The sequence below is a fragment of the Cornus florida genome, unplaced genomic scaffold (assembly GCF_030987335.1).
Source record: "Cornus florida cultivar Cherokee Brave unplaced genomic scaffold, ASM3098733v1 CherokeeBrave_3.0.0_Hap2_Chr09, whole genome shotgun sequence".
Lineage (NCBI taxonomy): Eukaryota > Viridiplantae > Streptophyta > Magnoliopsida > Cornales > Cornaceae > Cornus > Cornus florida.
In genome coordinates, this window is record NW_026775579.1 from 77,053,227 (window position 1) to 77,197,405 (window position 144,179).

At 35.5% G+C, this 144,179-nt stretch overlaps 2 protein-coding genes and 2 pseudogenes across 2 annotated transcripts; 1 reads left to right on the forward strand and 3 right to left on the reverse strand.

Moving 5' to 3' along the window:
• Nucleotides 1-24,306: 24,306 nt before the first annotated feature.
• LOC132272906 (wall-associated receptor kinase 2-like) lies at nt 24,307-112,234 on the reverse strand (annotated as a pseudogene).
• On the reverse strand, nt 109,519-111,137 carry LOC132273837 (wall-associated receptor kinase-like 1; annotated as a pseudogene).
• Nucleotides 112,235-119,251: 7,017 nt separating the features above from the next.
• On the forward strand, nt 119,252-120,964 carry LOC132272908 (uncharacterized). Its single transcript, XM_059773973.1, has 3 exons — nt 119,252-119,355; nt 119,475-120,076; nt 120,381-120,964. The coding sequence occupies exons 1-3, from the start codon at nt 119,252-119,254 to the stop codon at nt 120,962-120,964; spliced, it is 1,290 nt and encodes a 429-aa protein (XP_059629956.1).
• Nucleotides 120,965-128,167: 7,203 nt separating this feature from the next.
• LOC132274477 (wall-associated receptor kinase 2-like) lies at nt 128,168-132,301 on the reverse strand. Its single transcript, XM_059775744.1, has 3 exons — nt 131,426-132,301; nt 131,170-131,337; nt 128,168-129,570 (listed from the first exon to the last, which is right to left on the reverse strand). The coding sequence occupies exons 1-3, from the start codon at nt 132,273-132,275 to the stop codon at nt 128,372-128,374; spliced, it is 2,217 nt and encodes a 738-aa protein (XP_059631727.1). The 5' UTR covers nt 132,276-132,301; the 3' UTR covers nt 128,168-128,371.
• Nucleotides 132,302-144,179: the final 11,878 nt, after the last annotated feature.

Consider the following 144,179-nt stretch of genomic DNA (forward strand, 5'->3'; position numbering starts at 1 on the left):
TATATGCCACTAGTTTCACCTTCTTATCTTCTTAGATATGTTTATAATCAAAGAATCTCTCAACTTCTGCCAACCAATCCAAGATATCTTCAATATTAAGATTACCGTTAAAATTGGAGAGATTCATCTTCATACAAAACTCCCTAGAATCATGATCTCTTTGATCCTGATATCTTCCAGCCTCTATTCTCCGCAAGCACCTCTTCAGCGTAGTCATTATCACTGAAGTCTTCCTCATAGGCTGGCTGCCTACGTGGTGGGATGGGGTTGCGATTCCAAAAAGGACGAGCGCGATCTTCGTCAACATTTTGCCCCTTGTTGTAATCACAATTTTGATTTGGACCCAACGTGAGCCCAGTAAGGGTTGCTTGAATTTCTTGCAACGCCTGTTGGGTTGTCTGTCAAAAGTCCTGGAATTCGGCTCTTAAAAGAGCCTTTCTCTATCGATCTTCATCAGCAGTGAGGTTGCCATCACCACGTTCATCTGCCATCAGACCAGGAAAAGACAAGGCTCTGATACCAACTGACGTAAGCGGAAGCGATAAATTTGTTCAGGAGGAACAAGATATCTTGAATCCACACGGTGGGTGTTTTGAATCCACAAAACAAAAAGATAATTCAGAAAAATCTGATATATTATTTAATAATTGAATTATTTATCTGCTCTGCAGTACATGTATTTAAAAATAAAAACCCTAACAGCATAAAGGAAATCCTAAAACGTAAGGAAACTAGCAACACAAGGAAACTGCATAAAGGAAATCCTAGAAACGTAAGAAAACTAACAGTGCAAGAAAACTGCTCAAAAACAAACTTGCTCTGAAAATTCCTAAAAAATAAGGAAAGAAACCTAATTACTAAAAACTACTAAGTACCAAACAAGAAAGCAAATTGAATCCGTTTAGTCTTCTAACGAAAATCACGAAATATTCAAAAATGAGAAAACGCCATTCCCGAGCCCTAAACGATTGAAAACGCCATTTGAGTTAGGCTGTTTCTGATAAATCTGGGTTCACTTCGGGATCAGTCCATAAAATCCATCAATATGCTCGTTTGGCCCCCTGGCGGTCCAAACTGGCCATAAAGGCTTCAGCAATCAGTTTTACATCAGGAACCTCTGAAATCTAATTATTCGACCATAAATCCACAATTACATACGTCACAGATTTACTAGTACTCCCATTTTACAAAACCAGAATCAGTTGAGATCCTTAAGATACATAAACAGATCTATGAATCTAAAATTCACAATACTGATAAAGGAAGATTGTTGTTTGGAAGCCTTGCAGCTCAAACACTATTAGCATTTGGAAAATAGTCAAGGACCTAAGGTATCAGATATCTGTGGAAAGCTGACTCATTCTAAGGACCTGTAGAATAATTGAGATCCAGCTCATAAAACATTATTTCATTGCTTAAAACCTTTTTACTTCATTTATTTTGAAAAGTTCTTCTATTTCTTTGCTTTACAAGAATTTTTTAAATCAATGTGTGCACTAAAGCAGTTCAATCTGAGATATAAGCAGTAAAAAAGTAAGTCCATAAACAAAATTTGTGCCCAAGGTCACACCGACAAAATGATAGTGGTATTTATGTTGATCGCAAGTGTGAAGTCTAACAGCAATACTTTTAGTAACATAAGAATAAACCACAACATTACTTAAAAGAGTTGGTCACGTGTCACAAGCAAGACTTCCAGACTCAATTACTGCCAGATAAGTATGCAATCATGTATATCCTTTGAAAGACACATTAAGCCAACTATAGTGAAGATATTAAGGATGCATTCAGAAGATAGCTACTACAAAAATCCATAAGTATGCAATTTGAGATTATCTGTTTACTTTTTAGAAGTTCCTGTCACATTCTTTTTCTTTTGGTTGCTATGGGAGAACCTCCATTTTGAAAGGGAACTATGATATTTTTTGTTGTGATACACGTTCCAACTTTTCTTATGAGATAGAAACCAGACCCAACAAGATCAATAATTAGAAATATGAAGAAAAAAAATAAAAAAATAAAAAAATAAAAATTTAAATCACAGACAACAAATATACTGTAATAGATAAAACACCCCTTTCCTCAATTGTTCTGTCAATCTTTCAACTACTGTATTATAAGTTCATAACCAATCTTTTTTTGTGAAGGTGCGTGTGTTTGGGACACCAAGGGTAGTTCGTTTAGCTTAGATGTTTTTTGAATTCAGAAAAAAGAAATATAAGAGAAAAGCAAAAGCAGAGTATTTAATTGAACAAAAAATGTTTACAGTAGCAAATTGAATAATGATATAAACAAAGTTTCTATCTCATAAGAAAAGTTGGAACATGTATCACATCAAAAAATATCATTGTTCCCTTTCAAAATGGAGGTTCTCCGATAGCAACCAAAAGAAAAAGAATGTGACAGAAACTTCTGCGCTACACTTTTAAAAAGTAAACAGATAATCTCAAATTGCTAAACACTTCAAAATCATACTATAACCAAAACCATACGTTCAATCAATGTTTAATCCAACATTTACTTGAGTATGAGCATAAATGAAAATATGCAAATTAAAAAATATATACATTAAAATGAATAAGTACCTCTTGAATATCATGAAAGAAAATCATAGGTTTACTTTCATAAGCTCCTTCCTTCATCCTTGAATTTATAATATCAACATTAAAGAAGCCGTCCAATTTCAGTCCTTGGAAATTTTCCGAGGGTAGTTTACATAGTTGTGTTGGGATTTATATGCCTTGGCATAGCAAATTCCTATTTGGATTAAAGTGACATAAGTTTATGACGTTTCTGAAATAATTATATTTTATACAATTGGTGAATTCAATGTATTATGTTTCAATTCATTATAGAATTGATAGTGTCCACTTGATTATAAGAGAGATTTATATATGTATGTGATGGCGATCAATACATGAATATAAATAGTAATCATAAATTGTTCATAGTCGGTAATTATGGATGGACTCATAATTAATTAAGACTTGAACTGGATCCGCGTTAGGTTGAGATAGATTGCGAGAGCCGTCGTATGCAATTGCTCCCTATTACCGTCATGGCATTTGACTCTTAAGCATGAGAAAAGTATAAAATTTTTTATTAATTAATAATTACTTTGATTTGTTATAATTACTTTGATTTGTTCGGCGGATATTTCTGAATCCTTAGACCGGCACTTTGGGTAATTATGTAATTAATAGTTAGAGGGTTATATTTTCAATATTTGCATCATTACTACTTGTATTTATTTTGTATTGATTATGGTTGATCACAAAGTAAATTCGAAGGCCTTCGTGTGGTTTTAGACAAAATGATTTATTATATATATATTTATTAAATTATTATTTTTGTCAAACAAATGTTTTATTGTGATCGAGCCAAATATAATCAATGGTACCAAAATAAATATATTAATTAAGTAGTCGGATTGATGGTTTTATTTATCCGGTAACTAATTATGCATAGAGGGGTCAAAGTGCAATATTGACTTAGAGGTTATTTATTATTTAATTGGAGTTCAATTAATTTCTTTTAGTGGAGTAGAAATTAATTTATGAATTAATTGAATTGGGTCCATGGACTGGGCCAATTATTAATTTATTGTAGCCAATAAAATAATAGGCACAATGGATTCTCACTTATAGCCCAACTTGATATTGGAATCCTATTAGATTTGAGACATGTGAATTAGAGATTGAGAAGGATTTATTGTTTCCTTTTCTTTATCTTTATTTTGCCTATAAATATACATGGTCTATGTATATTTTAGGGTGATTTTTTATGAGAAGGAAAAATGAATATATTTTCTCTCTCTAGAAAATTAGGGTTAGTGTTCTCATTTAATGGAGGCTCCCACAAGCTTTCCAATGTCATTCATGGAGACTTATGAGTGATTCCTAAAGGCAAAATAATTACCAAGAAGATGGAGATCCAAGGAGAATGCATCTTGCTAAGGGATCTACAATAAGTGAGAACATTCACTTTAGAGGAAAGATTTAAAGGTTTACTCAGACCTTTGATGTAAGTATTCAATCCATTAATTGAATGATACATCTTATTTTATTTTTACATAAAACTTGTCTCTATGTAATGAATCAAGATCTATGAATTAAAATCCCTTGAAAAGTTTTAAAACTTGCACGTTTCCCAACAAGTTAAGCAAACATTTCTGATGTTATAATGTCAAAGAAAGCAAATTAATTGACACAGCTTAGTGGTTGTATGACGATCTGATTCATTTAGGGCCTGTTTAGTAACAGGAATTAAAACCTGATTTCTACTGTCAATTCCTAAATTTGGATTCAAAAGTGAAAATCATGTTTAGTAAAATATTTTTACTTTTCAACTTTAAGGAAGTACTTTCTAATTTTATGAAGAGAAGAGAAAGTGAAAAATTCGCACTTTTCTGTATTTTCTGTACTGTAGCAAGGAATTACTTCCTTTTACTGTAGCACACTTTCTCAAATCAACAGACCTATAATGAAGCCATCACCACCCAAAGTGGAACAGAGATTGCTCCACAAAGCCTTTGGTTCTGCTTTGTGGTAACTGCTGTAGCTGTTTTGTCCTTCTTTGGCCCTTCCCAGTCCACAACAGACCTGATTTTCCCTTGATCCATCTGAATCACACCCTTCAATTGACTCATTCTCTCAGACAAGAAAAACATACGAATGCACCGAGAAAGTCAAACCTCATCGGAGTTGGCGAAGAAGCAGACGATGAACGATTACGATGTCGAAACATCTGCGTTTTCATGGCGGAAGTTGTGGCTGTTCATTGGGCTTGGGTTCTTCATGAGCATATCGTTTCTGGATTCAAGCAATCTATATGTGTAGAGAGTATTGACGAACAGGTGGGTCTCGATGCTTGAGAAATTATCTCAATTAGAAGCAAGAGGCCGCTTGTAGAGGCTAGAAATTGACTAGGGTTTCAAAATTGGAGATGACATATGAAATTCTTGCGATGCAATCGTTTTTGTACCATCCGATCAAAGGCCATGTGAGAAAAGCAATTACCTTAATTTCAAAAAGCGAAGGAGAAAAGCAATTACCTTGATTTTGAAGATGGGTGAAGATGCGATGGTTGTGGGTGAAATGGGTTCGCCGAAGTTAATTTTTGGTAGTGGGATTGGATATGGTGGTGGTCGGATGTGTGGTGCTCGCCATCGCCGAGCATAATATTGGAAGTCGTCGCCGTTTCAATCCATCTCGTTGTGCTGGTTCAATGTCGTCTACTTCGCGAGCGTCGTCTTCTTCGCGAGATTTCAGCCACTGCTTTTTGTAGAGAGAGAAATATAATACGAAAGTAAAATTAAAATTAAAATTATTAAATTTACTTTCTATTTTTTACTTTCAAAATAGTAAAAATAAAATCTTCTTATTAAACATCATTCTACTTCCTATTCCATCTCAAAAAAGTAAAAATAAAATCTTCTTATTAAACATCATTCTACTTCCTATTCCATCTCAAAAAAGTAAAATTATGATTTTACTTTTGAAGAAAGTAGAAGTAAGAAAGTAAAAGTGTTAGTAAACGGGCCCTTAGCAATCCAATGGACTTTGCATTCACATGCCCTTTAGCTGCATTCCGAAATTCATTAGACATCCGCCCTGTTTCTGAAGAGCATTTGTGGGTGCATTAAGGGTATTTATAATTAGAGGGTTGAGCTCATGCTCTCTCTCTCTCTTATGTTGGTGCATGTTGGTGTTGGTGTTGGTGTTGGTGTGGGTGTGGGTAAGAACTCAAACTAATGGAGAATTTGTATCCAGAGTGTGGGATATAACTATGTGTGTGTCAGTGTGTGTGTTTCAGAACTCAAACTAAAGGATAATTTGTATCACAGTGTGGGATGTGTGTGTCTGTGGGTGGGTGTGGGTTTAAGAACTCAAACTAAAATAGCTTGTGTCCGAGCGTGGGATATAACTGTGTGTGTGCGCGCGCGCGCGCGCGTGTGGTTTTAAGAACTCAAACTAAAAGAGTTTGTGTCCTGAGTGTGGGGTACACAGCTCTCTCCATGTGTATGTGCGCGAGAACTCAATTTAATTAAAAAATAAATAAATTACATTTCTATTCTCGTGTTTGTGGATTTGGTCAAATTAATTCAGGACCCTTTTAATTTTGTGTGGCCTAATGTGTGGGTATGTGGATGAAAAAACCTTTTGGACCTCATTCTCCTTGTTCCTCAAGTAATGGGCTTTCCTATTGGGCCTTTTGGGCTCATTTTGCTGAGGTCGCCCTGTATTGGATCTTGTATACCTTGTTGGGCTTCCCCTTTGGGCTAGCCTGTCTACCCCTTTTTCAAAAAAGTATCTATATATATATATATATATATGGCAAAAAAAATACATTCATTGTCCATGTGAGGGTGTGGGGGGGCTCAAGCCATCGAATTTTATTATTATTATTATTATTTTCTCTACAAATTAAGGAAATATCTTGTTGGGCTTCACTTTGGGCTAGCCTGTCTACACCTTCTTCAAAAATATATATATTTGGGAATACATTCATATACTCACTCGTCCATGTGGGACTCAAACCATTGATTATGATTTGATTTCTAAAAATTTTGCTCTTAAGGAAATATCCTGAGACGAAGTTTTCCAAAAATATTATGCCAGTACGTATTCTCATTTCCTTAAATCCTGGAAATTTTGTTTCTAAAATTAAAGCACCATTGATTATGATTTGATTTCTAGTTTCAATTTCAAAAGGACCAAACTGAACAGTTCAATAATATATATATCAGAAAGTTTTAAATTGTATAATTGTGGTTGCCCCATTCCATAATGGGTGAGTATGAAGTGGAGATATTTTTTAGAATTTTTTTCAGGAAAATTATGTGGTGAAACCAACATGCGAGAGAGGTGGATGTTTAATTTTATACTTTTTAATTCTTTGTCAATCATTTCGATTGAGAAGTTGATATATTTATTAATTTTAATTAATCTTCTAGCGATGCAAAAGTGGCTTGTACAAACGTGGTGAAAAAGGAATTAAATTCAGTGTGTACAAATGCGTGTGACATGTTAAATTTGTAGTTCCAAATGCATAGAAACAGTTTGTTTTCTGTGTTTGTGCTGTATATAAATATTATCTATTTAAATTTAAAAACAATAATAATTACCTTCCAAAAAATAAAATTTAGAGCTTATTTGATTTCTAATAATAATAATAATAATAAAAAGTAGGACGTCGTAGTAATTTTTCATTGTAAGATATTTTGTACTCCCTAGTCCATTTTAAGTGTATTTTTTTTGGAATAGCCTTTTTAAGATGTGATTTTTAGTTCAATGGGAAGAAAGGTAAATTGAGAATATCAAGGTAGTAATATAGTGATATCAAACTTCTTCTTAATGTGTTTCACAACATTTATCTATAATAAAGTTTGTGCATGCGTCGACGTGGATTGTGGGCTAACTATTTGTGTGAATGAAAACCTTTTTGTTGTCATTTGTAAACATTAATCAAATTACTTAAAAACCCTCTTAATTTTGTGTGTGAGGGCGTGGGTATGTAAGTGGTTGACCTGAAACTAAATATTTATAAGAGACATACAGGAGGGATGAAAATAATAATAAAAATAATACTAACACAAGAAAACACCTAGTAACCAAGGTAGACATGATAAAGAAAACACTTAACAAATCACTTAGAAAGTTCTTCCATAATTAACAAATCACTTTTAAAGTTCTTTCATAATTAATTTTTAATTAATTTCTTCACAAGTTAAGTTAAACTTCTTAACTTGTAGAGAAAAATTGTTTTACATAGAGTGTAAAAGACAAAGAATTCGATCAAAACTAACATGGAATGAAGTAATGAAAAATAATTTAAAGAAAATAAAAAAACTACCTTTGTGTTGTCATGTGTAAGAATGTGTTAAGTGTGTGGGTCTATGTACTATGTGGATGAACTCAGCTAAAAATGTAAAAGACACATGAAGGGTGAAAATAATAATAATAATAATAACCCCACATAGGTTTACTTTAAAACACCTACCAATTAAGGTAGACACCGTAGACAAAATATCTAAAAAGATTTAGAAAGTCATCCTATGATTTTTAGTTAATTTCTCGATAGTCAAGTTAACTTGTAGAGGAAGATTGTTTTACATAAAGGGTGAAAGAAAAAAAATTCATAAAACTTACATAGAATGAAGCGATGAGAAATGACTTAAAAAAAAAAAAAATTAGTAGAGGGAATGATTTATGAAAAAAAAAAAAAAAAAAAAAGAGATTAATGATATAAAAGCAAAAATGATGATGAAGAACAGAAGTTGTAAAGTTAAATTTTGTGACAGCCATGGTTTTTCAAGCTAGTGCGTCTTGTGATGACCCATAAGATGACCCGAAACGGATCCGAAATGCGAAAGTGAAAATAGTAATAAGGTCTCTAGGGATATATAACATCCCTAAGACGCCAAGGTAACCTTCCATGAAGTCACGGAACTCAAAAGAATCAAATACGAAAGCTAAGATTGTAAGATGGGATGAGTATTTGACCAAGGGTAAAATGATCTTTTCAGACAAAACTGGATGCAACCGAGCATACCATTAGACAAACAAGGAAAAACTAATAAATTTAGACTCAAGAATCACTTGATTCGGAGTCCAAAAGAAGAAGATATGAAACTCCAAAGTTTCATAAAATTAGACTTTTGGGTTTCAAATCAATGCGGCAAGGATACTTGACAAGGGGTAAAATGGTCCTTGTAGATATAATTTGATGTAACAGTGTTTACCATTGGATAGACAAGCAAAAATTAATAACTTAGACTCAAAAATCACTTGATTCGGAGTCCAGACGAAGAAGATATGAAGCCTCAAAATTTCATAAAATTAGACTTTTGGGTTTCAAATTAATGCGGCAAGGGTATTTGACAAGAGGTAAAATGGTCCTTTTTGAAAATATTTACCAAAATAAATTACAAAAAGGTCCCTAATAAATAAAATAATTACTTTCTATAATTACAAAAAAACCCCAAAAACAAATAATGTTTCTAAAGAAACTATGCATCCATGCCCTTTTACGTAAAAGTATGCAACTAGCATACTTTTCTAGAAAAGTAAAAATACACAAAGCACGTAATTTAAATATTATGGATGCATGCAAAATCGGAACCAAATCCGAGCACAAAAAATGAGGTTACGCAAAGAAAATCATTCTAGGGAAAAAGACGAAAAATGAATAGTGTAAAAAAAAATGAAAATATTGAAATGACTCAGTCCTTAAGGAAGTTATTAATCCAAAGAAAAGAGTCTTAGAAACTATTTTCGAGCACTCAAGACGACACAAAGTGATGAGTAACCGAACTCAGAAAAGAAAATTCAACGGAAAAAATTTATCCGTAAAATTTAAGAAAAAGTTAAGGAAGGAAAATGACCGGGTTATTACAACCTACCCTTCTTAAGAAAATTTCATCCCCAAAATTAAGAACATCCCGAGGAAAACTGAACAAGGACTGAACACAAAGTCACATTGAGGAAAGGATCTTAAAGAACTAAAGAATAACTCTAGAAGCCTCAAGATCCAACTGAAGGAACACGAAATCACGAACCGAAAACAACTCCTCAAATGAATCAGCATGTCAACTCAATGTCAACCACTGAGACAATCCCAAGACAATGAAACATCGAAACACGACAAAAGAAAAAAGTGACATGGCATTACGAACAGCGACCAGAACCCACCCATGACGTACTCGAATGTGTGGTAGCAATGACAGTGACTAGCGCCGGCCCACACTTACTCTTCAGTAAGGTAGCATCGACAGCAACTAGCACTCACACATAACACACAACTTTGTATAGTAGCATGACAGTATAAGGCACTAGTTCATAACCTGCCCCAAACAGGTCAATCCGAAAAAATTTATTGATACAAATGACATCAATGTCGGAAAAGATCATTACCAAAAGCGCTACGGGAACTAGGCAACTTGTGAGAGTTGGGGTAGCTAATCCCAAAACTCTGACAACAATGTCATAGGCATCGTTACTCTTAAGGCTTTAAATCCTCAGTGCAAGTAGAATCAACAACTCCTACATTGCAAAACACCCTTATCAACAACCTCCGGTCACGAATCCAAAGCCCAACAAGTCTATGCCCTCAAGCCAATGGATCGAACTCCACGAAACTGAAAGACACCGTCCCAAGTAGACCGATCCTAAGGTCATTAATGGAAACAAAATGCTAGATCAAAATTCCTATCATGGACAACTAAGTCCTCAAAACAGAAGTCTATCACGTAGCTCACTCATAACAATCCCGACAACCAAAGTCACAAAACCCCAACATAAGTGCAGGAAAATGAAACCGTACCACCAGTTACTCACATAGCACATACTCATAAACTTAAATTGCATAAATTAAATCTAAGCACACAGTACACATACGGTAAATAAAACATGCCACCTATCACATAAGGGTTAAATAAACGACAACACGCTATACACCACTAACGGTACTAGCATGCTAAACTAATACCATAAATGAAAATACACCATCTACGTCCACATACAACTACCACATAGTTATGTATCCTAAACATATTTCTAAGGCATGCCCTAAAACAATGGCTCATAAATATGTAAAAAGGGATTATACAAATGGCAAGTTCGTAAAATCAAAAGGAATGAATGGAATGCCTCTCAAAAGACACCACGTAGAAAATATACAACCAAACCTGGATGAGTCCAATCTGTCATTACGAGGAAAGAAACCATCCTCCAAATGACCACTAAGGTTCCTGAAACAAAGAGTCTACAAGTCTTTCCCAAGACTAGCCCCTGCCCAAGGTGGAATCCTAACGCCACACAAAATGAAACAACGACGCAATGGATAGTTCCAACACTAGCCATTATGAGACATCAATAGAGAACTCAACTCAAGATGTCAACGAGTTCGAAGAGAACTGGACAAGATCCTAATGGTACCCTAAAATGACAAGGGAGATTAATTAATTGCACCAATATAATTAATTACACGAAACTGCCCATTACGAGCTACTCAAGGTAACCCAAGAAGGATCCTAAGTCAACATACCTATCCAAATCCCTAATAATCATTCTAAGAAGATGTGACACGATGACCTCGCCGTTGAGGTTCACGAAGACAAACCTCCCAAATCCCCAAAGAAGGAGTGGAGTCAACCCCAACTCATCGTCCCATGAAGTTAGAAATAAGACCCCAATGATGTCATCACATCAAGGTCACCATGAAACCTCAAGAGACTATACTAAAACCCCGGACACTCCCTGACCTCGTCATGAAGCCACGAAGGAAAGGAGATAAAACGGTGCCTACCTGTCCCGCATCTCATTCCACCAAACAAAAACTACAACTCTATGCTCACCTGAGCCTTACTCGCATCAACTATCAGACCAAGGTCTCGAAACAACCAAACTAACAAAAGGGACAAGAAGGTTCCCGTCGTGGGTTCCTTACAGAATGAAACTCAAAGAAGAAACTTCTCAAAATAAGAATATATTCAAGGGATACGACAGACCCCAAGAATCTCTACCAACCAAGCTGGAACAACATGCAATGTCAAAACAAGACATAAAAAGTAAACGGCTAGTATACAACATAGCAACGGACTACCTACTCACACAGGTAGTAAAAATCACATAAGGTATGTTAATGTATACGAAAGAGAACGTAAAGCATGACTATATACTACATATAATCATGCTAAGGTGACCAAACACATATGACACGCTAAAGCAGACAAGCATATACAACATGTTAAGCAAACAAGCGTATAACATGATAACTCAGACAAGCATGGACAATGTACTAAAGCCTACAAGCATATACAGTATGCTAAGGCAAACAAGCACATACAACTTGCTATGATAAACAAGCATATATCATATGCTAAGATAGATAAGCATAAATCATATGCTAAAATGGTTAAGGTATGTTTCTAAACAAGTCGCCACATAAGCAAACAGACGTGTTATCAATTCAAAACATGTTATCAAGAAGCAATTAAACACATAGAGGATGGCAACACAAGCATGATATGCACCCAAAACCCATCGTCCAAGGTATTTGAACCTAGAAGCTCTGATACCACCTGTGACGGCCATAGTTTTTCAAGTCAGTACGTCCTATGATGACCCGTAAGATGACCCAAAATGAATTCAAAATGCAAAAGCAAAAATAGAAACAAGGTTTCTAGGGATATATGACATCCCTAAGACGTCAAGGTGACCTTCCATGAAGTCACGGAACTTAAAAGAATCAAATACGAAAGCTAAGATTATAAGATAGGATGGGTACTTGACCAAGGGTAGCATGGTCTTTCCAAACAAAATTGGATGCAACTAAGCATACCATTAGATAAACAAGGAAAAACTAATAAATCTAGACCCAAGAATAACTTGATTCGAAATCCGGAAGAAGAAGATATGAAACTCCGAAGTTTCATAAAATTAGACTTTTGGGTATCAAATCAATGCAGCAAGGGTACTTGACAAGAGGTAAAATGGTTCTTTTAGATAGAATTTGATGCAACCGGGCATACCATTGGATAGACAAGCAAAAATTAATAAACTTAGACTAAAAAATCACTTGATTCGGAGTTCGAACGAAGAAGATACGAAGCCTCAAATTTTCATAAAATTAGACTTTTGGGTTTCAAATCAATGCGGCAAGGGTACTTGACAAGGGGTAAAATGGTCCTTTTGAAAATATCTACCAAAATAAATTACAAAAAGGTCTCTAAGAAATAAAATAATTATTTTCTATAATTACGAAAAAACCCCAAAAACAAATAATGTTTTCGAAAAAACTATGCATCTATGCCCTTTTACGTAAAAGTAAGCAACTAGCATACTTTTCTAGAAAAGTAAAAATACACAAAGCATGTAATTTAAATATTATGGATGCATGCAAAATCGGAACCAAATTCGAGCACAAAAAGTGAGGTTACGTGAAGAAAATCATTCTTGGGAAAAAGACGAAAAGTGAATAGTGTAAAAAAAAAAAAATGAAACTATGGAAATGACTCGGTCCTTAAAGGAAGTTGTCAATCTAAAGAAAAGAGTCTTAGAAACCATTTTGATGAGTAACCAAACTCAAAAAAGAAAATTCAACAAAAAAAATTTATTCGTAAAATTTAAAATTAAATTAAGGAAGGAAAATGACCGGATCATTACAAATTTCTTGTATTCACCCCATGTATGAACTTTATTTTATATTTTCATAGTCATAAGTTGGCAAATTTGTTTAAGATGAAACACATTTTTAAGAATGTGAGTTGCTCAAAAGGTATAAGGCCTAGTTTGGTGTGATGGAATGGAATGACCATTATACTTTCTCATTCCCTTTCTCTTGTTTGGTGTGCCACTTTAAAAGTGGAATGGCCATTCCCTTGGAATGCTTATTTCAGCTTTTAGATGGAATGACCATTCCTTTTTTGGACTTGTGGAATGGCCAATTCATTCATACTAAATTAAAATAATAAAATGCAAGGACAAAAAAACCATACGTATTCTTCTCTACAGATCTAACAGGCTTTCTCTCCTCTTTCTCTCTTCACGCACACTATACCATGGTATATATATATATATATATATTTGTAGTACTCTACAATTTGTTCTATACGTATTTTATATTTATATATATAATATGTATATCATATATCCGCTGGTTGGGGAAAAGAAAAGGAAAGAGAGGAATTGATTAAAGAAAAAAAAAATTTCTTTTGCAATGCGGCCATCATATACGTGTATACACAGGGGAAAAGAAAAGGAAATAAAGGAATTGATTAAAGGAAAAAAAAAAAAATCTTTTGCAATCCGGCTATCATATATGTATACATAGGGGAAAAGAAAATGAAATAGAGTAATTGATTAAAGAAAAAAAAAAGATTCTTTTTTTCTCAAAGTACGTTTTGCTCATTCAAATTTTTCTTACCTGGTAGATTTCCAAAACAACCAAACAAGAGCAAGTGAAATTCAAGCAAAGTTTTGAAAAGGGTAAAAGTGATTAGAACTCTGAGGTAAATTTCTGTTCTTCATAATAATTTAAAGCCTTTGATTTTATTTATTTATTTATTTTGTTAGAGTTCTATGGTACTCTTGTTGTACTGTATGGTTGATTCTCTCCCTTATTTCTGTAATTGATTTTCAATCTCTCTTTCACTAAATCATGTTCTCTAATATGATGGATTATCAATATTTGATTTGGATGCTTGGTTTTATGCAATTTTGTTTTATGTATAAAGAAAAGAATTTAGCTAGCACTCTACATATTAGGGTTTTGATAAAATGGGTCTCAGGTTTAATAGGTTGTTCTTTTTTCTTTTTCTTTTTCTTTTTCTTTTTTTTTTTTTTGGCAAGGGTTTGCTATTGTTTTGTATTCTTCTACATTGTTCATAACCTAATAAAATTTTACAAGATAGCATTTTTGCACTTTCTTATTGATTAAGACTTGGTCTCTATTTTGTGTTTTATGTACTTTATTTATTTTTTTTTCGCCTGAGATTTGGTACATATTTCTTTTATATTCTATGTCATTTTTTAATTACTCATGTTGTTTATAAATTATTATTATGTTATATGCTATCTTGTGTATAAAGAATTATGTTTGGCATTATTTTAAAACTTTCTTGTATCGGTTTACTATTTTAAATTGGGGATGAAAAGTGGACCCAGTAAAAAATTAAGGATGGAAAGTGGACCGATAAAATTAAAAAAAAAATGGATTGATGAAGAAGATATGAAACTTATTGGGGCTCTTCTTGATTTACATAACACTGGGAAGTACAATGCTGATTGTGGTTTTAAACTCGGTCATTTTCAAGCTGTGTAAAAAATACTTACAAACAATTTACCAAGTTCAGGCTTAAAGGCAGACCCACATATTAAATCAAGAATGAAAACTTTGAAAACTCATTTTGACGCTGTCCATGATATGTTAAATGCTAGTGGATTTGGTTATGACGAAATGAAACAGTGCGTGATAGCTGAAAAAGCAGTATGGGATGCCTACTTACAGGTATTTTTTTATACATTACTTTATCTAGATAAATCCTTTTACATTATGATGAGCTCAATAATTATTTTTCTATGTTAATTTGCAGAGTCATAAGAATGTTGTAATATTCAAAGACAAGTGTTTTCCACATTATAAGGAGTTGTGCAAAATATTTGGAAAGGTTCGTGCTAACAGTAAGGAAGCTGCAACACCAAATGATGTTTTAGAAGCACTAGAAGATGAAGAACTTGATAAGGAGAAAGAGGTTGATAATGATAATGTTGAAAACCCTTTAGATGATATACTTATACCACCAATAGTTGGTAATACTAGTGAACTAAGTTCTAAAAAGAAAAGAAAGAAGAGAAGCCAAAATAGTGAAGAAATGATATTAGAAGTGGTGAAGAGTTCATCAAGTTTTATTGGCTCTAAGATGGATTCATCTTGTGAACGCATTAGTAGAGCAATTGAAGATGCATCAGTGAAAGATATGAAACTCAAGCTAAATGAAGAACTGAAGAAATTATCCGGTTTTAGCATGGTTGAACGACATAGAGCAACTGCGTGCTAAACTTGCTCGTGATCATGACTTGCTGGATATTTTTCTTACAATTGAAGATGAGGAGAAGGAAGCATTGGTTAAAGAAGTAGTTCTTTAAATGCTAGTTAAACTTTTCGATATGGTTTTTGGATGAACAAGTAGTAACTATGGTTTTTGGATATTTATATAACTCTTATTAAGTTTCTTTTGGAATATGATTTGGATGAACTATGTAGTTTTTTTTTTTTTTTAATATGTGAATGACCAATCTGTTTTTGTAATTAGAATCATAGATTTTATGCTTTCAGCTTGTTATACTTTATTGGGTCCTTTTAATGTTTCTGTTACTGTATGCCAAGTATGGTGTCTTGGTTTGACTATTTCTATTTTCTTGGCAAGCATGTGATGCAAATGTGTAAATTCAAGTAGTAGTAATTCTTTTAAACCTATATTAGATCATTTTTAACAAATATTTGTTACATCTTTGATACTATGGCAAGCAACTGATACATTTGTCTGGTATTTTATAAGATAAATTTTTGAAAAAAAAAAACATTACACATTATAATATTGTGTGTGTATATATATATATATATAAATTTGCATTTTATAAAAATGCATTAATTGGTATAAGCTAGTTTTTTTATATAATAAGAATATGTCATTTTATTTTAATATAACTAATATATTACAAGTAAGGGTAGTTTGGAGAAACCAATTTATAAATCATTCCAATCTAACTTTTTATTTGATCTAACCAAACATAGGAATGAGAATGGTTATTCCATTCTCTGTTTGTATCCAAACAGTGGAATGAGAATGATCATTCCATTCCTACATCATTCCCATTCCATTCCTACTTGTATTCTATTCCTGCCTCATTCCATTCTTGTGCACCAAACATACCCCTAAAAACATTGATTTTTTTAGATAACATGTGTGGGTTTGTTGTACCTTATAAAAAAAATTCCTCTCTATAAATGAATGTCTTGCATATAATTTTAGTACAACTTTTATTATATTTAATTTGCTAGATCGATGGATTATTAATGTTGGACTATCATTTATAAATGATTGATTGGAGGACTAAATAATGACTTCATTAACAAAGTTGTAGTTAACCCACAGTAGAAATAAACAATGGCTCAAGGCCTTTTTGACATTAATAATACTAGTAAGTCTTTAAATAGAAAATAAAGTAGGTTAATGATTGATATGAAGCTGCAATTTTAGAAAGTTACATAAGCATCACCATAACATTACCCATTACTCTTCATTTATTGATCAAGTCTTATAAGATCATATCTTTCAAAAAAATGTCTTATAAGATCATCTCATTGGACTAAGACCCTCTGCTGTAAACAGGTCCTGCTGCACCCATATTGTAATGCAAATAATATTGTTTAAGGTAAATTAAAAAAAAAAAAAAAAAAAAAAAGCAATTTAAGAGTGAAACGAAGCAACTAACTATCTTAATGGTGAATTATTAAAAAAATCAAAATAAAAATACGAAACGTTAAAAACATTCACATACTGGCGTTATAATTTGTTAGGATACATCTGTTTATAATTTTATATATCCTTTCCCATGCTCATGTCAGATACTGGTTTTGGTGGTGCAATCCCCAGAAAGAAGATGGAAAAGATATTTATGAGCAACATGTAACAATAACAAATTTTTAGAATATAAGACATCAAACACTTTAACTCCATATGATAAATAAATTACTAATATTAATTGAATACAATTAAATCGATTGGTTTAGTATCTTCTATTTTAATTGTATTCCAAGAACGTTTTTAAATATTTTATTTTAGTTTTATTTCAGAAGGTGTTGAGAGCAAAATTAAAAATGTTGAAAACAAGATTAAAAGGTGTTGAGGTAAAGATTAAAAGGCTTTGAGGTAAAGATTAAAGGTGTTGATGATAACAAGATTAAAAGGTGTTGAGAATAAGATTAAATGACGTTGAGATAAAGATTAAAAAATGTTGAGGTAAAAATTAAAGGTGTTGAGAACAAGATTAAAAGGCATTTAGCTAAGTAAATATTAGAAGTGTTGAGAACAACATCAAAAGGTGTTGAGGAGAACAAAATTAAAATGCGTTGAGGTAAATATTAAAGGTGTTGATAACAAGATTAAAAGATGTTGAGAACAAGATTAAATGGCATTGAGATAAAAATTAAAAGGCATTGAGAATAACATTAAAATATGTTAAGAACAAGATTAAAATGTATTTAGGTAAATATTAGAAGTATTGAGAACAACATCAAAAGATGTTGGAAACAAATTAAAGTTTTTGAGAACAAAATTAAAACGCGTTGATGTAAAGATTTAAGGTGTTGATAACAAGATTAAAGAGTGTTGAGAACAAAATTAAATGGCATTGTGATAAAGATTAAAAGACGTTGAGGTAAAAATTAAATGTGCTGAGAATAAGTTAAAAATATGTTGATAAAGATTAGAAGTGTTGCGAACAACATTAAAAGTTGTTGAATAGATGATTAAAGTTGTTGAGAACAAAATTAAAACGCGTTGATGTAGGGGCAGATCCAGGATTGTTTAATTGGGGGGGGGGGGGGGGGGAATTTCCAAACTCTTTTTCATATATAGTGTTAAAAACATGTTTATTAATGTATAATATGAGAAGAAAAAATGGAAAGAATTACAATTATTTCTTTAATTTTCCTACCTAAAATCATAATTAACACCATAAATATATACTATAAATATAGATTTCAAAAAGACATTCCTGGCTCTTCCCCTGCATCAACGCGTTTATCAGATGCTTCCTTTGCAAAGCCATAAGGCCATTTTCTCTCTCTCTGGATCAAGTAATTAGGAATGCTGAGATCTAGTTTTGTCTTTCATCAGTTTAGAGGGAAGGACTAATATTGTTTTACTCTATATTTCATCTATCTTTTTAGTGCATATATATGTAAGAACAAGGTAACTTGATTATCTATTTGATAGGCATATATTTTATTTATTAATTATTTATTTTTAAATAATTATTTTTAGACGGTATGAAATCACGAAAAATGTTGACTCTAGAATTTCTAATGCATTGAACGACTTAAAGTGAAACCTATCTAGACTTAGAAATTTGAGCACATGCTATTTTATCATATATGTATATATAAGAACAGATTGATCTTTCTTTTTATCATATATGTATATATAAGAACAAAGGTAACCCTATTAAAAGAGTTACTAACTTACTATTTGATAAAAATATATTTTATTATTATTTTTATTATTTTTAGACCGTATAAAACAATAAAAAATGTTGACTCAAAAATTTCTAATGCATTTAATGTATTAAGATGAAATCCATCTAGGCTTAGAAATTCGAGCACATGTTATATTTTTCTTTATTTATATTTTGTCCTTCGCAATCTTTTGAAATGAAAATTTTAAAAAGTATTAAAAAACTAATCTAACTCAAAATTTTATAAACGTTATCAATTAGCTTGTTTTGATACCATTATTCGAGATGAGAACACGAAAAGAGAGCATTGACTCACCCAAAAAGTCTTTGGGTCAGTTTGGTGCAATGGCAAAGAAAAGAAAGGGAAGGGAAGGTGATGGAAGGGGATAAAAAATTTGTGTTTGGCAAAAATTGTTGAAAAGAAAAGGAAGGAAAGGGAAGGGTTTGGAGGATTAACACAAGGCTTTAACAGTAAATTTCTTAACCTCCCAAAAATGGGAGTAAATGAAGGGAAAAGGAAGGAAAGGCTTGGTGTGTGATTTCGGATGCCAATTTTGCCATTGATTACATGTGAATCTAGTTTACAGAACAAGAATTACAGACCTTGATTAGTTGATTTAGGAGTTGCAAAGGGGGGGGGGGGGGGGAGCTTGAGAGTTGAGAGAAAGAGGGCCAGCGGCTAAAGCTTGCGAACGGCGAACCCGAATTGGAACAGCGGCCGATGGAAACTGAAAGATCGATATGGGTTTTGATTTTTTGAACAATCTGAAATTGGGTTTTGATTTTTTGAACAATCTGAAATGATGCCGATATGGGTTTTGAAGTTTTGATTCTTCCAGACAAATATATAAACTGAAATATATGGGTTTTGAACTTCTTATTCTTGTATTTGCAGTTGCACAGAGAGAGAGAGAGAGGGGGTAAATTCAGAGTTGAGAACAAGAATAGAGATCGAGGCTGAAATTATTTGCCCTAAATTTTTTTTTTCATTTTCTGGTGGCCATTCCATGTCCTTTATACAGGGTACAAATATATATATATATATATATATATATATATATATATATATATATATATTTGTCTCCTTTTTATATTTTAAAATATAAATTTATATATATATACATATATATATATATATATAAATTTATATTTTAAAATATAAAAAGGAGACAAATATATATATATATATATATATATATATATATTTATAATTTAAAATATAAAAGGGCATAATAGTAAATTTATTAAAATAATTCTCCTTCCTATCATTCCCTTTCTTTCCCCAAACATGATTATTATCCTTCCCTTTCTTTTCCATTCAATAATCAACCAAACACGATAGGAGACTAAAATTATCATTCGCTTCTCTTCCCTTCCCTTTCCCTCATAACTAATGTTATCCTCTCCCTTCGAACCCACCCTACCAAACATAGACTTTGGAAGGACTTCTATTGTTATGCAAAGGAATTAAGTTGCCATGAAAGGATGGTGATGTGGTGAAATTCGGGAACATGCTATATTTTTCTTTATTTATATTTTGTCCTTTGCAATCTTTTGAAATAAAAAGTTTGGAAAGTATTAAAAAACTGGTCTAACTAAAAATTTTAAAAGCATTATTGCACATGTTCTATTTTTCTTCATTTATATTTTTCCCTTCGCAATCTTTTGAAATGAAAAGTTTGAAAAGTGTTAAAAAAAACTAGTCTAACTCAAAATTTTAAAAGTATTATCAATTAGCTTGTTTTGATACCATTATTGGAGAAGAGAATACGAAAAGATAGCATTTGGAGTCTTTGATACCATTATTCCAAAGACTCACCCAAAATGAAGTCTTTGGAAGGACTTCTGTTGTTATGCAAAGGAAGTTGCCAGGAAAGGATGGTAATGGGGTGAAATTCATGCTATATTTTTCTTTATTTATATTTTGTCCTTCGCAATCTTTTGAAATGAAAATTTTAAAAAGTATTAAAAAATTAGTCAAACTCAAAATTTTAAAAGTATTATCAATTAGCTTGTTTAATTTGATACCATTATGGGTGATGACAACACGAAAAGATAGCATTTCAGGTGTTTTCTTGACCCGAAACAGCACCAGATCTAATTAGACTCCCAATGAGCGTCGACAATGCCAGTTTATCCTTGAAGCTCGGGCTCTTCAGCAACTTCTCAAGTCTCGGCGCGTCTTCACCACTTAGATCAGTTAGGCACCACCGCACCTTCGTTGCTGCTCTGGAAAATCCAATCACAACCCATAACGACGACATCGGTTAGGCACGTAAGCGATGGTGACGAAGGCACCCAGATCAGTAGACGATGACTTGACTAATGGGCTCTCTGCAGACGTACACAGCGTGGTTCTTCAGGCACCCTCTGTACCTGGGTTTCCTTGGCGCCCCACCATCGTCTCTTGTACCTGTTCTGCCGCCGCCGTCTCCTGCGCCTACCTTGCCGCCGCCTTTTGCGCTGACATTGTCGCCGGTGTTATACTTGTGTGTATAATATATAATATAATATATATATATATATATATTTATATATATATACTAGTATATGTTTGTATGTGATCGGATAGAGATAGATGAGAAAGAAATAGTATGATTAAAAAATTAATCTAATAATTTTATTATGGGTATAATAGTCATTTAGGGTATTTGATATTTTAGAATAAATGTGATTAAAAAATTAAGGGCAAAGTTGTCTTTTTCTTTGCTTTTAACAGAGACTGTGACAGAAAAGTGAAAATGGACCTGAGTGATAGATATTTTAAAAAGATGTTTTGGACTGATATTTAGTAAAACTTCAAGGGGTGTCAGTGAAATTATCCCTATTTTTTTTTCAAAATTTTTTAGAAGGACTTATATTGTTATGCAAAGGAAGTTGCCATGACACGTCCACCCTTCAAAAGGAATAATAACGTTTTAAATGGTTCAGTAATGGTAATTTAGTCTACTTAAATTTTAAATTTGTCAGAGGGGCCTATTTACACAAAATTGAAACATTAAGGGTGTTTTTTTGCACATAAGAAGCGTCCTCCAATAATATCTTTTTTGATTATTTTATTAAATTATTTATTTTTATATATTTTATAAAATAATCCAGTAATGATAATTTAGTCAGCTTAGAATTTAAATTTAGGGTAATTTACACAAACCTGTCCTATGGTTTGCCATAATTACAGGCAGCACCCCTTCTGTTTCGAAAATTACGCGGACCTCCCCTACTTTTGAAAATATCCTACACGGACCTCCCTTCCGTTACGGTTAACGCTAGTCAACGATGAAAATTGATGACGTCAGCTACTATTTTTATTAAAATCTCTAAAATACCCTTGTCTATATGATTAAATAAATATTATATTGAAAAGATTATATATATATATCAAGCCTTCATCTGGTTTAGTTAGTGGTGATGGCAGCAAGGATCTGTGACGGCGACGAGTTGTGGTGGTGGGTTTTGAGACGGTGAGGCTGTGAGATGGCGACGGCGAGGCTGTGAGATAGCGACGGTGAGGATCTGTGACGGCGATGCTTTGAGACAATCTGATTTTCCTTCCGGGTTTTTCCTCCTTAAATTCGTCTGCTGTGAGACAATCTATTTTATTGTGGAATTATGATTCAATATATTTTACACTTTAGTCGTTTTTAATATACGTGTTTGAGTGAGTGCATAAAACTTTCTCAGGTCTCGACTTCTGTTTTTGGGTATCCATTAACTCGATCTCTTTGCATCCCTTTCAAAACATTTGCATAAATATATATTTGATCTTGCTCCAATTGAATTGTAGCCTGTAGAATCCTTCATTGAACACGTACCATTGCTACACAAACAACCATTCCTCTCCAGTTCTGTCTACTTATACCCACCATAACTGCACTGCCCAAACTCTCTGTTACCTCAACTTTCTTTGACTCCCAATCCTGCAAAATTAAAGATGATAATCATGATATATATATATATACTGAGCATACTGTGAATTTACCATCATTTGCTCTCTTACATCTTTGAAGGCAAGAGTTCCATATGATCCAAGCTAGGCATGGTAGAGTTTGGTGGCATAGCTAATGATGCGATAGAGAATTAAGGGTGGATTTTGATTTTGCCCATTACAATGACAGAGGATATGGTCTCTGTCAACTAGTATGATCTACTACACATATTCATCCTAACCTTGATGTCAAAAATTTATGGAATTCGGATTGAAAAGTATGAAGGTGCAAGTTTTTTAAACTTTATTAAAATAAGGATAGGAGAAAAAAAAAAAAAAAAAAAACCTCCACTGATCTATTGCTGTATTGCAAACATTAGAGATAAATAAATAAATAAATAACTCCACTAATCTATTGCTATATTGTAAACATCAAAAACAGCACCATACCGGGTCAAGCTCTACGATTCTGACTCGACGGTTCTCATCGCCATCGCCAACTCCGACGTCCTTATAGTCACCGCCGGTATACCACTGCATAGATCCGGTATCATAGTCGATCCATCCTTTCTTTCTCATCAAATCTCCTCTGCAATCAAAAGAGAGAAACAGTCTGTAACCCCGCCACTGAAGATCCATGTCGGCAAGATCCAGAAACTCCAAATTCCATTATTGGCGTGGCGAAAGCCCAAAGTTGTTATGGGCATTTTAGTAATTTAAGATAATAATATAAGGGTATTTTAGTAATTTTGACACGTCCGTCAATGTACTTAACGGTCCGTCACACATAAGGGAGATCTGCGTAGGATATTTTCAAAAGTAGGGGAGGTCTGTGTAATTTTCGAAACAGGAAGGGTACTTCTTGTAATTATGGCAAATCATAGGGGAGGTCTATGTAAATTACCCTTAAATTTATATAAACCTATTTACGCTAAATTAAAACTTACGTGGGGTGTGATATGCACGGTACACATATTTGCCTAATCTTGGAATGTTAATCAATGCTTGCAAAGCGGACCTAGGTTGAACAATGCTCGCATAACCGACCTAGTTAATCTTGTTAGTTTTCTCTTTGACTTTTACTCCCTAATAAATGTTCTTCTTTGCTCTTTTATTTCTGTAGCTATCCAATTTACCTTGATGCCATCGACATTCAACTCTATGAGAGGGAAGACAACTATGTAATTTCCAAAGCAGGCTCTTCCATGGTCTTTGTTTCATTGTGCCACCTACATGTGTTTTTTACTTGGCAAATTACGACAATAATTTCCACAAATTAAACAGAAGTCAAATACTTAAAATAATAAATAAGGGGGTACTATATATATTGTGCTATATTAAACTAGAGGAATTACATTATGAGATAAGCAATAAGCCATCCTAAAATTTCACTGCTGTCTTTGTTGCTAGTGGTGATACCATTAGCAGCAACACCAGCAAGCCAAAGCCAGACTGTCTAAGCAGCTAAGACCTGTTCAATATAATTTGAAGTAGGAACAAAAAACTAAAAGTGATAGTTTAATATTAAATATATTAATATCAAATAATAGTTAATAATTTTTATTTAAAAATTACTTGAAAGGAATATGATGGCAATTATAAGTACACTGTTGTACAGATTAACTATGGTTAAATGAAAAATGATCAAATCATACATCTTATTCATTTATTGGAAAAAAAAAAATACACATCTTATTTGTTTATTTAACATAATAAAACCGGTGCAGTACATAATTTAAACAGAAAATAAAATGCAGTTGTATTATCAAACACAAAGCCATCATCTCCCACCGCCTACTGAAATTAATACTTGATCCCGGTCATTGTATTACCACCACCACCATAACCACGATCCTCTAATTCACGGAGCAAGTACTCTCTCTCCTTTGAGTTTACACCGGCACTAACCCATCCGTGCGTTTCCATCTTTCTTAGTCCCTCAAGTTCGGCTGCTACTTCCTTCATTGTAGGCCTTTCCTCACCTTTTAACATTAAGCACCTTTTTTGCCAGATTAGCTACTTCTCTTAGCTGCTCTGGATTTCCCTCTTGCACTACACAATCATCCAGAATTTGGAACAGTCGATCTTCTTTCTGTAAACTATAATAATTCGTGTTAAGCCATTAATCACAAATTTACATGAATCTCATATCTTAGAACTTCATAATTTTCATATATCTATAATACATAAATAAATACTAGTTAGATATAAATACCTCGATTCACGATATCAATTCTTGTTGAGATTAAGTCCAACGTCCAGATCCTTTGGCCACGAACTAATCTGCAACTCTGATCAACAGGTAAAGGTGGAAACTGGTTTATCTCTCTTGGCCTTTTGCACACATAAAACTTTTACGTATTGTTTCATTAATTGTACATAATTAATGGAGTATATACACTTTTATAAAGGCAGAGAGAGGATCAGTTTTCCTTATAGTAACATAATTTTACTTTCCATCAAAGTAAGGAATAAGAAAGGAAAACACTTTTCCAATAAGTAATTATAAGTTGACCAAAAATAAATAATATCAATTGATATCTATTTACTTACCCACCAAGTAATATGTCACATGTCCAAATCATGTGGGCCACAATTAAATAAATAATCTTACATTCTCCCACTTGGCACATATGATAATCTTTGTAGTGGTTTAGTAAAATAGTCATTAATGTGTACCATAAATTAGATTAACTCATTAAATTGGTCATCATAAATACCATGGTAAATGAATTACCAATGCGAGTCATGGTGGTTATATATCCTTAAATGACACAGTCCCTTCTATGTACCATAACACTAGTAATCTATTCAACATAGTCTATAAATGAGAAGTATCAATAATGATCTAACAATAATGTCTTTTCCAAGATTATTCCTATTACCACTTATTAAAACAATACATACATATACATTAATTAAGAGGAAATATCAGAAACACATTTAATCAGCGCAAAATGTCAAATATATATAAGCAATATTAGTAATCTACAATTAAAAAATAATCATCATTGACTATATTTAAGACCCATTCTTTCAACATGTTCCAATGTCTTGGATGGTAGTCCATTCATTAATGGATTGCAATCATAAGTTGTGTGCTTATAATTTCAATAGACATTCGTTGTTTCTAAATATCTTCTTTAATGATAAAGTATTTTAACTTTAGAATACCTATCATTTTTCATACAAGAAGATCAATAATTGCAGCATAATTTTTCAGCAATCTGAAAACGGTACCCATAACTCCAAGTCCTGAAATAAATTCTGCAACCATAAATTATAGCCTCAAAGCATGCTACAAATTAAAATTTCATAATAGACAAAGTAATCATAAATTACTTTGCACTTTTTCATAATATTGTTCCTCCAACCAAATCTTCTAGAACTCTTTTAATATATGTTTTATGAGACAATTCTAAAAACAAATCAACGTGATCTATAATAAAATATTTCTATTCCTATCACATAGGATGCCTCATCCATATATTTAGTTTTATATAATAAACTAAGATCACTACTAACAAATAAAATATCATCAATATATAGAATCAGAAATATAAACTTACTTCCACTAACCTTCTAGTATATACACTGATCAACAGTGTTTTTCTTAAAACCAAAAGAAATAATGGTATCATTAAACTTAATATACCATTGTTAGGAAGCTTGTTTAAATCTATATATTGACATCTTAAGTTTACGGACCATGAATTCTTTACCCTCTAATATGAAGTCTTCAAGTTGTTCCATATGGACTTACTCTTATAAACTCCTATTCATAAAAATTGTATTCACATCCATTTGATGTAATTCTAAATCATAATAAGCTACTAATGCCATGATATTTTAAAAGATTCCTTCTTAAATACTAGAGAGAAGGTTTCTTTATAATCTCTTTATTCATGATACTGATCCATTTAATAAAATCATTACTGTTAATGGCTTGTGAATATGTAATCGGATCCGTATATATCTTGCTATATATCAAAATCAGATTCTTGTAGATATATCACATAGTCATCCGGAATAACAGATCTTCTTTCTCTTTGAGATCGTCTTAATGTTATTCCTTATGATTCTTCTATAATCTATTCATTGGTGACAATCTCATTATAGAGTTGTTATTCATTTAATTGTTCTTCGTTGTTATACGGTTCAACAACTGAATAAACAATTATTTCCTTATAAGTTATGAGTAAAGATATTTGTACCCTCACTTCTGAAATGATTAAATTCTTATTTTTATCACTCCCACTGATTTCACCATTCTTAATGAATTTGACATTACCGGTTTCAATAATTATCGTACTATATTTCGGATAGTAAAACTTGTACCCTTTAGATTACTTAATATCCACAACATTATGGGTAACAATGAATTACTTAACATACTCCTAACCAATTCCATAAGAGTACGATTACGCCTTACAGTTACACGCTTCTGCTGTGGCATGTATAGCAAAGTGTATTGAACACAAATGGCATACATTTCAAGGAGTTTAACAAACGGTAAGAGTATTAACTTGTTTCATCATACTTTACATAATATTCACCACCTCTATATGACCTTATGATTTTCACTTTCTATCTAGTTGTTTTTCAACCTTATTTATGTATACTTCAAGAGTACCCACTGCTTGAGATTTTTCATACAACAAATAGATATATCCATAACGTGAAAAATCAACTATAAAGGCGATAAAATACTTTTCTCCTCCAAAAGATGGTACATCAGAAGATCTACAAATAATTTCAAGAAGCTATGTACTTATTGTGGCTAATTTCTTTATGCGTTTAGTTTGTCTACCCTTAATACAATCTACACACACATCAAAATCAATAAAGTTTAGATTTAGAAGAATCACATCCTTTACTAATTTTCCTAACCTTTCACTAGATATTGACCTAGTCTTTTATACTAAAGATAAATTTTTATTAATTGAGCTACGCTTAATTCTAACATTATGATACAAGATTAAAAGGATTTTAATAAATAAACCATCAAATTTGAATTTACAGAAATCATCAACAATAATACCATAATTCACAAATTATAATTTCTTAAATAAATATCATTACCAAATTTAAATGAAAAACCATTAACATAAAGTTTTTGAAATAAAATCAAATTATGGGAAATTGAATAAATATAAAAATTTTAAAATAATTTAAATAAAATCCATTGTCTAACATTAAACATAGTGTCACAATGGTTTTAACAAAACTTTTTCCCAAGTATCATAAATAAGAAATTCTTATTTGAATTTGTGGTTTAGGCCATAAAAAATTCTTGCATCTATTAAAAATATAAATATTAGTACTTAAGTCAACCTATCATGTATTAAAAAGAATTTCAACAAGTAGTTCGCAATATACAAAAGCCAAAAACGTACTTTTCTTTTTCGAATCATTCTTTATATGTCATGTAATCTTTCTAAAAGTGTTCAATACATTAATGACACTTTTTCATTATTACATTACTTTCTTTTAGTAGATTGACCTAAATTTTTTAATTTTGGGTGTTGCTCACTTATTATCTTTTCTGACTTATTCCCAAATTTCTTTCTAACTTCTTGAGTCATCAGATGAACATAATGATTACCTTGCTACTTAAGTTTTGTCTCCTCATAAATTAACATAATGGTCAATTAAATCACTTTCCATTTGTTTTAATAATTTTCGTTTTAGATATTTATCTATAACACGAAAACATTCTTATAATCAAATATTCCTTAGCACTATCACTATGAGGAACAATTATTTGCATAACCATAATGCTTAATCTGTTCGATCTCTCCCAAACTTTATGGAGAATCTTTTCTTCCTCACTGTTTTTATCAGTAATAACAGTAAGTTTCTCAATTTAAAATGTTAAATTAAGATTTAACACATCTAAATTTTGAACTCAACTTACTCATTTCATTATGAGAAGTTAGTCATATTGAGAATCAGAACAGATGTAGCATGCGCATTAAGGGATGTAATAAAACAAATATAATAAGATAAAATCTTAATAACAATAATACTTTGAGTTAACAATACGTATGTATAACTTAAAAATATAAATACAATGTATAACTATAGTACCCCTTTGGGTGGCAAGTACAAAATACTAATAATGATGCTTACATGTATTTATATGTATACCTTTATTGGTGATGCATTATTTAATTAAACAAATAAGTTACATTTGGATATCCTATATTTACCTAATTAAAAAAAAATACATACGACTCTTTAATTTTTATTTAATCACTTGAAAATCAATTCCCTTTGAGGAATTATTTCTCATAATTAAATAAAATCAATATTCATGAATATCACAAAAAATTATAAGCATCATAATTCATGAAATATTGCAATTATGTTTACTACTAAAATTAATATTCATCAATTATTATGGTTAGGCCACTTTGGTAGCTACCAACTTTTACATAATATGAATATTAAATTAGATAGTAACTAATTTATGATTAATTATGTCTATTACAAAAATTAATATTCATCAATCATTATGATTGGGCCACTTTAGTAGTTACCAATCTTCACATAATATGAATATTAAATTAGACAGTAATTAATTCATCATTAAGTTATATTTACTACTAAAATTAATATTCATCGATCATTATGATTAGGCCACTTTGGTAGCTACTAACCCATACATAATATGAATATTAAATTAACTAGTAATTAATTAATTATTAATTTACCCATTTAACATTATACACACATACTCATAATTGTCGATTAAAGTTTAAGCAACTTCGATCTCAAAAACTTAATAGTCCGAAATTTCATAGAAAATATCTTTTTATTTTATATACATAATAAAATATATTATTTTATTTTCGAACTTAAAGATCATAATTGAATCAATTTAAAATTGATTCTACAATATGTATGTATGTTTGGGTTCGAAACAACAAGTTATTTGCATGTCTAATTTATTAGATTAAATTTCTAAACTCACAAATTATTCTAGAAATTCAAATTCCTAAAATAAATAAATCAATACATATATTTTATATATTCAATAACTTTAATTTTAATTTATACTTACACATATTATTTATGCAACATTAATGAAAAATAATGAGTTCCTAAACCGTAAACTCTGATACCACATGTAAACTATAATAATTCGTGTTAAGTCATTAATCACAATTTTACATGAATCCCATATCTTAGAACTTCATAATTTTCATATATCTATAATGCATAAATAAATACTAGTTAGATATAAATACCTCGATTCACGATATCAATTCTTGTTAAGATTAAGTCCAACATCCAGATCCTTTGGCCACGAAATAATCTGTTACTCTGATCAACAGGTAAAGGTGGAAACTGGTTTCTCTCTTTTGGCCTTTTGCACACATAAAACTTTGACGTGTTGTTTCATTAATTGTACATAATTGATGGAGTATATGCACTTTTATAAAGGCAGAGAGAGGACCAGTTTTCCTTATAGTAACATAATTCTACTTTCCATCAAATTAGGGATAAGAAAGGAAAACACTTCTCCAATAAGTAATTACAAAAAAGGTAATTATAAGTTGACAAAAAATAAAGAATATTAATTGATATCTATTTACTTACCCACCAAGTAATATGTCACATGTCCAAATCATGTGTGCCACCATTAAATAAATAATCTTACACTTTCAATTCTAGAAAATACAATTCTAGACTTCTCTCCTTCTCTGGCCCAGTGTGAGAAAGTGGCTTCTTTCCGGTGAGCAGCTCCACAAGAAGTACGCCAAAGCTATAAACATCACTTTTTTCAGTCAACTGATTTGTTTGCAAATATGCAGGATCCAAGTAACCAACGGTTCCCAACACCATAGTTGATACTTGAGTTTCATCGAGTGCAATCAACCTTGAAGCCCCAAAGTCAGACACCTTTGTGGTGTAATTATCATCTAAGAGTATGCTCATGGACTTGACATCACATCTCTGTGAATGATGGGAACGGAAGTTACACAGTGCAAATATGATAGCACTCTAGCAGTTTTTGCAGCAATCCTTAAACGGTTTCCAGGGACATGACCTAGGTCTTTTCTTTGCTATGCATGTGGTGATAGAGAGTGTCATTGGTGATGAATTCATATACCAATAATGGGACTTTTGTCTCTAGACAACAACCCAAGAGCTTTACCACATTCCTATGATTAATTTGAGACAGCACAACCACCTCATTTATGAATTGGTCAATCTGGTTTCGATCCACCATTTTGGACTTCTTTATGGCAACTGTCTTGTTGTTTTGAAAAATTCCCTTGTAAATCGTACCAAAACCTCCTCGACCGACTATCCTACTTTCATCATGGTTGTTGGAGGCATCCTCAAGCTCCTTTGCTGTGAAATTCTAATGGTATTGGCCGATATTTGCCTTTCATGGAGTTGTATTTCTTTTTCTTTTTTTTTGGATGGTAAAACAAACACATACACACTTTTTTGCCCACGCTGGGGCTCGAACCCCTCTCCTCTTCTCGACTGACTACCCTACCTTCATGGACTTCTTGTTGTAGCAAAAAACCACCATTTTGCCGAAAGAACTTTTCTTTGAGCTTCCTTTCCTTAAATCTCCGGTACAACCAAGTGCCTCCAATTAATAATACTGCGAAGCCTATGCTGATACCTATATTTGACAAAAGAATAAACTATGTTTTATTGAATGCAACTCAACTCCTATGTACCAAATTACATGTACATACACACACATGGATAGTTGAAACATCAATGCCGAGGAAAACTAAAACTAAATACTGTTTGATTAATTTAAGCATCCTGGCCGTTAGCCAGTTATGCAAATTGACAAACCAAATTGTTTTGCGTTGTTGTTGTTGTTGTATTCTTTTTTTTTTTCGGTAAGTAAAAAGGAGAGACCAAATTGTTTTGTGTTATATTGTCAAGATGCGTCTTTCTCCAAATGAATTTGAATATGCTGGAAACTATTTACTTGGTTCATGCAAGAAATATTGGATGCCAAAACAATAATCACTTCAAGTGATTATTTTGTCCAAGTCCCAGTGTTTAAAAATAAATAAAAAATAAATTTAAAAACAAGGATTAGAAGTTCTAGAGACAGATAAAAAAAGATAAAATTGGAAGAATGCCATTTCTCAAAACTAGCTACAACCCTCTTAGCAACAAGGTTAATTAAAGTCTATAATTACCGCGGTACATAAGATTAACTCGCCGATGATGAGAGAGACTGTATCGGTAGCAAAGCTGGGGGATGCAGCCCAAACACTTCTAACATCGTTATTTTGGTTTTATAAATTAAAAACAATAAAAGTACAACGGATATTATTGTCATTTCAAGCCATTGATAAATTGACAAAACTAACCAGGAAAGTCTGAATTATTTTTAAAATCATAGGAAAAGTTCTTATTATTTAAACATTTAACAAAGTTCTTATTTTCTACTTCGTGTTGTTGCTCTTTTTGGGCTGGGCCTGCTCTTTTGGGCTGGGTTTGTAATCTCTCTGTAGTCTCCCTCAGGCTATTGTAAATTTTCTGTAAGGAAATGTTCTCTCTTGACAAGGTTGGAAGCAATTATTGTCAAGAGTGTAAAAATATATATACAGACTTACCAAGCGAGACCTTGGTCAATAATAACGGGCCTAGAGCGCAACCCTATCCATCTATTTTGCCGTCCCCTTGGTACCATTTTGGGCACGAACACTTATAACTGCCCGGAATGTTATGACAACGATTGGTGCAATTATTGAGGGTTGAATTCTTAAATTCATCAATATCTTAAAAATGATGAAACTGATAATAGAACTTTTGGGCAACATAAAAAAAAGAAAAAAAAAAGAAAAAGGTTTTTACTTGAAATTAATGTCAAAAATGTTGGGAAACGTGCTACTTTTAAAAACTTTTTGAGGGATTTTGATTCATAGATCTTGATTCATCACATAAAGACACATTTTATACAAAAATAAAATATGATGTATCATTCAATTAACAGATTGAATACTTACACCAAAGGTCTGAGTAAACCTTTAAATCTTTCCTCTAAAGTGAATGTTTTCACTTATTGTAAATCCCTTAGCAAGATGCTTTTTCCTTGGATCTCCATCTTCTTGGTAATTATTTTGCCTTTAGGAATCACTCATAAGCCTTCATGAATGACCTTGGAAAAATAGGCTTGTGGGAGCCTCCATTAGATGAGAACACTAACCTTAATTTTCTAGAGAGAGAAAATATATTCCTTTTTCCTTCTTATAAAAATCACCCCTAAAATATACATAGACCATATATATTTATAGGCAACATAAAGATAAAAAAAAGGAAACAACAAATTCTTCTCAATCTCTAATTCACATGTCTCAAATCTAATAGGATTCCAATATCAAGTTGGGCTATGAGTGAAAATCCTTTGGGCATATTATTTGATTGACTATAATGAATTAATAATTGGCCCAGTCCATGGACCCAATTCAATTAATTCATAAATTAATTTCTACTCCACTAAAAGAAATTAATTGAACTCCAATTAAATAATAAATAACCTCTAAGTCAATATTGCACTTTGACCCCTCTATGCATAATTAGTTATCAGATAAATAAAGTCATCAATCTGACTACTTAATTAATATATTTATTTTGGTACCTTTGATTATTTTTGGCTCGATCACAATGATACATTTGTTTGACAAAAATAATAATTTAAATAAATATGTATATAATAAATCATTTTGTCTAAAAACATACGAAGGCCTTCGAATTTACTTTGTGATCAACCATAATTAATACAAAATAAATACAAGTAGCAATGATACAAATATTGAAAATATAACCCTCTAACTATTAATTACATAACTATCCAAAGTGTCGGTCTAAGGATCTCGAAGAATCCGCCAGACAAATCAAAGTAATTATTAATTAATAAAAGTGTCTATATTTTTTCTCATGCTTAAGAGTCAAATGCCATGACGGTAATAGGAAGCAATTGCATACGACGGGTCTCGCAATATATCTCAACCTAACTCGGATCTAGTTTAAGTCTTAATTAATTATGAGTCCATCCATAATTACTGACTATGAACAATTTATGATTACTATTTATATTCATGTATTGATCGCCATCACATACATATATAAATAACTCTTGTAATCAAGTGGATACTATCAATTCTATAATGAATCGAAATATAATACATTGAATTCACCAATTGTGTAAAGCATAAATATTTCATAAATGTCAGGAACATATGTCACTATAATCCAGATAAGAATTTGCTATGCCAGGGCATATAAATCCCAATAGCTCCCACTTGCCCTCATAGTCAATTCAAATTGCATCTAACTCCAATGTTATCTAAATGATGATCAAAATTATTGATCAATGACACCTTTGTTAATGGATCAACAAAGTTGTGTTCCAATGCAATGTTTTAGCCACAAGTATATTTTTTTGCCGGACAATATCATGTAGAACATGATACTTCTTCTCAGTGTATTTTGTTCCTCTATGGAACCTTGGGTCATTGGTTTGGACTACTTCTGTACTATTGTCGTAATATAGCTCGATAGGCAGGCTAGTATGCTCCACAACCTCTAAATCAGTGAGATCAAACCAAAAGGCTTCCTTTACCACCTTTAAGGCTGCAATGAACTTCCCCTGCAGGTTTGAGTCAGCAGTTGAAATCTACTTAACAATCTACTAACTGATTTTCCTTCCATTGAGTGAACATACACTAAGTCATGAACGTCATAGTATCTACTTCTGATTGAAAATTAGAACTAGCATACTTGACTAAGACCATACCATCACATCCATGAATGAGTATGAGATCATTAGTTCTCTTAAGGTACTTAATGATATTTTTCACAACAGACCAGTTATCAAGTCTAGAATTGGACTGATATCTACTGACTATCCCTACTATGAAGCGGATGTCCTGTTTGGTATATACCATGGCATATATGAGACTCCCATATGCCAAAGCATATAGTTCCAGTCTTATTTGCTCAATCTCTTCTGTCAGTCTTGTAAAATCCTCAAAACCCCTTCCAATCTTCCTCTTCTAGGAAGGATTTTCAAAGTCAAATGGTGGGACCAATTCTCTATTAAGGATGTTACTCCAGAGGCAATTTCAGAATGGTTCTCAAAGCATCCTGCTATTTCATGTGGTTTAGGAGAGTCTTCGGCTTTCCTCTTATCCAAAAGCCAGACCCAATCGAAGCTTTCTTCAGCAAAGTCCCAAGTTGAGTATGAAGCCTTCCTCATGGAAGCTTTAGCCCAAGTCAATCCCATAGCCTTCTCAAAAATAGGCTCCAACAGAAGTGAAGGCTCTAGATCATTCCATGGCTCCCAAACAGATCTGGCCTAACTCAATGAAAATGACTATTTTGGTATCTTTACCCAACAGCTCCAGTAAACAATATTCTCAAAAATCATCATTTCATTTAAAAAAAAAAAAAAAAAAAAAAGGCAAAATCTACAGTTTAAAATTTTATTCAACAGTTCTCCATTTTTAGGCTTTTAGCACCTTTCGGTGCTCATGACAAACAAGCATTTCAAAAAAAGGAATCCAAGGCAAGTCAGTGGCCATCACCTTAATTCAGCCTTTCAGGCTTTGCACATGACCTCCAGCAACATTCAAAAAGGAATCCAAGGCAAGTCAGTGGCCATCACCTCAATTCAGCCTTTGAGGCTTTGCACATGGCCTCCAGCAACATTCAAAAGACATCACCTCAATTCAGCCTTTCAGCCTTTGCACATGGCCTCCAGCTGCATCCTTATCCCCAAGGAATCCAAGGCTCCCCAAGGCTCCTTCGAGGCCCTATATATATCAGCTCCTCAAGAAGTTGAAGAGAGGCTCATTTTTTAAGTTTAGTTCTTAGTTTTCATTCCAGAAGTTCTCAGTTCAAATTGTTATTTTTAAGTTTAAGTTTTTAGTTTATCCAAGGAGCTCAGCTCAGAACAAAAGTGTTGTATTCAAAGATCAAAGTTGTAAGTTCCATGTTTTAATCAAAGTTCTTCAAAAGTTATTCATGTTCTGTTGTTTATATATTCTGTTATTGACTTGCATATTTCCATATTTTATTTCAATATTTCGTTGATTATTTAACCTTTCATTATTCTGTTTCTCTCATAGTTCATTATCAGTTATTTATCCTGGGTGCTTATGGTATTAGAGCCAACAGGTGGTGATTAAGCCCATTTAACCTTTCTCAATTTCTGTTTTCGGACCTGGATCCCGTTTAGGCTACGTGTGCCGCTTTGGGTTGGTCGGATGGACGGTCATTTAGGTAAGGTTCAATGAGATTTTTCAACCGTAGCATGTCTTCGGCATTGTCAGCTCCTCTTGGAGGAAGAGAGATAGTTAACCAAGAAGAACAACATATTGAAAGTGGTTAGAATGATCAATGGGATAATTGGAATATACCCAAGGTTCCCATTAGGGATATTTACAAATCTTCGACTTTCAACTTCAAAATAGGATACTCCATTAAAACTGTTGAACAAACTATTTATCTCAAAAACCCATTTGAAGTCATCCAACTTTTGCAAAAAAGAGCCATAGTTGAACACAAAAAGAAGTACAACTTTTTACATATAGGGCTTGTCCAAGTTGCAGTCAAACCTCTTACCTCAAGGGGACTTAAAATTGTTATCATGCTTACTCTTAGAGATTATAGGCATCTCGATTTTGAAACCATTTTGTTAGGAGTTTGCCAAACTAGTCTTTTTGATGGCCCACAATACTTCAATTGTTTTCCAAATTATTCAGTAGCACTTGATGATCCAACAATCCTCCATACTTTAACCCTCAATGTCTCAAGTAGTGGTTATAAAATGATGGATGGAGTCATACCCTTTAATATTGTCTATAGAATCCACTACAAAGTCTATAGTACTCAAGTCAGCCCTCATACTCTTCGTGAGTCTCCCAAAGGAGAAACCCTTCTTCTTCATGCTAGTGACGAAAATTCACAAATCTATGTTCCAAAAACCATCACTTGGAATGAAGTCACTTTTCCGGAAGAATGGACTCTCGAACATGCCGCTCCTCCTTCAAAGATCGAGAATAAAAGGTTGGAACAAATATCTCAATTTTCTGATGGCACCCGTAAAGGTTAGATTTAATTCTAACAGGCCCAATAGACTTTCTATCCAAGAAATAGAAAGACCTAGACTTTCTATCTAAGAAATAGAAAGACCCAGATCCTCTTTTTCTCATACTTCTCACACAAACTATTCAAAAGCCCCTTCCCGAAAATCATTTTCAGGAACACCTACAAGGTATCCAAACCTCGTCGGCGTCAAGAACAAAGAAGTTGCTAACCCAGTTTACCAGGATAATGATAGCATACAGATTGAAGAAGAAGACATCCCTTATCTTCGCCGCATGCCTTTACCTACCCAAACTGGTTCTCAAAACGAAGGTCTGCAAAACCCTCCTATAAACGAAGATCAACATGATTCTCCTCCATCCCCAAACGATTCTCAGTTTGAAGATCCTGATCATCAGATTCATCAGCTCTACATGATAGAAAAGGTTTATGAGATCGATAAAGACTTCCTACGCAAAGATTTCTACTTTATGATCAATAATTCCAAAAGACAATGGTATTTCCAAACCTTTTCTGCTAAAAAAACCATCCTTATTAGGGACGAGTGGTATGCTTTTTGTATACACCACAAGTTCTCAGCCCCTTTCTTCACATAGTTTGAAAAATATTATCTCAACAACAATATTGATTTTCCTTTCTCCACAATCAAATCCTTTAATGTCACAACCAAGTCCACCACTACCTGGCAAACATCCCGTGGTGATACCATTAAAGCCATCCATCCCCCAGCCGAGGCAATCGAATTCAAGACAAAGGCATTAGGAACAGTCACACTTACTGCTTCCCCTTTCAAAACAAAGGCAGTAGCCAACGACAATACCCCATCCACGACCTATGATATCCGAAGCATCATGGAACAAAATAACTATACGAACCAGCACCTCCAAACACTTGGCGATCAGTTTTCTTGTGTGGAAACCCTGCTTCAGAAAGAACAAATCATCCCCATTCAATCTGATAATACTCCCCCTTTCATACCCTATGAAATCCCCCTACACTTATCTAAACAACTATCAAAGCATAGTGCCATTGAAGAAGCGCAGGACAGGATTAAGCGTATCGAATCCCTTATGACCTCCGCGACTATGATTCCTGATATGCCTGAAAGACCTCTTAGAGCCATCAATACTCTTAACCAAGAAATTGGTACTGATACTGAAATTGATGAAATTACTGAGGTCTTCCAGAACCAACATGTCAACATTTTAGAACCAACTGCTTCTCGAAACTACTATCCCAGACCTATTTTCCCTGACCTCCAGATCGAAGAATGAGGCCAGTTCTCCCAAGCTGCTTATCATGGTGGCACCATTTATGAATGGAACATAGATGGCAAAACTAAATATCATATTCTTAATACACTTTAAGAAATGACAATGGTCAGCACTACCTACAAAACCAAGAATGACTCTTCTGATCATGCTATAGCACAACTCCTGTAGGAGGATTCACAGACCAACTCAAAGGATGGTGGGACAACATCCTCACTCCAGATAAACGACATGCCATTCTTAACTCTGTCAAAACAACACCTAAAGAAACAGTTATCAAAACAGAAGAAGGTGCAGATATCAAAGATGCAGTTGCTACTCTTATTTTCTCTATCGCTAAATAATTCCTCGGTGACCTTTCAATTATTAGAGACAAGACCTCAGAAATCCTAGCCAACCTTAGATGCCACAAACTCCAGAATTTCAGATGGTACAAGGATGTTTTCCTCTCAAAGGTCCTCACTAGGACTGATTGAAACCAAGCCTTTTGGAAAGAAAAGTTCATTGCTGGACTCCCCAATCTTTTTGCTGAAAGAATTCGCAAGCATTTCCGATCAAAACACAATGGCCATATTCCTTATGATTCCGTCACCTATGGTGACATCATCAGTACCATCACAGCTGAAGGAATTGCTCTCTGTACTGATTTTAAGCTCCAATTGCAAATCAAGCATGAGAATGCCACTTGCAGAAAGGAATTAGGCACTTTTTGCCAGCAATTCAGCTTCAAAAACCTAACCCCTTCTTCCAAACGAAAAAGTCACACCTACTACAGGAAGCCTTTTCCCAAGAGATACGAAAATAGGTCACGGTATAACAAGAACAAGCCCTCATTTGCAAATAAATATCTCTCATCTGAGAAAAATAGACAGAAAAATGCCCCTCCTCCAAAACATTTTCAAAAGAGGCCTGCCACTTCAAAAGCAGATATAAAATGCTTCAAGTGTGGCAAGATGGGTCACTACAAACGCGATTGCAGGACCAAACAGAAGATCAATGAGCTTGATCTCCCTGAAACTGTCAGAAGCCAACTGATGCAAATTCTTTTAAACTCTTTAGATGAAGAATCTTAACAAAATATCAATGGTATTCAAGAAGATGACTATCATGCTGATACAGATTATGATTCTGATTCTTCCAACCCATCTTTGGATAACCAACCTATCAAAACCAAATGCATTTGTATGATTACAAAGGATCAAGAATTCATGTTAGAACTTATTGACAAAATAGAAGATCTTGATCAACGCAAGGAATGCTTGATCAAATTCACTAACAGCATTAGCCAAAAGAGCGACAAGACTCCCGCTGTTATACCAAATACTTATAACCTTACTGATATCTTTGAAAGATTTGGTACACAACCCCAGATGCCAATTACGATTCAAGACCTCCATAAAGAAATCAAACAAACTAAGTAATAGATTTCAATCCTAAAGTAAGAGGGCAAGACTTTGAAGATTCCACTGCTCATGATATTCTTACCCTCAGAAGCCAAATTCTTTTCCAACAATCCCAGATAGATGCCTTACTACCTAAGTCCTCAGCAAAACTTGAACAATAAATTTATGAAAATCCCACTAAGGACAATGAGACTTACATCAACCTTCGGACCCAGATAACATTTCAGAAATGGCATGTTAATCTGAAAATTGTCATCAACAAAGACTATACCATTCATAAAGTAGCCCTCATTGACTCTGGTGCTAATCTCAATTGTATTAATGAAGGACTTGTCCCTACAAAATACTTTGAGAAAACCAAAAAACGACTTCAAGGTGCCAATGGTTCATGACTCACTGTTCAGTACAAGTTAATCAAAGCACATGTTTGTAATCAGGGTTTTTATATTAAAACACCTTTCATCCTTGTCAAAGACCTCAATACCCTTGTTATTTTAGGAACTCCATTTATTTCTCTTCTTTACCCCTTTAAAGTGGATAGCCAAGGCATTTCAACAACTCTGGTTGGACAAGAAATTTGCTTTCCTTTTGCCCATCCTATAGACACCAAGGATCTCAATACTATTAAGGATTCCTATGTTACGCAGGTCCCTACTATCAACAGGATTGAGAACAAAACAAAACATTTAGACTTTCTCAAACAAGAACTGATCTTCAAACATATTGATGAATGACTCAGTCACAAAAGTCTCCAAGACTCTATTCAAAGGTTCAGATCGAAACTTGAAAGTCAGGTTTGCTCTGATCTCCCAAACGCTTTCTGGCACAGAAGACAACACATTGTTGAATTACCTTATGAAAAATCTTTCAATGAAAAGGATATCCCTACCAAAGCCCGTCCCAACCAAATGAGTCAAGAACTTCTTGATTATTGTATGAAGGAAGTACAGGAATTATTGAACAAATCCCTTATCCGAAAAAGTCGTTCCCCATGGAGCTGTGCCGCTTTCTATGTCCAAAAGAATGCTGAAATAGAAAGAGGTGTTCCCAGATTAGTTATCAATTACAAGCCCCTCAATGAAGTTCTTTAATGGATTAGATATCCACTACCTAATAAAAAGGACCTAATCCAACGTCTCGTTCATGCAACCGTTTTTTCAAAGTTTGATCTCAAGTCAGGATTATGGCAAATCCAAATTGCTGAAAAAGATAGATACAAAACAGCTTTCACGGTCCCTTTTGGCCATTATGAATGGAATGTGATGCCTTTCGGATTGAAAAATGCCCCTTCAGAATTCCAAAAAATTATGAATGATATTTTTCTTCATCTTACAAAATTTTCAATTGTTTATATTGATGATATACTAATATTTTCTTCTTCTATAGATGCTCATTGGAAACATCTCAATATATTTGCTCAAACCATCAAGCATAATGGATTAGTCCTTTCTTATCAAAGTTAACCTTGTTTCAGACCAAGATTAGGTTCCTAGGTTTTTAGATCCACCAGGGAACTATCATACCAATCAACAGATCTATCCAATTTGCTAACAAGTTCTCTGATGAAATTAAAGACAAAACCCAGCTTCAAAGATTTTAAGGGTGCCTAAATTATCTTTCTGAGTTTTCCAAGGATCTTTCTCTTCTTTGTGCTCCATTACGCCAAAGATTAAAAAAGTCCCCTCCCCCATGGTCTGATGAGCATACAAAAATAGTCAGAATCCTTAAAAGCAAAGCAAAAAACCTCCCTTGCCTATCTATTGCTGATCCAAAAGCCTTCAAAATTGTGGAAACCGATGCCTCTGAATTAGGATATGGAGGTATCCTAAAACAAAAGACAAGTGACAAGGAACAACTAGTTCAGTTCGCCTCTGGCACATGGGACCAAGCACAACAAAATTATTCTACAGTTAAAAGGAAATTTTATCTATAGTTTTATGCATTTCAAAATTTCAAAGCGATTTACTAAATCAAAATTTTTTAGTTCGTGTTGATTGCCAATCTACAAAAACTATTTTAAAGAAAGATGTTCATAACATAGCCTCTAAACAAATTTTTGCCCGATGGCAAGCTATTCTTTCTGTATTTGACTTTGATATTGAATATATAAAAGGAGAAAATAATTCTCTTCTGGATTTTATCACCAGGGAATTTTTGCAGGGAAAAGCAGGAGCTTAAGGGAGGTTACCATACCTCCCAAGACAGGTAGAGGAGCCTCAGTTGCAAGCATAAAACCCCACAAAACAAAATATGCATATGCATAATCATCCTCTTCCCAAACCCCTTCCAAATTAACCTGGTATGAGAAATTCGAAGAAGATGAAGAAGCTATGTGTGCTAGTCCATCTCCATTGATTACAAACCAGTTTTCAGCACTAACCAAAATTCCCCAACATATCATCGACATGTGCCCAATCTAGTATGACCCCATCCAAACATACTTACAATCCCAACAACCAGTTTCCCCCCCCCCCCCCCCCCTTCAAAAAACTTATGCTGCAATTTCTTTAGCATCCGACAAACAAATTTCCTCAAAATCTGTTTCACAGCAAGTGGTGGTCAACAATCCCACTCTAAAAAAATCTCGTTATTTTCAAAAACCAAATTCATCAACCATTTGTGTGGTTGAAAAAGAACTTTTTAACCAAAACCCAATTTTACTTTCTCAAAATCATTTTGTCAAAGGTTTTTAATATCCAACAGCAGATTTTCGAAAAACACAAAATTTTTATGAGTTTATTTTAGTGGACACTGATTCCATCAAAATTCGAACTCATTCAAAACCGGGTGATGAGTCTTTCATTTCTCACACCACTTATAACATTCAAAAAGTCATTACTCCGGCAGCCTGGGGTAAAAACATCAATGCTCTGAGGCAATTTTCTCAGCCTCGTAACCCTCAAACTTTCAATTACTGGGATTTTCAAGATGCCTGGTATAATACCTTTTATTTCCAAAATTAGGATTATAGCCATTCTTGGCTTATCCTTTTCCAAAAGAATTTCAATTTGAATGTCCCCAGATGGTTCATTGACTGGTGGCATTTGTTTGGTCCCTGCCAAGAAATTATCCCTGAAACGGTGTCCAAGGGATTTTCAATTTTCAAAGAAAAATTCCACGCTCCTCCTGAACTTTCGGAATTTCCCAAATCATTCTTATTTTTTGCAAATTTTGCCTTGTCATGGATAGTTCTATGGCAATTCCAAATCCTCAAAATCCCTTCCAATCTTCCTCTTCTAGGAAGGATTTTCAAAGTCAAATGGTGGGACCAATTTTCTATCAAGGATGTTACTCCAGAAGCAATTTCAGAATGGTTCTCAAAGTATCCTGCTAATTCATGTTCTGGCTTAGGAGAGTCTTCGGCTTTCCTCTTATCGAAAAGCCAGACCCAAGCGAAGCTTTCTTCAGCAAAATCCCAAGATGAGTATGAAGCCTTCCTCATGGAAGCTTTAGCCCAAGTCAATCCCATAGCCTTCTCAAAAATGGGCTCCAACAGAAGTGAAGGCTCAGGATCATTCCATGGCTCCCAAACAGATCATTCCATGGCTCCCAAACAGATCTAGGCTGGTACGATCTTCTTGATTGAAGATCATTACTTCATGATTAGCTCAGGTTTGGTGAATTCTAAAATGTAGTAATAAATTTGAACAATAATGTTGGTTAAGCTTAAGGTTAAATTTAAAGATAATGCTTTTATTTTTTATTTTTTTATTTTTTATTTTTTTATAATCAAATAAAGTTTTTGATAGTGGTTCTTATCACATATGACAAGTTTCAGGAAGTTGCAATAGAAGGCTATTACTGTTGGGAATAGGCATGTAAACTTTGAGTCTATACCCTGCAAATTCCCTTTTTGCTGAAGTTATAATGGTTTGTAGTTAAATTTGGAAAATTCTTAATGGCCACTTCAAGAATAACATGAGATTTTCACTGTCAAATGTCTTTGTGGAACTTGGATCATATATCAAATAGTAGTGATTAATATAGTATATACTTTGTTTTTTTTTTTTTTTTTTTTTTTGGTTTGAAGACATAGTTTTATATGGTAAAATTGTCTCATATGTAGAGCATGACCATATTCTATAGAGTGGTTATTTTATTCACTTCACTAACTGTATGTTGTTTATGAACATTTCTTCCTTTTCTAGAATATTTTGTTCTTCAATTGAATTGTGTGCAGAATTTGATTGAATAATACATCTTAATTTCACTACAACTCTAATTATTTTGACAGTTCTTAGCATTTTCGAGATGCACCAGGGTATATGACTTTATGGCAATATGGCTTTAGGTTTTTCAGAATGGGATATTAGAGAGAGGCACTGCATTTAGTTCCTTACCCATTCTTTCTTTAAAGCTTTAGCATTAATTAAGTTTAGTATACATGCAACAGTGAGAATAGTGTTACAAGAGTGTAAGTTGCCTACTTTCTGTGATGATTTTGGTTATTTACATGCTTGTTATGTACCTTATTACTTAGCGATAGTGCTGATTCATGGTTTTCATTGTATAATGGTGTGATAACAAAGTTTTCCTTTCTACACACAATGATCTTGGAAATGGAAATTTATCTGGTCAACTGGTTCAGCAGCTTGGTTAGCTTTTGAATTTCCAGTACTTGTGCTAATCATAAGAAGAGTAGTGAGCAAAATGGTTGAGTTCTAATCCAATGAACCATTACATCACCATTAAATATTGTCTTATTTATATTTTATCTTCATCAATTTGATTATAGGTAATACACTAGCTAGTGCTATAGTTCAGTTTTTATTTGTTCGCTTTTTCAAATTGTAGATTTTTATAATGAGGACATACCTTTCAAGAAGGTGCATTTCAAGGTTGGTTGATATATGAAAGAAAACTAGGATTGGGTTTTTCATATACATTTCTTACCTAAGTGAAGTACTGCTCAATGTGGGAAATTGGAATTTCGTGCTTGGTTAAGGGTCCTTTTGAACATTTAAAGGGTTCTTTGTTAAATTTAGAGATTATCATGGCTTTTATCACTTCCTTCACCCCATTCTCTTTTTATCATTTTATCATTGTAATGTTGTCATTTGGAGTCATATAATTCTCTTTTATTTAATCATGTATATAACATAAAGATATCACATTTAGCCTTTCTTATTTTTCATTTTTTTTCCCCTCACTTTCCTAATTTCTCTCACTTCTCTTGGATTCAAACATATAGAAGATGTATTGAAGATGCTACTTGGAACGGCTGGAGCTATGATGCCTGACTATGAGGATGTTGAAACCATTTGATGTTAAAGCTGCTACTATTTGGAATGGCTAGAGCAATGATGCCTGACTATGAGGATGCTAAAACCATTTGATGTTAAAGCTGCTAGCGAATATTTTTTAATTTTTGTTTAAAAAATTGGAGATTTTAGAGTTTCATTATGAAATTAAGAGCTTGAAGTTTTTATAGATTTTATAGCGCTATTGTAATAATTCTTTTTTTGAACTTGATATTGGTATAGAACATATTAACTGTGTTCTTGTTATTCAGAATTTGTCCCATTTGATTCAGAAAAGTTACATACACAATCTCCCTTTTTTTTTTTTTTTTTTTAAGAGCGTGTGAGTTTTTTTGGGTGGAGATTCCCATACCTTTCTAAATACTACACAGTGATTCCTCGAAGCCGTCAAGATTCTCATTCTCATAGGAGGTCTCTATTTTCATAGGAGATTTGTCTACCTGTTCGACTGAATTTGGGACTTCGTGTGATCTGTCCCTCTCCTTTGTCTGTGCTATCTTTTCACTTTCTCATAGTTTCTACTAGTTGTTGTTCGTCTTTGGGTTCTTTGGTTGTTTCTTTGGATTGATCGCGTCTATGTTGTGGTTTTGGTGCAATTTGTTTGTGGGTTGTTTTGATCTTTGATTGTTGTGAGCTGACAAGGCTGGACGGCCGCGTTGTGCCATTGTAAGTGTGAATTCTTGGCAGGTCTCCGCACAGGTATTTGGTTTTTCTTTTAGTCTTGTTGCTGTTGCTATTTAGGCTCCTTTTGGGGTTCTTAGGGGCTTGGCCGACGGATTATCCAGCAAATGATTCCATGGTTGCTGTGTACGGCTCCCAAGACATCTCTGAAGTGTATGCAGTACGCGATGTAGGTGAGCCACAAATTTTGGTCCGAGCTTTATAATAGCGGTATTTAACTCAACGGGCTCCGTCGTGGTCTAGACGTTGGGTGCTTATTGGTGACTTTAATAATATTCTTCATGCTTCTGAAAAATGTGGAGGGAGACTACCGATGGCTTGGCAGCTTAGGTCATTTCATTTCCTCTTAGAGCGCTGTGCCTTGGTAGATATTGGGTTTCAGGGATTTCCTTTCACTTGGTCTAATCAGCGGGATGGGATGGCAAATATTAAGTAATGGCTCGATAAGGCGGTGGCGACACAGGCATGGCTTAGTCTCTTTCCTCAAGCTCAATTGTCCCATCTCACTGTCATCGGTTCAGATTATCATGCGTTATTGTTAGAACTTTGATAGGTGGCTCCAGTGTACAAACGCCAGTTTCACTTTGATGCCTGTTGGACTGGCTGAGTGTGCGTCCATTGTTGCTGGAGCTTGTTCTGCTCCCATTCATGGTTCTGTTCAGTTTCGTTGGGCTCAGAAATTGAGGCATTATAAAGCTAATCTTTTACGTTGGGTTAAAGCTCAGACTTCTAATTCCCGTACTAAAATTGCTTGGGTAGAAGCACGACTTCGGAAATTTAAAGCTCGCACTGTGGATTATAACCATTCAGAGGTTGTTCAAGCCAAAAAAATTTTAAGTTCTTGTTGGTTTGAAAAGGAGCTCTACTGGAAGCAGAAATCCCGTGTGCAGTGGTTATAACATAGGGATCGCAATACAAAATTTTTTCATGCTTCTACCAAATGAAGAGCACGGAACTTTATTTCTGGTGTTTATGATAATCATAATCGATGGGTGGATGACACTTTAGCGTTGCTCGAGGTGTTTTTATCATATTTTTGGAATTTGTTTCAATCCCAGCATCCTACTAATATTGAGCAGTTCTTGCGTCATGTGCCATGTCGCATTTTAGCGGAGATGAATTCCACTCTGCTTGCGATTCCGTCGGAATTGGAGGTGAAGCAGTGGTGTTTTCTATGGCCCCGATGAAAGCTATGGTATGACACCACTTTTCTATCAAAAATATTGGGAGGTAATTAAATTTGATATTGTTCGTGCTATCTCTGGTTGTTTTGAAACTGGGAATCTACTAACTCAATTTAAGCATACTAATATTGTGTTGATTCCTAAAATTAAGACTCCGACTCTTGTCTCTCATTTTCGTCCTATCTCATTTTGCAATGTCTCTTATAGAATAATTGCGAAGGTCATGATTAATCATTTGAAGGGGATTATTGGATCCCTTATCAGTGAATCCCAGAGTGCCTTTATTGTAGGTCGTCATATCATGGATGATATTCTTATTACTCATGAGATATTGCATTATTTGAAGAATAAAAGGAAGTGGCGAAATGTTTTTTTGGCGCTAAAGCTAGATATGAGCAAAGCTTATAATTGAGTTGAATGGAATTTTCTTTTCCAAATGCTACATCGATTGGGCCTGAATTCACAGTGGATTAAGATGATTTCAGCTTGTGTTTCTATAGTTTCGTATTCTCTAAATTTTAATGGGGCTTCTGTTGGCTTGTTTCATCCTTCTCAGGGTTTGCGTCAGGGAGATCCGCTTTCTCCGTAACTGTTTATTCTATGTGCTGAAGCTCTCTCTCTCTGTCACTTCTACGGGCTCAACAAGGGCGTTTATTGTCGGGGGTAAAATTTGCTGGGCCGCCCTTCGGTTTCCAACCTTTTCTTTTCGGATGATTCTATTATTTTTTGTGCAGCTGTAGAATCTGAAGTCTGCTTCTTGAAACGCATTTTGGTTGATTATGAACTGGCGTCGGGCTAACAAGTTAATTTTACCAAATCATCGATTTTCTTTTCTAAAAATACCTCCTATAATCAGTGCCGAATTTTAAGCGCGTTATTGGGTCTGCCAATAGAAGGCTTGCATGCTCGATATTTAGGTGTTCTAGCTATTGTGGGTCGGTCTAAGCGGGATGTTTTTCATTTTTTGCTGGAACGTGTGCAAGATTGGTTGTCTTCGTGGAAAACGACTACATTATCTAGTAGAGGAAAGGAAGTGTTGGTTAAAGCGGTGCTCAGTGCTTTGCCTACATATGTTATGTCTTCTTTCTGGCTTCCTCGTATGTTATGTTTAGAGTAAATGAAACGGATTCGTGCCTTCTGGTGGTGCAATTTCGGTAAGGACCGTTCCATTCACTGGGTTCATTAGGATTTATTATGTCGGAGTAAGACAATGGGTGGGCTTGGTTTTCAGGATCTTGAGGCGTTCAATTTAGTGCTTCTGAACAAGCATGCTTGGAATCTTCAGGTCCATCAGCATGGTTTGGCCTTTGAGCTTCTTAAGGCCAAGTATTTTCTAACTACTTCCTTTTTGCATGCTCAGTTGGGGCATAATCCGTCTCGGGGTTGGAGGAGTATTTGGTCCACTTAATCTCTTTTACGGCGAGGCTTGCGGTGGTTGGTAGGCAATGGTAAATCAATTCGTATTTGGCAGGACCATTGGGTACCTGATTTCCTGGATTTACTGCCTCGTTCCTTGGGTGTGGTGCCATTTCATTTTGTTGTGGACTTGTGTTGTCCTCATACTTTGAGCTGGAAACTGGATGTGTTGCGTCAATTATTTCCTTCATCTGTTATTTAGAAAATTTTACAGTTGCATATTAGCCGTTGGGATAGACCGGATACTTTGATTTGGGCACCCGAGCAGAATGGGTCTTTTTTCTATTTGCTCTGCTTGTGCTCTTGCACGATCCTTTTCTCATCCTAGGGCGGACCCATCGGACAAGTTTCATTGGAGTGCGATTTGGAGGTGTGCTACTCTCTCTAAGATCCAGTATTTTCTTTAGCGGTGTTGTCATAATGCTTTGCCTACTGGTTTGTCATTATTGTGGAGTGGGTGTGTGGATTCTCCTTACTGTCCACGATGTAGGGTGAAAGAGGAATCGATTGTGCATCTTTTTTCTAGTCCTCTTATTCTGTTCAAGTCTGGAGGCTGTCCACATTTCATTTTGATTTCTCTTTTGTGTCGTTCCAATTCTTTTTGGATGGTTGGAGTTTTTTTTATGCGGTAGGCTTCTTCGTCTCCGGATTAATCCTTAGCTCTGGGGTTAATGTCCTTTTGTGCGTGGTTTATTTGGAAAGCGCACAATCACTAAGTGTTCCATGGTATGTTATGGAGTTTGGTGCAGGTAGCGGCTAAAGCAGTTGCTAGCTTTTGGGAGTTTAAGGACGCTCGGTCACAATGTTCTTCTTTGGCTTCCTTTGATCGCCTATCCTCTGCTAGGTGTTGGGTTCCGCCTGCTGAAGGGATGGTTAAGTTTAATTTTGATGCTAGCTTCTCCATAAAGTCTTTCTGTGGCAGTGGAGGTGCTGTGTTTCGGGATTGTAGGGGCCATATTCTTCACACTATTGTTTTTCGGCCTTTCCTTGCTTCCTCAGCATTGATGGCTGAAGCATATGCCTGTTAACGAGGCCGTTCCTATATGCCAAAATAATGTAGTGAATGTGCGGTTCAAGAAAAGCCTTTTGGACCAAGTTTAAATTTATAAAAACCACTACCAACACTACTACTAACGTAGCAATAGTGAGTAGGGATCGTCCCAAGGGATTATGAGGGTCGTAAAAGGTTGTGGAATCAAGATTAGGCTTAGTAAGTCGAGTGATCAAAGGATTGGTTGCTGGTTGAATTAGGCTAAAATGCAATTAAACTAAAGTAAACTAATGAAATAGAGGTAAAATAAGAGAGAGAGATCTTGGGGTTTAGAGATCACCACTAAGCATAACTCTTCTACACCCTTAATGAATGATTAATGAGGGGAAAGGCATGTATTGTAATAATGGTGTGTGTGTATGATTGTTTCAACAAGCATGGATGACCATTTAAGCATATATTGTCTAGACAACTCAATGAATAGCACAATATATCAAATTAAGCCATTAATTCCTCTTTAAGCTCACAATCCAAACACAACACACAATTAGAGAAATATGTCACTTGCATTCATAAGTATAGAACATGAAACAACAAGCATGGATTATCCTCCCATTTAACATCTAGCTACCACTACACTATAACTAAGCTAATGACATGAAATTAAACTAATTAAACTAAGGGAGAGGCACAATCCATCAAGAAATAAGTATGAACCATCAAATAAACCATAAGAACATTCCATTAAGCACTATGTCTTGACAATCTCTAGATCTATAGTATTAATACACATAGACATGCATCAATAACACAAGAAATAGAGACAAACACATGAACATCTATTCTAACATACATAGACATATGGATAGAATGAAATGATCAATTGGAAGCATTAAACCATACAAATCATTGAATAAACAATATCTATATATATAAATATGTCAAAACAAGTATCACAATACAAATCCCTTCAAGAATACACAAATCAAGATGTAGAAAGCATGCTTAGGGCTAACTCTAGCCCCAAGAGGATATCTAGCCACTCATGTATGGTGTCCTCCAACCCTCAAGGGCTAACTCCATGGTAGAGATTTGTTCCTTGGTTGATGAAGAGTCTCCAATGGTGTCTTTAGCCTCCTCCTCTTCTTTGCTTCCTCACTAAGAGTTCTCTAAGGAATAGTATGAAATGATATGATCTATATGGAATATGATACAAAAAGTAATCCTTATCCTTATATAGGTAGGTCAAATGACACCCAAAATGAGCTGGGGTCGTACAGCAAATATTCCCCAATGATTAGGTAAATGACAACTTCTTATGAGATGGAAATTTAACTTTTTCACACTGGAGGGAGTTCGATCGATTGAACCTTAGACTTGGATCGATCGAACTGAAGTTGGATCGATCCTCAATGGCGGCGCCTTTTTGGATAAAAACAAATCTGAGATATTTTGAAAATATTTTTGGGAAAAGGACAAAAGTGGTTGGTAGGGTGGTACAGCTGGATAAGATCTGACATATGGATAAGGACAAGAAGGTTCGATCGATCGAAGAATACTGTTGGATTGATCGAACTTTTGGGATCTCTAAAAATGATATCATATCTTGGATCTATCTTGAAGTGCTAAGATCGATGGGAGTTCAATCAATTGAACTTGAGGTGAGATCGATCGAAGATGCTGAAATTCCACCTTTGCTTCTTTTTGCTTTATTTTGCTCATTTCTTTGATTCATCCTAGAATTGCTTCATTTCTGCTCTTATTTGGCTAAGTTAGCTTATTTTAGGGATAAGTACTTGAAAATGGAAATAACACAAAATCAATCTAAGCCGGGAAAATAAGATAGATAAAGGTCCTAGAACACCTAAGCTTAAGGGGTTTAAAAGTGCACTTCTCAGCGCTCATCACACCCCCAAACTTAAATATTGCTAGTCCCTAGCAATGAACTACAAAGTAAAGGAATGAAGTGAACAACTATACAACTATAAATCTAGAAAGCAATAAATGGATAACGCCACTTTCGTAGGGAATACAATTGCATTTAGCGTATGCAACAAGCTTTTTAAACCTCTAGGTTACCCCTAGTGGACGAGTGAAGCTCGTGTGGTTTCCAGAAATGATACGCACAAACATTAAGCTCATTCTTTCAAAAGAGGCACCAATATTGCAAACAAGCAATGGGAGAAAACTACCTCAACTATGCAATTTTTCAACCATTTCTAAGCAATCTCCCAAAATTTCAACATCAAGCGAACAAGTATGGTCTTCCACACATCAAAAAAATGATCATGCAATAGAATCCTTTTTGCGTGGACCAACATCAAGTATGTTGCTATCTAAGCCAACTAAAGAAATGAGCACATCCTTACCCTCAAACTAACATACAAATCTAGTCCCAATCATCAAAACAAAGAGTGGACCTTTTATTAAAGCTTTATTGAACTAGGTGCGCTTATTATTTTCAATCGATTTTTTTTTAATTTTTTAATAGGATCAAAGATGAAAGTATGGTGCAATGTGTTGAACTATTAAGCTTTCTAGTGATTCATGAGATCGAGCATTAGGTCAATGACTCCTAAACCAGACGGCTTTAGAGCATTAGGCGTTCAAACACCCCTACGGACTTACAAGCTCAAATTAACTAGGTTACAAATCAAAACAACCACCATCTAATCATTTCCCACTTCTCACCTTTTGGGAGAAGTCCTCACCTTTATTTATTTATTTTTTATTGCTTTTGTAACTTTATATATATATATATATATATATATATATATAAAGTTGCAAAAGCAACTTTTTATATAGGATCAATTATTAACTTCGAGTTTGGGCCCTCCACCTTTCGGCGCGAGAAATTCAGTACTTGATGAGTCTAGAAACCCGGCTACTTAGTGAAAAAGGGTTTGTTATTCACCTTTATCAAGAATAAAAGCTTTCAATGCACTACTAGCCCAATTGGGATATAACCAATTTAATAATCAACAAAGCATGTACCCCACAATTGAATGCTAGTGTGCGCCTGTGCTAGTGTAGAATCCTAGAGTGAATCTCAAAACAATCACAAAATTAGGATGATGTAAACCACAAATGCAAGCAAGATATCAATATTTCAAAAAATTTACTCCTAAATAGCATCCACAAGGCATACAAGGAGTATTGGACTCTCAAGTCAAGCAATTTTTAAATTTTAAGCAATATAGTCCTCAAAAGATCAAAATCATAGCTAACATGGATCTCAAATCTCAATCATGCATTTAAAATTTAACTTTAAGTAGAATGTAATAAAGTTACCTTACCCCTAAACTTAAACTGCACATTGTCCTCAATGTGTAATAAGAACAATAGAAAAGATGGAAAGAGTATATCGTGGTGGCGAAAACATGAAACCCGGTAGTGATCCACTTCGAAAGACGTCTCCCCCAAACTTGGAATCAACAACCTATTTGAATAACCATACTAGCAAACTCACATCAAATATTAAATAGGATAAGAATAATCAAATTATGTATTCTAAGACAATATAGTACAATATGAAAGAGAGAGATATGAGATCAAGCCCTAACTGAAGCATGAAGGTATGCATGACTACACATAAAGGCACAATGGTGAAAAGTTTTTTTTTTTTTTTTTTTTTTTTTGAATAAACAAGAGAAATATAAATAATGATTGCTAAGTTTAATGTCGCTAGCTAGACGGAATGCTGTGTTGAAATCAGAAATAGAAGAAAGAGTCAAACTAAAGATGTTCAGATTGATCAGGTCAGATCGTTCTCAAAAGATTTTCAATCGATCAAACTTGTATAATCTTGCAGAAATGTTCGAACGATGGGACAGAGGGCTGAAATATGCAGGTTGGATACAGGTCCAAATTGTTTCTAAGTGTTGAGAAGTTGGATCGATTGAAGAAGAAGTTGGATCGATCGAAGAAGTGAAGATCGATCTAAGAACAAATTCGAACGAGGGACATAGGGCCGAAATATACAGGTTGGATGTAGGTCTAAAATTTTTCTAAGTGTTGGATGCAGGTAGTAGTTTGATCGATCGAACTAGAAGTTGGATCGATCGAAGAAGTGAAAACTCACTCATTTTGCATTGCAACTCTAGATATCTTCATAAACAGGGTCTATTAGATGTGCAGCCTGTAAATGTCTTTGAAAGACCTGTCTTTCAGTGTAGGGTTTTAATCTCTGTCCATTAACCTTGAAAATATTCCCCTTTTTTAAACTTTGAATTTCAACCACCCCGTGAGGTGCAACAGAGATGACTTCATAAGGACCTTCCCATTTAGTTCTCAACTTCCTGGGAAAGAGTTTCAACCTAAAGTTGAAGAGCCTTTGACCGGGTTCAAAAGGCTTCTTCACAATGTGTTTATTATGAAAAGTTTTGGTTCTTTCTTTGTAGAGTTTAGCATTATCATAAGCATTATGTCTCAACTTTCCAACTCACTCAATTGCAATAACCAGTTCTCTCTGGCTTTGTCAAGGTCAAGGTTGAGCTTTTTAACCGCCTATAAGGCTTTATGTTCCAACTCAACTGAAAGATGGCAAGGCTTTCCATATACAAGTCTATAAGGAGACATGCCAATGGGAGTCTTATATGCCGTCTAGTAAGCCCACAAAGCATCATTTAGCTTCCGGGACCAATTTTTCCGAGTGGTGTTAACCATTTTCTCAAGAATATGCTTGATTTCCCGGTTAGACACTTCTACTTGCCCACTTGTTTGAGGGTGGTAAGAAGTAGCCACTTTATGAGTAACGGAGTACTTAAGAAATAAATGCCTTAAGAATTGGTTGCAAAAATGCTTTTCTCTATCACTTATCATAGCCCTAGGCATACCAAAACGAGCAAAGATATTGGATTTGATGAATTGAATAACCACCAAATGGTTATTTGTTTTGGTAGCACAAGTGCGATACCCCTCAGATCTGAGACACGGGTTGATCAGGCCCAGGCCCAAACCATATCAAACAATTAATAGTTTAATGAACATGGATTACAAAATTTAAAGAATAAGAAATAAATAATAATAGCATAAATGAATTCTATTGAAAATCCTCCAAATATAATTAATTAAATCCAAACTCCAAAACCTCCAATTAATTAACAACTCGGGAATCCATCTAGTGGACCCCTAATTAAAACTCCCAACGGTAAATGTAACAACTGAAAATAAAATCTAAAGCTGATAAGTAAGTAGTCCTACGTAGTCGGTGGAATAGAAGTCTGTATCTGCTCCGCACAACCCAGCTCTAACCCTAGAACTAACGAGTACCTGAAAATAAAAGAGTGGGTCAGGCACACATGCAAGTCCTGATCTACTATAATCCAAACAGGAATCCGATACACAGATACATCCTAGATAGACTCAACAATATCTAGAGTAGTCCATATATGTATATATTACACACTATAGGACGCTCACTAGTCCAATAGGTATGTCTCAGCCTGAGTAGAGATATCATGCAAATCGCACATTACGTGGTCATTTGTACCTAGACCTACCAGGGAACAACAACTACTGTCTAGCTATCCATCTTAGGTGATATACGCACCCTAACCATGGTCATGAGACTCAAGCTCATACCATGGCATCATAACATAAATATATAAAGTCTGTGTCCTCCTAATACAGAATATCATCCATCTGATATAGTGGCTCGATATCTGTATAACAATTCATCCCAGAAATCCAAATTATGTCATTCAGTTATTTACTAACCTGACACTAATAGGAGTTAGACTTAACCTTTATGGTTAATCCACACCTTAATCCATGTTAGGTAGGATTTAGTGTTGAACTAATCTATACCTAGTATGCCACCGTCCTATACCGGTGCATACAATCCTCCAATCCACATAATTGATAAAAATGACATTAATTAATTTATCAACTGTTCTCCGAAATATGCATCAGTATATTTTAATACATATATAATGACATTAGGTATTCATTACAGAACCCAAACATCATGCTCCAATTATTTAAACTGCTAAACTAAACCACAGTGTTCAAATCTTCCAAAACAACCGATAAATCGATACAATTATAACAATTTGAGTATCAATTAATTCCAAATTAAGTATAGTTAAATATAATTAATTCATCAGACTTATAACACTAAAAAAATATATGATTATATATAATTAGATTATATATAAAAACCGTGCTAAGTTCTAGTAAGTAAAACAAACAAGACAGTGTGCAAGCTACCAGTTTTCTCTTAAGTTTTTCTTGCACTATGCTTCAATCCAATTATGATTTTATATTTTTTCATCATAATACCAATCTTATATAGTCCCATACATCACTTAAAACAATTTAAACGAAGTGCAAACACCCTGTGTAGCCCAAACAAGCCCCTAAGATCAATTCTGTAACGTATAAAGAAAGTGCAAGCTCATTAAAAACTTAGAGCCTGCTCAAAACCACTTATTGCTGGCTCTAATTCACTTAGAACCTGCTCTAAATCAGGGAGCCAGCTCTAAGGGTTTTGGGAGCTTGCTCTCCCTCCCTTAGCAACCGTTGTCCGTTTTCCCTTTGTCTTATTTGACTACGGTGAGTTTCCAGTCCTCTGTACTATATTATAAATCTTATTCTAGGTTCAATCTTAGTCCTAACTAAATTTTAGACCACTAATATCCAATTAAAACATGTTTGGAACACAAGTTTTAAAGCAACGATTTCAGAGATTTAGTTAGTAGTTTAAAGCAACTCAAAACAGATTTATTCCATTAATTTCAAATACTATTTTAAATACCTGTTCTAGGATTTAATCTTAGACCCAGATGAATTACAAGGCATCCATTCGCATTACTAACCTCCATTAAACAAAACTTAAACGTGAACAACAAAAGGAACAAATAACAGAATATCACAAATTCATGCAAACTAGTTAATTCCACGAGATCAAATAAAATTCATATGTGCATAAAAGACTTGTTATAAAGTTGGTTTAAATCCATTTTAGTCTTTATTAAATCCCTGGAGTCTAACTACGCATGCACAAAACACGAATTAACGGGAAAGAGAAGAATCAGAGACTTGCCTTTGAGTTCCAGATTTGAAACTCAACACCACTGTTCTCTGAATTGTCTGTTAAACTCCCTACTACTATTCCACAAAACCACGTTCATTCCTCCTTGATCCCACCTAACCTTCCTCTCCTATCTCTCTCTATTTTCCCTCTGTATCTCACGGTCTCTGCTTTTACAGAATTTACGTTTATTTTTCCTAAAACCCTAAACCGTGTATTGCTTTATATTTATAGGTGTATATTAACACTAACCCTAATCCATATACAATTAGAGGCTAAGCCCTAATTCCAATCCTAATCGGCCCATGAAACTATCCAAGTTGTAACATACGGCGGCTACCTTTACGTGAATTTTAATCCAAGTTATAACTGTAACCCTAAGTTACCATAAAGACTTAAAACAGTACATTAACTAAATAAAATAATTAAATCAGTGTAATAACTAAATAGGTAATTAATCTACGTTCCATATTATTCAGCACTTAATTTAATTAAAAAAATTAATTAAACCAATTAAACAATTAACTCAATTACAGCAATTAAATCAATTAATTTAAAACACATAACAAATCAATTGAATCAATTAAATTTAAATAAGAAATAAGTAATAATCAAATGCAATTTAAATAATAAATTAAATACCAGGACCATCCTTTTGAAAGTAGGGGTATTACAACAAGCTTCCACCTATTTGGAAATATAATCAATGACAAGGAGAATGTATTGAAACCCATAGGACATAGGAAATGGACCCATAAAATCAATGCCCCAAATGTCAAAGATTTTTACAACAAGTATATTGGTCAAGGGCATCATGTCTCTTCTTGATATTGACCCCATCTTTTGACATCTCTCACACGACTTGCAAAAGTTGTAGGCATCTCTATGGATAGTAGGCCAAAAGTGCCCACTTTAAAGAACCTTCAAGGCAGTCTTCTTTGCACTGAAATGCCCACCACATGCAAGTGTATGACAAAACATAAGAACACTTGAAATTTCGCTCTCCGGAATGCTTCTCCTTATAATTTGATCCGGACAATAACGGAATAAGACAGGGTCTTCCCAATAATAATTCCGGATGTTAGCAAAGAAACGATTCTTTTCGTTATTTGACCAAGAAGTTGGAAGCTTACCAATTGCCAAATAATTCATAATGTCGGCAAACCAAGGCATTTGCCCATTTGTGATTTGAAAAAGTTGTTCATCTGGGAAAGAATCATGAATTATTGGGCCAGGGGAAGGTTATATCAATAACCTTGAAAGATGATCGGCAACCACATTCTTGGTGCCTTTCTTGCCCTTGATTTCAAAATCAAATTCCTAAAGAAGCAAAATCCATCTAATCAATCTAGGTTTTGTTTCTTTTTTTGTTAAAAGATGCCTTAAAGCAGCATGGTCAGAATAGACAACAACTTTAGACCCTAAAAGATAGGACCGAAATTTATTAAGGGCATATACTACGGTAAGTAACTCTTTCTCGGTAGTGGAGTAGTTCAATTGAGCTCCTGAAAAAGTTTTGCTTGTATAGTATATGGCACATGGAAGCTTTCCTACTCTTTACCCCAAAACTGCCCCCATGGCATAATCAAAAGCATCACACATAATTTCAAATGGTAACGACCAATTGGGAGGTTGCATGATAGGAGCGGATGACAATAAAGCACGCAATTTATGGAAGGCATCTTGACATACTTAATCAAAGACAAAAGGAGTTTCCCTGGCAATAAGATTGCAAAAGGGTCAAGCAATCTTGCTAAAGTCTTTGATGAAATGGCGATAGAAGCCGGCATAACCTAGAAAGATGTAAACTTTTCTCACCGTTGAAGGTGGAGGCAATTCAAAAATAAGCTCAACTTTTGCCTTATCTACCTCAATCCCCCTTCTTGAGATGACATGACCCAAAACTATACCCTCTTGAACCATGAAATGGCTCTTTTCCCAACTAAGTACAAGGTTTGTTTCACGACATCTTTTAAGCACCAAATCTAGATTTTTGAGGCCTGCATTAAATAAGAACCCAAATACAAAAAAATCATCCATGAAAACTTCAAGATACTCTTCCACCATGTCTGAGAAAATTAACATCATACACCTTTGGAATGTAGTGGGAGTATTGCACAAACCAAAAGGCATCCGTCTATAAACAAATGTGCCAAATGGACAAGTAAATGTGGTTTTCTTTTGGTCCAATGGGTCAAAGGCTACTTGATTGTAACTCGAATAGCCATCAATAAAATAATAATATTGTTGCCCGGCCAATCTTTCTAGAATTTGATTAATGAATGGTAAAGGGAAGTGATCTTTTCTAGTGGCGGCATTTAATTTGTGGTAATCAATGCATACTCGCCATGAATTGGTGTTACGCTTAGAGATTTCCTCACCCTTTGCATTCTTAACCACTGTAATCCCCGATTTCTTGGGAACTACTTAAGTAGGGCTCACCCATTTGCTATCAGAAATTGGGTAAATGATTTCGGCAACTAAGAGTTTGACAACTTCTTTCTTGACTACCTCTTTCACATTTGGATTAAGTCTCCTTTGGGCGTCCCTGAAAGGCTTTGCATCCTCTTCCATAAGTATGCGATGTAAGCAAATAGAAGGGTCAATTCCCTTTAGGTCCGCCACGCTCCACCCTATAGCTTCTTTATTTTCTCTAAGCATATTTAAGAGAGCACTTTCTTGGTCCTTTTCAAGACTTGAAGAGATGATGACTGGGAGGGTGTCTTGTGGGCCTAGGAATGTATACTTAAGATTGGAAGGTAGAGTCTTAAGCTCAAGAGTTGGTGGAGAGACTAAAGATGGGATTGGCAGAGTGATAGAGAGTGGAGGGAGAGGTTCAATTGGAGTTTTCCAAGGTGGAAAATCCAAGCTTGCAACGGACTCCATGAGATTACTTACTTCATTCATTGATTTTTCATCATCAAACCCACAATTGCTATATATTTCAAGAAGGCAAGAAGCAGGAGGATCGTCGGATAGAAGAAATGAAAGATTTTCCTTAATTGGTTATTTCTTAAGCCTGGTTGGAATTGATTCTTCAACAACCTCATCTAACACATCTATAAGACAACACTCATCTTCATTGATGGGATGTCGACTTGCATTGAAAATATTAAGCTTGACCATTATATTTCCAAAAGAAAGGTCCATAACCCCGGATCTACGATTGATGGTTGCATTTGCGGTGGCAAGAAATGGCCTTCCCAAGATGATTGGGATGTGTTTAGTAGGATTGGCAACCGGTTCAGTGTCAAGAACTACAAAATGAATTGGGAAGTAAAACTTATCAACCTTGATGAGAATGTCCTCAACTATGCCCCTAGGTGTTTTGACGGATCTATCGGCTAATTGAAGCACCACTAAAGTTGGCTTCAACTCATTCAAACCTAGTTGGACATACACGGAGTAAGGAATCAAGTTAACACTCGCTCTCAAGTCAAGAAGAGCTCTACGAACTTTATAGTTCCCTATCACACAAGAAATGGTCGGAGCACCGGGATCTTTGAACTTAGGTGGAGTGTTATGTTGAATGATAGAGCTTACTTGCTCTGTGAGAAACACTTTTTTAGGGCTTTGTCCCTTGCTCTTCCTCTTTTGTGTGCAAAGATCTTTCAAAATTTTTGCATAAGGCAGATTTTTCCTAATTGCATCCACGAGAGGAAGATTGATGTTGAATTGTTTAAAAATTTCCATCATGTCATGAATTTTTTTTTCTTGCCTCCCATAAGGTGAAGTCTCTTTTAAATCATAAGGGAAGGGAGCTTTTGGCTCATAAGACCTTGCAACTAGAGGAATTGATGAAGAAGCTTGAGGATTTCGATTAGGAACATTTTCATCTAAGGAAGTAAGAGTAGGATTGGTAACGGGACGGGTGACAACTTTTGGTTACACCAGTTTACTATCTTTCTTTGGTTGTTCAACCCTATTGTCTACTTGTCTGCCACTTCTCAAAGTGGTGATGGCTTGCACTTGAGCTTGGGAAGAACACCCGGATGTAGGGTTTGCTTCCACACAAAATTGGGCTTTTGGATTCCTCTCAAGTTGACTAGGTAATTTCTCAACTTCTCTTGCATTCAATGTATTAGTTATGGTCCCAATTTGGGATTCAAGCTTTGATTTGGATTGAGAATGGGAATGCAATAAGTTGGTATTCGTCTCTAAGCTACCCAAAGCTACCAAAAGTTTATCCTCGAATGTGGGATTGCTAGAAAGTGTTGAGGATAATGAGTGCCAACTTGGGAATCATACATTTAAGGATGTGAAAAGTGGTTCATCCTTTGGTGATGAGAAAAAGAAACAATTCCTTGGGAACCTCCATTCCTCTTATGAGGTGGAATGTATTTGCCTTGAAATTTTTTGACTTTGTAAGGACTTGTATTCCCATTCCACATTGGAAAATATGCACTTGAATAAGGATGAGCAAACGTATCATTGAGTTGTTCAAAATATTCATTAAACACATATCCCTGGGGACAATTGGAAGTAGTATGTAGAACACTTGAGCATGTCATGCAAGGTTCACAAGGACGAGAAACATGATGAAGAGGAGATGAATTAATAGCCGGTCTTTGACTTAACAAGAATTGATCAAGTTTTTTAGAAATAGTTTTAACCTCGCTACAATTTCTTTTGATTCTTCAATTTTGACACACTTTTGCATTTTTCTCTTTTTCATTAGAATCATGATTAAACTGAGAAATGTAATATTTGTGCAAAGAATTTTCACTCATTTTCTCAAAAAGATGCTAAATGTCATCTTCATATTTTCCAAAATATGAACCTCCACATGAGGTATCAACTATATCCTTGTGTATGTCGGATAGGCTTTCATAGAAATATTGGACAACTTGCCATTTTGGAATACCATGATGTGGACATTTTCTTAGCAAGTCATTCAATCTCTCCCAAGCTTCATGGAACAACTCTCCTTCCCTTTGAGAAAATTCACGAAAAGAAGATCGCATAACATTGGTCAAACTCACGGGGTAAAATTTCTTTAAAGATTCATTTTGCATTTGTAACCAAAAAGTTATTGAATTTGTCCCTAAAGTGTTGAACCAATGCTTTGCTTTGTTCTTAAGGGTGAAGGGAAAGAGAAGTAGTCTAAGGACTTCTTCCAGGACATTCATGTACCTCACGGTGGAGCATATTTCAATAAATTCATTAAGATGTTTATATGGCTTCTCACCATCTAAGCCATAAAAGAGTGGGCACATTTGAATTGTTTCGGGCTTAATTTCATATTGATTAGCCTCAAAATGAGAAAGCATGATGCAAGTAGGTGCATGGTATGTATGGAGATTATAATGATCATGAAGGACCATTGGAGGAATTGGAACTTGAACTCTAGGAGGGAATTGATGAAAAAGAGGATTTTCTATGAGATTTGGGTCTAAATAACCTAGATGACCCTCTAGATTTTCCATTGGTTGTGATGGGGTTGGTCAAGACCGCATGTAATTCTAGGAACAACAACAATGAAAACAAGTAAGCAAACACTTCGCCCCCACAACAAATCAACAATCAACAAACTTCCTCCACATACATTATTCCCATACTCCCATGCTTGAATAATCATGCAAAGAAAAGTAAATTACCTCCACGTAGGCTCACGATTTATCTAAAAATTGAAATACAAGCCTCCACACAGGCCGACGATTTAACTAGAGATTGAGTTAGAAAGATCTCACAAAGGTCCTATAGCACTTCAACTTCAAATTTTATGGCTTAGCTTAGCAATTTTTATGATTTTAGCCTTTTTCCTTACTTTGCTTAGCTCCTTTGCTTGGATGCTCTTTTGCTCACCTTCTTGCTCAATGCTCCTAGTTAAACAAGAACCAACACAATAAGTAACCAAAGTGGAAATGAAAATAAAGAAAAGACACGATCAAAAGAGTACTAATTCCTAATTGATTCCACAAATACGACGTTGCCAATCAATTAATCCCCGGCAATGGTGCCAAAATTTGACGAGGCTATTTCTATACGCCAAAATAATGTAGTGAATGTGCAGTTCAAGAAAAGCCTTTTGGATCATGTTTAAATTAATAAAAACCACTACCAACACTACTACTAACATAGCAAGAGTGAGTAGAGATCATCCAAAGGGATTGTGATGGTCGTAAAAGGTTGTGGAATTAAGATTAGGGTTAATAGCTCGAGTGATTAAAGGATTGGTTGGTGGTTGAATTAGGTTAAAATGTAATTAAACTAAAGTAAACAATAATGAAATAGAGGTAAAATAAGAGAGGGAGATCTTGGGGTTTAGAGATCACCACTAAGCATAACTCTTCTACACCCTTAATGAGTGATTAATAAGGGGAAAGGCATGTATTGTAATAATGGTGTGTGTGTGTGGTTGTTTTAATAAACATAGATGACCATTTAAGCATATATTGTCTAGACAACTAAATGACTAGCACAATATATCAAATTAAGCCATTAGTTCCTCTTTAAGCTCACAATCTAAACACAACACACAATTAGAGAAATATGTCATTTACATTCATAAGTACGGAACATCAAACAACAAGCATGGATTGTCCTCCCATTTAACATCTAGCTACCACTACACTATAACTAAGCTAATGACATGAAATTAAACTAATTAAACTAAGGGAGAGGTACAATCCATCAAGAAATAAGTATGAACCATCAAATAAACCACAAGGACATTCCATTAAGCACTATGTCTTAACAATCTCTAGATCTATAGCATTACTACACATAGACATGCATCAATAACACAAGAAATAGAGACAAACACATGAACATCTATTCTAACATACATAGACATATGGATAGAATGAAATGATCAATTGAAAGCATTAAACTATACAAATCATTGAATAAACAAGATCTATATATATAAATATGTCAAAACAAGTATCACAATACAAATTCCCTCAAGAATACACAAATCAAGATGTAGAAAGCATGCTTAGGGCTAACTCTAGCCCCAAGAGGATGTCTAGCCACTCATGGATGGTGTCCTCCAACCCTCAAGGGCTAACTCCATGGTAGAGATTTGCTCCTTGGTTGATGAAGAGTCTCCAATGGTGTCTCTAGCCTCTTCCTCTTCTTTGCTTCCTCACTAAGAGTTCTCTAAGGAATAGTATGAAATGATATGATCTATATGGAATATGATGCAAAAAGTAATCCTTATCCTTATATAGGTAGGTCAAATAACACCCAAAATGAGCTTGGGTCGTATAACAAATATTCCCCAATGATTGGATAAAGGATAACTTCTTGTTAGCTGGAAATTTAACTTTTTTATACTAGAGGGAGTTCGATTGATCGAACCTTGGGCTTAGATCGATTGAACATGGCTGAGATCTATCGAACTGAAGTTAGATCGATCCTCAATGGCGGCGCCTTTTTGGATTAAAAAAAAAAAATCTAAGATATTTTGAAGATATTTTTGGGAAAAGGACAAAAGCGGTTGGTAGGGTTGTACAGCTGGATAAGATCTGGCATCTGGATAAGGACGAGAAGGTTCAATCGATCGAAGAATGATGTTTGATCGATCGAACTTTTGGGATCTCTAAAAATGATATCATGGCTTAGATCTATCTTGAAGTGCTGAGATCGATGGGAGTTCGATCAATCGAACTTGAGGTGAGATCGATCGAAGATGCTGAAATTCCACCTTTGCTTCCTTTTGCTTTATTTTGCTCCTTTCTTTGATTCATCCCAGAATTGCTTCATTTCTGCTCTTATTTGGCTGAGTTAGCTTATTTTGGGGATAAGTACCTGAAAATGGAAATAACACGAAATCAATCTAAGGCGAAAAAATAAGATAGATAAAGGTCCTAGAATACCTAAGCTTAAGTGGTTTAGAAGTGCACTTTTCAGCGCTTATCACCTATCAACGTACTATCTCTTGGGCTTTTTCATTTGGGTATCAACTAGTATGTTTTGAGTCTAACGCTAAAAACGTGGTTGACACTGTGCATGATGCTTTGAGTTGCCTTTGTGAAATTGCTTCGCTTTGCTTTGATATTTACCTGGACCTTCAGTCTTTTGTTGTTGCTTCTTTAGAGCATGTTCATCATTCGGGCAATCGCGTAGCTCATGATATTGCTATGATGTCTAAGGTTCCTTTCCCTGTTGATTATGAGCTGGATCCAATTCCGCCACATATTTCTGCTTCTACTACTTTGGATACCGTGGTTCTTTCTTCGTAGGTTTTGTTTTGTTGTTGGTGTGGTGTGGTTGTTATGGTTCTTTTGTTTTGTTTGTTTTGTTGTTGTTTCTTTTGCCAGGCCAAAAAAAAAAAAAAAATCTCCCTTTTTTTTTCCTTCATACCTTGGACTTGTAACATAGAATGTTTTAATCACACAAATTAAATCGAGCCCAAAATAAAAATATAGTTTTAAAAATAAAAAATCAAATGAGTATTAGGGACAGTTTTTAGCTGTCGCAAATTTAAAAATAAATAAAAGAGTTATGTATTAGGGATGGTATTTACTGTCCCTAATACTACATGTATTGGGGACAGTCACCAAAACTGTCCCTACTATATAAATGATTAGTGACGGTTTCGACCGTCCCTAACACCTTTTAGGGACAGTATTATTTGGGATAGTATGTACCGCCCCTAAAGGTCGAGTTTTTTGGGGACGGTCATTTTTTACCGTCCCTAAAGATCTTTTGGCCTGCAACAATTAGGGACAGACAATTTTGATCATTAGGGACGATCTTGGGGTTTTAGGGACAGATTTGACTGTCCCTAAAAACCAAATTTCTTGTAGGGGAGATCCTATTTCCATTTCTTTGTAATAAGCAGTGATAGCCAGTGTTAGGGGAAAACTATGTCGAAGGTTTTTTAATAGAGCAGTTGAAGGTTTTTTAATAAAATTTTGAATGGCATTCTCTTAATAGGTTCTCTAATAAATAAATAAAAACTATTTTAGAAAAACTAAACCAAGCAAGCCAAGAATATATTAAGATTAAATTGAGATTCTATATATATATATATTTATAAAATAAAATAAAATAAATTGTTACCCATATAGCAATAAAAGGGAGAACACAAGCAACTACGTGCAACTGAGCTTACTGTAGTCACCTACACATAACCCAATTTGTTAGTATTCAGACACACATACACACACACACACTAACAACTACTGAAACAATAATACATTTTGAATATTCTGATCCACCTATTTTTTATTTTTATTTTCTCTTTCCAAGTATGATACTAATTTTATCAAGTAACATCTCCAAAATTGACAAACCTAATAACATATTTTAGAATGGAAGTCTTGCTAGAAAGAAAGAAAAATTGGAATAGAAAACAATGGATATGAATAAAATGAAAGCAGTAAAATCATCAGGATGTTCAACTATGGCACGAGTGATATTTGTTGAATTTCTTACCCTTTCAGTGATGCTTCGAGGATGAGTCGCACAACCACGCTTGCCACGGGATTTGCAACCAACAGAGTCCAGAGGGATTTGTAGTAAGTTCTTCATTGAGGCCATCTCTACAGCTATCTGTGGCAGGCTAAACTGAAATTGAAGAGGAAATTAGACATTAAGGAATAAATATATGTTAATGAATTTAAAAACATGTTCATACTCTTTAAGTGTCAATGCTTCATATTAATTTTAATGATTTTTAAATTTACCAGCACTAGTGTATGCACATATTCTGATTAACTGATTTATAATTTTTTAAAATATATCAACATTACATATCTTGATTAACTGATCAGTACCATTTTGAGTGAACAAATTTTAAAGGCAATGAATCACTGACAAGTTGAAAACAATTTAAAAAGGATAAATAGCATGAAAGAAATCATCTGTTTATTCTCTTGCTCCATGTACTCCTTGAAATAGTGCTTTTTAAAGTATAAAAGTACTATAAAGGGAAAATAGTAGATAATAATGATACAGATAGCTAAATTATAAACAAAAAAATATAATGGATTTTTACCTGGTTCATTTATTTCTATATCAAAATCATCTAAAGGATTAAGGTATTTCCCCGGATCAAGGTGTTTGGTGTACAAGACCAATTAATGTTATTTCTAAGCATTTTTTTTTAAGTCGCTTAGAAAGAAAATCAATTGGATCTTGTACAACCTTCATCCTACTATTTCAATCAAAATGATACTGAGCATGTTAGTAACTATTTAGATTGAAATGGAAGAGAAATTACAAACCTACCACAAGAACAACGACTAAAGAACAAGATTACAAGATTACGAAAGAGAGAAAAATGAATGAAAAACCTACGACTAACGCATACGACATCGAAAGGGGAAAGGAAAAACATAAAACATCAAACTCAGTACAAGCCACATTATTCCACATCAAAGAAAATGATACAAAAGATTAATTACCAATAAAGAAAAAAGGGAAGGTCACCGGTCTACTTGCTTCCATAGAACATGGCCTTGTTTGACAGTTAAATGCAAATCTATACATATTCTTCCAAAAGAAGTTGTAAATTAAATGACTAGTGAAATAAAAGAGCGTTAGAAAATAAAGTGAAAGAAAATATTCTCCACCCAAAAGAAGTTAAGGCCCAGTGATATGATGTACTAAAATCCTAACGCATTCTTCTGAAAATGTTTTTATTTGACTTGCCTAATGAAAGACTTTAAATAGAAGATAATTTATGAGATTGAAAGAGAGTATATATTGAAATTAATCCATTCAAGTGTGGATTAATTTCAATATATAAGGGGAGAAGAACAAATCAGCAACAACCCATTCTCCTTTAAGCATACCCAATGCCAATCTCCACTGAACTATCCAAGCCAAATCACACCCACAAAGAGATCACAAGACAACAAATACCACAATAAAGGAGTGTAGCGAAGTAGCCCCAAAAACCAGATTCAACCATTATATATATATATATATATATATATATATATATATATATATAACCTCAATCTCACAATCAAATTCACATTCTTGGTAATTTATCTGACAACATCAAAACTAAAAGAAAGTAGAAAGTCAAATAGAACTCACAATTAGAGATGAAATTGAAGAACTGTTAAAGCACCGGTAAAGAGTACAAGATTTAAACAAAAATGGAAGCCATGGCCAAGCTTACTCCTCCTTGAATTTAGATCGACCAGCTGTAGAGTTTTCCATTTGAACAGAGAAGGATTAGGCAGGATTCTTGTTCTACATGAGTCTGAAATTTAGGGTTTACAATGGGGAGATGATTACTCAAGCGCTAACAGAAAGATTCAAGAAAACAAAATTAAATAAAACCTTGATTTTTTGCTCCAAATTGAGGATATTGTGGCTCCAAATGGTTGTTTGCCGTGTCCAAACCAGAGGGAGAACTCGAATATAGAGGTGAACCAGAGGGAGAACTCGAATAGAGAGGCAAACCAGATGGAGAATTCGAATAGGGAGGCGATATCAAAGCTACAACATTATCTTGTCGGTATCTTCTTCACCTAGAGATAGAGTAGTTGAGAAAGAAAGATAAGGCTTTGACGTGAGAGAAAGAGAGTAGAGAGAGAAAGATAGGGCTTGGACGAGATACTAAATTTTAATTATGTTTTCTAATAAAAAAAATTCATTTATCTAGACTTTTAGGGCACAAAATTTTGCCACCACCAAATTGGAGCTGGGATTTCATTTTTTTGGTTTCACTTTCTACCACGGCTATAAAAATAACCGTGGTAAAATCATATACTTGTTACCATGGTTATTTTTAAACCGTGGTAAAAGAATATATTTTCTACCACGGTTATTTTAAAACCGTGGTAGAAAAACCCGCCTAAATTACATTAAAAATAATTCACTTTCTACCACGGTTATAAAATAACCCTGGTAAAAGAATATACTTTCTACCATGGTTATTTTAAAACCGTGGTAAAAGAATGTACTTTCTACCACGGTTATTCATTAACCGTGGTAGAAAAGGTCTTTTACCACGGTTTTAAAATAACCGTGGTAAAAAATATACTTTCTACAAGGTTATTTTAAAACCATGGTAGAAAGAGTCGTCTACCACTGTTTTAAGGCAAAAAAAGTGTGGTAAAAAACTATTTTTCTTGTAGTGTAAATATTTTGTGGACAGAAGTATTTTACCCGAAAGAAAAGAAAAGACTAAATTAGAAAAAAGAGATTCTGAAATAAGGCAAACTGGATTATTTTATTTCATGTACAAAATATACATGGATATACTCGGTTTATACATGGATACACTCTCACACAATATTTTACAAAGGAAACTGAAATAAATCACAAAAGAAACACATTACGACGCTATGGCTAAAGGCTAGAATGCTTGATGGTTCTAAGCTTGATTGCTCTAAAACTCGATGATCCTTGCTTGAGCAGAGAGGCTCCTTTTATAGGAAAAGATGAAGATTAAATCTTTGGTTGAGATTGCAGATGCTACTTAGACGGTGGAGATGAAAAATACTTTGAAGATAAGAAGGCTTGAATTATTGATGTCTGCTTCTAGAGAGTCTTATCAACTTTTACTGTTGAGAATCTGCTTTCGATGGATCTGCTTTTATCTTGGTACTGTAAATTGATGGGAAAAATCATCTTTTACTGTTGAGGATCTACTTTTTCTTGGATGCTCTTTAGATGATTTGGCAAATATTAGACTTCAAGCATATTGGATAAATTTATGTCTGTATTGCTATCTAGTGGGCTATCATCTCTTTCATATATGCGGGCCACGTATGCATCATTATTGTCTGGTGAGCTGGTTTCTTCATTTCTATAGGAAATTTCGAATTATTCAAACAATATCTTTTCTTCATTTATAACTTCTTCAACTTCTAGAGATATCTCAATCTCTAGAAGGAGATTTGATTACATAGGGAATTCTGACTTTGATGAAAATTTTCATATTTATATTATGGTCATAAAGTTTGAAACCAGGGTTATAACTTGGGTTAACTTGTCGATAAGCTTTATAGGACATCAAATGGTTAAAGGTAGCTGGTTTTATATCATTACGAAAGTTATTTACAAAATCGATATGTCGTGTAAGAACTTTGACTTCTGTGTTATGAGAATGAATGTAGATTTGATGTTGTCCGAGAATTATAGCTCCATCTTTTACACATTCTGGAGGAGTACTATAGATTTGAAGTTGAATTGGACTTTCTGGCATGAGATTTTGGATTAGCTTTTGTTCGAAAACAACGGTTTGGTTCAATCGATTGGGAAAGTTACCTAAGGAGTTTAGATATTTTCATGACATATCTTTTGGTATGAAAAAATAGGTTTTTCTAATTATCTCAAAAGGGTAAAAAAAGACAATGTTTATGTCTAACAAGATAATGGTAGGTATGTAGTTGCATGTTTGTATAAATTGTAAAAAATAATAATTATATCGGGTTCCTTTGGGTAGACTATTGTTTCTGAGGTAATTCTGGATATTAACCCATTCTTTGAGACAATCAGACTTAGCTTCTTCAAGGATAAGTTCTTTGATGTTTTCAGGGAAAAGCTCAACTTGTTGTTTCAGGATTTCTCTGTAAGTTGGAGAGAAAATGGGTAATAACTTGGCATACTTGGCTTGTACCTGTAGAAATTGAACTTTCTGAAGATTTTTATCTTCATTAGCCCTTTGTTCAGAAATGGTTAGCTCTGTGGGATTTGTTGTTACATTTTGATAAGCTAAATTCAATTTTTTTAAAGTGATATATAAGCGTACGCATTACAAGAAATTAAGGTTTTAGGGAGAGTTAAAACTATCCCTAAAAGCCCTGAATCTATCCCTAAAAGTCAAATTGGTCCGTCACTAAAAGTAGCGTGCCGAAAGAGCTTTAGGGACAGTCAAAGTTGACCGTGACAAATACTTTTGACATTTAATAACACCGTCCCTAAAATTTTTTAAGGACGGTCTAAACTGTCACTAATAAGGTACAAATTAGGGATAGTTGCTAGGACTGTCCCCAATACCTACAATATTAGGGACGGTTTATATACAGTATTAGGGACGGACAAACCATCCCTAATACATTATTTTTTAATTATAATTATTGTATTAGACCGTCCCTAATACATTATTTACAAATTATAATTATTGTATTAGGGATGGGTAGACTGTCCCTAATACATTAATATATATATATATATATATATATATATATATATATATTTTGTATACTTGATTTGTTAGTTTAACCATTCCGGATACATGCAAAATATAAACAAAATAGATCCACAATAACATTTGAGATAATATTAGTAGCCATAAAACAAAATCAATCCACAATATATATATTCAAGATCCATAAAATATAAAATCTCCAGCTTTCTAAACAAAAACTAAAACCATGTGGTAGCACAAAAAATTGTTTCATCCTCTTCAAGATCCATTATTCATTCTGTTGGTTGTTGTGTTGGTGCTTGCTGGTGCGACCATGTTGGTGGCGGCTGTTGATATTTCCATCTTATTGTTGGTGGCGGCTACTGAAAATGAGAGTCTACTAGAGGTGGCGGTGGCTGTTGATGCCAGTTTGGTGCGGTTTGCTGCTGTTGGGAATCTGATGGAGACTGTTGTTGGTGGAACCATGGTGGCGACTGTTGCTGCTACTGCTGAAATTAGAGGAACCATGGTGGCAGCTGTTACTGCTGCTGCTGATATTGGAGGAACCATGGTGGTAGCTGTTGTTGGTACTGCTCAAGCATCTTCTCAAGTTTTTCCATCTTTTCTGCCATTTGTACATTTCTTTCTTCAGCAATTTTGGCCCTTTTCCTAGAAGCCTCATCACATGATGAGGAGGCACGTTGTCGCTTTGGAGCCACGAAACCATGTCCGAATCCACAGCAATATCGCTTCCTTATACCTAGTTGGTTTTATACTATCTCAACATCATTTATGGTTGGATTCGTACCATCAGAATTTTGAGAATTTTGTGCAGCCTTTTCTTTCATTACACCCTGCAAAATATTTAAGTTTGCTATCAAATTAAAAGAATATAGCATAGGAATAAATCATGTGCAAGCTAGAATACTAATCTCAATAGAGAGGAAAAAAAAATGCTTAATAGCTAGGGATCTAATCTCCTGGGAAACATGTGATTAAAGTAAACAAACAAGTAGTGATATTATATTTTTATACAAATTGTACATATCAACATCTCATGTCTAACTTTACACTGCAAAATGCATGTCCTGTTAAGTTAAGACTGACTATTGGAAAGAAATCAATCTCTATATCTATACATTAGTTCGAGGTCACCTAAAATCCCTTCTTTAATTTCTCTCTCTTGTAACAACTTTTACACAATAATAATAAAAAAAAGTATAACATTCTATTTTGTTTCTGGAAGCTGTTCAGACACCGATTTATTCTATGAAAAAAAAAACCATTTCCAGACAATGCTAATCACATTCAACCAGTAAGAAGAAAAAGTATCAGCAAACTAATAATACTCTGTTTGGTTATTGTGAAATGCTAGATAGAAGATAAAAGAAAAGCATCAATATCCCTAGAAAAAAAGCCAATGTAATTTTTTTTTCTCCCGAGAAACAAACCAAAAAACATTAGTTCTAATTTTCCATTCACTAAAATCTACCGAATTATTTTAAAGATCTATTCCCATGATTCTATGCACTACTCAAATCAACTACAAACTCAATTCAAAATCATAATTATCTAAAGGAAAATGCATATATATCTGATAAGGAATATGCTTCACCATTTTGAATCAAATAAAATAGAGAGAAACAAACATATCAAGGAAATTAATAAAAAAAATATGATATAAATTTATATGTGTGCGTGTTTGTATGAGCATATATATAAATACATTTGTATATACATATATAGAGAGAGAAAGAGAAAGACCTCAACAGCTGTAGGTTGAAAATAGATGAAGAGATAATAACCAATGACAAGTCCAGCAGACAAACCAAATCCAAATCCTGCACACCCCATTATAAAACTAAAGAAACCCATCTCTAAAATCCACCAGAAATCCCATTCCTCTCTTCCCAATTCCCCAAAAAACACAATCAACTCCCTCCTCATCTCGATCACCAAATCTTATTTTCTAGACAAATCTAGATTCCAAATCCAAAAAATTCAATAAAACCCGTTTGGAATCTCCTCATCCGCAACAATTCTTAAGTAATCTTTCCCAAATGCTGTTCTCACGGGGATGAATTTAAACAAACTGCTTAATCTGAAACAAAGCACAGCCTTTTCATGTTATTAAATTACAGGAAAAGTTGGAGATTAGATTGGGACCTTGAATCCTTTTGAGTCATCTTATTGACCCACTGTGGCCGGCTGGTAAGTTGTTCAGACAATGCCATTGGCTAACACAAGTCTAAGTTCAATGTTTTTTTCTTTCTAAACAATGAATATGATTATTTTCTATTTCACTAAGAAGGGTATAACACTATGGTCAAGGACATGTTCAGTATCAAATAGGTTGTTGCTTTATTAGTTCAAGACAACGTGATTGTATTCACATCTAAATTTTCAAGTTGCACTTGATTGTTTCTGAGTTCAGTGAATTTTCTAGGAAAGGTGGAATATATATATTAAATAGTAAAAAATAAGAAAATCGCACTTTATCCGCAACAATTCTCCACCTCTATTTGTGCACAAAAAATTCAGAATGGTCACTTAAAGGCATGTAACCCCCTATAAACCACAAAAATGGTCACTTAAAGGCATGTGACCCTCTATAAACTGCAAAAATATTATGAGATCCAAATTTCATAATCCAACATGCTAGCACAATGTTCTGAAATAAGGCAAACTAGATTATTTTATTTCATGTACAGAATATACATGGATATACTCGGTTTATACATGGATACACTCTCACACAATATTTTACAAAATAAACTGAAATAAATCACAAAAGAAACACACTAGGACGCTATGGCTAAAGGCTGGAATGCTTGATGGTTCTAAGCTTGATTGCTCTAAAACTCAATGATCCTTGCTTGAGCAGAGAGGCTCCTTTTATAGGAAAAAGTAAAGATTGAATCTTTGGTTGAGATTGCAAATGTTGCTTAGATGGTGGAGATAAAAGATGCTTTGAAGATAAGAAGGCTTGAATTATTGCTGAATTATTGTTGTCTGCTTCTGGAGAGTCTTATCAACTTTTACTGTTGAGAATCTACTTTCGATGGATCTACTTTTATCTTGGTATTGTACATTGATGGTAAAAATCATCTTTTACTGTTGAGGATTTGTTTTTTCTTAGATGCTCTTTGGATGATTTGGCAAATATTAGACTTTAAGCATATTAGACAAATTTCTGTCTGTATTGCTATCTAGTGGGATGTCATCTCTTTCATATATGCGGGCCATGTATGCGTCAGTGTTGTCTGGTGAGCTAATTTCTTCATTTCTGTAGGCGATTTCGAATTGTTCTAACAATATCTTTTCTTCATTTATAACTTCTTCAACTTCTGGAGATATCTCAATCTCTGGAAGAGATTTGATGACATGAGGAATTCTGACTTTGATGAAAATTTTCATATTTATATTATGGTCATAAAGTCTGAAACCATGGTTATAACTTGGGTTAACTTGTCGATAAGCTTTATAGTACATCAAATGGTTTAAGGTAGCTGGTTCTATATCATTACGAAAGTTATTTAGAAAATCGATATGTCGTGTAAGAACTTTGACTTCTATGGAATCAGAATAAATGTAGATTTGATGTTGTCCGAGAATTATAGCTCCATCTTTTACCCATTCTAGAGGAGTACTATAGATTTGAAGGAGAATTGGACTTTCTGGCATGAGATTTTGGGTTAGCTTTTGTTCGAAAACAATGGTTTGGTTCAATCGATTAGGAAAGTTACCTAAGGAGTTTACATATTCTAATGGCATATCTTTTGGTATGAAAAAATAAGTTTTTCTGATTATCTCAAAAGGGTAGAAAAAGACAATGTTTATGTCTAACAAGATGATGATAGGTATGTAGTTGCCTGTTTGTATAAATAATAAAAAATAATAATTATATCGGGTTCCTTTGGGTGGACTGTTGCTGCTGGGGTAATTCTGGATATACCCATTCTTTGAGACAATCAGACTTAGCTTCTTCAAGGATAAGTTCTTTGATGTCTTTAGGGAAGAGCTCAACTTGTTGTTTTAGAATTTCTCTGTAAGTTGGAGAGAAAATGGGTAATAACTTGGCATACTTGGTTTGTACCTGTAGAAATTGAACTTTCTGAAGATTTTTATGTTCATTAGTCCTTTGTTCAGAAATGGTTAGCTCTGTGGGATTTGTTATTACATTTTGATAAGCTAAATTCAATTTTTTAAAATGATATATAAGTGTCTGATGTTCCTGTTGGAGAGTATGATAGGCTTTATTAGATCCTACAAAATATTCACTTAAAGTATTTAAATTTCTAACGAGGGTTTTTTCGGAATTATTTAGAGAAAACCATATATTATCTAAAATAAGTTTTGGGTTAAGAAAAAGATTATATCTAATGCGGAAATGCTGAACTGGGTTTTGGATAATCAAAAAGGGATTTGAAGTGCCTGGTATAAAGCTATAGCTATTGCTCCTCTTTGTTTCTATTCTTGCAAAAATTTAGCAATCAATTAGTAATCGAGATAGAATATCTGCTAAATAATTTTCTTTTCTTTTGACATGTTTGAATATAGGTTTAAAACCTCTTCCAGTAATACAGTCAATAAAGGAAATCCATTTTTTTTACAGACATCTTTTGTTATTTCGCTTTGTTTGCAAATTTTACTATGTTATCACAATCTGTTTGTATAAGAAATTCTTTATCAAGAAATATTTGAAATTTTTCGATAGAGTTGGTTGCTTCTAAAATTTTTAGATCTGTTGAGGATAAAGTAGATTATTCTTTATTAAAGGTTCCACTAGCATGGGGGAAAATTTATTCATCATCTCGAAAAGATTCTTTTGTAGGTCTTTGAAGAAGTAAACTTGCCTATCCTTGAGCTGATATATTTGTCTAAATTATTTTATAACTATTTTCAAGTAGGAATTGTAAGGGTTCTAACTGAGTGACTAAAGCTTTAATTTTCTTAGCTAATTCTATATCTTGAATATTAAAATATTTTTTTACCATTTTTTCCTAATTTTGAGTATAATGGTCTTACTAATTGTCCTAATTTCGGAATAAAATTGCGACCGTAATTTAATAATCCTAAAAATGCTCGTAGTAACTTGGTTTCTTCTAATTTATCAGGAAAATCTAAAATCTTCTGAACAATATGTGGTTGTAATTCTACTTTCCCGTCTTTTATGTACAAGCCTAAAAATTCAATGTCTTGTTTCTCTAATATCATTTTTTTTTTTACTTATAATGAGTCCTTGTGTTATGAATTCGTTTAATATAATTTCAAGATGTTTTCTATGCTCTTCTTTGATTTGACTGAAGACTAAAATATCATTTATATAAACACAATAGAATTTTGAATGTTTATTGAATATGGTATCCATTTTTCATTGGAACTCCTATGGTGCATTTTTTAATCCAAAAGGCATAACAAACCATTCATAATGTCATTCAGGGCATGTGAAGGTAGTCTATTCGATGGATTCATTAGTCATACGGATTTGTCAAAATCTTAATTTACAGTCAAATTTAGAAAATCATTTTCTATCTTGTATTCGATTTATTAAGACATCTTTATTAGGAATTTTATAGCTATCATCATAAGTATTACTCCCTCCGTCCCACTTTTGACGAACGCGACATCTAAAGTGGGAATGAGGGAGTATCGTTTAATCTTTTATAATTTATGACCATATGAGCATTTCTTCTTTTTATTTCAGCATGATTTCTAATCATAAAAGCTAGACTCCTATGTCTATTATTACTATTTTTTTTTTTATTACTTTTAGTAATAAAAATTTTTTGATTTGTTTTTGGAATTCTTCTTGATCATCTAGGGTATGAGGATTATCTTATGTTTTTATAGTTATGAAAAGATTTATTATGTTTAATTTTGTTTCATTTTATTTTTATACTAGTGTTTTTGGGAATCTTCTCCTAAAATTTTAGTGGTTTCAGTTAGTCTTAAAAGATTGTCTACATTTAATTTAAGGTTTTTTAATATAGCTTTATTATTAAGGAAAATCTTGGATTCATCAAGATGTCTAAGAAATATTAATACTTCAGAAACATCTTCTAAAAATTTGGTTACATCAAATAAATTTTTTGTGGTTGTTTCGTCTATCATAGGTAAGGTATTAACATAAGTAATGGCTCATTTTTCTTTCTGAGGAGTACAAGGTGGGTTTGATGGAATATATGTTCCTTTTTAAAAAAACTATAAACCTGTAGGGGTATACATGAATCTTTCGGTAAGTGAATTTATAAAATTTAATCCTAAAATAAAATCATATGTACTGGGAATATTATTAACTACATATGTCTTTGGTAAAACGAATTTTTCATTATTAATTAATATAGGAACATTCTGAACACAATGAGTTATTGGTAATTTTTCATTATTATATTGACTCATATTAACGTTATAATTTAATTTTATTAATGCTTCCTCTTGGTACTAAATGTTTTTGAATTATACTTTTAGATGCTCCAGTATCCACTACAAGAAAATAGGTCTTTAGTGACAGTCAAATCCGTCACTAAAAGCCCTAAAACCGTCATTAAAAATCTAAATCGTCCATCACTAGTTAAAGCGTCGCAAAAGATTTTTAGTGACGGTAAAAAATGACCGTCACAAAAAATATGGGTCTTTAGTGACGGTATTTACTGTCCTAAATAATCCCGTTAGTAAAAGTTATTAGGGACGGAAAGTACCGTCACCAAAAAGTAATGGTCTTTAGTGACGGACAGGAAATACCGTCACAAAAAATAAGGGTCTTTAGTAACGGTATTTACTGTCCCAAATCCCATCAGGAAAAGTTATTAGGGATGGAATATACCGTCACCAATAAGTTATTTATTAGGGACAATTTTGGACTGTCACTAATACATAAACTATTCGTGACAGTATTTTTCATCCCTAATAACAAGTTTTTTAGTCCTTATTACTCCAATTTTTTTTTTTTGGTGGGGGGGGGGGGGGGGGGGGGGGGGGTTGCGGTGGCTATGTTTGATACATTTGTATGTTCCCCAGCTATGTTTGACGTTTGTATGTTTTTTTTCTTCTCAAGTTCTTTATAAGAAAAACTCAAAACTCTTAATTGAAAATAAGAGAGTATTACTACCCACAAAATCATGCACCATAGATGATATCAAAAGCATATGACATATAAAATATAAAAATAAACTTTAAACATCTTCCAACATATATGTTCAAAAATCAAAGCATCATTAGTTTTAAATACCCAATAGAATCTGTAGTTAAAGCACAAAAAAAAGCTAGATATCAACTAGTCATAAGAAAGCTGTAGTTGAAAGACAAAAAAGGCTAGATATCAACTAGTCATAAGAAAGATTCATAATTTTGTACCAAAATATTTAGCTCCGGCCATCATATTCGTCATTCAATTTGTGGTTGTGGTTGTGGTTGTGGTGGTGGTGGTGCTCGCAGGTGGTTATGATATTGCCTCCATGGTGGCGGCGGCTGCTGATATTGCCACCATGGTGGTGGCGACTGTTGAAGGTGAGAGTCTAGGGTCGATGGATGCTCATACCCGCTTGGCGTGGCTGCTTCTTGTTGGGAATCTGATAAGGATTGCTGATATTGCCACCATGCGGCAGCTGCTGCTGCTGTTGTTGAAGCATCTTCTCAATTCTTTGCATATATTCCCACAAACCTTTTACTTCCTCCTTCAGTTGTGCATTATTTTCCTCAGCAATTTCTGCTCTTTTACGAGAAGCCTCTTCATAAGATGAGAATGTACGTTGACGGCTTGGAATCACGAAACCATGTCTGAACCCACGGGGATATCCTTTCCTGATACCTAGTTGGTTTTGGACTATCTCAACATCATTTCTCACTGGACTGGTACTATCAGAATTTTGACAAATCTGGGAAGCCTTGTACATCATTTCATCCTGCAATTGACATATAAGTCTTAGAATTGAGAATTGAGAATTGAGATACAAATTAAGGAGAGAAAGACTTGTACTAGAAAAATAGTAAAGGTTAAACTGATCACATTAATAAAATCAAGGCTGGAAGGACTAAAACAAAAGTTTTGTAACTAATCATTCAAAAATATAACAAGTTCCATACAAATTCATAATTTCCAACAACATAACAACACTACATGTCATCTATCTATAGACATAACAGTCACAAAATAAAAATGAATAGAACTATTTTATCCATACACAAACCCATCAGATTACTGCTCGGAAGAAGAAGTAGATGGAAACACTAAGAGTTGCTCTTGGGATATAAGCACTTTAAATGTTTTAGACTTGTGTCTTAATTTGTAAACACTAAGAGCTGCTCTTGGACCAGCCCATTAAATGTTTTATACTTGTGTCTTAATTTGTATTTAGGAAAGATGTTCCAAGCTTTTCTCACCAATCTCACTTACCAATTCGCAAACTATGGTAAATTGCCTTGTGTATCTAAAGCGTACTAGAGAGACTGGATTTTGAGAGTTATCACAGCATACTCCCAAATACTGACCTAATTCTTTACCTTCCATTTGGAGACATTCAATTGTTAGATATCGTGGCAACACCTTGCTAGTTCCTTTTAATCTTATTCGTACACCCTTTTTTTTTAGCTTTTCATATAACAAAGAAAGGCTAACAAACAGAGGGAAGATACCCATCAATGGGTACAAACAACCAAGATGCAGCAATGGAAGCATGCTTTGAAGGTGTAGATGCAGTTAGATTGTCTCTTTCCGATCTTGGACACCTTTTTTATCCTGCTGATGGTTGCAGTTAGATTGATGTTGCAGCTGGCAGAAGGAGGAATAGGTTCCTGATTTTGTAAAGAACTTAATGCTAAATAAGCGACAATATGTTGAAAATCTTTAAGCTTACTAATAACTATATATTTGCTATAAAACGTTGGTTATAGGAGAAATTAATATGATAGTTAAGAGAATTTTAGATTTCTACAAAATGTTGTCACTGGCTAGTGAACTTAATGCTAAATAAGCAAATGAATCTGAATCTACAGAAAGAAATAGCAATCAAAGTAGAGCAACAGAAAGAAAAATGTCAAAACAAATGGAAGTGGTTATATATATAAACAAGGCTGGAGACAACTTTTAATTCTAGCATTTATTGTGTAGGGATTCATGTATAACATAGCATGTGTTGGTTTGGTAACATGGGACCTTTTAGTGCCAGTCATGGTTTTGTCTGTACTCTGTAGTGAAATCAACACTACAGTGGGTCAGAACATTTTAATTGTCAGTTTAGAAGTCAATTCATATACACAATAGAAGTATATGGACAACAAAGAAATAAAAACTAGTTTGTTACAAGCATTTAAATGTCAATCTTTTGAACTTATCTCTCTATCACCAAGTTAATTGTAAATTAAAATCAGATTCAAATAAGATTTATCTTAATTATGAGCTCACCTAATCAACAATAGTATCAAAAGAGAAAGCATAAACACAGCAAAATTTAGGCAGCATATATATTCCAGCATATAAAAAATTATTACATTAAAATCTTTTAAAATTCTTTTGTTTTGATAAAACTAAATCTCCATACTCTTCACAGTGATCAAACCACCAGAGCCAAATCACGTATGCCAAAGTCACTGCTTGAAATTCAACAGAAGAGCAGAAGAAAGCAAAAATATAAATTGCAATCTCCGAGATCTCTACGCTTCTTAACTCCTTCAGTTTTTCAGTTATAGATGCATTTTATTTAAGATTTTGCGACACTGAAAATATGAAGAAAAAAAAGTAGTTTCTTAGGTGAAAAGAAAAGAACTCATTACCTTAAAATGGTCATAGCAGTCCTGTCTCTCAGATTCTGGAATATCCCTCCACGTTTTGAAATTTAGTAGTGCTTCTTTATCTCTCGTGTGGATGCCAACTTTTGCCGTCCATAATTTGCTATTTTTTCCTACGGGTTTAATATACCTCATCCCAAACTTTACTGGAATTGGAACATCTTTTCTATAGAGTGCCTTAGCTTTTTATAGGGCGACATTCTTTGCTTTTCCACAGCCTTTTCGCCTTGGGCCTGAAAAATAAATTTGTCATCATAATTAAAATATAGTAATTTTACAAAAGAGCTTATGGTGAATCAATGATGAAGCATAATTATCACCTCCACTTGGTTGTGGCCTCGTCTATGAATTACTACCGTCACCTTCAATATTAGGCTGCTGATTTGTTGAATTACTACCACCACCTTCTCCATTCTATTGTGCAGTAGGTAAACTTGTAGATGGTGCCTCAGTTTGAGGTAAGCTAGCAGGTAAACTTGTAACTGGTGGCTCAGTTTGAGCCACTCGGGACCTTAATACTCTACGCATTGGAGCCTCAGAGGTGTCTATAATTATTAAACTACCATGCTTCAGAATATAAACAGAAAATGTAAATTTAGTGATCTATAATTAGTCTAATAGAAATCAAATGGCAAAAACTGTAGCAACATGAAAAATGAGATCTATCTTAAGGAATCAAATTCCATGATATGTCCGGCCATCATATTCTATTAAAGGAGCAAACAAGATATGGACATTTTTTGCTAGATATGATTGGAGGATGGTTAGTTACAGCCAAAAACTTTATATAAGTTGCATATCTATTAAAGTAGTGAACAATCAAAAGAAAAGGGAACCAAAAGCTCAAGGCACAAAAGAAAAAGCCAAACCCAAATCTCGCAACAAGCTTTTAATCTCATAATGAGATTTTGGTAACACATTGCCGTTAGGGAGCATTTCCTTATATGCCTCAAGCATCATGTCAAATGCTTTGTTGCTCATTCGGCTTGAAACCTTCACATGGAATAACTTTAATATTGCTGACAACTTAGACAATTTTGAACAACCTGGCTACAATTCACATTGTGCATCTTTTAACAATTTATCAACGCTTCTTCCTCCGACATCAATTTCAGGTGAATCTTCTTGTTGAGCATTAGCGAAGGTTCCCATTTGTACGTTATCCAACAACTCTAAAACATTATCCACATTTCCATCTTCATCTTGGATAGCTTCCCCACTAACATTAGCATCATTAATAACATTATTGTTGCTTTGAGGAACCTCCCCATGATATATCCAATTGGTATACTCCCTATCTATCCCATAACTTAAGAGATGCTGCTCAACTTCTTCAATTTGAATATACCCCATAATGTTTTTGTAACGACGACACGGACATCGAGACCTACGGTCTGACGCTGCATGACAACTAGCCACCTTAATGAAGCTTTTTATTTCATCAAAATACTCTCGACTACCCCTAGTGTGATGATGAATCCAAGACTTATCCATGTAATTGGCTAAAAAAAAAAAGAAAAAAAAATCAGTAGTTATAAACAAAAATCATTTAAAGTGTATACATGTTTTTGTTCATAATCTAGAATTTAATTTAATTATTTTATTTGTGTAAGATTTAATTCACATGGTTGTTTATGTGATAGAATTAAATTATGGCATGCTATTAAATTAAGCCTTGGTATGTTCATTAACATATATTAAATTAGGAGGATTTGAATAAGTATTGCAACTTTTATTTAATAATTTTCTTTTACAAAAGTTTAATCACATGGTTGTAACTAGCATGAAATCAACTTGTAATGTGATATTAAAATAGGTCTTGGTATGTTCTTTTACATGATATAGTTTGTGTATATGTATTAAGTTAGATGACATGTTTGCATTAAACAATTTTTGTGTTAATCTGTCTATATGTTGGAGCATGCCGAACGAGGAACTCTCCAATAATGTATTAGTTTCTGTATATGTAGTAAATTAGATGTTGTGTGGTATTAAATAAATTTTTATAATAATTTAACCATTGCTGGAACATGCCAAATGAGGAAGGAAACATTAGCATTAGTTTTGTTAAGTGCTCATGCTTACAAAACCAATGTGTCATGTTCAACTCTTACCTGGCTAATTAATCCATTATTTAGTTTGGAAGTAGATCCCTGTATACTCTAAGTGCTAAAAAAATTTACTTGCAATAAATGTCTTGCGTAATTGTAATGAGCTAACCACCAATCAAGAAAAGACCAAAGATATTTTATGGAAAGAAGAAAAGGTCAATCTCATTATGGATCAATCTCATTAAGTTGAAAAAGTGAAGCAATACTATTGATGGTATGTATCAGTTTTGTTGCTTTAAAATTGAAGTCTCATTCTTTCCGTAGGCCTACACACTACCCGAGGGGGAAAAAAAACAACAATTACAAACTGATATGCTTATGTGTTAGGAATGAATTAGTTATATAAATAATAATAATTATTATTATTATCAGAATTATTATTTTTATGGGATAAAGTAAATGCCTATATTTAGAATTATTATTTTTCTGTTTGTTATTCAATTAAATGCAAGTGATGTTTATATGATAGATATCATGTTTACTTGGACTATTTGATAACAATAATAATAACAATAATAACGCATCTTTATATGGATATGGAAACCTTTATTCGGTTATGATATGGATTAACGCACCATTATGGGATAAGGGCGTATTAGGGACGGATTAATTTAAGAGTTAAGTCCTACCTATTTTTAATAAGGAAACGGATTAACCACAGTGTTAAGTCCTACTTATTCATGTTAGGTCAACAGAATAGTTGGATGACATATTAGTAAAATAATAATTGGATAGTTTATTTTGATGGTTGGATATGACGGATTTTACATATATAATTATACGCCATGATATGAACTTGAGTCTCAAGATCAGTGGTTAGGTTGCGTATATTGTCAGGGATGTGTAGCTAGATATAGTGTAGTTGTGTACCCTGGTAGGTCTAGGTACTCATGCCCACTATATGTGCGTTTTGCATGTTGCCTACTATTCAGGTTGAGACAACTCTATAGTCTAATGAGATTCCTTTAGTGTGTATATATCTATATATAGACTATTTAGTTATTGTTGAATTAATTAGGATGTGTACGTGTATTGGGTCTCTGTTTGGGATGTAGTAGATTAGAACTTATTTATGGGCCTGACCCATCATTATTTTTTCAAGTGTTCGTCAGTTCCAGTCTTAGAGATTGTTCATTCCGAGCAGAGATAGTCATTCACTCTTCCAACTCTACATAGGACTCTTCTTCATGTTTTACTTATTGTTTTATTTCAGTTAGGATATTTTTAGAGGTCCACAGTATGAATTCCCAAGTTGTAGTTTAATTAATTAATGATATCAGAGGATTGGAGGATTTTAGTATGGGATTTTTATTCATTATTTATTCAAGGATTTTTAAATAAGGATTTATTATTTAGTTCCCTTCAACTTATTATTTATTTATTTCTTTATTATTCTTTTTGTATTCAAATGCTTGTTTAAATATTAATTGTTTGATATCCCTTATATTCTGTGCTCGGACTTGATTACCCGTGGCTCTAGAATCGAGGGGTATCGCAGTTGGTATTAGAGCCTGACCCAGCCAAAAGTGTACCGATGGGGACGTTGGGCCTCCAAAGGGGGTGGATTGTGATGACCTTGTGGGTGGGTGTGCCGTGGACGGGTGTGAGACACTGACAGGCTATCACACTGGTGAGCTACGGGTGCACAGTCCTACATCACCAGGGTAAAGGAAAGGTGAAGTGCTTATATGTAAGTGTGCCATCTCCAATTGGTATGAGGCCTTTTGAGGTAAAGCCCAAGAGCAAAACCGTGCGGGCTCAGACCCAAAGCGGACAATATCATACCATGTAGTGAAGTGGGGTGTTACAAATGGTATCAGAGCCTGACCCCACTGGAAGTGTGCCTATGAGGATGTCAGGCCTCCAAGAGAGGTAGATTGTGATGACCTTGTGGGCAGATGTGCCGTGGGAGGGTGCAAGACATTGTCAGACTACCACACTGGCCAGCTACGGGTGCACAGTCCCAGATCGCCTGGGTAAAGGAAAAGTAAAGTGTTTATATGTGGTAGTATTATTTCCATTTGGTATGAGACCTTTTAGGGTAAAGCCTAAGAGCAAAACTATGTGGGCTTAGGCACCAGTTTTAATTCTTCTATTTCTTGCCTATTCGCATTGATTACACTTCGGAATAGTTAACGAGACTTTATATTGCAGAGATTGTGAAGTTGCATGGCATTTCGTTATTTATTATATCGGATAGGGATTCGAGCTTTGTTTCAGAGTTTTGGAAGAGTTTTCAGCAGGTTTTGGGTACAGAGTTGCATCTTAGCACTGCTTATCATACTCAGACTGATGGACAGACCGAGAGGGTTAATCAGATAATAGAGGATATGCTTCGTTCTTGTGTATTTGACTTTAAGGGCCACTGGGAGGAGTATTTACCACTTGTGGAGTTCGCATATAATAATAGCTTTCAGAAGACTATTGGTATGGCACCATTTGAGGCATTATATGGCCGACCCTGTCAACCTCCTATTTGTTGGATGGAGGTTGGAGAGAGCATATTTTTGGGTCCTGAATTCGTTAAGGACACCTCTGAAAAGATCGTTCTTATCAGGGATCGTATGCGCACTGCCTAGAGTAGGCAGAAGAGTTATGCAGATTGTCATACTCGTGCATTGGAGTTTCAGGTTGGCAATCAGGCTCTACTCAAAATGTTTCCCATGAAGGGAGTAATGCGCTTTGGGAAGAAAGGGAAGTTGTCACCGTGTTTTGTTGGTCCTTTCATGATTACGGATCGAGTTGGAGGTGTAACTTATCGGTTAGTACTTTCGAACCACTTGCATCAAGTCCACAATGTTTTCATGTTTCCATGTTGCAAAAATTTTTTGCGAGATAAGGATCATTATAAGCATATAGATGTTGATGAGATTAAGTTGCAACCAGATGCAACGTATGTGGAGCCACCGTGTCGTATTATAGATCGTATGGTTCATGTTCTACGTAATAAGGTCATATCGTTAGTACGTGTCCAGTGGAGTCACCATAATGAGGTTGAGTCTACTTGGGAACTAGAGGAGGTTATTCGCTCACAGTTTCCAGAAATGATGGAAGACGGTAAGGGCGAATTCTGAGAACGGAATTCCTTTTGTTAGGGGGGAAGAATGTAATTTTAAAATGATAGTCTCGGTATTTAGTTAATTGTTTTAATTGCATCTTTAATTGTTTATTTGATTTCTTGGCTAAATGTTTACTTGTTTAATTGGTTTGATTATTTATGTGTTAATTGAATTATTTGTTTAAATTAAATTGTGTGCTATAAACGTGCATTCGATTTCTTTATTTAAATAAAATTGTGTGTGATGATGTGTATTTGTTTAGGAATTTAATTATTTTGTTTTATTTTTATTTTTATATATTTTTAAGGAATTGGATATGGATAGTAATAATGGACCAACTAATTAGGTCCCATGTACTACTTAGATAAGGGGTTTAATGGGTATGGATAATTACCCATGGATAGTTGTATATGTATATATAATAAATAAATATAAGGAAAGTCCTTTAATAATAATCTGATGTATATTTATATATTATATATATATAAGGAATATACATAGATTATACGTAAAATATATTTCAATTAACTTTTTAATATTTTAATATTTATTATTTTCTCTGTTAAGTTGACTTGGATTGGGAAAAAAGATTAGGTTATTTTATTTAGCCTATAAATATATAGCTATAGGTTAGTAAAAAGGGATAGAAAATAATCACGTAATATATTTTAGAGAGAGAAAGAAGGAAGACAAAGGAAGAGAAAAAGAAAGATGGAGGTTAGGTTTTTATCAAATCCCTAAACGCAAGTTTTAATTCTTCTCTTCTTCTTTGATTCATACCATATGCATGCTAGATTAATTCTAGGTTTTTTTTTAAAATAAATTAATTGGATTTAATTACATAAATTAATTTAGAAATTAAAGTTCATGTATTTTAATAATGGGTTTGTGATGAATTTTTATATTTTAATAAATTGAATTTTTTTTTAATGTGTTTTAATGTGTTGGGTGTTTTAATAATTATGTTTAATTTTTTTTAAGCCCAAACTATTTGGTGGCTTGCATATTATAAAATACATTTAAAAAAAATTCAATTTATTAAAATATAAAAATTCATCACAAACCCATTATTAAAACACATGAACTTTAATTTCTAAAAAACCGTGAGGGCTTAAGCGCAAAGCGGACAATATCATACTATATGGTGGAGTGGGTTGTTACAAATGATATCAGAGTCTGACCCAGCCAAAAGTGTGCCAACGAGGATGTCGGGCCTTCAAGGGGGGTGGATGGTGATGACCTTGCGGGCGAGTGTGCTGTGGGTGGGTGCGAGACAATGATAAGCTACCACACTGATGAGTTACGGTTGCACAATCCCATATCGTCTGGGAGTGTGTCACTTTAATTGGTATGAGGCATTTTGGGGTAAAGCCCAAGAGCAAAACCGTGAGGGCTCAGGTCCAAAGAGGACAATATCATACCATGTGGTGGAGTGGGTCATTACAAATGGTATCAGAGCCTGACCTAGCCGAAAGTGTGCCGACGAGGACGTCAGGCCTCCAAAGGAGGTGGATTGTGATAACCTTGTGGGCGGGTGTGCCGTGGGCAGATGCGAGACACTATCAGGCTACCATACTGGCGAGCTACGGGTGCACAGTCCCACATCGCCTGGGTAAAGGAAAGGTAAAGTGCTTATATGTGGTGGTGTTATCTCCAATTGATATGAGACCTTTTGGGGTAAAGCCCTAGAGCAAAACCGTGTGAGCTCAGGCCCAAAGCGAACAATATCATACCATGTGGTGGAGTGGGTCGTTAGAAATGGTATCAAAGCCTGACCCAGCCGAAAGTATGCCAACGAGGACGTCGGGCCTCCAAGGGGGTGGATGGTGATGACCGTATGGGCGAGTGTGCCGTGGGCGGGTGCGAAACACTGACAGGCTACCACACTGATGAGCTACGAGTGCACAATTTCACATCGTCTAGGAGTGTGTCACTCCAATTGGTATGAGGCCTTTTGAGGTAAATACCATGTGGTAAAGTGGGCCGTTACATGTTCATAAATATCTTTTGAAGATATTTACTTCAGGGGTTTTTAAGAAAATATCTTTTTAAAAGATTTTTTCATTCTGGGTCAGTTTCGCAGTTATCACTTTTTATAGGGGCCATTGTGCAATTAATGAAAATTATTGCAAAATGCCTCGTTTTGAGCCTGGATTTTTGTATGGGATTCATTTTCACTTTTTGTTGAGTCATGTACTCTTAAAATTGTCTTCTGGTCATTTTTTCCAGTTTTAGGGTTTCTGACCCTGGTTGTAGCCGAACTTGTTCGGGGCATATCTCTCTACTCGAGACTCGGTTTTCGACGTTGTTTCTTTTGTTATTCATTTTTTTTTTTTTTTGTTCTTTTTCGTTCACGAAGTTTCGCAATTTGAGGGCGTTTGCTCAAATTTCATTTTTTCGGACCCGGCGGGACCCGTTTGGGGCTCTTTTAGGGTTTTTCTATAAATAGAGTGACTTAAGATGAAAAATTAGATTTTTTATCTCTTTCCCCTCTTTTCGCCGGTAGCCATGGTAGCCAAGGGGCTGCCATCCTTCTTCTTCTTTTTCCGGCCTCTTCCCTCGTGATAAAAGTCGTAGTGCCTTAGTGTTTATCGAAGGTCTTGGCGAGGTCCACCTTTCTCCCTTATTAGAATCCATTTTTGGCTATTTTTCGAGTTCGGGTTTAAAGCCAAGTTTGAATTTTGGTGTGACCTCCTTGGTGTTTAATGATCATCTTATTGTCCTTGACATAACCTAGGAGTATCGTAGGATTCAAAGCGGTTTCATTTCGGTGGGGATTTGAGATTTTTATCTCAAATTAAGATAGGGGATGTTATAGGTTTATATTTTTGTTGTTTTGTATGCTATTGATGCTTATACAACTTGTATGCATGCTTTTGTTCATAATCTAGAATTTAATTTAATTATTTTCTTTGTGTAAGATTTAATTCATATGGTTGTACATGTAATAGAATTAAATTATGGCATGTTATTAAATTAAGCCTTGGTATGTTCATTAACATATATTAAATTGGGAGGATTTGAATAAGTATTGCAACTTTTATTTAATAATTTTTTTTTTTACGAAAGTTTAATTCACATGGTTGTGACTTAGCATGAAATCAACTTATAATGTGATATTAAAATAGCCCTTGATATGTTTTTTAAGCTACGTTAATTTGAGGACATTTGGAGTTATTTAAAAATTTAGAGAAAATTAATTAATTAGCTTAATTAATTTTATTTCAAGTGTTCTAATTACTTAATTTGTTATTTGATATGATATATCTGAAGACCATGCTATGTCCTTTAACATATATTAATTTGAGACTATTTGGAATTGATTTAAAATCTAGAGAATTTAATTATTTTAATTAATTAAATTATTTTTAATTGTTCCATGGATTTGATTATGTTCTAGAAATTGATTCTATGTTTAAATCATGGACTTGGACTTATTGTATATTCACTTGGTTATGTTTTGAGCATTGGATAATATTTTTGTTATATTTATATTTATGAGAACATGTTTCCTTCATGGAATATATTGTCGTCTTGTGTAATGAGTTGCACACTTTGTATTTGACATCTTTTCATGCTATAGTAGTTGTGGACTTAGAGCATGAATTATATGTGTTTCCAAATTTCGTTGTGCATGGTAGATAGTTTATTATATATCTTGTATATACATCATGTTATATACGTTGTTGCACAACTTGTTGATTTTAAAAACTTGGGACGTCGTTGTTATGACTACGGCTAGGGCATGGTTTTAGTACGGGGGCGCACATAGGGAGGTTACTCGTGGGCTAGTAACCCTAAAGTAACCACGTTGTCGGTCTGATCCGGCGTGATTTCCAAGTATCCATTTTGTTTGATTTCGCATTTTATTTCAAGTTGATAACTAGATGATGTTGTAACTTGTTGTTCCTTATTTGATTTCCTATTTTAAGTTTGAAGATTTTAACTGTGAGAAATCATGCTTTATGCGTTATATTAGAAGTTCCAATATTGATTAAATTGCATCGATATTGTGATTTGTGTTTTATTATTCTAATGTAGCCTAGGATGATTCCTTAAACTCATTTGGAATATAGACGTTAGGTGGCAGAACTATTTTAGTTGATTTTGCATTTCAGATTTCAAGTTGATGGTTTTGAGAATCTATATCTTGTTGCGTTGTATAGTATGCTTCTATACTATTTAATTGCATAAAAAAATGTGGTTTACGCTAGAATGTCTTATAGTAGCTTAGGATGCTCCTTGGGGTCTCACTCTTGACACAGACGTTAGGTGGAATGAACCACAACGATTAAATTATGCAAACTTGTAAAACATTATGTCCTTGCATGCTCATCTCCTATGAGTAGCTTTATGTCACTTACCCCAAAATTATCGGGATCATTTTTCAGGTACAGGATTCAAGATTTAGGGATTTGCATTTTCCTTAGGTGATTTGTAGATTTGATGTAATGACCCGGTCATTTACATTTCTTTCACTTTCTTCAAATTTTGCGGATAAATTTTTTTCATTATCTTTTCCTTTTCGGGTTCGATTTCCCGCCTCTTAGTGTCATCTCGAGTGCTCGGAAATGGTTTCTGAGACTCTTTCCTTTGGATTGACAATTTCCTTTAAAGACCGAGTCATTTCCACATTTTCTTTTTTTTGTTTTTTTTGACATTATTCATTTTTTCGTCTTTTCCTTATTTCGTCCTCTTCTCGTTTTTCACTTTTACTTGCATAACCTCATTTTTTGTGCTCTGATTTGATTCCGGTTTTGCATACGTCTATGATATTTAAATTCCATGACATCTACAATTTTACTTTTGTAGAAATGCATATTAAATGCTTACTTTCTTTGTAAAAGCCATGAAAATAAGACTTTTTGTAATTATCCATAACTTGAGGGGTTTTGGGTAATTAAGTAAAGTGATTATTTTTCGTCTTAGGGACCATTTTGCAAATTAAATTGGAAGATATTTTCAAAAAGGACCTTTTTGCAATTTACGAAAAATGTGACAAGTGTCACATTCCTATGGTGCCACTTGTTGATTTTGTGGTGGAACCACTTGGAGACTTAATCTCATGACATATGGAGGGTGGAGATTCATTCACTTGTTGACCTAGGATTGGACCACTAGTTTGGCTTGGATGGTTGACAAGTGTAGGCTTAGAATTAATTCTAGAAGGGAACTTTAGGATGATGACAAGTGTAGGGCTCACAATTAGTCTAGCATTTTGTGTGTTTGTTGACCATGGTGTAGGTTCACCTAGTGAGTAGAGGACCTCTAAATCCTCCACTCACATTTCATCTTTTTCATTTTCACATTATCCTACACATAAGAACCTTAGACTCCATTGAAGAAAGCTTAAAACCATAAGCTTTGACTTTAAATTTTAAGGCCCTTCCACTTACCTTAGATTATTGACCTTGGAATACTTTTTGTTCCTCTCCTCTTCCTCTACAAAACCCTTGTTTGGTTTTCCATTTTTAAGCTTGCTTCCTTTGGATTCAAGAGGAACAATCCTCTTATGAGGTAGGGGGTGTTATCATTTATCTTCCAAGTGATTTTATTTGTTCCCATAGTGATATCTAAGTTATATGTTTGTCTTGTATTAAAATGAGAAATAAATGATTAATTGCAACTTGTAAGTAATTCACTTTAGACTTGATAAATAACATGACCATGGCTTGATTCATAACTTATGTTAATTTGAGATCATTTAGAGTTGTTTTAAAATCTAGAGGGATTAATGAATTAATTTAATTAATTTTTATTTATATGCTCTTATGACTTAAATCAAGTTTTGAAGGGATTTATATAATAACCATGACATGTATTACAACATATATTAAATTTGGGGCATTTGGATAAGAATTGCAAAATTTATTTAATATTTATCTTTTGTGAAAGTTTAATTCACATGGTGATAGCAAGCATGAAATCATGATGTAATGTGATATTTGTATAGGCCTTGGCATGTTCTCTAACATATGTTAATTTGAGGGCATTTGGAATTGTTTAAAAATCTAGAGAGAATTAATTAATTAGTTTGATTAATTTTGTTTTAAGTGTTTTAATCACTTAAATTGTCATTTGATGTTATATATGTGATGACCATGACATGTCTTTCAATATATATTAAATTGAGGTTATTTGGGATTAACTTGGAATTTAGAGAATTTAACTATTTATGTTTAATTAAATTCTATTTTATTACTTCATGGATTTAATTGCATTTTGGAAGTTGTTTTTATATTTAAATCATGGATTTGGATTTGGTGTATGTTTACTTGATTACTTTTGAGCATTGGATAACATAGTTGTTACTTTTATATTCATGAGAATATGTTTTTCCTTATTGAATATATTGTTGCTATGTGTAAGGAATTGCACACTTTGTATTTGACATCTTTCATGCCATAATAATTGTATACTTTGAGCATGTATTGCATAAGTTTCCAAAATTGGATTGTGCTTGGTAAATAGTTGATATCTTGTATATACATGTTGATATCTATAAGTTGTTGCACAATTTGTTGATTTTGGAAACTTGGGGATGTCGTTGTTTGGCTACGGCTAGGACTTGGTTCTAGTACGGGGGATTGTCCCTCTATATACTCTAGTGCGCACATAGGGAGGTTACCCATGGGCTAGTAACCCTAAAGTAACCACATTGTTGGTTTGATCCGGCTTGATGTCCAAGTATCCACTTTGGTTTGATTTCGCATTTAAATTACAAGTTGTTAACTTTGTGAAATTACATCTTATTGTATCATGTTGGAAGGTCTATTGTCACTTGATAGCATGAATTAAATGGTATTGGATTGTAACTTGGTACAAAGATAAACCCATGCATTCCCTACGAGTAAACTTGTTTACTCACCCCTAAGTTAATGGGTGTTTTGCAGGTAAAGAAGCCTTAATGTGGGATGCACAGTATTCTTAGACTTACTAGATGACATAGAATATGCATATGTTAGCATATCTTGTCTTACTTTTGCTTACTTTGATAAAACTTGTACTTATTGTCTAACTTATGTAATGTTCACTTAAATGCACCTTTTGACACTCTTAGAATGTGGTTGTAATGAGGCCAAGGGCCAAAGACACTTATGTGAAATGTATGCTAACTTTGAACTTCATTGTTGCCTATGGAAGATATGTGGATTAATGCATTGAAGAGTTCTATTTTACAAATGACATGCCATGAGGCCATAGACCATTGCAACACATCTATTTTTTCACATTACATATGCTTGCATGCTCACTTTGGCAAACAACACCATCCTTGATGAAACAAAGACTCTAAGTAGCATTTTTAGGGAGTTTTACCCTATTCTGTTCCAGGGGCATTTCGGGTATTTCCAAATGTGTTTTTTTTCATTTTTCTTTGTGATTCACATAGAAAACTCAATTTTGAGGAGGACTTCTTCTTTGTGTTTTTCCATAAAATGCCATCTTGACCCTCAAAAATCTATTCTTTCCCGAAAAATCATTGCTGTCAGGTTTTTGCCAACTTTAGTGCAAATGCACTTGGTACTATTCATCTACTTTTTTTTTAAAAGTGTGACGACCGATCCGAAACTTCCACGGGTCTTGTGGGTGTATTTTAAGATTGTATTTTCAATTTAGGCAATTTAAAAGCCTTCCGAAGCCCCATTTCCTTTCTTTGGGCAGTAGCTTGGAATAATTTTTGACTTTTATACCTGATTTTCTTGAGGGTATTTTGGACATTTTACAATGCATTTTTTTGGTTTCCGTTCCCTAATTAGGTAGAAAACTTGATTTTAGGGGAGGTTTCTTCTTTGAGTTTTTCCAAAAAAGTCTGTTTAGATGCTCGTTTTTACTCTGAGTTGCAGCAGTAGTGGGTTGACGGCACTGTAGCTGTCACTGCCTTCGTCGGGCCGCCGCGACGTCGATTTTGTTTTTGACCTTTCTCCCTCATCCGGACTCCAAATCAAGTGAATTTTTTTTTGAAACTGATTAATTTTTCATCGTCTATCCAATGGTGTGCTCAGTTACACCTAGATATTTCTGGATAATTACCAGTTTACCCTTTTAACTTTATTGCTCGTTTTTCTTTGTTTTGTCATTTTTCCTTCGTCCGGACTCCGAATCATGCGATTCATGAGTCCATCGCGATTAGCTTTTCATTTTCCTCCCAATGGTGTGCTCAATAGCACTTGAATTGATTTGGTTTTGCAAAATGACCACTTTACCCCTAGGTTCCTTTTTGTCCGTTTTTTAAACTACACTTCCGCATTTATTTTCCTTTGGGTTCTGTGACCTCATTGAGGGTCACATTGGGGTCTTAGAGATGCATAGTATCTCTAGAGACCATTGTTTCACCTTTCGCTTCTACATTTCAGATCCGTTATCGGGTCATCTTTTGGTCATCACTAATGCACTGGGTTTACAAAACTTGGGCTGTCACAAGTGGCATCAGAGCTCCCAGGTTTCAATACCTTGGGACGACGGGTTTTGGGTGCATATCACATTTCTGTTGCTTTGTTTTACGTGCTTATATGCTTCATGATAATATGTTTTGGTTTGACAACATGTTTAGGTGCTTATGTGATATACGTAGTATGCTATCTGTTTAAGTTGTTTTGATTCCAATATAAAGAGCATGACATATGATGTATGCTAGATTAGATTCGCATATACATAATTGTGTTGTATATTTGGCATGACACGGGATTGGTCATTGAGGCACGAGTTGAGGTTGATGGTGATTGTAGTCACGGTTGTATTGTAGTTTAGGTTGTTGTTGACCTAGAGTTGGTTTTGAGGTAGGTGGAGAGACACCTTTTGTTTAGGCTCTCGTGGGGTGAGCCATTAGGCACAATCGTAGTACTGGATTTGTTGATTTTAGGCCATGGTTAGGTTTTGGACCTTTTGGGATCCTTGGTTATTTTAGAAGGTTCCTCTGAGATTGCAATTTTTGTGGGCGGGTACGTTATGGGCGGGTGCATGGCACTGTCATGCTACCGTACTGGCAAGCTACGAGTGCAGTTCGGATGGAATCAACGTTGGGTTTTGCTCCGACAGGTATAGTCCTTTTGGTCAGTGATTGATGGTCATTTTGAGGATGATTTTGGAAATCGTTTTGATTGTTCGATTGTATGGCTAGAGTGGCCATTTCATTTAAGTTCTCCTTGCGTGATAACGCTTTTGGGATCAAGTTAATTGATTGATGTTTAGGGTTAGTGAGAGCATTGCACTGTTAGTGTCACTTACAATGTCACCTTTAGACTGGAAATGGATTGTTAAAGTCTTACCATCGTGGTAAGGGCTCATATTTGTTTTGAGACAGGTTGTTGTCACATTGGTTTTGGAGTCAGATTGTGGCTAGGATTGGTTCTTTTTTTTTTATCTAGATACTCTAGGACACGATGTCCATAGGGTTCATTGTTGCATCATTTTATCTTCTGTAATTTCGTTTACTACCATATTAGTAGTATGATTTAGGTTATTGCGATGCATGAGTAGGTGGAGGTCTATCCACATTTGTCTTCTTGTTGTGTGACATTAGCATGCCCTGCATATATGCTTAGAGATGTCATGTTGTTGTTGTGCTTTAATGACATGCTTTTGTGTTTACATGGAGGCGTGCCGCATGTACCTTTGATTTTATCTATGAGAGTAGATTTATTTATTTGGTAGTTGCATTCCTTGTCAAATGCATGACTTCCGTGTTTGATTCTCCTTTTTGTTTCCCTCAGTCGTACGTAGTGTGTATGATTCTGTTGTGAGATTCCTTATATGAGAGTTGTCACATTTGTTTGGTATTGAGCTGTCCATTTCTTTAAGGTGGGAAGTGGGAGAATGGGATTTCTCTTCTTTCTTGGTTCGTGGTTGGGACTTCACAAGGAGTGAGTCTCTTTTCTTCCTCGCCTTGTGCGCAGTTTTGGGGTTGGTTGGTCCGTGAGGATCATCGTTGTCGTTTTGAGTCTTTAGTGAGGATTTGATGGATTTTGGTCGACTTACTTTCATGTAGGGGGTGAAGTCTTTGACCTTGTTGCCATTCATTTCAGTGGTGGAGTCGTGGTGTTATCCTTCTTAGGACTGGTGGTTTCCTTTCCTTCATGTCTTTCCTTGGGGAGTTTTGCCGTGGTTGTTAAAGAAGTTGTGATACTTAGACTGAGTTGATTGATGTGAGATCATTTTTCGAGGACTTGTGTCCAATTGATTGAGGATTTATTAAATTCGTGAGGTGAACTCGCTACTCTTTTGGAGACTTGTTTTGGTTTTTGGAGACCTAGATGTGGTTGACTCTTAGGAGAAGTTTTGGAAGATCGCCATTGGATTTGGCTTGTTTATGGAGTTTTCTCATCCTAGCTATGGCTAGGCATAGTTGTGAGGAATTGTAGTTCCAGTGATTAATTGTGAATTGAAATTAAAGGATTTTGATTTAGCTTGGTGATGCCAAGCATGGTTTTAAGAGATTCATTTTGGGACTTTGGTTGTCAGGATTTGATGTGTATGCCACGTGGTGGACTTATTTTTTGAGGACTTAGTTATCTATGATAGGGATGTGGATATGATGTTTGATTTCGGTGTAGTTTTGTAGTTGATGTATTTTAGGGAGATATGTGGGACTTTCGATGAAATGTCTTGTATTGAGGTTCATTTTGATTCATGGTGGTGTTGAAAAATTTATCTGGCAGGCTTTGGATTTTTTATTGATGTTGTTCATAGAAGTGTTTTGAGACATTGGAGTTGTTGGTTTTGTTGTATTGAGGATTTAAGACTTTAAGCATAGCGGTGCCTATGACATTGTTGTTAGAGTTTTGGGATTAGCTACCCCAACTCTCACACGATGCCTGGTTTCCGTAGCGCATTTGGTGATGATCTTTTCCCGACATTAATGTCATTTGTATCGAGAGGTTTCATGGGTAGACCTAATGGGAGGCAGGTCATGAATTAGTACCCAGTACCGTCATGCTACCTTACTGACGAGTAAGTGTGGGCGGGTTATGGTCGCTATTCGTACTTCCACATTGTCTTTGTTCTGTACCTTGATTTAATACGTGGTTATCTTGGAGTTCTTTTGGTGGTTGTTTCTGGATTGGTATGATGGTTCATCAGGAGGAATACTTATGGTTGTTATCTTCCGTTCCTTTGTCCAACCTTAGGTTCTTTGTGTGTGACTTTTGACTAATCGTGTCACCGTGTGGTCAATTTCCTTTTGAGAGGATGTCATGTCGTAAGCACATGGGTGCGAATAACATTGGTTTGTATGTTGTCTTTCAGCTTTGGGATTGCTTTTGTAGCACGTTGTGTGGGGTACTCGGAGATGTACTCCGTAGTTATCCTGGTTTCACCTTTAGTTTCTTGGGGCTGGATTTCGGGGATGAAATCCCTTTAAGGTGGGAAGGTTGTAATGACCCGGTCATTTTCATTTCTTTCCCTTTCTTCAAATTTTATGGATAAATTTTTTTCATTATCTTTTCCTTTCCGGGTTCGATTTCCCGCCTCTTAGTGTCGTCTCGAGTGCTCGAAAATGGTTTCTGAGACTCTTTCCTTTGGATTAACAACTTCCTTTGAGGACTGAGTCATTTCCACATTTTTTTTTTTGACACTATTCATTTTTTCGTCTTTTCCTTATTTCGTCCTCTTCTCGTTTTTCACTTTTACTTGAATAACCTCATTTTTTGTGCTCGACTTTGATTCCGGTTTTGCATACGTCCATGATATTTAAATTTCATGACATCTACATTTTTACTTTTGTAGAAATGCATATTAAATGCTTACTTTCTTTGTAAAAGCCTTGAAATAATTTTTTGTAATTATTCATAACTTGAGGGATTTTTGGGTAATTAAGTAAAGTAATTATTTTTCATCTTAGGGACCAATTTATAAATTAAATTGGAAGATATTTTTAAAAAGGACCTTTTTGCAATTTACGGAAAATGTGACAAGTGTCACATTCCTATGGTGCCACTTGTTGATTTTGTGGTGGAACCACTTGGAGACTTAATCTCATGACATATGGAAGGTGGAGAGTCATCCACTTGTTGACCTAGGATTGGACCACTAGTTGGCTTGGATGGTTGATAAGTGTAGGCTTAGAATTAATTCTAGAAGGGAACTTTAGGATGATGACAAGTGTAGGGCTCACAATTAGTCTTGCATTTTGGGTTTGTGTTGACCATGGTGTCGGTTCACCTAGTGAGTGGAGGACCTCTAAATCCTCCACTCACATTTCATCTTTTTCATTTTCACATTATCCTACACATAAGAACACTAGACTCCATTGAAGAAAGCTTAAAACCTTAAGCTTTGACTTTAAATTTTAAGGCCCCTCCACTCACCTTAGATCATTGACCTTGGAATACTTTTTGTTCCTCTCCCCTTCCTCTACAAAACCCTTGTTTGGTTTTCCATTTTTAAGCTTGCTTCCCTTGGATTCAAGAGGAACAATCCTCTTGTGAGGTAGGGGGTGTTATCATTTATCTTCCAACTGATTTTATTTGTTCCTATAGTGATATCTAAGTTATATGTTTGTCTTGTATTAAAATGAGAAATAAATGATTAATTATAACTTGTATGTAATTCACTTTAGACTTGATAAATAACATGACCATGGCTTGATTCATAACTTATGTTAATTTGAGGTCATTTAGAGTTGTTTTAAAATCTAGAGGGATTAATGAATTAATTTAATTAATTTTTATTTATATGCTCCTATGCCTTAAATCAAGTTTTGAAGGGATTTATATAATAACCATGACATGTACTACAACATATATTAAATTTGGGGCATTTGGATAAGAATTACAAAATTTATTTAATATTTATCTTTTGTGAAAGTTTAATTCACATTGTGATAGCAAGTATGAAATCATGATGTAATGTGATATTTAGATAGGCCTTGGCATGTTCTCTAACATATGTTAATTTGAGGGCATTTGGAATTGTTTAAAAATCTAGAGGGAATTAATTAATTAGTTTGATTAATTTTGTTTTAAGTGTTTTAATCACTTAACTTGTCATTTGATGTTATATATGTGATGACCATGACATGTCCTTCAATATATATTAAATTGAGGTTATTTGGGATTACCTTGGAATTTAGAGAATTTAACTATTTATGTTTAATTAAATTCTATTTTATTACTCCATGGATTTAATTGCATTTTGGAAGTTGTTTTTATATTTAAATCATGGATTTGGATTTAGTTTATGTTCACTTGATTACTTTTGAGCATTGGATAACATAGTTGTTACTTTTATATTCATGAGAATATGTTTTTCCTTATTGAATATATTGTTGCTATGTGTAAAGAATTGCACACTTTGTATTAGACATCTATCATGTCATAGTAGTTGTAGACTTTGAGCATGTATTGTATAAGTTTCCAAAATTGGATTGTGCTTGGTAAATAGTTGATATCTTGTATATACATGTTGATATATATACGTTGTTGCACAATTTGTTGATTTTGAAAACTTGGGGATGTCGTTGCTTGGCTACGGCTAGGACTTGGTTCTAGTACGGGTGATTGTCCCTCTATATACTCTAGTGCGCACATAGGGAGATTACCCATGGGCTAGTAACCCTAAAGAAACCACATTGTTAGTTTGATCCGGCGTGACGTCCAAATATCCACTTTGGTTTGATTTCGCATTTAAATTCCAAGTTGTTAACTTTGTGAAATTACATCTCATTGTATCATGTTCAAAGTTTTATTGTCACTTGATAGCATGAATTAAATGGTATTGGATTGTAACTTGGTATAAAGATAAACCCATGCATTCCCTACGAGTAAACTTGTTTACTCACCCCTAAGTTAATGGGTGTTTTGCAGGTAAAGAAGCCTTAGTGTGGGATGCACAGTATTCTTAGACTTACTAGATGACATAGAATGTGCATATGTTAGCATATCTTGTCCTACTTTTGCTTACTTTGATAAAACTTGTACTTTTTATCTAAGTTATGTAATGTTCACTTAAGTGCACCTTTTGACACTCTTAGAATGTGGTTGTAATGAGGCCAAGGGCCAAAGACACTTATGTGAAATGTATGCTAACTTTGAACTTCATTGTTGCCTATGGAAGATATGTGAATTAATGCATTGAAGGGTTCTATTTTGGAAATTACATTGCCATGAGGCCATAGGCCATTGCAACACATCTATTTTATCACATTACATATGCTTGCATGCTCACTTTGGCAAACAACACCATCCTTGATGAAACAAAGACTCGAAGTAGCATTTTTAGGGAGTTTTACCCTATTATGTTCCGTGGGCATTTTGGGTATTTCTAAATTCATTTTTTTCATTTTTCCTTGTTAGTCAAGTAGAAAACTCAATTTTGAGGCGGGTTTCTTGTTTGTGTTTTTCCAGAAAATGCCATCTTGACCCTCAAAAATCTATTTTTTTCTTAAAAATCATTGCTGCCAGGTTTTTGCAACTTTAGTGCAAATGTACTTGGTACTATTCATCGACTTTTTTTTGGAAAGTGTGACGACCGATCCGAAACTTCCAGGGGTCTTGTGGGTGTATTTTAAGATTGTATTTTCTATTTAGGCAATTTAAAAACCTTCCGAAGCCCCATTTCCTTTCTTTGGGCAGTAGCTTGGAACGATTTTTGACCTCTAGACTTGATTTTCTTGAGGGTTTTTTGGACATTTTACAATGCATTTTTTTGGTTTCCGTTCCCTAAGTAGGTAGAAAACTTGATTTTAGGGGAGGTTTCTTCTTTGAGTTTTTCCAAAAAAGTCTGTTTAGATACCCGTTTTTACTCTGTGTTGCAGCAGTAGTGGGTTGACGGCACTGTAGCTGTCATGGCCTTCGTCGGGCAGCCGCGACGTCGATTTTGTTTTTGACCTTTCTCCCTCATCCGGGCTCCAAATCAAGTGAATTTTTTTTTGAAACTGATTAACTTTTCATTGTCTATCCAACGGTGTGCTCAGTTACACCTGGATATTTCTGGATAATTACTAGTTTACCCTTTTAGCTTTATTGCTCGTTTTTCTTTGTTTTGTCGTTTCTCCTTCGTTCGGACTCCGAATCATGCGATTCTTGAGTCCGTCTCGATTAGTTTTTCATTTTCTTCCTAGTGGTATGCTCAATAGCACTTGAATTGATTTGTTTTTTCAAAATGACCACTTTGCCCCTAGGTTCCTCTTTGTCCATTTTTGAAACGACACTTCCGCATTTATTTCCTTTGGGTTTTGTGACCTCATTGAGGGTCACATTGGTGTCTTAGAGATGCATTATATCTCTAGAGACCGTTGTTTCACCTTTCACTTTCACATTTTGGATTCAGTATCGGGTCATCTTTTAGTCATCACTGAAGCACTGGGTTTACAAAACTTGAATCATCACAAGTGGTATCAGAGCTCCCAGGTTTGAATACCTTGGGACGATGGGTTTTGGGTGCATATCACATTTCTGTTGCTTTGTTTTACGTGCTTATATGCTTCATGATAATATGTTTTGGTTTGACAACATGTTTAGGTGCTTATGTGATATACGTAGTATGCTATCTGTTTAAGTTGTTTTGATTCCAATATAAAGAGCATGACATATGATGTATGCTAGATTAGATTCGCATATACATAATTGTGTTGTATATTTGGCATGACACGGGATTGGTCATTGAGGCACGAGTTGAGGTTTATGGTGATTGTAGTCACGGTTGTATTGTAGTTTAGGTTGTTGTTGACCTAGAGTTGGTTTTGAGGTAGGTGGAGAGACACCTTTTGTTTAGGCTCTCGTAGGGTGAGCCATTAGGCACAATCATAGTACTGGATTTGTTGATTTTAGGCCATGGTTAGGTTTTGGACCTTTTGGGATCCTTGGTTGTTTTGGAAGGTTCCTCTGAGATTGAAATTTTTGTGGGCGGGTGCATGGCACTGTCATGCTACCGTACTGGCAAGTTACGAGTGCAGTTCGGATGAAATCAGTGTTAGGTTTTGTTCCGACAGGTGTAGTCCTTTTGGTCAGTGATTGATGGTCATTTTGAGGATGATTTTTGAAATCGTTTTAATTGTTCGATTGAATGGCTAGAGTGGCCATTTCATTTATGTTCTCCTTGCATGATAACGCTTTTGGGATCAAGTTGATTGATTTATGTTTAGGGTTGGTGAGAGCATTGCACTGTTAGTGTCACTTGTAGTGTCACCTTTAAACTGGAAATGGATTGTTAGAGTCTTACCATCGTGGTAAGGGCTCATGTTTGTTTTGAGATAGGTTGTTGTCACATTGGTTTTGGAGTCAGATTGTGGCTAGGATTGGTCCTTTTTTTTTTATCTAGATACTCTAGGACACGATGTCCATAGGGTTCATTGTTGCATCATTTTATCTTTTGTAATTGCATTTACTACCATATTAGTAGTATGATTTATGTTATTGCAATGCATGAATAGGTGGAGGTCTATCCACATTTTTCTTCTTGTTGTGTGACATTAGCATGCCCTGCATATATGCTTAGAGATGTCATGTTGTTATTGTACCTTAATGACATGCTTTTGTGTTTACATGGAGGCGTGCCGCATGTACCTTTGATTTTATCTATGAGAGTAGATTTATTTATTTAGTAGTTGTATTCCTTATCAAATGCATGACTTCCGTGTTTGATTCTCCTTTTTGTTTCCCTCAGTCGTACGTAATGTGTATGATTCTGTTGTTAGATTCCTTGTAGAGGAGTTGTCACATTTGTTTGGTCTTGAGCTGTCTATTTCTTTAAGGTGGGAAGTGGCAGAATGGGATTTCTCTTCTTTCTTGGTTCGTGGTTGGGACTTCACAAGGAGTGAGTCTTTTCTCTTCGTCGCCTTGTGCGCAGTTTTGGGGTTGATTGGTCCGTGAGGATCATCGTTGTCATTTTGACTCTTTAGTGAGGATTTGATGGATTTTGGTCGACTTACTTTCATGTAGGGGGTAAAGTCTTTGACCTTGTTGTCATTCATTTCAGAGGTGGAGTCATGGTGTTATCCTTCTTAGGACTGGCGGTTTCATTTCCTTTGTGTCTTTCCTTGGGGAGTTTTGCCGTGGTTGTTAAAGAAGTTATGATACTTAGAGTGAGTTGATTGATGTGAGATCATTTTTCCGGGACTTGTGTCCAACTGATTGAGGATTTATTAAATTCGTGAGGTGAACTCGCTACTCTTTTGAGAATGTCTTTTGGAGACTTGTTTTGGTTTTTGGAGACCTAGATATGGTTGACTCTTAGGAGAAGTTTTGGAAGATTGCCATTGGATTTGGCTTGTTTATGGAGTTTTCTCATCCTAGCTATGGCTAGGCATAGTTTTGAGGAATTGTAGTTCCAGTGATTGATTGTGAATTGAAATTAAAGGATTTTGATTTAGCTTGGTGATGCAAAGCACGGTTTTGAGAAATTCATTTTGTGACTTTGGCTGTCAGGATTTGATGTGTATGCCACATGCTGGACTTGTTTTTTGAGGACTTAGTTATCCATGATAGGGATGTGGATTTGTTGTATTTCAGGGAGATATGTGGGATTTTCGATGAAATATCTTGTATTGAGTTTCATTTTGATTCATGGTGGTGTTGATTTGTCTGGCAGGCTTTGGATTTTTGATTAATGTTGTTAATAGGAGTGTTTTAAGACATTGGAGTTGTTGGTTTTGTTGTATTGAAGATTTAAGACCTTAAGCGTAGCAGTGCCTATGACATTGTGTCAGAGTTTTGGGATTAGCTACCCCAACTCTCACACGATGCCTGGTTTCCGTAGCGCATTTGGTGATGATATTTTCCCGACATTAATGTCATTTGTATCGAAAGGTTTCATGGGTAGACCTAGTGGGAGGCAGGTCATGAATTAGTACCCAGTACCGTCATCCTACCATACTGACGAGTAAGTGTGGGCGGGTTAAGGTCGCTATTCGTATTGCCACATTGTCTTTGTTCTGTACCTTGATTTGATACGTGGTTATCTTGGAGTTCTTTTGGTGGTTGTTTTTGGATCGGTATGATGGTTCATCAGGAGGAATGCTAATAGTTATTGTCTTCCGTTCCTTTGTCCAACCCTGGGTTCTTTGTGTGTGACTTTTGACTAATCGTGTGACCATAATTTCCTTTTGAGAGGTTGTCCTGTCGTAAGCACATGGGTGAGAATGACATTGGTTTGTACGTTTTCTTTTAGCTTTGGGATTGCTTTTGTAGCACGTTGTGTGGGGTACTCGGAGATGTACTCCGTAGTTATCCTTGTTTCACCTTTAGTTTCTTGGGGCTGGATTTCGGGGACGAAATCCCTTTAAGGTGGGAAGGTTGTAATGACCCGGTCATTTTCATTTCTTTCCCTTTCTTCAAATTTTGTGGATAAATTTTTTTCATTATCTTTTCCTTTTCGGGTTCGATTTTCCGCCTCTTAGTGTTATCTCGAGTGCTCGAAAATGGTTTCTGAGACTTTTTCCTTTGAATTGACAACTTCTTTTAAGGACCGAGTCATTTCCACATTTTTTTTTTTTGTTTTTTTGACACTATTCATTTTTCGTCATCTTCTCGTTTTTCACTTTTACTTGCATAACCTCATTTTTTGTGCTCGGATTTGATTCCCGTTTTGCATACTTCTATGATATTTAAATTCCATGACATCTAAATTTTTACTTTTGTACAAATGCATATTAAATGCTTACTTTCTTTGTAAAAGCCATGAAAATAAGACTTTTTGTAATTATCCATAACTTGAGGGGTTTTTGGGTAATTAAGTAAAGTAATTATTTTTCGTCTTAGAGACCATTTTGTAAATTAAATTGGAAGATATTTTTAAAAATGACCTTTTTGCAATTTACGAAAAATGTGACAAGTGTCACATTCCTATGGTGCCACAAGTTGATTTTGTGGTGGAACCACTTGGAGACTTAATCTCATGACACATGGAAGGTGGAGATTCATCCACTTGTTCACCTAGGATTGGACCACTAGTTGGCTTGGATGGTTGACAAGTGTAGGCTTAGAATTAATTCTAGAAGGGAACCTTAGGATAATGAGAAGTGTAGGGCTCACAATTAGTCTTGCATTTTGTGTTTGTGTTGACCATGGTGTAGGTTCACCTAGTGAGTGGAGGACCTCTAAATCCTCCACTCACATTTCATCTTTTTCATTTTCACATTATCCTACACATAAAAACCCTAGACTCTATTGAAGAAAGCTTAAGACCTTAAGCTTTGACTTTAAATTTTGAGGCCCCTTCACTCACCTTAGATCATTGACCTTGGAATACTTTTTGTTCCTCTTCTCTTCCTCTACAAAACCCTTGTTTGGTTTTCCATTTTTAAGCTTGCTTCCCTTAGATTCAAGAGGAACAATCCTCTTGTGAGGTAGGGGGTGTTATCATTTATCTTCCAAGTGATTTTATTTGTTCCTATAGTGATATTTAAGTTATTCTTGTATTAAAATGAGAAATAAATGATTAATTGTAACTTGTATGTAATTCACTTTAGACTGGATAAATAACATGACCATGGCTTGATTCATAACTTATGTTAATTTGAGGTCATTTAGAGTTGTTTTAAAATCTAGAGGGATTAATGAATTAATTTAACTAATTTTTATTTATATGCTCCTATGACTTAAATCAAGTTTTGAAAGGATTTATATTATAACCATGACATGTACTACAACATATATTAAATTTGGGGCATTTGGATATGAATTGCAAAATTTATTTAATATTTATCTTTTGTGAAAGTTTAATTCACATGGTGATAGCAAGCATGAAATCATGATGTAATGTAATATTTGTATAGGCCTTGGCATGTTCTCTAACATATGTTAATTTGAGGATATTTGGAATTGTTTAAAAATCTAGAGGGAATTAATTAATTAGTTTGATTAATTTTGTTTTAAGTGTTTTAATCACTTAACTTGTCATTTGATGTTATATATGTGATGACCATGACATGTCCTTCAATATATATTAAATTGAGGTTATTTGGGATTAACATGGAATTTAGAGAATTTAACTATTTATGTTTAATTAAATTATATTTTATTACTCCTTGGATTTAATTGCATTTTGGAAGTTGTTTTTATATTTAAATCATGGATTTGGATTTGGTGTATGTTCACTTAATTACTTTTGAGCATTGGATAACATAGTTGTTACTTTTATATTAATGAGAATATGTTTTTCCTTATTGAATATATTGTTACTATGTGTAAGGAATTACACACTTTGTATTTGACATCTTTCATGCTATAGTAGTTGTAGACTTTGAGCATGTATTGTATAAGTTTCCAAAATTGGATTGTGCTTGGTAAATAGTTGATATCTTGTATATATATGTTGATATATATACTTTGTTGCACAATTTATTGATTTTGGAAACTTGGGGAAGTCATTGTTTGGCTACGGCTAGGACTTGGTTCTAGTACGGGGGATTGTCCTTCTATATAGTCTAGTGCACACATAGGGAGGTTACCCATGGGCTAGTAACCCTAAAGTAACCACATTGTCGGTTTGATCTGGCGTGACGTTCAAGTATCCACTTTGGTTTGATTTCGCATTTAAATTCCAAGTTGTTAACTTTGTGAAATTGCATCTCATTGTATCATGTTGAAAGTTCTATTGTCACTTGATAGCATGAATTAAATGGTATTGGATTGTAACTTGGTATAAAGATAAACCCATGCATTCCCTACGAGTAAACTTGTTTACTCACCCCTAAGTTAATGGGTGTTTTGCAGGTAAAGAAGCCTTATTGTGGGATGCATAGTATTCTTATACTTACTAGATGACATAGAATGTGCATATGTTAGCATATCTTGTCCTACTTTTGCTTACTTTGATAAAACTTGGACTTATTGTCTAAGTTATGTAATGTGCACTTAAGTGCACCTTTTGACACTCTTAGAATGTGGTTATAATGAGGCCAAGGGCCAAAGACACTTATGTGAAATGTATGCTAACTTTGAACTTCATTGTTGCCTGTGGAAGATATGTGGATTAATGCATTGAAGGGTTCTATTTTGAAAATGACATGCCATGAGGCCATAGGCCATTGCAACACATCTATTTTATCACATTATATATGCTTGCATGCTCACTTTGGCAAACAACACCATCCTTGATGAAACAAAGACTCTAAGTAGCATTTTTAGGAGTTTTACCCTATTATATTCCAGGGGAATTTCGGGTATTTCAAAATGCATTTTTTTTATTTTTCCTTGAACGTCACGTAGAAAACTCAATTTTGAAGGGGGTTTCTTCTTTGTGTTTTCCAGAAAATGCCATATTGACCCTCAAAAATCTATTTTTTTCCGAAAAATCATTACTGCCAGGTTTTTGCCAACTTTAGTGCAAATGTACTTGGTACCATTCATCAACTTTTTTTTGAAAAGTGTGACGATCGATCCGAAACTTCCAGGGGTCTTGTGGGTGTATTTTAAGATTGCATTTTCAATTTAGGCAATTTAAAAACCATCAGAAGCCCCATTTCCTTTCTTTGGGCAGTAGCTTGGAACGATTTTTGACCTCTAGACCTGATTTTCTTGAGGGTATTTTGGACATTTTACAATGCATTTTTTTGGTTTCCGTTCATGTATCAGGTAGAAAACTTGATTTTAGGGGAGATTTCTTCTTTGAGTTTTTCCAAAAAAGTTTGTTTAGATACCCGTTTTTACTCTGAGTTGCAACAGTAGTGGGTTGATGGCACTGTAGCTGTCACGGCCTTCGTCGGGCCGCCGAGACGTCGATTTTGTTTTTGACCTTTCTCACTCATCCAGACTCCAAATCAAGTGAATTTTTTTTTTGAAACTGATTAATTTTTCATTGTTTATCCAACGGTGTGCTCAGTTACACCCGGATATTTTTGGATAATTACCAGTTTACCCTTTTAGCTTTATTGCTCGTTTTTTTTTGTTTTGTCGTTTCTCCTTCGTCCGGACTCCAAATCATGCGATTCTTGAGTCCATCTCGATTAGTTTTTCATTGTCTTCCTAGTGGTGTGCTTGATAGCACTTGAACTAATTTTTTTTTCAAAATGACCACTTTGCCCCTAGGTTCCTTTTTGTCCATTTTTGAAACGATACTTCCGCATTTGTTTTCCTTTGGGTTCTGTGACCTCATTGAGGGTCACATTGGTGTCTTAGAGATGCATTGTGTCTCTAGAGACCGTTGTTTCACCTTTCGCTTCCACATTTTGGATCCGTTATCGGGTCATCTTTTGGTCATCACTGACGCACTGGGTTTACAAAACTTGGGCCGTCACATTTGAAGTTCTTTTAAATATATTCTTGTTCACATGCAAGTGTTAGCATGTTTAAGTTTTACTTTTAAAGTTGCAATACATAGCTAGGTTCAATATGCCATTTTTGCCTTATGTATGTAAAGTGTACTTAGATACACTATTTGGAACCTATTTGATATGTATAACACGAGGCCAAGGGTCACAAACTTTAAAGTTCAAGTGTATGCATTTAAATTCCAAGTTTTGCCTTTGAAATGTAATTTTTCTAACTTGGAGGTTTGACATGTGATTTGGAGTAAAGGATATGTAATGAGGCCATGGACCATTGTAACACATTTCAATATGTAAAGTACATTTGTTGGCATGCTTGCACAGCTTTAAATCTTGTTTTTGGACCCAATTCATGTGGGTGAAGCCTCAATATTTCTTGTGCATAGCAGGACTTTTTGCACTTTCTTAGGTCATTTCAGCCAACTAAAATGTTGTTTCGGTTGACCGGTGGCTTTAGGATTTCATTTGAACGGTTTAAATGCATATTCCAGTAGCTTAGGTATTGTTTTGGCTTGTTTCGGTCGACCAGTTCTTCATTTCGGCTGACCGAAGTGACTTTTCCTAAAAAATGCAGTTTTTGGTCTTTCTGGGTCTATTTTGGTCTACCAAAATGGCCATTTCGGTGTACCTAAATAGCTTTAACGCAAATGTCTTTCAGCTTTGTTTCAGCTTTGTTCCTCTGACTTCAAATGGTCATAACTTCTTCATTTCTAATCCAAATGGGGTGATTCTTGAGCCAAAGTTCTTAGAACCTCTTGGAATGTTGTGAATTGATTAGTTTAGGTTGTGTGGACATCATTTGACTTGCTTAGAGTCAAATTTCCCTTCTTATTTATAAATTGACCATTTTGCCCTTGATTAACGGATTTTGCCCGTTTTGACTCTCGTTTGCTCATTCGTTCTCCTTGAGTTTCGTGACTTCATGGAAGGTCACATTGGTGTCTTAAGGATGATTTATATCTTTAGAGACTTTAGTTTATCTTTCACTTCAGCATTTTAGACCCATTACCGGGTCAACTTTCGGTTCATCACTGAGGCACCGGGTTGCAAAACTTGGCTCGTCACAATAGTGTTTGATATCTTCTAGTCTTGAAATTTGTCTCGTAAATATTTTTTCATCTTCTTCCTGGATTGCACCACCCAAGATCGATAGAGCATGGGTAATGGATATATAAATAGGATGTTTCCTAACAAATTATATGGCCGAAATGTTTTATCGTTTTATATTTTGAATTTTATTTTTTTAATAATTTATCATTAACGTTGTTAGTTTCTCAGTTTCACTTTTAAATTTCCTTTTTAAAAAAATACCTTAAACAATATTATTTGCACTACAGCATGTTACAACAGGACCCATTTACAACAGCGGATCCAAGTCTATGGTAATAATGATGGTGATGCAAAGTGATCGATAACATTGTCCTAGACTAAACTCATTTCTTTACATGATCCTTCAACTACACAGCACAAATTTGTATTTCTAAAAATAAAGAGGGATTAGAAAATTGAATGGTACAAAAATGAAAAGGCAACAAAAAAAAAGGAACAATTTCATGTGAAAATTAGATGTGTTAAACCACAAAAACTGCAGCTGCAAATCAATAAAAAATATATATATATAATATTGAAGTCATACAACCTTCACATTTACCCAGATATGATAGCTACTTAAATTAAAAATGAAAATTTATCTTACATATCTTTAAATCAATATTGTTATTTTGAAAAAAAAAAAAAAAGAAAAGAAAAAAAGAAAAAAAAAAAAAGGAGAGAAACCTTAAACATGACATATCATTAAACATTATTCTTCAAGTTCTTTAGTTTTGTAAGAGTAGGACCTTTCACTTACCAAGCATAGCTGTTTGGGCTATTATATTTAAGTAAAGGCGGCTCTTGTATCCTTCTTAATTGATCCAGTTCTGCTGCTATTTCTTTCATATTTGGCCTTTTCCTTGCATTCAATTTTAGGCACCTTTTTGTAAGAGTAGCAACAACTTGAATCTCCTCTTCCTTAGCATCATTAACAATCACTGGCTCTAAATAGATGATTTTATTTCATTGATGATCAAAAATTAAGTACAAGACATTCATCAGATCTAATATAGTTGTTTGAGCTATTATGTTTAAGTAAAGGCGGCTCTTGTATCTTTCTTAATTAATCCAGTTCTGCTGCTATTTCTTTCATATTTGGCCTTTTCCTTGCATTCAATTTTAGGCACCTTTTTGCAAGAGTAATAACAACTTGAATCTCCTCTTCCTTAGCATCATTAACAATTACTAGCTCCAAATAGATAATTTTATTTCATTGATGATCAAAAATTAAGTACAAGACATTCATTAGATCTATCAGAGGAGAGAGCTTCTTTCCCAGTTAGCAATTCAGCAAGAACGACCCCAAAGGCATAAACATCACTTTTATCAGTAAGTTGTCCTGATTGAAAATATTCAGGATCCAAGTAACCAAATGTGCCTCCCACCAATGTTGTCAAATGAGTCTTGTTTAGGGGCACTGACCTTGAAATTCCAAAATCAGACACTACTGCTCTGTAATTTTCATCGAGCAATATGTTACTAGATTTGATGTCCCTATGAAAGATAGATCTAGAAGCATATGAGTGCGTATAGGCAAGTGCTCCCGTAATTTCTCCTGCAATTCCTGAACGTGAAGTTGGTCAAACAGGGTGCCATTTGAGACATATTCATATACTAGTGGTGGAACTTCAGTCTCTAAGTAGCAACCTAACAATTTTACAATATTCCTTTGAATTATGTGAGAAAGGATAATAACTTCATTGATGAACTGACCAATTTGATTTTCATCAACTTTGTTAGACTTCTTAACTATGCTTCAAACTGGTAACATCCCTTTGTAAACTGTTCCAAGTCCTCCCTTACCTAGGACTCAATTTTCATTAAAATTGTCTGTTTGCCTTCTCCAACTCTTCTGCCCTAAAGACTTTTGTTTGCACAACACTTTCGGTATTCAAATAGATTTGTTGTTCCAACAATAAACCTCAATTCCTCTTAAATAACGTTTGTTTCATTTTATTCTTTTTCCTCTTCTCATGTTTCCGGTACGACCATAAGCCAATAGCGATCGAGACACTAGTAGTTGTTCGAATGCCTACATGTGCAGAAAAGTTTAGCCTAATTTTTTGAAAGGGGGAAAGGGAATAGGGATGGATTTTACCTTAAGAAATATGTACAACTAACTATTGTTTTCTGTACGTTATCACTCTAAGTGCATGCATAAATATATATATCTGAATTTCGGATATAACATTTTATCATATGACTCTCTTCGTAAACACTCATGTAATTATATATTGCAAAGCATAGAATTTATGAATAATTTACAAAGAAGGTAGCACGAAAGAAATTATTTTTTTAACAAAAATAGTTTTGGGGCAAAGTTAGCTTATGTGGTGAAATCTACAGGTAAGGAGGCTTTTCATTTTATATAAGGGTAAATTACATTTATTTCCCTTCTAGTTAGGGTTTATTTCTCTTACCTCTCCAGTATTTTTGATAATTACAATCACTTCCCTTCTAGTTACATAAATGTGACAACTAACAACCACAAAAAATGGGACAAAAAAACTTATCTTACATGTAAAATGTTTCTTACAGAAAATATTTTACAAAAAATATATATATATATTTTACATTGAAACTAAACTACACATTTGTTTGAGAAATATTATTGGAAATTTGGAATTCCTCTGCCATTAGAGAATTCACATTTATTTTTAGGATATTAAGCCCAAATGCTTACCTAGAGCAATCTTAATTACCAACAATAATTGATCAGCCGTGCAGTCAGTTTCATTTTTTCTGTCATCTCCGTGGTAGGGACAAGAACACTTGTAACTCCCGACTGTATTCTCACATTTCTTTTCACACAGATTGAGTGTTGGATCATTACATTCATCTATATCTGCAGTACAATAAAAAGAAAAGTAAATCACCACATAAAATTAGCAATGAACATACCCAATAATTACATGAATATATATGATAGATACCTAATACCTTGGCAACCATTAGGGTGATATGGGTTTCCATGGTAACCCTCGGAGCAATTGGAAAGGTACCCAGCTCATAATCAACTTCATAACAGTTGCTATTATCTTTACATGCATATCCAGAGGGGTTTCTAGCAACTTCACGTCTCATTTCCAATTGCCCAATCAACCACCACTGGAAGCTTTTCTACATTGTATAAATCACCAAGATAGTTTTAGGAAAAGTTGAACTTGTCCTCTTTAACAACAAAGGCATAACTACAGGGGCTGAAATTCCACACTCTTGCTGTATGATTGGAAGAGCTACCCAATGTCACGTCATAAAAGCTTACCCCTTTTGGGATCGATGTTTGGCAACAACCAATTCCAGAGCAAGACCCATTGGTGACATAGTCTATGCTGTCACATATGGACATGCAACCACTCGCGTATTCATTCTCACTTACGTTACCATGAATGGACGCAAAGTGTCACAACCAATTGCTGTGAACTTGTTTCTGGTACTAGAAATCCTGAATTTGGACAGCGTGAGTGAAATGTTGGTGACATCAATAGTACTATCTATTAAGAAAGGTTTAGGAGGATTGAAAGTGTTGTTACAAGTTATGAGAAATTCTTCGTCGTAGTAGCAGCCCGGCTTTGTGCCAAATGGATATGGGATACTAACGTCGCCACAGCTGTTTTGGCAACCTGGCTTTGCTTCACCACCTCCCCCGCCTTCTCTCTTCTCTACTTTTCTTCCCCAAATCCACCCATCAATCCTGCTGATCCCTCACCCAAATCCCACCTCACCCAATAAAAAATAAAAAAAAATCTCATTTCATAGTTCATTTATTCAAACACTCTGCTTTCATCAAAACCCTAGGACACTAAAAGAACAACCCTAAACCAAGAGGTGACATATCCACTGCACAGAGAAGCTATACCAGTATACCAGAGACTCATCTTCAGCAACCTGAAACACGTCCTCCCTCTTTTTTTCCTTTAATATCTCATTCTTCATCTCAGAGTTGATTTCATGGATCTTGTAGAAATTGAGAGGGAGATAGAGCCTTATGTAGAAATTGTCCAAATTAATTCACTATAATACTTCCTTGTCGACCAGATTATAAAAATTTCGTTTAAATTTTTTTTTTTTTTTTTTTTTTTTTTCATTTTTTGGAATACATATTTAGCAGTGAATCTACTAATTTTCTAAATCAGATATAATCTCTCTCAATTCTAATTCATATTCTAACACCCAACAGTGCTGTAAACTACTCTATTAGGAATTTGTGATATACTATTGATCTTCAGTACATCTTTATACCCATATAGTTAGAAATTATCTTTGGAAAATTCAAAGAAATCATTTGGAGTATGTCAGAGCTTGATGGGGACACGAAGGCAGATTGGATCTTAGAGTGCTTGAATATATATATATATATATATATATATATATAGGGTTTTTTTTTTTTGTCATTTAAGATTAGAGATGTTTTGTATTAAAAAAATTGAGGGCAAAATGGTCAATTCAGATATATTAGAGACTAGAAAGTAAATTAGGGTGTAAGTGAAAGTTAAAACTAAAATCTTTATTTAACCGAAAAATGACCTAACCTCAGGAAGTGTGAGTGTAATTTACCTTAATATTTATTGCCAAACACAGTTTTTGTATGTACCATAATTCTGTTACCATGGTTTATGTATTTTTTTTTTTTTTTTTTGAGTAATTCTGTAAATTAAGTGTTGATCGCATAAAGAAGGCATGTAAAAGGAACAAGGGGGATGTGAAGTTGTAGCCAAATTTTGTTTGGGCTTCAGTCGCGTTGCTATCTAATTTTGACTTTTTTTTTTGCTTTTTTCTTTTTTGACTTACGCTCTCTTGTGAATCCCTTTGAAAGATGCAGATTAGATGAGAGAAAATGTTTGGTGGCTGAAATTTATAATTTCTTCATTTTTTGCATAATGAAATTTTTTGTTTGATCTTGATACTAAACATAAAGTTTATTCTGAACCACAAATTTTTGTGTTCAGTGTAGTGTATGTTTATTTTTCAATAGTCTGTGGGACTAACTTTTTTTCCCCTCCGAAGACTCAGGCAAATTGATAATTTGTAACCATAATTGTTATTAAATATATGTACATGTCTTTTTCCTTGCTGAATTGAACAATATATAAACGTCAAGTTCAACATAAAAATAAAAATAAAAAAAGAAGAAGAAGAGAAAAACAAAAATGATAGAACAAAAAGGACACTGAAATGAGAGCACCTTGGTAATAATTTTTTTTTTTTTTCACCTTTCTCTCTCTCTTCAATTCCCCCTCTTCGTGTTTAGATCTCTCTCTCTGTGTAAATTGGGTTTGTTCATTGTTGGAAGGAAAATGATATTAAAGTCGATTATTTTGACAGATTCGTTAGACAGAAATAACTAGCGGTCCAGTTGGCTGTACAGTTGTTAACATCCTTAATTTCTCTCTCCTCTCTCTTTTATCGATCTCTTTCTCTTTCTCTTTCTAACAAACCCATCTTTTTTCGTATCGGTTGGGTCTGTGAGATTGGCTGGAAGGTTGCTGCACAGAGTCCAGCGAGGACAAAGACGGAATCGACCGGTGAGCAAAGATGGTGCAGAGAGCATGGAATGGCAGTGATAGACTATTGAGAAAGGCGGTGCAAAGAACTTGGAGGACGGCAACCTCGATGATATGGTGATGGCAGTAAGCAAATGATCGGCAGTAGGGCTGGAATGACCGTAAGCAAAAGAAGACCCCACTGGAGACGATGGAGGAATGGCCCAACGGAGGAGACAACAGTGACTAGAGAAGTCGTCTCATTCTGTTGCTATAGGAGGAGCCCTGAGAGTGTAGGTGTCACTTATCAGACGCTGATGTGGCATGTTGACAAGTCAATACAACCCTGGCTAAGTCCTCCGTGGCAAGTTGAAAAGTCAAAAGCCTCGAAAGATCGAGCACTTTAAGTCCTGGCATCGCTCCAAGCACTCAAGCCTCGAAAGATCAAATCTCGAGCACTCTAAGCCCTGGCATTGCTCCAGGCACTCAAGCCTCGAAAGATCAAATCTCGAGCACCCTAAGCCCTGGCATTGCGCCAGGCCCCCAAGCCTCGAAAAATCAAATCTCGAGCACCCTAAGCCCTGGCATCGCGCCAGGCCCCCAAGCCTCGAATGATCAAATCTTGAGCACCCTAAGCCCTGGCATCGCGCCAGGCCCCCAAGCCTCGAATGATCAAATCTTGAGCACCCTAAGCCCTGGCATCGCGCTAGGCCCCCAAGCCTCGAATGATCAAATCTCGAGCACTCTAAGCCCTGGCATCGCTCCAGGCCCTCAAGCCTCGAAAAATCAAATCTCGAGCACTCTAAGCCCTAGCATCGCCCCAGGCCCAGTAAGCCTCTAGAGGCTGATCTTCGAGCATTCCGAATCCTGGTGTTACGCCAGGTGACACCATCTTGAGAGATCGGAGCTCCTTAGCACAAGATGAGGTAGGATCTGTGTGTTATAGAAGTCCATATTTGGGAAACCTAGGAGGATTTTGGATTGGTGGATGAGAAGTCAAGAAGTGCCTTCGCTCTTAGCAAGGCCCAATTAACAAAATGATGGGATTATACATGTTATGACAACAAACCTTAAAATCACAATTAATGCTATGTCAGGCTTGACCAACCGATGGCCAAGCAACATTTAATGCCCCTGATTAGGGGAAAAGTGACATGGCAACATGGGACAAGGCTCGAGGAAAGGATTAGACCCTTCAGCCTTCTAAATCTGCAGGATTACTCGCGTAATCCTGATTGGGGGTGATGCATGCCAGAAACCATGCATAGAAGGGACTATTGGATAATGACCAATGGAATCTCGATCTATAAATAGCACTGTCCTATGAAGAAAGCGGGGGGGACTCTCCGAACAAAAAGAAAAAGCTGTCACATTGTGTATTCGCCCTACCACCACCTGAATCTAGTTAATTGGTCTTCTTCTCCTCCTCCTACACTAAGCATCTCCTCTGTTTTCCTTCGTATTTGTATTACTGATATCTCTTTTTTTATTACTATTTTATTACTTGTCAAAAAGAACCCCTACATTTTGATGACTTTACTGGGGATATCAGTGTAAGCAGATGGAATCACAGGATATGCCGACTCACCATTCAGAGCCCTCTGTTGGGGGTGGCGGTGGCACTCCTTTTCAATCCCCGGCCCCGTCACATGCTTACAATGCCCGTGCACCACATGTCACGATGCTGGAAAGTTCAGCGGCCCCCTCTATTCATGAGCGGCTGTTGCAGTCCAACGTGATCTTAACGACCGCCTTAATAGGTTGGAAGCCTTGATCATGCAGAGTGCACGAGCCAGAACTGTTTCTCCCACTAGAGTGGCCCTTCCTAAGCATGACCAGCCAGGCAGTTCGTCTACTCACGGGCCACCGCTATGGTATCCGCTGACACAAGCCTAAGCAGCCCCAAAACCCGCCCCAGTTCAACCAATTCCACCAGCAAACCCCTCCCCGAAATATGTCACTGAATCCATGCTACATGATTTTTTCATGAAACATGCCCCGTCGACTGCACGTGCGTTAGTTTTGCGTACGAAGCCTCCGTACCCAAAAAGCCTGGCTCAGACACCGTACCCACAAGGGTACATCATCCCAAAGTTTCCCAAATATGATGGTGTCAAAGGGGATGCCGACGAGCACTGGTAGAGATTCGTGGAATCTCTAGGCCAGCATAGCCATGACGACATCTTACGCCTGCAAGAATTCTCCAAGTCTCTCACCGGGCTTGCGTACAGATGGTTTCGTAGTCTCGAGCCAGACTCGGCCACCACTTGGCAGCAACTTTCCCAGAAGTTCCATGACACTCTCTCTCACCAAAGAAACGTAAGAATCTCATGAGGAGCCCCTCGAGTTCATTTCTCGTTTCCAAACCCGTACGAGGGATGCTTTGAGGGCAGTAGTGAAAGGGATCTAGTTGATATTTGCATACAAGGCATGACTAAGACCTATAGGATACACTTGGTCAATCTGGGTCTTAACAGCTTCAGTGATCTCACCACAGCCGTGCGGAACATTTGCAAAGATCTCGCACCTCCCAAGGCAGAAGTCACTGGACAGGTCACTCGTAAGGACACGCCGGTTGCTCCTCGCAATGACAGGGCCAAAAAGCGGCGCGAGACAGATGTTAGGGCCAAAAGATCTCGAGCTGAACGAACAAATGAGCCTCCCCCATTCCCAGTATGTATGGAGGAAGTTGCCAGTACTCTCGAACAGTGGTCAAGCACGATATAGTTGTGCTACCCGTCCCTCACAAAGAGCCGACAGCGGAGGAGCGTGCAAGTCCAAATTTCTGTATCTTCCACCAAGCCACTTCACATCCAACAAGTACATGCAGGACTCTTAGGCGAATTTTTTAACAACGTCTCGAGGGTGGTGATCTCGAGTTAACCACGCCAAAGGATGTACGGTGCAATCCATACCCTCGTCATCGCGGTGTGGCGGTGGTCACGTATTATGATGAGTTGGAAAAAACCAACCCCATTCAATCGAAGGTTCAAGCGCAATGCGGCGAGGAAGAGTGTTGTGCCGCCACTTCGTCAAGTTAACCCTTCTCTCGCCAGGCTCTGTTGACCATTTCTTTTTCTGAATCTGACAAAAGGGTCTCTACCCCTTAGAATCGTCCACTCTATGTCACTGCGCAACTCAATGGTAGGGAGTTCCAGCGCGCTTTTCTCGACAACGGGTCTTCCATCAACATCATACCATGGGCCACCTTCCAGAAAGCTGGTTTGCCCCAAGATCGCCTTGTCAAAGAAGCCATCGAGGTCTATGGTTTTGGCAATGAATCCCACCAGACTCTCGGCTATGTAAACGTTGATCTCGCGGTTAGTAGATTTCGAGCTCCCACCAAATTCCACGTCATCAAGGCTGATACATCCTATCATGTTCTCCTCGGGCAGGCATGGATGCACCATTTCAGTATACTAGCTTCCACCTACCATCAATGTTTCAAAGGCATCTTGGGTAACAAGGTCGTCATGGTTCCGTGCTCCGATAAGCCTTTTGCCAAGCATGAGGCACACTTTACCGAGGCTCTTTTCTTTGATGAGTTGGATGATGAGGATGAGGAAGCAGAGGAGCATATAATCCGTACTCCGCTACCCAAGTGGGAAGAGGTACAGCAAGGCATTTTCTACCCTCCACAACCGTATGTTCCTCGGCGTGGTGCGGAAGCCGCTACCCCGAGAGAGTGCAAACGGGTGAGGCTGCCGGATGGGCGATATATTTATCACTTATGACGGTTTGCAGGCTCCACCTTGGCGAGCCCAGTTGATGAGTCTACGAATGTGTAGGAAGTGTCGCTGCAAAGGCCGGATCTCGAGGAAGTTAATCTCGCCCCTGCAGGACTAGAACCACGGGAAACTTTCATCTCCTCAGAGTTGGACCCATCATTGCAAGACGGCCTTATCTGCCTCTTGAAAGAATTCTTGGACGTCTTTGCATGGACCTATAGCGAGATGCCAGGACTTGACCCCCAGCTCGTGACACATCATCTCAGCACCATCCCAGGCTTGCGTCCTATCAAACAAGCACCTCGCATCTATAGACCTGAGCTCGAGCTTCAGATTAAGACAAAGGTCAAAAATTTACTCCTAGCAGGATTCATTAGGCCAATCTTACATCCAATTTGGCTGGCAAATATTGTTCCCATGAAGAAAAAGAACGGACAAATCTGGATCTGCGTTGATTTTCGCGATCTCAACAAGGCATGCCCGAAGGATGATTTTCCTCTTCCTATCATTGACACTCTGGTTGATGTAACAGCTGGGCATTCACTTTTTTTCCTTCATGGATGGATACAGTGGCTACAATCAAATACGGATGGCCGAAGAAGATGCCTACAAGACTGCGTTCCGGACACCACCTGGCAATTTCCATTACACTGTCATGCCCTTTGGGTTGAAGAATGCTGGAGTCACATATCAAAGAGCAATGACTGCCATCTTTCATGATATGCTGCATCACACGGTGGAAGATTATGTTGATGATTTAGTCATGAAATCCAAGCGGCAAGAGGGTCATCTGCACGATTTGCATCGCGTCTTTGAGCGATGTCATATGTACAATCTACGCATGAATCCTCTTAAGTGCGTGTTTGGGGTATGTCGCGGCAATTTTTTGGGCTTTTTAGTGCATCGCCAGGGAATTGACCTCGACCCTACTAAAGCTTATGCAATCACAGATATGCCCCGCCCCTGCTCCTTCAAACAGATTAAAAGTTTTTTGGGCAAAGTTTCGTATTTGCGCAGGTTCATACCAGCTCTCGTCGAAGTTTCTCATCCTTTTAGCACTTTGATTAAAGGCAATGTCAAAATCCTTTGGACAGCAGCTCATCAAGTAGCCTTTGAGAAAATCAAGGCCATTCTTGCCTCCTCAACCACCATGCACCCACCTATTAAGGAGCAGCCTCTGCTCCTCTATCTCACTTCAACTGACAAGTCTATTGGGGCCCTTCTCGCGCAAACAGTCGACGGGCAAGAACGGCCTGTCTATTATCTCAATCACCTTGTACGCGAGACTGAGGCTCGCTATTCAGCCATTGAGCGTCACTGCCTCGCCCTTGTTTTCACTGCACAAAAGTTCAGGCATTACTTCATGGCTCATCGCATCCATTTGATCATAAAGTGCGATCCGTATCGGCACCTCCTCTCTAAGCCAATCATCTCAGGGAAGGCGTCGCAATGGCTTTTAGCTCTTTCGGAGTTTGACATTACCTGTTATGCACCGCAAGGTATCAAGAGCCAAGCTTTAGCAGATTTGCTCACGCAGTTCCCCGAGCATAGGCATGAGCCCCTCGATGAGGTATTGCCTCTTGATGAGCTCCAGGTGGCTGCCATTGCAGATACTCACGGCGAATGGAAATTAGCTTTTGATGGGTCTTCCACTAGCACGGGTGGTGGGGCAGGCATTGTTCTCACCTAGCCAACTCAGCAAGTCACGGCGGCTTTCAAGTTGGCCTTTCGTTGTTCTAACAATGAAGCTGAGTATGAGGCACTTATTCTCGGCCTCCTTGCAGCCCTCGACAAAGGTATTTTGCACTTATGTGTATGCAGAGATTCCAAGTTGGTTGTTAAACAGGTAACTAGTGACTATGCTATACGCGAGCCTTCGCTCGCATCTTATCGTACCATTATTCAAAAGCTCCTCGCAAGATTCTCCTCTATTCATTTCTTGTATGTACCTCGTTCCAATAACAGGTACCTAGATGCCCTCGCCACGTTAGCCTCGAAGCTAACCATTACAGATGACATGACTGAGATCCGTATTACAAAACGCATCAGCCCAGCTATCATCGCTGAGCTTTTCCCGGCCCAAACTGTTCCGGACAATGATTGGCTAGCCCCAATCATTAATCAGCTCAAACAGCGGACAGGGTCGATGCCTCTCACACAATTAAAATCATTCCAGCTCTTACAGGGACTGCTCTACTTCTGCCTACCATGCGGAACGTTGGCCAGATGTTTAGGCCTTTGCGATGCTGAGGCGGCTCTCATAGCAACTCACGAGCAGCATTGTGCTACACCTTTGGCGTTGTACCGGCACCTCCAGCGTCAAGGTTATTTTTGGCCAGATATGACAGCCCAAGCCAATTCCTTGCAGTGCACCTGTCCGCGATGTCAGGCTATAATGGACGAGTTCGAATCGTGTATTCTCGAGATCTCTGATTGGTGTCGCCCGTTCATTGATTTTCTTTCACATGGTGTACTCCTAGATGATAAACAAGCTGCTGCAAAGCTCAAGAGGAAGTCCGCAAGATTTGAGGTACAAGACGGTGAACTTTTTCATCGAACCCTCAACGGTACGTATCTGCAATGTTTATCTCACGAGGATGCCATGGAAGCTCTCAAGGAGGCTCACCAGTTGGAGCATCAAGGCTCGCGCAAGCTTTTTTTGTATTTATTACAAAAGGGAATTTATTGGCCTACTATGGAGCGCGATGCCAAGATGTCGACCTTGTCAACATCATCATCACTAGATCCATACACCAGCTACACCCCTCTATCCTATCGAAGTCCCTTGGCCATTCCACACATGGGGGCTGGATCTTATCGGGCCAATCCACCCACCGGTGCGAGGTCACATGTGGATTCTTGTTGCAACAGAGTATTTCACAAAATGGATCGAGGCGATTCCCCTTAAGCATGCCACCGGCGGGGCCGTCGCGGCTTTCATCAAAGAGAATATCATTTGCCGCTTCGGGATTCCTCATTACCTTCTCACCGACAATGGTACTCCTTTCGTTAATCATAGAGTCAAGCAATTACTTAGGCAGTACAATGTCCATCACAAGCGTTCATCGCCATACTACCCGCAAGGTAATGGCCAAGCAGAGGCTTCAAACAAGAATCTCATCCGAATCCTCAGTAGAACGCTTGAAGAAAATCCTGGCACCTGGGTAGAGCAATTGCGTCTAGCACTATGGGCTTATCGCACTTCTACCAAGTGCTCCACAGGTCAAACTCCGTTCTCTCTTGTTTATGGAACGGAAACTGTTTTGCCCATTGATATTGCAGTCCCGGCGGCGCAGCTTGCCTCGCGCAGCGGGGTTCCCATGTCACGAGATATTAAGTTGGAAGCCCTCAATGAGCGGCGTGAATTAACCCTACAGCACCTCCAACAGTATCAGTGCAACATAGTGCGAGCATATAACAAGCATGTCCAACCTCGACAGTTCCAACTAGGCTAGCTCGTTTTTAAAGCTGCTTCACACATTATGCGCGGCCTCTCAGCTCCCAAGTTCTCACCTAATTGGGAGGGCCCCTATATTGTCAGGACATCTAATGATAGTGGCTATTGCATACTCGAAGGCTCTGATTGTAACCCTATTAATAATGTTTGGCTCAGGCCTTACTTTTGTTGAAATTGGTTCTTCTGAATAAGAGTTTCTAGTTTTATTCAGCTTGGTGCATAACTCAAATTCTTAAATAAAAAAAAAAAAAAAAAAAAAAAAAAAAAAAAAAACACCCACCAAGAGTGGAATAATCACAATTTTCCTTTTCATTCAGGCTTGTTCGATTACAATTATGGAGTTTTTGACTCATTTACATCAATAATCAAAAAGAGAAACACGCCTAATCCCTAAATGTTGACAGCAGCGAGTAATCGTCATCGAGCTCCCTTGAATACGCTGTCAATACTTCCAAGCTCTCTCACTCTTGTGCGAGCTCCCCCTCTAATTTGCCAATACGTGCCTGTACTTCTTGAAGGCGCAGTGCGAGCAGTCGCTGCTGCAAACACTTCTCAGCCACAAACAATCGTTTTCGCAACCATAAAACCGGAACCTCGAGCCTCTGAACATCATCCAATAGGAGCGTAGCCTCCTGGATTCATTGGTCGCGCCCTGCTCGATTTCTACAAAAACTTCTAAAGTTTTTCCAAGGCATAGGTAAATTGAGTGCCGCACATATGCATGGCGTGAAGATAAAAATTACACAACCTCAGGATGATGTGCAAGGGCTGCCTCAAGGAATTGTATATAGGCGCGATGGCATACCCATCCACTCTGCCTCAACGCTAGCAGCTTGTGACCCTGTGTCACTCCCAGCACATTGGTCAACCCCCGAGGTTGACTCGCCAAGAGCATGAGGAGTCCTTTCTGCTGTGGATTGCTCAACATTGGGAGTTATGGACTGCCTCGCTGGGGTAGCCGCGGCATTCAGTGCGGTAATCTGCGGTTGTGGCATCGCGAGGACTGGTAAAGGTTGCAACTCCATCAAAGGAGAGGTTTGAACCCTTTCCTCTTGTAACGCCTCGTCGCTTACTTGAGGGGCCTGTTCTATCCCTTGTGGTGAGACTTGGGGGTCGTGCTCAGAGGCCTCGCCCACTCCAGAAGCGAGGTTCACCCCCATCTGTTCGTCTCTCGGTGGAGAGGGTTCTGGCACATCCACAGGCAAGCTCGAAATTGTATCTGTGTAGGCCCGCAGGGTCACTTCTACATTCTTGCCCCTGGTTGACCCACCTGCAGCATCGCCTGAATGACTTGCCATCTCAGAGTTTTAGGATTCTGACCCATTCTCAGCCCTCACTAGGGTAGCGTCTTGAGACACATCCTCCTTCTCTTGGGGAAGCATGCCGTCCTCGGTATGGTGGGCGCTCACTTGCGGTGGCGCGGTAGCACTTACATAACCGCGCATCATCTCTACTACCTCAGCGGCGTGCGTTCGCACAGGCACGTCTTGAATGATGATCAGAGGCGAGACATCTAGCGCGAGCTCTTCCATTTCCTTCTCTCTCACACCCATTGAAGTGTCCTCCTGACCATCACAATATAGGGCACTCTCACCTAGGGCTTTCATAAAATCAAAAGTAGGTAAATTTGGAAATTCACTGTCAGAAGCTAGTACTTCGCCTGAGCTTATGTCATGGACAGTGGTGTCAATTCCGCTATCTTGGACCTGGTAGAGCCTGCGCAACCCTCCTCGCCCTGTCCCAAAGGCTGCAGCCATCGAGCCATGCTCTCCAATGAGAGGCTGTTCGCCACCATCTTCAGAAGTAGTTGTATCCTCACTCTCAGTAGGTTCATCCACGAGTGGGATTCTGCTCGCGGAGGCCGTAGGACGAGATGTGCTTGGCGCCGGAGGCTTTACATTCTCCTTCTCCATGCTAGCAACAGCAGGCTCTGCAACACTCACAGCTGCGCATTTGCTGGGGGGGGAAAGTTTGCGCGGGAAGATGCCCTCTTCTTGCGCCTGCGCATAGGCACTGGGGCCACCTTGACGGTAGGATTAGTGGTCGCCGTGACAGATTGAGATGTTTCCCCTTGTGTCATAATGGGTGCAGGGTCTGGTGCAAACCTGCAGAGGTCCCCCCTATCAAAGGCTATTGGAGGCCTTAGTGAGTAATCCCCCGAATAAATCACCAACGCCTTCACGCGATGGGCGGGACTCTGACAAAAATCTTTCCAGCTCAATAGCCCATAGCGAGCGGGCCGTCTCTGTACATCTTGGGACCCTGCTTCTTCCCTGCAGAAAGACACCGCCAATGCCTTCGCGAAGTAGCCCAATGTGCTCCGCTACAAATCGCACGAAGCTACTCTCGTAAGAGTCCTCACCCTTCACAAAGATGTATTGTGAAGGTACCCCCCTATCGTAACTAAATTGCAGAGGGACTCTACGAAGGTTGTATGTCTTTGCTATTTAGCCCCCTTCCCATATCGCGAGCAAGTAGCCAGGGGTGCTCATCAACAAGAACACCAATACTTCACTTGCATTTAGGTGATGAGCACCCGCTGGAACGTGCTCATCATCATCAAAATACATGGGCAGAGTTTTAGCCCCAGGCAGCTCCACCACATAAAGGCAACTGATGAATTGTAAGCTTTGGTCCAAGGCATATCCTAGCCATCCTCGCGGTGATCGACCATGCCACCTTATGCCTCGCACCACCTCCTCGTCCGCAGCCAGGTCTACGGGGATGGGAGCATAAGATTGGAACCTTTCGTACAAGAACAATTGTAGAAATATGGTAGACGCGTATGAGCAATGGACGTAGCGTCCCACAGATCGCCCCATATCTTCCCACACCATGTCAAGCCGGTGGTATAATGTTCCCAAGAATAGAGGTGCGAGGGCCACTTTCACACCACTCGCCAGCTTCACCGCCAGATTCACAAGTCGTAGTTGCGAAGCATCCTCCGGAGTCCCCTCGAACAGGTATCTCGATAGCCAGCATAGTAGGTAGGCCGCGAGACTGGAAGAATGGTCAACCCAGGGACCTGGAATCCTTTTTTTCCCTCCTCTGTGAGATTCTTTTTTGTCATGGGGAAATCCTTAAAATAATATCGCACCAGCGCCCCAAGAGTGGCCTTGCGGGTACCCTTGCCTCGCTCAGCATGGCAAACACCCTGTGCGCCCCACAGCGACTTAAAATCTTTAGTTTTCTCCAGTGCTGTCTCGAGATCATGAGCTAATGTCTCTTCAGCTTGTGTGAACTCCCAAGAGCCAGGATTTTTCACTCCTTGAAAAGGTAAGCCTAACAACTGGCTCACGTCCTCAATCGTGGGAGTGAACTCTCCCCACGCAGTAATGAAAGTGTGCGAGCTTGAGCTCCATCGCGAGGTTAGTTCCCATAAACCTGCAGTATCGCGAGGAATGTGTATCTGGCGAAACAGCTTAATTGACGGTGTTAAACTCGCTACATCCAAGATTACCTCGTACTCTGGATTTGCAAGGATCGCGTCTGTCCATTTCTCCCAACTATGGGCTGGACTTATGTGATTATTGAAGTTCACATAGGACCATGGATATTGCCCTTGCTCAACCCCAAACCGCAGGATCGTATCCGCAGGGATGCGAGGAGCCAAGTTCATTTCGACTTCCTCCTCCATCAATTCAACCACTTCAAGTGGTTTGCCGGCAACTACAACCTTGCTTGCCCGGTGCCAAAACAGGTCGTTTTTACCAAAAAATGGCGCCCGTCGCCATTCCGGATCTGCTGGCACCTTTGGCGGAGGGCAATCCTTCTTGCATAACTCTTACTTCTTGCTAACCATGATGGCAATCCTTTCCACTAAGCAAATAATGCACCAAAGAACTCTAAACTTTCGTGAGATCTCTTCTCCGGCGACGACGGAGGTTCAGGTAATCTTTGTACTTTTTTTTTTAAGTCCTTTTCACAAATAATCCTTCACTTCGTCGCTGTCTCCCTTTTAATAGCTCTCTTGCCTCGGGAACCCCCAAAAAATCAAATCGGCAACAGACAGCGCATTAATAACTGGAGGCGACCTTTCATGCTCGCGTCTCTTCCGGCTCCTCGAAAACATAAATGACCTAGAAGCCCAGTCTTGCACGCGCAATAATTCATTTTGAATCGTCACACGTGCAGGGGGCAAAATGTGGGTGTCACTTATCAGACGCTGATATGGCACGTTAACAAGTCAATACAACCCTGGCTAAGTCCTTCGTGGCAAGTTGAAAAGTCAAAAGCCTCGAAAGATCAAGCACTTTAAGCCCTGGCATCGCTCTAGGCACTCAAGCCTCGAAAGATCAAATCTCGAGCACTCGAAGCCCTGGCATCGCTCCAGGCACTCAAACCTCCAAAGATCAAATCTCGAGCACCCTAAGCCCTGGCATCGCGCGAGGCCCCCAAGCCTCGAAAGATCAAATCTCGAGCACCCTAAGCCCTGGCATCGCGCCAGGCCCCCAAGCCTCGAATGATCAAATCTCGAGCACCTTAAGCTCTGGCATCGCGCCAGGCTCCCAAGCCTCGAATGATCAAATCTCAAGCACTCTAAGCCCTGGCATCGCTCCAGGCCCTCAAGCCTTGAAAGATCAAATCTTGAGCACTCTAAGCCCTGGCATCCCCCCAGGCCCAGTAAGCCTCGAGAGGCTGATCTTCGAGCATTCTGAATCCTGGTGTTACGCTAGGTGACACCGTTCTGAGATATCGGAGCTCCTTAGCACAAGATGAGGTAGGATCTGTGTGTTATAGAAGTCCATATTTGGGAAACCTAGGAGGATCTTGGATTGGTGGATGAGAAGTCAAGAAGTGCCTTCGCTCTTAGCAAGGCCCAATTAACAAGATGATGGGATTATACACGTTATGACAGCAAACCTTAAAATCACAATTAATGCTGTGTCAGGCTTGACCAATCGACGGCCAAGCAACATTTAATGCCCCTGATTAGGGGAGAAGTGACATGGCAACATGGGACAAGGCTCGAGGAAAGGATTAGACCCTTCAGCCCTCTAAATCTGCAGGATTACTCGCGTAATCCGGATTGGGGGTGATGCATGCCAGAAACCATCATAGAAGGGACCACTGGATAATGACCAATGGAATCTCGATCTATAAATAGCATTGTCCTATGAAGAAAGCGGGGGGGACTATCCGAATAAAAAGAAAAAGCTGTCACATTGTGTATTCGCCCTACCATGATCTGAATCTAGTTAATTGGTCTTCTTCTCCTCCTCCTACACTAAGCATCTCTTCTGTTTTCCTTCGTATTTGTATTACTGATATCTCTTTTTTTATTACTTGTCAAAAAAAACCCCTATAGAGAGTATGCCATTGTTGCTGAGTTTGGGTTAGATAGAGTTTAGTCTTCTACAAATAAATGAGAAGTAGATGCGAGTGAAGAACTCCAGAACCAAAGAGCAGGGAGCGTAGGGCGGGATGACGGTGAGATAGACGGTGAGGATGAAGACGGGCTTGAATTTAGAGAACTCGACCGATGGAGTGCTTGGCTGTGGATGGCCTGGCCGTGAGCTTGCGGCTTCGGATGTTATCGGCCGACAAGCAAGAAGAAGCTCGGCTATGGTTAATTTGACCGGCGGTATCAATGAGCAGCTATAATGGAACGATGGCAGAGAGCTCGGATGGTGGAGAGATGGCGTCGGCGAGCTATCGCGTGTGACGGCTAATATGTTTAGCCCGGCGAGTGATTGATGCCGGTGACGGCTGTGTGCAAGGATTCCTTAATGATAAAAGAAAGATGAGAGAGAAAAAGAGGAACAATAAGAATCCACTTTACCAAAAAAAAAAAAAAAAAAAAATTACTTACCTGCACTGCCATGTGTATTCTGCCAAAATCATCGGCCCATCTACCACGACCCTTGTTGGGAACCCATTTCTTTTACTATTATCCAATCACACAATACGAATAGAGTTCGCAATTCATGTGAACCATATGACATGAGAGCACGTTGGTATTTTATAAAGGCAAAGCTTGAATTTAAGAATTCTAAGCCCAATGGGCCAAAAGGAACAAATGTACAAGGACATACTAGCACAAAACATGACCCAAAAGGCCTAAAATAAGCAACTGAAATCAATCAAGTTGAAATTCAGTTGCTACTGGTTTTTCTCGAACCTTAAAGAATTAATCTGGCGGACAAGGAGGAAGTCTAGGATCATTCTCCCCATTTTCCCACTCTAGGGTTTAAGAAAGCTTCCATTCGAGTTCGCAAAACCCTAGATTGTAATTTGCCCCTAATCTTGTGTAATACAATATTCTTCCATTCACTATAGTGTCTGATACAAACTATGAGTGATTTTATGTTTTTGTTGTTTCAAAATCTTTAATCCTCGTTTTTTTTTTTTTTTTAATGGACAACTAACACCAATAGGTGTTGTATTTTAGATTTGCGTATTAGTTGAGAATGTTGTAGAGCTCTGAGGTGATATCTAGTGTTACTTGGAATAGGGGAGTATGGGCTTCATGATCTTGTGCTGTTGGAGTAAGTTCTCATTTATTATGTCATCTTATTTCTTCTCTCTCGGCCAAGTTCTTATACCTTATATCAATCGTATAACTATATGTTGAGAAAGATATATTAATGGAAGAGTGATAGATTGATTGTATATGTTGAAAAAGATATGTTTAGTAGCATAGATAATGCAATGTTTGTAAGATATGAAAACTCATCAAGAACAATTGTAATTAAAGGTACGTGCTCAATGAAATTATCAATGAAGATTAAAGTATTTTATTTTTGTTTATTATGATAGTTTGGAAAGAATTTATGTTATTGTTGTTTAACCACCCCTCCCAAAAGAATTATCACACTCTTTTTGAATACTACTTTAGTTAATAATAGGAGAAACATTTTTCATATCTCCTAAGCCAATTTTGCTGCTTGTTGGAGAAATAATCTGATTAAGAACCCTCCAGGGATGTAAATTAGTTAATCTTTCAAAAAAAAAAGCTTTTGCTAAAAGTAATTTTACAACGAAGTTACATCACAAAATGTTCCTACAAACCACAATGAAAAGTTCATTGCTAAAGTTCACTCTTGCAACAGATCTGATCACTTTAGGTTGCAGCAAAACACATTCACACACTATAGGTATAGAAAACACCATATTAGTGCGTCTGCCTAACAATTACCCAATTACTTAAGAACACACAAAAAAAAAAAAAGGGAAAAAAAAAAAAAAAAAATTCTACAGATAAAGAAAAAAGACTGAAAATCAAATTTTAGAAGTCATTGCAAGCAGATAACTACGCAATTAGCTACACATCTTTCATGCACAACAGGTATAGATGCTGATCATATAGCAAATTAGGACATCACTAGGCACTCCAGTCATAGGATAGGGCACAGTCGCAGTACACACCTTCAATGAAGATGCATATGCACAAATGGCAAAACAATCACCTCCCACCATCTAATGGCAGAACAATATGCTCCCTAGTGCTATCATATGCACCTGTTGTGTTACCGGTACTTTCAATTCCGAAAGTGTTTGATGTGTCTCCTAGTAGGCACTCAGTCTCTTCCGAATTCAATTCACTGTTAACCCATGGATGCTGCTCCATTACTCTTAGTCCCTCCAGTTCCATTGCTACTTCTTTCATACTAGGTCTTTCTTCCCCATTTACTCGTAAACACTTCTTTGCAAGAACAGCAACCTCTTTGAGTTGCTCAGTATTTCCCTCCTGAACTATCCTGCGCTGAAGAACTTCAAACAAGCGATCTTCTTTCAACGCAGAAAGAAAATAAATAGCTAGGTTTTTCTCCTCCTCTGGCCTGTCAAAGGAGATTGCCTTCCTTCCCGTTAGCAACTCTACAAGGACAACCCCAAAGCTGTAAACATCGCTTTTCTCCGTCAATTGACTTGTCTGCAAGTACTCAGGGTCTAAGTATCCAAGAGTTCCTTGCACCAATGTGGATAGCTGCATTTGATCAAGGGGCACTAATCTCGATGCTCCAAAGTCGGACACTTTTGCAGTGTAATTTTCATCCAAGAGTATGTTTGTTGGCTTGACATCTCTATGGATGATAGGAACCGAAGCTGCAGAATGCAAATAAGAGAGAACTCCAGCAGTTTCTGCAGCAATCCTTAGACGAGTTTTCCAGGAAAGTGGAGCCGTCTTACTTTCATTATGTATGTGGTCATGGAGAGTTCCATTCGTGATGAACTCATAAACTAATAAAGGAACTTCTGTCTCCAAACAACAACCCAAGAGCTTGACCACGTTTCTGTGATTGATTTGGGATAGTACAATCACCTCATTGATGAATTGTTGTATTTGGCTTTGATTCACTATTTTGGATTTTTTGATGGCAACTACCCTGTTATCTATTAAAGTTCCTTTGAAAACTGTACCATAACCTCCTCGTCCAACAATCTTGTCATCACTGTAGTTGTCAGTGGCCTTTTTGAGCTCCTCTGCTGTGAAAATTTTTGCTGTTTCGGTAGACCCTTTCTGTCTAGAGAGTTGTTGTTGCAACATTAGACCACCATTTTGCTGAAAGAACTTCTCTTTGAGCATAATGAGCTTTCTTTTCTTGAGTCCCAAATACAGCAAAGTGAAACCCACAAGTAGAACTATAACACTTATTGCAGTACCTGCATTTGAATGATTATTGTAAGAATTTTCAGACTTTTATTTACTCAACTAGTTGATTGTCCAGAACGTAGAGCATTTCAGAGAACTTGAAATCAGAACGAAAATGCTTGTTCCACTCATCCTAATAGATAATGGATTAAGCACACAAATCACTAGTTTAGTTGAATAAAGATAAATTCCTTTGCAGTGTTGGTTTTGGAAGTAAAATTGTAACATGTTCTGCAATTTGACTCAGACAAACCAACGAGGTATATTCTGCTTGAATCTGAGTTAGTCTTGATCATATTTTAAATTTCACTCTTGCCCATTGCATGGGAGACTGACTCTTTTCTTTTTGTTATAAATAGGGTAAAGTTCCATTTTATATATATATATATATATATAGGGTAAAGTTAAAAAAAAAAAAAAAACTTTTGCCTTTTGTAAATTGTCTCTTGAACTACAAATTGCCCATTGAACCATTAATTTATTTATACCATTTACCTTAATTTTATTATTAGGATCAATTTATAATTAAAAAAAAAAAGATTTGTAACTACCATTTTTTAAAATGATTAACTTATTATTAAAAATTTATTATTTATAAAAAATAAAAATAAAAAACTTATTGAACTGAGTTTTAATTTTTTTACCGTAAAAAAAAACCTTCTTAATTTTTCATACAATATATTAATGAAAAATTAATAAATTACTTAAATAAAATATATGTTCATTTTCATGCAATATATTCATGAAAAATTAAGAAATTATTTAAAATTTTCTACTTAAGATTTTTATTTATACAATTAATTTAAAAAACTAAAGGTAAATTTATTTAAATTTAATGGTGAATATGACTTCAAATTAGTATTAATATTTTTCATAATTTATTTTAATTAGAAAAATATATTAAATGTAATTAATAAGAATTGCATTATGGGCATTTAATGAAATATACTTTAGGCACCAACGGGCCAGTGGCCTAGCGATATCAGTCCCTTACTTCTCAAAGGGAGGTTCGAATCTCATAATAGACATGTGTGTGTGAGTACCAACTAGGAATATATATATATATATATATATATATATATATATATATATATATATATATATATATATACTCTAGCCATTGGGGCATTTTGCAACAAAATGTAATAATAGTTCAGGGAGTATTATGTGTAAAATATACTTCAAGGGGTTATTTGCAAATTCAAATATAGTTTAAGAAGGTTTTTTGCACTTTACCCTTTAAAAATATTTTCAAATTGTTTTTTTTTTTTTTTCTTTTTTCTTTTAATGGCAAGAAACATACACCACTCACACATCAACTCTGTCCCTTTGAAAACTTAAACACTCACCATCTACTTTAAAAGATAAGAGAGATACAACTAGACCCTTAGTTTTCAGGTTATTGCCAACCACCAAAAAAATGGGACAAAAAACTTATCTTACATGTAAAATGTTTCTTACAGAAAATATTCATTTTAGAATATATATATATATATATTACATTGAAACTAAACTACACATTTGTTTGAGAAATATTATTGGAAATTTGGAATTCCTCTACCATTAGAAAAATCACATTTACTTTTAGGATATTAAGCCCAAATGTTTACCTAGAGCAATCTTAATTACCAATAGTTGATCAACAGTGCAGCCAGTGCCATTTTTTATGCCGTCTCCCTTGTACCACTTGGGACAAGAACACTTGTAACTCCCGGCTGTATTCTCACATTTCTTTTCACACGGATTGAGTACTGTTGGATCATTACATTCATCTATATCTGCAGTACAATAAAAAGAGAAGTAAATCACCACATAAAATTAGCAATGAACAGACCCAATAATTACATGAATATATATGATAGATACCTTGGCAACCATTAGGGAGATAAGGGTTTCCACGGTAACCCTCGGAGCAATTGCAACGGTACCCAGCGTCATAATCAACTTCATAACAGTTGCTATTATCTTTACATGCATATCCAGAGGAGTTTCTAGCAACTTCACATGTCTCATTTCCGATTGACCAATCAACCACCACTGGAAGCTTTTCTACATTCTTTAAATCGCTAAGATAGTTTGAGGAAAAGTTGAACTTATCCTCTTCAACAACAAAGGCAAAACTGCATCGGCTGAAATTCCACACTCTTGTATGATTGTTGTAGCTTTCCAATGTCACTTCATAATATCTTACTCCTTTTGGGATCGATGTTTGGCAACAACCAATTCCAGAGCAGGACCCATTGGTGACATAGTCTATGCTGTCACATATGGACATGCAACCACTCGCGTATTCATTCTCTCCTAGGTAACCACGAATGGTCGCGTAAGTGTCACAACCAATTGCTGTGAACTTGTTTCGGGTACTAGAAATCCTGAATTTGGACAACCTGAGCCAGTGTAGGTTATATGAGGCCTGTCTACCTGACTGCTCGTAGCAGTTATAGGCTGTAGACTGCAAGATTTGCAGCTGACCATGGAGTGAAATGTTGGTGACAGCAATACGACTTTTTGTTAGGAAAGGCTTGGGAGGATTGGTAGTGTCGTTACAAGTTATGAGAAATGCACGGTTGTAGTAGCAGCCCGGCTTTGTGCCAAATGGATATGGGATGCTAAGGTTGCCACAGCTGTCTTGGCAACCTGGTTTGGCTTGAGCACTTGCTGGTGCTGCCATGGCTGCTACTAGAGTGACCAGCAGAAACTTTCTTAGCGAATTCATGGGGGCCACTTTCTTTGTGAGGCTAGATGAGATGTTTGTAATTTGGAAAACTTGTAATTGTTATTGCTTATCTTATAGAAAAATCTTTCAATGACGACCAAGCGCAAGACGATAAAGATGTTGCCATGTGGTGTCACCATCCTTTCGTGGCAACTTCCTCTGCATAACAGTAGAAGTCCTTCCGAAAACTTCATTTTGGGTGAGTCAATGTGGGCTCTCTCTCCTCCGTGTTCTGATCTCCAATAGTATCATAACAAGCTAATTAACAATACTATTTAAAATTTGAGTTAGACTAGTTTTATAATTCTTTTCTAACTTTTCATTTCAAAAGAGTGTAAAGGACATGCAAAATATAAATAAAGAAAAAAATACATATGCTCGAATTTCTAAGTCTAGATAGGTTTCACTTTAAGTCATTCAATGCATTAGAAATTCGACAGAGATGGGGTGTCACCATCCTTTCATGGCAACTTCCTCTGCATAACAGTAGAAGTTCATATATAAACACATACGTGTTTACAAATAAAAATTAAATTTTATTATTTTGAACGTGTAGATGATGTTTTTTGAATTTTTCGTCGACACTTTTTGAGACACTTTGTCAATACTTATATCGACACTTTTTGACATTTTTAATATAAATTTAATCGTTTATCTTGAAGTAATAAGAACACGATACAACATGTATCTTAGGATGTCTTGCAACTAGTAAAAAACGAACATAATATAGGTGTGATTCCAATTAATTCATCAAGTAATTATGAATTATGAGATCTTGCTTTGTCTTTCCTCAGTTTTGAGGGGAAGGACTGATTGTTGTTCTATATTTTTCATCTTTCTTTTTTTCATATATGTATATATAAGAACAAAGGTAACCTGATTAAAAGGGTTACTATTTGATAAAAATATTATTTATTATTAATTTTTTTTAAAATAATTATTTTTAGACGGTATGAAACCATAAAAAATGTTGACTCCAGAATTTCTAATGCATTTAATGTATTAAGATGAGATCCATCTAGACTTGAAAATTCGAGCACAAGCTATTATTTTCTTTATTTATATTTTGTCCTTTGCAATATTTTGAAATGAAAAGTTTAAAAATTATTAAAAAATTAGTCTAATTCAAAATTTTAGAAGTATTATCAATTAGCTTGTCTTGATACCATTATGATACGTTTGGTGTATAGGAATGAAATACTAGTGGAAATGGAATGGAATGGTCATTCTCATTCTATTGTTTGGTTGTAAATATGACATGTGTAGGAATGGAATGATAATAACCATTCTAGTGTTTGGTTGGACCAATTTAAAATTTAGAATAGAATAAATTTCTAATTGAATTCTCCAAAATATCCCTTTTAATAACAAATAAATTAAATTAACAAAATAATATTCTCTAATAATTTTTTAAAAACAAATGGTGGCAGTGGTGGTGGTGGATGGTGGAAAGCGGTAGCGGTGTAGGTGGTGGTGTTGGAAGGCGGAGGTGGTGGCAATGGTAGAAAGTGGTGGCAGCAGTGGTGGTCGTGGAAGGTGGCAGCGGTGTTAGTGGAAGGTGACAATGGTGTGGTGGTTGTGGTGGAAGAAGATAGTGGTGTGACTATGGTGGCGGTGGAAGACAGTGGAGGTGGCGGCGGCGGCAGTGGTGGAAGGTGGTGACGATGGTAGTGGTGGCGGTGGTTGCGACGGTAGTGGTGGTGGAAGGTGTTGGCGGAGGTGGAAGGTGGCGTTGGTGGTGGCTGTGACGGCAATGGTGGTGGAAGGTGGTGGCGGAGGTAGAAGGTGGCGGTGATGGTGATGGAAGGTGGTAGATGGCGATGGCGGTGGTGGAAGGCGGCGGCGGTGGTGGAAGGCGGTGGCGGCGATGGTGGTGGTGAAAGGTGGTGGTGGAAGGAGGCGGCAGTGGTGTAAGGCTGTCGCTGTGGTGGTGGTAGTGGTGAAAGGTGGTGGCGGTGGCGATGATGGTGGTGGTGGAAGGCAGTGGTAGTGGTGGTAGTGGTGAAAGGCGAAGGTGGTTGGTGGTTTTTGGACTTGGAATATGAGGGTTTTTTGGGAAGTCAATTTTTTTAAAAATAATTACTTGGGAATGGAATGGCCATTCCATAGGTTTAGTTGTGGAATGGATTTTCATTCCAATAGAATGGCCATTCCATTCCATTCCTGTACACCAAACAAAGGAATGGTTGGAATAGGCATTCCATTCCATTCTATTCCTGCACACCAAATGTAGCATTAGTGGATATGAGAACACAGAAAGATAGCTTTGACTCACCCAAAATGAACTCTTTGGAAGGACTTTTATTGTTATGCAAAGGGAAGTTGCCATGAAAGGATGGCGACGACAATTAGTGGATTGAGAAACAGTCAAAGCGCCCTCATGACAAATTAAACTTGCTCTTTTTGTTGTCAATTTACTTGTAGGACTTGAGGAATTAAAGTCTATTGGGACAAAAATTTCTAACAACCTAACCAACTCAAACACGTTAATTTTTATTAACTTCATCGTATAATTTCCTATACTCATAACCAACTCAACTTCATTAGATTATATATATATATATATATATATATATATATATATATATTATCCTTTACAATTTTTTTACTTTATAGAGTTATACACACACACCTCCACTAATGTGCATCACACGTGGTTTATATATATATATAAATAATTTTGCATTATTATTAAAGAACATAAATTATAAATAACATTTTGAAATATAAATAAAATTATTATTTAAAAACATATTATTTATTGAAATAAATAACATTAAAAAAATTTTAAATTAATTATAAAAAAATAAATGTAAAAATAATTTTTTATATTGAAATTTTAATGTATGATTTTCTTAGTATATTTTAATATAGAATTGTTGTTATGTATTTATTGAAATAAATTATATATTTCATTCTCTAATTAAATTTCCTTTTATTTCATTTCAGTATTTTCAATTACTATATTATTATTCGTAGTATTTCTCCGCTGATTAGATTTTCTTTTATTAAATTAAGTTAATAAGTTTTAATATTATATACTTTCTTCTCTAATTAGATTTTCTTTTATTGAATTTTAGTAATTCAATTTTTAAAAATGATATATTTCCTTCTGTAATTATATTTCCTACAATATATTATTATTATTATTATTGGCATTTCATTCTTGAATTCGATTTCCTTTCTGTATTTTTTTTCTAATTGAATTTTAGTATTTATTAATACTATATTATTATTATTTCTATTACTATATTATATATTTCCTATTACTATATTATAATTATTTAACTAGATTTTCTTTGTTTATTTTTTTTCTAATTGAATTTCAGTATTTCTTAATACTATATTATTATTATTACTATTTTCTTTTATTATAAAATAATTTACTGAAACTCTTTAATATATTGAAGCACAATAATGTACTCAAACATTTTGTACTTTTAATAATAGTATAGATATATCTTCAATTTTTTTTTTTATCCAAGTACCAAAAAGATTGAAAGGGCAAACTAGATTTTCATGAATTAATATTGAATCTTTTGAACATGTCAAATATTAGTACCAATACCAAAACGCTAAGGCTTCTTTTGGATTCATAGGAAAAAAAAAAAAAAAAAAAAAATGATAACATTATGATGTAGGACAAAATTCTGAACAGTTCTGCAAGTTCATTTTTCACTAGAATGGAGTATTTTTTGGGTGGAAATTAACGACGCATTAAGAAAAATTCACTAACTTTAGCTTTTGGGAGATGTTAGTTTTCAACTGAAAACCTTATTTTAGGGCTTCAAAATCCCATTTTATTGTCTTATAAGAGGCCTGTTGATTATTTTGAGATTTTGGTTCGAGCCCTTATCGAAGTTGAAATGCTATGAGATTATATATTTAGTAGTTTTTATTGATTAGGTTTTGTTTTCTATTTTTTTTTTTTCAGAATTTTTTAGAGATAATTTATTTTTAGGCTTATTTCTAGGATGAGTTTCCTTATATTTTTAGTTTCTTTCTAGTGTTATATTTTCTCTATAATAAATATGTATATACTGCAAAGAGAATTCAACCAGTTAATAATATTTTAATTGATTTGCAATTTTTATTCAACTTTATGGATTCAAAGTAATCGTTTTCGCCACGTCAAAGAAAGGAAATGATAGTAATAATCTTTACTCATGTTTGGATAAATAGGAGAGAAATAAATAAATAAATTATAGTATTCTTGTTTGAATAAGATACATGATAGAAAATAAAAGAAATAATAATAACTAAATTACTATCATACCCTTTTAATTAGATATGACATGAGTGAAATAACAATTTCCACCATCTAATTGTTAAGGGCAGTTTAAAAATTTTAAAATATTACTTAGCCCACTATCATTTTCCTTCCAATCTTTTAATGTCCGGAAGGAGAGGATAAGGAGGAGTTTAAACAACCCCAACACAATCTAAATTATTCTTTCTTGTCTTCTTATACAATTTTCACTTTAGTAATAGTAAGTGTTTTTGTTTCTTTATTAAATGAAATGTCCCCTTGAAATTTCCTATTAAAGGTATCAATTTTGGACCCAATATAATAACTGTTCAATATATATAGTTATTTACTTTAATTTATGTAATTTTTAAAAAATTTAAAAAATGTCCCTATGAAATTCTCTCTTTCTAAAAAATTCTCTAACTTTTTTTTTCTCTCTTTTACTTTTTTTTCTTATTTCAAGGTTTTTGATCCCTTCGAAAAAATTTCACTCACTTTCTTCAATACAACCCTAATTTTCCTCTTCAACGTTCTTTCATTTTTTTTTTTCTCTTCTTAAATTTTTGGGCAAATTACACAAAAGACCCCCTAAGTTTTCAATTTGTACACGTAGATAGAAGATGGTCATAATATAACAGAAAGGTTCAAATTAACTATTTGTGGTTAGTGGTTTGATATGAATTTACATTTTTGTAAAAAAAATTATGTATTATTAAAAAAAATAAAAGATAATCATTTGTGACTCAAATCCAACCACAAACCACATAGCCAAATCCAACCACAGAACCACATCAATCCTCTGTTCTCTCTCTAATCTAATCATGCGTTTCCAAGGAGATGAAGAAGTTGGGATGACGCCGAGCCAAGTCACCGGAAAATCATCCATGTTTTGGTACAATTCGCACCTTGTTCAGGTGGGTCTTATCGGACTGGTGTGTTTCTGTTGCCCTGGCTTGTTCAATGCCCTATCAGGTATGGGCCCCTTGCAGATGTTGGGATTGTGCTTTACCGGTGATGACGCAAGTGGGTTTGTACTGCCGACGGCAAGAGAACTTACCGGTTATCAAGGATTTTACGGCAATGGAACTTACCGGCTTGGTAGCGGCGAGCTTATAACAACTAAATGGTCAGCAAGGATGACGAGAACGTCGATGATAGTGACCGTCAATGTGCTTGGATGACGGCCGATGATGGCAAGCACGACAGTTGCGGCGACGGATAGCGATTAACGACGATGGGTAAGGATGAACGGCTGAAGGAGAGCTCGGAACAAAGCTTACCGTCGAGGCGTGGGAACGATGGCGAGCAAGGTGTTCTCGGCGGTGAAACGAAACGACGAGGACTACGGCGATAATTTTAGAGAGAGAACAGAGGATTGATGTGGTTCTGTGGTTGGATTTGGCTCTATGGTTTGTGGTTGGATTTGAGCCACAAATTATTATCTTTTATTTTTTTTAATAATACACAATTTTTTTATATATTTTTTCATTAAACAAATAGTTTAATTCTAAGAACAAAAATGTAAATTCATATCAAACCACTAAACAGTTAATTTGGACCTTTCTGTTCTATTGTGGCCCTCTTTTATCTATGTGTACAAATTGAAAACTTGGGGGGTCTTTTGTGTAATTTGTACTAAATTTTTTATTCTTGCACGCATATATATATATATATATATGATGTATGTGTAATAATAATTTTCTCTTTTTTATTTTTTTCCCCTTGTCGTGTGAATTTCACTGCAAATTTATAAAATTAATGTTCAAATATAATTATTTAAAAGTTTTTTGCCGCATGTCAGTTGGAAAAATAAAATGACCATATACTCATTGTGCTCCCCCGAGTTCAATTCCTTGTTTCATACTTGGTCTCTGTTCAATATGAAGAAGAAACCGAATATCTTTCATTTTTATTAACTTGCATTTAACAGCTGACAGTCCTCAGACTAATCATGTAAATACCATGAGATATTTTAAAGGTGGACTTTTCAGCAGCCAAGAGTGTGAGACTCATTTAACAAATGTGTACAGTGTCACAATCATACGACGACTCGGTAAGCGAATGAAAAAGCGTTCTTCAAGGAATACAAATAATTCCAATCACACCAGTTCCATGGTACTATTGTTTGGCGTAAACTACAAGCAGTATTGGGTTATTTGAGTAATATAGTTGAATTCCATGGTACTAAGCTGAAGGGTTTGAGGTTGTTTGGTCGCCGGGATAAGACGAGTGGTAGCTTGGTTGTGGAGCTCGGGGAAGGTATGGTGTTGCCATTTAGTGTGTGTGTGTGTATATATATATATATTCTACTTGTTTTTCACCTGAGATGATGGAGTAAGTACTTGTGTTTTGAACCTTTTTCATGTATAATAATGTTGCAATTTCAATCTCCACCTGGATGTCCGCCCTTCCCCTCTGCATTCAACTGGCAGGTTTTGGACGTGCCAAAATTTTGGTCATCAGGTTCGGAATAGTTTTGAACCTTTTTCATGCAACTTGGTATGTATAAGGTTGACGCCAACGCAACAAGTCTTCGCGGAGTGACACACGCGTCCTTTGAGGAGTGGTTTGCAATGTGAACGTTAAAGTTTAAACTAAATCTTATGACTCACATGCCCTTGAGGGGTTGGGACATTGAACCCATTTAAACTAAATCTTATGACTCTTTAAGGGTTTTGACCATAAATATTAGGAAAAATTACATATAAATGGAGTTAAAGTTCCATATTTACTTAGAGGCTGAGTCAAAGTTCCATATTTCTCTAAAATGGATTGCTGAGGTGGCACATGATTTTTTACTGTTTAGAAATTGTGGTGCCTAAAATACCCTTCCACGAAGGTACTACTTTTTCTTCGAAGGTACTACTTTTTTGAACTGAATGTACTACTTTTTGGCGTCCAGGTACCATGTTTTTTAAACACCCGCGAATATACTACTTTTTCTCCGAAGGTACTACTTTTTTGAACTGAAGGTACTACTTTTTTGTTAGGGAAGGGCATTTTAGGCACCACAATTTTCTAAACAGTAAAAAACCATGTGCCACCTCAGCAATCCATTTTAGAGAAATATGGAACTTTGACTCAGTCTCTAAGTAAATATGAAACTTTGACTCCATGTATATGTAATTTTCCCTAAATATTAAACTACGTTGTCTTGACACAATTTGTTTCATACTTAATATTTTTTCCGTTTAAAAAAAAATGTCATACATCGGGAATTGTAACTCAAATAATATTTGATACTCCCTTCGTTCTAAAAAAAATGTCATATTTCGAGTACTTCGGGTATTATGACTCACAAAATACACAATTTGTATATATTATTTTATATATATATATGTTTTGTTGCAAAGTTTTCGGTCCACATTAATTGAACATGTCTTTTGATCGCTGCTTAATTTGACTGGACATAAAGTATTATTAAAATATAAGATTAGCAGCCGTTGGTGGTGTGGAAATACGAAGACTATTCAAAGGAATTTCATGAAGTAGTTGGCAAATCAATTTTGCCATCTGGTATGCGAACGTCATATAATAGAATGAATTATTATAATATAAATCAATAAATATGAATTTTTAATGATCTTTACTCAATTTTTTAAGACCCAAACAACAAAAATAATGAATCATTATTCGTTGTCGTATTAAATACTGCTTGGCGTAAACTCCATTTTAATTAATAATTAAGCCTTGAAACGTGGCATAATTGAACACGTCTTTTGATCGCTGCCTAATTTGACTGGACATAAAGTATTATTAAAATATAAGATTAGCAGCCGTTGGTGGTGTGGAAAATACGAAGACTATTCCAAGGAATTTCGTGAAGTCGTTGGCAAATCAATAAATATGAATTTTTAATGATCTTTATTCAATTTTTTAAGACCCAAATAACAAAATAATGAATCATTATTCGTTGTCGTATTAAATACTGCTTGGCGTAAACTCCATTCTAATTCAAAATTAAGCCTTGAAACGTGGCATAATGGTGGCCATGCAAATTCCAACCGGACCAAATGGGACACGGTCAAATGGACTGAATCCATGCTGGTCTTCAAGGAGTGCAAATTCCAACCACAGTACTGAACAACAATAATAGACTGGCATTTGGAAGGGTTGACTCCTGTGGAGAGTGGGTCTTGAGATTAAAAGGTGTATTGAAAATAAGATTAGAAGCGGTTGAGAAAGAAAAAAAATGTACTAAGAAAAAATTCAATTGTGTTAAGAAAAAATTAAAGATATTGAGAAATTTTTTCAATTTTACCTCAACATGATTTAACAGTTTTTTTAACACCTTAAATCTTATTTTCAACACTTTTAAATATTTTTTTCTTAACACTTTTAATTTTGTTCTCAATACATTTATTCTTTTTCTCAATATCATTAATATTTTCCTCAACACCCTTTAATCTTATTCTCGAAACCTTAAATATTATTTCAACACCTTTTAATTTTGTTATCAACAGTTTTAATCTTTTTTCTCAACACATTTTAAACATATTATCAACAAATTTAATCTTTACCTCAAAACCCTATATCTTTACCTCAATGCCTTTCTAACAGAAAAACATGAACTTTATCTCTCACATATTATATTATTAGGTCAATTTGGCTTCAAATATTTGTCATTGTTTTAGGAGACAGTAATGAGGAAGGTGCTGAAACAGAATATTTTGTTTTCCTTTATTTTTATTTTTTTTTTGTTTGGTAATTTTCTCTTCTGTTTTTTTTGTTTGGTAATATTTTTACACTAATGTCGTTCCTTTTTTTTTTTTTTTTTTGTCTCACTACAAAATTATCCTTTTTGAAAACATATATTTTTGCACTAGAATATGGATAAAGCAGGACCCATTTAAAACAGAGAATTCTAGTCCTGTTACCAGCTATTACCAGCTTTACGTATTTTATTACTAAAAATTAATATCATATATGAAATACAAATTAATGGCCATTAATTATATTTAAATTATTTGTACTATATAATCTATCACAATAATTGATGCTACATTTTAAAACTATAAATTTATTTATTTTTTGGATAAGTTAAAATTGTGTAACAAGAAGAAAACACCCCCCCCCCCCCGGGGGCCCGGGCGGGTGAAAACAAAACAATTATTACAAGGCACAAAGCCCACTAAACCATGTCAGCCCATGAAACAGTCCAAAAGGACTGAACAAAGCCCATGTGAAGCCCAGACGCTCAGAACAGCCCACTATACCAGAGAAGCAGAGGGCAACTACCATACCAGAAATTCAAAACAGGGCAGGCTCATCAACAGCAATTAGGGCACGTTCTAATTAATCAGATCATCAACCAAAATCGAAGAAGAAGTTTGCCAAGTTTAAGTTTATATTTAACTTGTATTTTTGGAGTTTTTGATAGCAAAAATATGGCGTGGAAGAAGTCATTTTGGTAAATAGGTGTCACAATCACAATGACATTGTTTGATTGAAAGCAATAGAGGTGCGGTTAAACTATTATCATTGAAGAAGAAAGAACTTGAATTTGAAACTTAATTATAACAACGGTGGAATTGATATTCAACCCCATTTCTTTAAAAATCATAAATTATTCTAATCAAGAGACATCAAATGTCAAATTTTTTTAGGTGCAAACAATTCTTAAAAGTATAGTGTGTGAATATAAACTAAAAAAAAATGACATCAAACAAGTTTGGTTCTAAAATTTCCTTCTCGTAATTCTAATAAGGCTGAATACGTGCCCACACGGTCTTAACTAAAATCCTTATTTGAGGACTGTGTGTTTTTAGTATCACAAATTTACTTTCAAGGTTTTTTTTTTTTTTTTTTTTTTTTTTTTTTTTTTTTTTTTGGGTAAATAAAAATTGTATTAGGCAACCAAACGGTGCGGTATACAAAGGAGAATACCCTGAAACAAAAACTAAAATCAGTAACATACAAGCCTTGGGCTAAAAATTCTTGGATCAGTGACTAACCCAACAAGAGAACAGGCCAATACAAAGAGTTCCAATCCCAGATAGACACGTAGGTGCTGTTTGATAAAACTGAAAATTAAGCACTGAAAATTTCAAGTACTGAATTTTAAGCGCTGAAACTTTAAGCAATGAATGTATTAATTTGAAAATCTGTTTGATAACGTTTTAATTTTAAGCGCTGAATTCATTAAGATTGTTTGTTATATACAAAAGCTGAAGTCAGAAAGTTGTACATATTATATTTTTGCTCTTAATATCTGATACTCAAAATAGTTTTATATTTATAATACAAAAATATTAATAAAACAACCACACTCACTCAATGAAATATATCAATTTAACAATGAATATTAATGTCAAATATAATCATAAAAAAATATAAATTCAACATTGGAAAACGGGCGTTTAATACTTCAAATGTTCGTTCAATCACATTCCTTAGCTTGGCATGTGTATGGTTAAATAACTCTTCTTTTGTTCTAGGACGACCACCATTTCAAAAGTCAGCTAACCAATATCGTACATTACGATAAGGTAACTTAAATCTTTCGGTGTGTATGTATGCAACATCACACAAATAATATTTATCTACAATGTAATATGTTTAAAATGGTTAATAAAGTATATGATAAGTAAATATTTTTTTTTCTTGCATGATAAATAAATATTCAAAAATATTATTATTAAAGAAAGTAATTATGTTATATTTGAAACACAATTCTTCTCGGAGAATAAAATTCTATTATATAAATAATTACATAATATTTATATAGGGTATAAAAATGGTGTTTACAATATTAAACGAACTACGTGAAATTGAATAGAATTTTGTTATATAAATAATTACTTTCTATATATCGTGAATCAATATGAATATGAATGGTAACAGTTTAAAATATAAATAATTACATAATATTTATGTAAGGTATAAAAATGGTGTTAACAATATTAAAGAAAGTACGTGAAATTGAATAAAATTCTTATATAAATAATTATTTTCTATATATAGTGAATTAATATGAATGGTAATAGTTTAAAATATATTAGGTAGAATTATGTTTTTTATTTTTTTGGAATTTGTTCCATGTAATTCATTTTCATTAGCAACAATAAGCAACTAAATATATATGTTTATATGAAGGTAGAGTAGTCATTAGAAATTTATTTTTTAAACCCAACCACTTACCGTGTTCTGCGATAAGCTATAAGCAACCTTTCTAACGCTTAAAATTTTGGCCTCTTTTAAGCGATACTTACCATGTTAAGCAGTGTCCTAAAATGTTATCAAATGCATTTATTTTTAAAAATCACTTACCATGTTCTACATTCAGCGCTGAATTGAGAAATCAAACAGGCCCTTAGTTCAGACAAAATTAATGCTTTTGTTTCAAACGTGGCACTTAGAGCTACAATAATTAAGGATGGCAATTTCTCAGGCCCGGCGGGTTTTCGCCCTACCCCGCCCCGCTCATAATGGAGTGGATTTGAAAGTCCCCTAAATGAGTTTGGGATGGGTATGGTAAAATAATTAAAAATTCAAAGCCGGTTTGGGGCGGAGGCAGATTTAGTGATAAACCCGCCCCGATTTTATATATACTTTTAAATTATTTATATATTTAATATTTTTAAGACCGTTGTTATTTTCGAGCAAGTATTAGTTAATATATTAATATTCACTACTTAGTAATTTAAAAGTTAAGG

What these genes read in the sequence shown, in the direction of transcription:
- LOC132272908 (XM_059773973.1), top strand. Translation starts at nt 119,252, where the DNA reads ATGAAGCTGAGTATGAGGCACTTATTCTCGGCCTCCTTGCAGCCCTCG. An exon ending in CCAAGTTGGTTGTTAAACAG is followed by an intron (nt 119,356 to 119,474) that starts GTAACTAGTGAC and finishes TTCCAATAACAG; the next exon opens with GTACCTAGATGCCCTCGCCA. An exon ending in TTTTCATCGAACCCTCAACG is followed by an intron (nt 120,077 to 120,380) that starts GTACGTATCTGC and finishes TTGTTGCAACAG; the next exon opens with AGTATTTCACAAAATGGATC.
- LOC132274477 (XM_059775744.1), bottom strand. Translation starts at nt 132,275, where the DNA reads ATGAATTCGCTAAGAAAGTTTCTGCTGGTCACTCTAGTAGCAGCCATG. An exon ending in TCTCCCTAATGGTTGCCAAG is followed by an intron (nt 131,338 to 131,425) that starts GTATCTATCATA and finishes ATTGTACTGCAG; the next exon opens with ATATAGATGAATGTAATGAT. An exon ending in GGTAATTAAGATTGCTCTAG is followed by an intron (nt 129,571 to 131,169) that starts GTAAACATTTGG and finishes ATTCAAATGCAG; the next exon opens with GTACTGCAATAAGTGTTATA.